Source organism: Hemiscyllium ocellatum, chromosome 5, assembly GCF_020745735.1.
Source record: "Hemiscyllium ocellatum isolate sHemOce1 chromosome 5, sHemOce1.pat.X.cur, whole genome shotgun sequence".
Classification (NCBI taxonomy): Eukaryota; Metazoa; Chordata; class Chondrichthyes; order Orectolobiformes; family Hemiscylliidae; genus Hemiscyllium; species Hemiscyllium ocellatum.
This window is the reverse complement of record NC_083405.1, coordinates 96,216,039-96,360,217: the sequence shown is the minus strand read 5'-3', so window position 1 is coordinate 96,360,217 and position 144,179 is coordinate 96,216,039. Positions and strand designations below refer to the sequence as shown.

Sequence of the window (144,179 nt, the reverse complement as noted above, 5' to 3'; positions counted from 1 at the left end):
CACATCACCTTCATGCTTTCTCTGCTACTGCAACACCTCCCACCAAGGTTCATGCTCTGCCACTCTCACAATTGTTGCTGAGAAGGTAATTTTGCCCCTTAAATACATACCTTGTGGAATCAGCGGCCTCTACCTGCATCAGCAGTGGGAGCAATGTGGGTGAAGACCAAGGAGCTGCTGGGAAGGTAAATTTTCCTCCTATAGACCTACCTCGTGAATAGGCGAAGCAAGACTCTCTAATGAAGGGCTTTTGCCCAAAACATCGATTTTTCCTGCTCCTCAGATGCTGCCTGACCTGCTGTGCTTTTCCAGCACCACTCTAATTTGACTCTGATCTCCAGCATCTGCAGTCCCCACATCTGCCGAAGCAAAGGCTCAACAGGAGTGGACGCGGACACGGGGATTGCTGGGCAAACGAATTGATATATTTGGGCTGTATCTAAACCCAAGAGGCTGAACGTGCAGAGTCTCTCTTCTGTCCTCCTCCTCCTTCTCCTCCAATCAAAAGAAAAGATGCTGTGTGAAGGGTTGATAAGGTAAGGCTTTTTTTCATTTATTCAATCTCTCTTGGCATTTTAGATCGGAGGGAATGGAGTCTAGGTCAGTTGTATGTTCCACTTGGAGGATATGCGAGGTAAGGGTCACCACTGATGTCCCTGCTGACATCACCCACGAGAAGTGCACCCAACTCTAGCTCCTCAAGAAACTGCGTTGGGGAACTGGAGCTGGATGAACTTTGGATCATTCAGAAGGCTGAGGGGGTAATAGAGAGGAGTTACAGGGAGGTAGTCACACCTTAGTTACAGGATAAAGGCAGCTGGGTGATCATCAGGAGAGGAAAAGGGAATAGGAAGTCAGTGCAAGGATCCTTTGTGGCCGTTCCCCTCAGAAATAAGTATACCGTTTTGGTGGAGGAAGGGGGGTCCCTACCAGGGGAAAGCCACAGCAGCCAGGTTTCTGGCACTGAGCCTGGCTTTGTGGCTCAGAAGAGGAAGGGGCAGAATAGAAGAGCGATAGTGGTAGGAGATTCAATCATGAGAGGAATAGACAGGAGATTCTGTGGTGAGACTTCCGGATGGTATGTTGCCTCCTGAGTGCCAGGGTCAGGGATGTCTCAGATCAAGTCTAGAAGATTCTTAAGGGGGAGAGAGAGCAGTCAGAAGTCATGGTATACATCGGTACCAAAGACATAGGTAGGGAAAGGGAGGATGGCCTGAAAAGAGAATATCGCAAGTTAGGTTGGCAGCTAGAAGGCAGGACAAGCAGAGTAGTGATCTCAGGATTGTGACCGGTGCCACGTGCTAGTGAGGCTAGGAATAGAGAGCGAGTGCAGATGAACACATGGTTGCAGGGCTGGTGTAGGAGGGAGGGCTTCAGATATGTGGATCATTGGGATACCTTCTCTGGAAGGTCGGACCTGTGCAAGAAGGACGAGTTGCACCTGAACTGGAGGAGTACCAATATCCTGGGCGGGAGATTTGCTGGAGCTCTTCAGGAGGGTTTAAACTAGATTGGCAGAGGAATGGGAACCTGAGCTATGGACCAGATGATGGAGTAGGTAATGAACAGCCAGATACAGGGCACAGAAAGTTTGTAAGGAGGAATAGGCACTTGATAGGGTAAAGGTGCAGTCAATGTGTTAGGTGTGTCTATTTTAATACAAGAAGCATTAGGAATAAGGGTGACAAACTCTTGGAACAATGATATTATGGCCATTATGGATGCTTGGATATCACAGGGACAGGAATGGTTGTTGGATTTCCAGGTTTAGATGTTTCAAAAGGAATAGAGGAGGAAGTAAAAGAGGTGGGGGAGTGGTATTTCTAATCAGGGATAGTGCCACAGCTGCAGATCAGGAGATTGTCAAGGAGGGTTTGTGTACAGAGTCAGTATGGTTGGAAGTCATAAACAGGAAAGAAGCAGTCACTTTGTTAAGAGTTTCCTACAGGCCCCCCAATAGCAACAGAGACATGGAGGAGCAGATTGGGAGACAGATTTTGGAAAGGTGCAGAAGTAATAGGGTTGTTGTCATGGGTGACTTCAACTTCCCTAATTATGATTGGAACCTACTTAGTTCAAATAGTTTGGATGGAGCAGTTTTTGTCAGATGTGTCCAGGAAGGGTTCCTGATGCAATTTGTAAATAGGTCTATTGGAGGGGAAACCTATGTGATCTGGTGCTTGGCAATGAACATGCCAGGTGTCAGATCTCTCGGTGGGAGAGCATTTCGGTGAAAGTAATCACAACTCCCTGACCTTTACTACACTCAGTAAGGGTTAGCAACAAACATTATGGGATAGTATTTAATTGGGAGAGGCAGAATTACAATGTTATTAGGCAGGAACTGCGGCACTTAAATTGGGAACAGATATTCTCAGGGAAATGCACGACAGAAATGTAGAGGTTGTTTAGAAAGCATTTGTTGTCCCCCTGTACAAGAATAGTAGTAGGGATATTCCGGGTAACTACAGACCAGTGAGCCTGACGTTGGTGGTGGGGAAGTTGCTGGAGAGGGTACTAAGGGATAGGATCTATTTGTATTTAGAAAAGAATAAGCTTATCAGTGATAGGCAACATGGTTTTGTGCAGGGGAGATCGTGCCTTACCAACTTAATAGAGTTCTTTGGGAAGTGATTAAGTTGATAGATGAAGGAAAGACTTTTGATGGACTTCAGTAAGGCATTTGATAAGGTTCCCCATGGTAAACTAATGGAGAAAGTGAAGTCACATGGTGTGCAGGATGTTCTAGCTAGGTGGATAAAGAACTGGTTGAGCAACAGGAGACAGAGAGTAGTAGTTGAAGGATGTATCTCGGATTGAGGTTTACAAAATCATGAAGGGTATAGACAGGGTGGATAGAGACCAGCTTTTTCCCAGGGTAAAGGACTCAAGAATGAGAAGTCATGCTTTCAAAGTGAGAGGTGGAAAGTTTAAGGGGGATACATGCAGCAAGTACTTCACACAGAGGGTTGTGGGTGTTTGGAACGCGTAGCCAGCAGAGCTGATAGAGGCAGGCACGGTAGATTCATTTAAGATGCGTCTGGATAGATGCACGAGTAGGTGGTGAGCAGAGGGATACAGATGCTTAGGAATTGGACAACAGGTTTAGACAGTAGATCTGGATCAGCTCAGGCTTGGAGGGCCGAAAGGCCTGTTCCTGGGCTATAAATTTTCTTTGGTCTTTGTTCTTTGTTCTCAGCACTCGCTGATAGTGTTGTTCAGGTCTGTCCCACTGAGGCAAGGAAGGGATGGTAGGTTGAAAGAAGCTTGGGTGCCAAGGGATGTGGACCATCTAGTCAAGAGGAAGAAGGAAGCTTACTTAAGGTTGAGGACGCAAGTATCAGACAGAGTTTTAGAGGGTTACAAGGTATAAAGGAAGGAACTGAAGAAGGACTTAGGCAATCTAGAAGGGGGCACGAAAAAGCTTTAGTGGGTAGGATTAAGGAAAATCCTAAGGCGTTCTCCACTTATGTGAGGAACAGGAGGATGGCCTGAGTAAGGTAGAGCTGATCAGGGATAATGGATGGAACTTGCGCCTGGAGTCAGAGGAAGTAGGTGAGGTCCATAATGAATATATTGCTTCAGTATTCATGACCTTGACGTTTCTGAGAACAGTGTGAAACAGACTGATATGCTAGAACAGGTTGATGTTAGGAAGGAGGATGTGCTGAAAAGTTTGAAAACATACGCAAAGAAAAATCCCCTGAGCAAGATGGGATATTCCCTAGGTTACTACAGGAAGCGAGGGAAGAGATTGCTGAACCTTTGACAATGATCTTTGCATACTCACTGTCCACTGGAGTAGTGCCAGATGATTCAAGGGTGGCAAATGTCATTCCCTTGTTCAAGTAAGAGAATAGGGATAACCCTGGGAATTATAGACCAGTCAGACTTAACAGTGGTGGGCAAAGTATTGGAGAGGATTCTGAGACAGGATTTATGAAAACTTGGAAAACCATAGTTTGATTAGAGATAGTCAGGATGGCTTTGTGAGGGGCAAGTCATGCCTCACAAACCTATTTGAATTCTTTGAGGATGTGACAAAACATGTTGATGGAGGTAGAGCAATGAATGCAGTGTAAATGGATTTTAGCAAGGCGTTTAATAAGGTTCCCCATAGTAGGCTCATTCAGAAAGTAAGAGGCATGGGATACAAGCAAATCTTGCTCTCTGGATACAGAATTGGTTGGCCCACAGAAGACTGATGGCAGATAGGAAGTATTCAGCCTGGAGCTCAGTGAGCAGTGGTATTCCAGAGGGATCGGTTCTGGGACCTGTGCAGCTTGTGATTTTTATAAATGACTGGGATGAGGAAGTAGAAGGATGGGTGAGTAAATTTGCCGATGACATGAAGGCTAGTAGAGTGGTGGATAATGTGGAGGGCTGTTGTTGGTTGCAACAGAACATTGACAGGATGCAAAGCTGGGCTAATAAGTGGCAGATGGAATTTAACCTGGAAAAGTGTGAAATCATTCACTTTGGAAGGTTGAATTTGAATGTAGAATACAGGGTTAAAAGCAGGATTTTTGACAGTGTAGAGGAACAGAGGGATCTTGGGGTCCATGCCCATAAATCCCTCAAAGTTGCCACCCAATTTGATAGGTTTGTTAAGAAGGCGCATGATGTGTTGGTTTTCATTAACAGGGGGATTGAGTTTAAGAGCGACAAAGTCATGCTGTAGCTCCATAGAGCCCTGGTTAGACTGCACTTCGAATATTGTATTCAGTACTGGTCGCCTCATTATAGGAAAGATGTGGAAGCTATAGAATGGGTGCAGAGGAGATTTACCAGAATGCTGCCTGGACTGGAGGGCATATCTTATGTAGAAAGATTAAGGGAGCTAGAGCTTAATAGAAGTGTACAATATGTTGAGAGGCACAGGTAGAGTGGATAGCTAGAGACTTTTTCTCATGGCGGAAATGCCTATCTCGAGGGGGCATAATTTTAAGGTAATTGGAGGAAGATTTAGGAGAGATGTCAGAGGTAAGATCTTTACATAGAGAGTGGTGTATGCATGGAATGCAATGCCAACAGTCATAGTAGAGTCAGATACATTAGTGACATTGAAGCAACTCTTGGATAGGTACATGGAAGATAACACAATGAAGAGTATGTCAGTTCATCTTATCTTAGAGTAGAATAAAAGGCCGGCACAACATCGAAGGCCAAAATGCTTGTACTGTGCTGTACTGTTCTGAGTTCTATGTTCTCTTGCCTGCAACACGTTCCCTCATTTGCTCTGATCCCCACCAATCCCCAAGCCATTAAATCTGTGTGCCTTCTGTGAAGTCCTCTCATTCATTGGAATGCCTCACCACCTTTTCACTGTCTGCACCAGGACTAATGGCCATGCTGCCCACTTTCTCTCTTTCTCTCATTACAGAAGAATATAGCCCGTATCAGAGCACCAGTGAGCCCACAAGTGGAAGGGTGCTCAACATCTGTCTCATCAACCACTACAAGGAAAGAATCCTAACCCTCGTAGAAGACTGACTGCTCATGTGAAGGTACTGAAACATGCATATGGTATCAGCTGAGCAATTATGACTCTTCATTGCACTGCAACTCTCACAGTAACCCTAGCTGTCAGTCTTATTCACCACTTCCAACCACTGCAGCCATGATGCCTTCTCTCTTGAGTATCTTGCAGGAACAGCCAGCACTTCCATCACCTCCACGATGAAATGACATTTAGAAGCCATCTCCTTGACCCCTAAACACAATAGTACCAAGGCCAGAGAGAAAGCATCAGAATAACTGTCTCTAGCACTCCTCACCAGCCCAGATACTGACACCTTCATGGACGAATGTTAAGTCTCGACATTGTGGGATCATCTGGTGAGCACCTCATTGCAATAGCTCCATAGCTGCCATGGAAGAAATAGCCCAGGTTGCTGGACCTCAGAAGACTGCTGGGGAGACCAAAGAGGCTTCTTTGGTGTCTGCGTTCAGGGATTTCAACCACATGCAAAAGGAGCAACAGGATCAGCAATGGGCCTCATTGCCCAGAAGCTGCAGCAGTACAGAAAATTCTGCAATTGTTTTGCCTCCATGGAGAGATTGACACGTGCTGTGGAGAGCCAGGAACAACACTCTCAGTGTCTGCTGGAGAGGGGCACGCATACGCTAATGTCCCGGCCATTAAACCATGACGATTGAAGAATGGTGACAGGGGTTGAGGAACCTGAAGTGCACTCCAGCCATCCTTTCCTCACGAAAACAGCATGGTTTCATGAGGCACTCACTTAGAGTCATAGAGATACAGTCATAGATATGTACAGCACAGAAATAGACTTTTCAGTCCAGCTCATCCATACTGAACAGATATCCTAAATTAAACCAGTCCCATTTACCAACTTTTGGCCCATATCCCTCTAAATCCTTTCTATTCATGTACCTGTCCAGATGCCTTTCAAATGTTCATTTCGAAGAGGAACCATCTGCTGTCCCCTCAGAAGTCTACACTTTGGCTCCCCACATCCCAGCTGTGGAACCAGGGACTACGCTCAGATATAGTAGGAAAGAGCGAAGGAGAAGGCATTTCGGTGACACTAGATTGTTATTGATTTTTCACAGATTTAACCTTACATCTTCTTTATATAGGCTCAAATGACTTGGTCACTGCATCATAGCGTGAATGGAGCTCCATGGATGGAAGACTGTGCTGAGCATCTGCTGCATAATCATGAAGCAAAAGGAACAATGCACATCCATCCCATTAGGGCATTCAGACTCATGTGCCCTCCTTGTACAGCATCACTATTCTTTTGCCCCATCTATGCCCAAAGGTCTATTTTCAATGGGTTGTTCAGCAAAACCAGGGCCAAAGGGTGCAAAACACAGAGGGGGCCAATGCAGTTAGATGATCACAGATATGAATCATGTAATCTACAGGGTCTACATGGAGTGATTTATGATTTTAACAGGGCTATCATTAATAGTTCTTGCAAACACTGCCCTCACAGGTTGTGTCACTTACCCCAACCACTCAAAATGCGGAATGCAGACATTTCGTCGTTATTTTGGACTTGCAAATTTTAACTCAGTGGAAAGTATGATGTAAAGACACCATGTGCCAGAAGCTTAAGTGGCAAAAACATTGCATGGAATTCAAGCAAATGGCCATGTCTCAAAATCAAAGAGGGGCAATGTTCAAGCAAGTCAGGGAACACACAATTGAGTCAGGAATGCCAGCACAGTAAGTCAGAGGCAGCCTCAGAGATCGGTTCAGGCACTTGGGCACAGTCAGCTTGCTGGGACAGTGCAGGTCAGGATTTTCACCTCCCAACGAGGTGAGGAGCCAAACTTTTGGCACCCCATCAACTATCAACTAACAATGGCGGATATTTCTGTGTATAATGCAGAAGATGCAGGATCAGTTCATTCCAAAAAGGAAGAAAGATCCTAGGAGGAGGCATGGGTGGCCATGGCTGATGAGGGAAGTTAAGAAACATATAAAGTTAAAAGAGAAAAAGTATAACATAGCAAAGATAAGTGGGAAACCGGAGGACTGGGAAGTTTTTAAAGAACAACAGAGGATTACTAAGAAGAAAATATGCAGAGAAAAATGAGGTACGAAGGTAAACTGGCCAAAAATATAAAGGAGGGTATTAAAAGATTATTTTAGGTATATGAAAGGCAAAAAAATGGTTAAGACTAAAATTGGGCCCTTGAAGACAGAAACAGGGGAATATATGCTGCCTCACAGCGCCTGTAGACCCGGGTTCAATTCCCGACTCAGGCGACTGACTGTGTGGAGTTTGCACGTTCTCCCCGTGTCTGCGTGGGTTTCCTCCGGGTGTTCCGGTTTCCTCCCACAGTCACAAAGATGTGCGGGTCAGGTGAATTGGCCATGCTAAATTGCCCGTAGTGTTAGGTAAGCGGTAAAATGTAGAGGTATGGGTGGGTTTCGCTTTGGCGGGTCGGTGTGGACTTGTTGGGCCGAAGGGCCTGTTTCCACACTGTAAGTCTAATCTAAGTCTAATCTAAAATATTACGGGGAACAAAGAAATGGCAGAAGAATTGAATGGGTACTTCAGATCTGTGTTCACTGAGGATGACACAAGCAATCTCCCTGAGGTAACAGTGGCTGAAGGACCTGAACTTAAGGGAATTTATATTTGCCAGGAATTGGTGTTGGAGAGGTTAGGTCTGAAGGTTGATAAGTGCCCGGGGCCTGATGGTCTACATCCCAGGGTACTGAAGGAGGTGGCTCAAGAAATCATGGATGCGTTGGTGATTATTTTCCAGAGTTCAATAGATTGGGGATCAGTTCCTGCGGAATGGAGGGTGCCTAATGTTGTACCACTTTTTAAGAAAGGTGGGAGAGAGAAAGCAGGAAATTATAGACCAGTTAATCTCATCTCAGTGGTGGGAAAGTCTATTATAAAGGATGAAATTATGACACATCTGGATAGTAGTAACAGGATAGTTCAGAGTCAGCATGGATTTATGAAGGGGAAATCATGCTTGACTAATCTTCTGGAATCTTTTGAGAATGTACCTCTGAAGATGGACGAGGGAGATCCAGGAGATGTAGTGTACCTGGACTTCCAGAAAGCTTTTGATAAAGTCCCACATAGGAGGTTAGTGAGCAAAATTAGGGCGCATGGTATTGGGGGCAAAGTACTAACTTGGATTGAAAGTTGGTTGGCTGACAGGAAATAAAGAGTAGTGATAAATGGCTCCATTTCGGAATGGCAGGCAGTGACCAGTGGGGTACCGCAGGGATCAGTGCTGGGACCGCAGCTTTTTACAATATATATTAATGATATAGAAGATGGTATTAGTAATAACAATAACAAATTTGCTGATGATACTAACCTGGGTGGCAGGGTGAAATGTGATGAGGATGTTAGGAGACTACAGAGTGACCTGGACAGGTTAGGTGAGTGGTCAGATGCATGGCAGATGCAGTTTAATGTGGATAAATGTATGGTTATCCATTTTGGTGGCAAGAACAGGAAGGCAGATGACTACCTAAATGGAATCAATCTAGGTAAAGGGGCAGTACAAAGAGATCTAGGTGTTCTTGTACACCAGTCAATGAAGGTAAGCATGCAGGTACAGCAGGTAGTGAAGAAGGCTAATAGCATGCTGGCCTTCATAACAAGAGGGATTGAGTATAGAAGCAAACATGTTCTTCTGCTGCTGTACAGGGCTCTGGTGAGACCACATCTGGAGTACTGTGTGCAGTTCTGGTCTCCAAATTTGAGGAAAGAAATTAGGGTTAGTGGGGATTTTTGGTAACCACACTGACCTGCTTGGTAGGGTCTGGTGTTGTGGCTTCCTCTGGGAGAAGAGGACAACCCTTCTCTTCACCACCCTGTCTTCCTGGATGTCCAGGTCCCTGTCCACAACGAGGACACATACCTCCATTTACAATAAATGGGGGGATTGAACAACATAAGGTATGATATCGAGTTAATGAGGCGCATTCAGGATGATACACAAGAAACATGACTTGCTTTGCAGAAAGAAACCTTCCAAGAGACTCAATGAAAACAACACTTTGCCAAAACATGTTAGGATTCAGTCGATTGTTCCAAGTCAGCATGGTGTGCAATTTCTTTTCATTCATTCACCTATTGAGGGCAGTACTGGCTCGGCCAGCATTTCCAATCAACCATATTGCTGTGGGTCTGGAGTTGCACTTAGGCCAGGTAAGGATGGCAGTTCCTTCCCTAAAGGATATTAGTGAACCAGATGTTTTTCTTCTCTGACAAAGGATTCGTGGTCACCATTAGACTCTTCATTGTAGATTTGTATTGAATTCAAATTCCACCATCTGCCACAATGGGATTTGAATCAAGGCACCCAGAGCATTACCAGGGTCTCTGGATTAATAGTCCAGCTATAATACCACTAGGCCATCACCTCCCTTCACTTTGGAAGCGATCACACAGGGATGGTGGTGTTTCCATGCATCTACTGACTTTGCCCTTCTAGGTGGTTGAGGTCACAGGATTAGAAAATGCTGTCAAAGGAGCATTGGGTGTTGCTGCAGTGCTTCTTGTGATAGGACACACTGCTGTCATTGTGCATCACTGGTGGGGGCGAGAATACTTAAGGTAGTAAATGGGGTGTCAATCAAACTGAATGCTTTGTTCTGGATGGCGTTGAGCTTTTTGAGTGTTGCTGGAGCTACACCTATCGAAGCAAGTGAAGGCATTCCATTGCTTTATGCCTTGTAGATGATGGACAGGTTTTGGGGAGTCAGTATATATGTGGCTAGTCCAGTTAACTTTCCAGTTAATGGTAACCCTCAGAGATTCAGAAGGTGGGGGATTCAGCAATAGCAATGTCATTAAATGTCAAGGGACAACAATTGGAATGCATCTTATTGGAGATGGTCGGTAGCATATCGTGCACTAATGTCACTCGTCGCTGTTCCTGCATGTTATCCAGGTCTCACTGCTTCACTATCAAAAACATAAGTGCTGGAAATGTTCAGCAGGTCTGGCAGCATCTGTGAAGACAGAGAGCTAGGTTGGAAGCTGAAGAGCAGGACGAGTAGAGTGGTGATCTCAGGTTTGCTACCAATGCCATGAGACAGTGAAGTGAGGAACAGGGAGTGAGTGCAGCATAACATGTGGCTGTGAAGCTGATGTAGGAGGGAGGACTTCAGATACTTAGCCCATTGGGATGCCTTCTGGGGAAGGTGGGACCTGTACATGAAGGACAGGTTGCACCTGAACTGGAGGGGCACAAATGTCTGGGTAGGAGATTTGCTCATGTGATTTGGGACAATTTAAACTAGTTTGGCAGGGGGGTGGGAACTAGAGCTACATATCTGAGAGGGGGGGATAGTTGTTGATGGGCAGTGACAGGATGTAGTGAATCTATCAAGGAGGCTTTTCATATGATGGAACAAAAGGATGGTTTAAAGTGGGTCTGCTTTAACGCAAGGCATGTCAGAAATAAGAGTGATGAAAGTAGAACAAGGATCTGTACTTGGGTCTATGATGTTGTGGCCATAATGGAGACATGGGTTTCACAGGGTCTGAAATGGTTGCTAGATGTTCCAGGGTTTAAAGCATTTAAGAAAAACAGGAGGGGGTATAAAGTTAAGTGGGTATAACCTTGCTAATCAGGGAGTATATCACAGCTACAGAAATGAAGGTTACCGAGAAAAGTTTGTCTGCTGAGTCAATATAGGTGGAAGTTAGGAACAGCAAGGGAGCAGCCACCTCACTGGAGGTTTTCTACAGACCCTCTAATAACAGTAGGGAGATTGAAGAACTCAAAGGCCGGCAGATCTTGGAAAAGTGCAAATGTAACAGAATTGTTGTTATGGATGACTTCACCTTTCCCAATACTGACTAGAAACTCCTTAGTGCAGATGGTTTGGATGGAGCTGTTTTTGTCAGGTGTGTTCGGGAGGGTTTCCTTACTCAGTATGTGGATAGGCTGATGAGGGGAGAGACCACTTTGGATTTGGTGCTCGGCAATGAGTCAGGTAAAGTGTCAGATCTCGCAATGGGAGAACACTTTGGTGACAGTGACCACAACTGCCTCACATTTACCATAGCCATGGAGAGGGAAAGGACCAGTTACCCAGGGAAGGTATTTAATTGGGGAAAAGGAAATTATGACACTATCAGACAGGAGTACAGGTTGGGAGCAATTGTTCCACAGAAAGGGCAAAACAGACATGTGAGAACTGTTTAAGGAGCAGTTGTGAGTGATGCTCAAATTTGTTCCTCTGAGACAGGCAAGAAGGGGTAAGATTAAGGAGCCTTGAATGACAAGAACAGAGGAGCTTCTCGTCAAAAGAAAGAAGGCAGCTTACATAAAATGGAGGCAGCAAGGATCTAGCACAGCTTTAGAAGATTACAGTTTTACTAGAACGGAGCTCAGAAATGGATTGAGGAGAGCCAGGAGAGGGCATGAAAAGGTTTGGCAGGGAGGATTAGGGAGAACCCAAAGGCATTTTACTCATACGTGAGGAATAAGAGAATGATCAGGGAGAAGGTAGGGCTGATCAGGGATAGCGTAGAGAACTTGTGCATGGAGTCTGTGCAGATACAGGAAGCTCTAAATGAGATTTTTTGTTTTGGTTTTCTCTAAGGAAAGGGACCTTATTGTGAATGAGAACTTTCAGAAGCTGGGAAACGGGCTTGAACAGATCGAGATTGAGGACGTTAATGTGCTGGAAATTTTGGCAAACATTAAGATTGATAAGTCCTCAGGGCCAGACCAGATTTATCCTAGGCTGCTCTGGGATGAGAGAAAGGAGGTTGTTACACCGCTGGCGAAGATCTTTGTTTCCTCATTCTCCACTGGAGTCGTACCGATGGATTAGAAGGATGTGAATGTTGTTCCTCTTTTCAACAAGGGTAATAGGGAATTCCCTGGCAATTACAAACCCGTCAGTCTTATGCCTGTGGTCAGCAAGGTTTTGGAAAGAATTCTGAGGTTTTAAGATTTATGACTATTTGGAAAAGCGTAGCATGATTAAAAGCAGTCAGCATAGTTTTGTGAGGGGCAGGTCATGCCTCACAAATCTTCTTGAGTTCTTTGAGGAGGTGACAAGACAGATTGGCGAAGGTCAGGCAGTGGATGTGGTGTATTTGGACTTCAGCAAGTCATTTGATAAGGTTCTCCATGGTAGTCTCATTCATAAAGTCAGGAGGTATGGGATACAGGGAGATTTGACTGTCTGGATTCAGAATTGGTTGGCTGACAGAAGGCAGACAAAGTATTCTGTCTGGAGGTCAGTGGTGAGTGGAGTTCTTGGGCTCCGTTCTGTTCTTGGGCCTCTTCTCTTTGTAGTATTTATAAATGACTTGGATGAGGAGGCTGAGTGGTGGGTTAGTATTTGCCGATGACACAAAGATTTGGAGGTGCTGTTGATCGTCTCGAGGGGTGTTGTCGGCTGCAGAGCGACATTCCCAGGATGCATAGCTGGGCTGAGAAATGGCAGATGGAGGTCAACCTGGATAAATGCAAGGTCAAACATGAATGCTGAATATCGGATTAAAGACAGGATTCTTGGCAATGTGGAGGAACAGCAGGATCTTGGTGTTCAAGTGCATAGATCCCTCCAAGTTGCCACCCAAGTGGATAGGATTGTTAAGAAAGTAAATGGTGTTTTGGCATTCATTAAGAGAGGGATCGAATTTAAGACCCGCAAGGTTTTGCTGCAATTTTACAAAACCTGGTGAACCACACTTGGAATACTGTGTCCAGATCTGGTCACCCTATTAGAGGAAAGATGCGGAGGCCTTGGAGAAGGTGCAAAGAAGTTTTACCAAGAAACGGCCTAGATTGGAGGGCTTGTCTTACAAAAAGAGGTTGACTAAGCTCGGACTTTTCTCTCTGGAGAAAAGGAGGAAGAGAGGAGACCTGATTGAAGTGTACAAAATAATGAGAGGCATGGATAGTCGATAGCCAGGGACTTTTTCCCAGGGCAGGATTGACTGCCCTAGGGGTCATAGTTTTGAGGTGTTAGGAGGAACGTATAGAGGACACATCAGAGGTAGGTTCTTTACGCAGAGAGTTGTGAATGCATGGAATGCACCAGCAGTGGTGGTGGAAGCAGAGTCATTAGGGACTTTTAAATGACTGCTGGACATGCACATGGACAGCAGTGAATTGAGGGGTGCGTAGGTTGGTCATTTTATTTTCGATTAGGATTTATCCTCGGCACAACATCGTGGGCCAAAGGGCTTGTTCTGTGTTGTACTTTTCTATGTTCTATGTTCTAAGACAAATCAGAGTTAATATTTCAAGTCCGGTGATCCTTCCACAGCACTGCTGCTTCAGTTTCTGAATAGCCTCAAATTGTGCTCAATATTATGTAATCATCAGCAAGCATCCAACTTCAGACCTTACAATAGAGGGAAGATCATTGATAAAGCAGCTGAAGATGGTTGGGACAAGGCCACTATCCCGCAGTGATGTCCTGCGATTTTGATGCTGGCCTCCATCCATAACCACTTTCCTGTGTGCTGTAATGACTCCTATCAGTGGAGAGCAATTCTCCTGATTTCCAATTACTTCAAGTTTGCATGAGTTCTGTGGTGCTACGTTCAGTCAAATGTTATTTTTGCTGTTAAAGGCAATCACTCTTACACAACCTCTGGAGTTCAGCTCTATTTTTTCCATGTTTGAATAAAGGCTGAAATGAAACTGAAAAGCCAATTGGCTTTGATAGAGCCTCAACCAGAATTGCTGAGCAGGTTGTTGCTATCTAAGTATCACCTGATAGCACTCTGGTTGACACATTTACACATTTACTGATTATTAAGAGTAGACTGGTGGAATGGTAGTCAGCCAGATTGGATTGATCCTGCTTTTTGTGGACATAACACATCTGGCCAATTTCCTACACTGTTGGATAGATTATTGTTCTGCTGGAACAGTTTAGCTGGTTAATCTGGAGTACAGTATATGCATTCAGTACCACAGCCTAGGGAGATACTGCTGCTTCTTCAAGCTTCACATTCAGACAAGCTAATTAACTTATTGTTTGGTCTTAACTGTCAATCCTTTGATTTGGTTTCTATAAGTGCAATTAACACCATCAACAGTCTAGACAGATGTTAATTCCACTATTTGCCTTTGCAAAAGGGTCTATTTTCTGTCTTTTCATTCAGCCATGAGTAAAGAATGCATTTTTCTGCCCAATATAGTGGTGATGACCTTTCAGCTGAAAATGTACAGAGATGTTCAGCAGCCATTTTGAGCCCACGATGTGCAGAAATAGGACTTAACTTAGTGAAATTCTCAACAATCCAGAAACATGTCCAATTATCTCCTAAATTTATTGTATCCTATGTGTTAACAACAGTATCTTCTGTTTCAGAGGAAACATTTAATCTAAATGCAGAGAGTTGTGAATGCATGGAATGCATTGCCAGCGGTGATGGTGGAAGCAGAGTCATTAGGGACTTTTAAATGACTGCTGGACATGCACATGGACACAGTGAATTGAGGGGTGCGGAGGTTGGTCATTTTATTTTCGATTAGGATTTATCTTCGGCACAACATCGTGGGCCAAAGGGCTTGTTCTGTGTTGTACTTTTCTATGTTCTATGTTCTAAGACAAATCAGAGTTAATATTTCAAGTCGCTAAGCATGAACATTGTTTGATGGGAAAAAAAAGCAAACACAGATTTCTTTGCAGAGATTGATTTTCTTTTAAAAAAAGAACATGGTTATTCTTGAAGGCAAAAGGTTAAAGAATAGAATTTTTCAGAGTCTGTTGCTCTGATGTTTTGTATCACATACAGTTGGCTCTGAAGCCTCGCGGATACAACTTGCTCAGAAAATATGTTTCTTCAATATTTCCCCATTTTTAACATTTAGCCTGCTGTTGAGTCTTCAATATGGTGAATAACTTTGTCAATTCATCTTAAAATCTTGAAAGTTTCTCTTCAAATTCTCCTCCTTCAAAAAGAAAACAAATCTGCCATATCTAGGTCATAGGTAAAAACAATGACTGCAGATGCTGGAAACCAGATTCTGGATCAGTGGTGCTGGAAGAGCACAGCAGTTCAGGCAGCATCCAACAAGCAGCGAAATCGATGTTTCGGGCAAAAGCCCTTCATCAGGAATTGGCTTTTGCCCGAAACGTCGATTTCACTGCTCGTTGGATGCTGCCTGAACTGCTGTGCTCTTCCAGCACCACTGATCCAATATCTAGGTAATAGCTTGCACTGTAAAATAATAAAAACACATAGAAGTAGTTATTGCACAATATTTAACCGTTAGCCTAAGGTTTGGAGTATTATAATGGAAGTTGTTCTGCCTTTTGTGCAATAGCCTTAAATAGCTCACTCCTTTCATCTCTTTCCCTTCTGCATACCAGCTAGATCTGATATTCCCTCAATAGTTCGCCTGATTTATATTACCCAGTTTACATTGCCTGCCCTATTAAATTGTACAACCTGAGCTACAAATCTTCTCAAAACTCGCTAAGCATGAACCTTGTTTGATGGAAGAAAAAGCAAACACAGATTTCTTTGCAGAGATTGATTTTCTTTTTAAAAAGAACATGGTTATTCTTGAAGGCAAAAGGTTAAAGAATAGAATTTTCCAGAGTCTGTTGCTCTGATGTTTTGTATCACATACAGTTGGCTCTGAAGCCTCGCAGATACAACTTGTTCAGAAAATATGTTTCTTCAAATTAAGTTCACCCTGACCTCAGCTCAAGGGATTTTTTTCAGAAATGTGAAATATCATCTGGTCAGCTTATTATTAGAAGGCTTTCCTCCAAATCAGCTTGTTTCCGGGCAGCCAGGCCTCCAGCTCAACCAGGTAAAGCAACAGCCTCTTCAAGACAGTCACAATTCATAACACACCCAGCAATCCTCTACACTAAATTTACAGGAAGCCCTGTCTAAAGAAAGAAATTTCCAGCATCCAAGTGAATACTTGATTTCCCATTTTAGAGAAACTGCTCAGGTCTTTCCTCAAAGCTTGAAATAAATCTAATCCCACATTCCTTCAAAGTATAAGCCCTCGAAACAATATTAAATTCATAGGATCTTGTCATAAAAGTCATAAAAATAAAAGTGCAAAGAACAATGAGTTGATATCAGCTGCAAAAATAGTAGCAAGTTAAAGGTCAGTTTCAACATCAAAAGCTCAGAGGAAAGAACCAAAATCAAGTTTAGTTCCTGCTTCGTTATTCCAATGGGCCTTTCTGACAATTGTCCCTTGTTGCTGTAGAGATGCTTGCGTGCTCTGTCGAACCTGAGGACAATGCCATCAGGAGTTCTCAGTTCCTGGCAGGGCCAGCCATGATCAGAGATACAGTCAGAGGGGAGGAACCAGGCAAAGCACAATCCAAAATAAGCCCTCAACAGTGATCCAGGTAGAAAATATTTGCAAGAGATCAATGGTCACGATAAAGGATGAAGGCTGCAGAAATAGAGAGATCCCCAGTCATCAAGAATTCCTTGCCACTGAAACTTGATCCACCTTCTGTCAAGGACCATGTGTCTGCTGATATATAACTGCATTCCCACGTTAAAAGGGGTCACATACAAGGCATCTACCCAGAGGAATTCAACCCACCTACACACAGACAACATAAGCTCTGGAGCAATCACTGAGAGGTGACAGGGATTGGACTGTGAGAACTGAAAGTCCCTAGCTTCAGACCAACCTCAGATGGTGGAGGTTTACTCAGTTGTTTTGCTTTTGGAATAGGAACAGAAGAGTATTTTGACAGCTTTCTACATGACTAAGCAGCTCTCTTCAAGATATACTTTGCTCACCCACATGGAGCTAGAAAAGTGCCCTACAAACAGTCTGTTCCATCATCAATTGGCAGGAGAACTGCAACCATTAGGCTCACCTATCTGCAATCTGAAAACCAAGTCAAGCTCAATCTCAGAACCTGGAATGTACAAAACCTCATGGATAACAAGCGAAACAATTGTCCAGAATGGAAAATTGCCCTGGTTGTTCATGCATTCCAAGCTCCAACTTCAACATTGATATTACTGCCCTGCAGGAGATTTGAAGAGAAGGCTAAGGGTAGCTGAGGGAAGATGGTCATGGTGACATCACTCCTAGAGAAAAATTAAATGTAAGGATCAACCCAGGATCCATGGAATTGATTTCACTAACAAGAACAAACTTAGCAACCAACTCTCTGAGGCTCCCGGTTGGCATCAACGATCATGGCATGATTATCTGTCTACAATTTGTCAAGAACCAGCAGGCAACAGCCATAAGTGTCTATGCTCAAACCTTATTGCCATAGGTACGTTCAAAGAAGACTGCTTCTCCACCTTGGACACCATACTCACCAATATTCCTAAAGAAGATAAAATTATCATCTTTGCGGACTTCAACACCAGAATGGACACCCAACTCTGGAAAGGAAACATTGGAAAGGGAGAAGTCAGAACTGCAACTCCAGTAGGATTCTCCTGCTCAAGAAATACACAGAATATCAGCTGGTCATCATCAACACAGTGTTCTATCAAAAAGACACGTTCAAGGCTTCCTGGAGGTATTCACAATCAAAGCACTGGCACATGATCGATTTCATCATCATTCAAACCAGAGACCAAAAGGGTGTCCTCCTTACAAAAGTGACAACCAGCCAGACAACTGATGGACAAACCACTGACTCATCTGCTCCTCAATGTCTATCAAATGCCACTAGAACAGATGAAGACAAAGAAACAGTTTAGAAAAAAGCCCAGCATTGAGTGATGTCAAGAACTATGCAGCTCTACTGAACTTCCGACAATATCTGCACAAAAATCTCCAAAGATGTCATTTTAATGGAGAAAAAGTGGGAAGTCCTGAAGACAGCCATCATCTTATGCTATCACCTAGATCATAGAACTTAGAACGGTATAGCACAGTACAGGTCCTTCAGCCTTTGATGTTGTGCTAACCTTTTATCCTACTCTAAGATTAAACTTACCTACACACCCTTCATTTACTATCATCCATGTGCCTTTCCAAGAGTCACTTAAATGTCCCTAATGTATCTGACTCTACCACTACCACTGGAATTGCGTTCCACACACCCACAATTCTCTGTATAAAGTACCAACCTCTGACATCTCCCCTAAACCTTCTTCCAATCACATTAACATTATGCCCCCTTGTGACAGCCATTTTTACCCTAGAAAACAGTCTCCGACTATCCACTCTACCTATGCCTCTCATCATCTTGTACACCTCTATCAAGTTCCCTCTCACTTTCTTAGCTCCAATGAGAAAAGCCTTAGCTCCCTCAATCTTTCTTCATAAGACATGCCCTCCAGTCCAGGCAGCATCCTGGTAAATCTCCTCTGCAACTTCTCTAAAGCTTTCACATCTTTTCTATAGTGAGGCAACCAGAACTGAACACAATATTCCAAGTGTGGTCTAACCAGGGCTCTATGGAGCTACAGAATAACCTTGTGGCTTTTAAACTCAATCCCCCTGTTTATAAAAGCCAACATACTATATGCCTTCTTAACAACCATATCAACTTGGGTGGCAACTTTGAGGGATCAATGGACACAGACCCCGAGATCCCTCTGTTCCTCCACACTGCCAAGAATCCTGCTTTTAACCCTGTAGTCTGCATTCAAATTCAACCTTCCAAAGTGAATGACTTCACACTTTTCCACATTGAACACTATCCGTCACTTATCAGCTCAGTTCTGCATCCTGTCTATGTACTGTTGCAACCTACAACAGCCTTCTGCATTATCCACCACTCCACCAACCTTCATGTCATCGGCAAACTTTCTAACCCGCCCTTCCCCTTCCTCATCCCAGTCATTTACAAAAGTCATAAACAACAGAGGTCCCAGAACCAATCCCAGTTCACTGCTCACTGAACTCCATGCTGAGTACTTTCCATCTACTACCAACCTCTGTCTTCTATGGCCAGCCAATTCTGTATCCAGACAGGCAAATTTCCCTGTAACCCATGACGACCTACTTTGTGAATAAGCCTATGATGGGGAACCGTATCAAACACCTTGACAAAATCCATGTACACCACATTCAGTGCCCTTCCTTCATCAATGTGTTTTGGTACATCCTCAAAGAATTCAATAAGGTTTGTGAGGCATCACCTACCCCTCACAAAACAACGCTGACTATCTCTAATCAAACTATGGTTTTCCAAGTAATCATAAATCCAGTCCCTCAGAATCCTCTCCAATAATTTGCCCACCACAGACCTAAAATAGACTGGTCTATAATTCCCAGGAATATCCCTATTCACTTTCTTGAACAAGGGAACAACATTTACTATTCTCTAATCATCTGGCACTACACCAATGGACAGTGAGAATGCAAAGATCATTGCCAAAGGAACAGCAATCTCTGCCCTTACTTCTCATAGTAACCTAGGGTATATCCCATCTGGGTCAGGGGACTTATTTATCCTTATGCTTTTCAAAATTTTCAGCATATCTTCCTTCCTAACTAGAACCTGTTTCAGCATATCAGCCTGTTTCACGCAGTCCTTATGAATGATGAGGTCCCTCTCAGTGGTGAATACTGAAGCAAAATATTCATTTGGGACCTGCCCTACCTCCTCCAATTCCAGGCACAAGTTCCCTCCAATATCCCTGATCGGCCCTACCCACACTCTGGCCATTCTGTTGCTCCTCACATAAGTGTAGAATGCCTTAAGATTTTCCTTAATCCCACCCATTAAAGCTTTTTCAAACCGCCCTTCTAGCTCTCTTAAGTCCATTTTTCAGTTTCTTCTTGGCTACCTTGTAACCCTCTGAAGCCCTGTCTGATCCTTGTTTCCTCAACTTTAAGTAAGTTTCCTTCTTCCTCTTGACTAAGTTTTCCATACCACCTGTCACCCAAGAAGGTTCCTTCACCCTACCATCCCTTCCTTTCCTCAGTGTGACAAATCTATCCAGCACTATCAATAAATGCTCCCCAAACAACCTCCACATTCTGTCATGCATTTTCCTAAGAACATCTGTTCCCAATTTAGGCACCTCAGTTCCTGGCTAATTGCATTGTAATTCCCCCTTCCCCAATTAAACAGTTTCCTATACCGTCTGCTCCTATCCCTCTCCATGACTATAGTAAAGGTAAGGGAGTTGTGATCACTATCACCGAAATGCTCTCCCACTGAGAGATTGGACACCTGGCATGGTTCGTTGCCAAGCACCAATCCAATATGGCCTCACCTCTTGTTGGCCTATCTACATATTGAGTCAGGAATCCCTCTTGTACAAACCTGACAAAAATTGCTCCATTCAAATTATTTGAACTAATTCCAATCAATATTAGGGAAGTTGAAATTACCCATGACAACAACCGTGCTACTTCTGCACCTTTCCAAAACCTGCCTCCCAATCTGCTCCTCCATGTCTTTGTTGCAACTGGGGAGTCTGTAGACTGCTCCTTTCTTGTTTCTGACTTCTACCCATACTGACTCTGTAGACTAACCCTCCTCAACGATCTCCCTTTCTGAAGCTGTGATACTATCCCTGAATAGCAATGCCACTCCCCCACCTCTTTTACCTCCCTCCCATTCCTTTTAAAACATCTGCACTCTAGAACGTTCAATAACCATTCCTGCCCCTGTGATATCCAAGTCTCCATAATGGCCACAACATCATAATTCCAACTACTGATCCATGCTCTAAGTTCATCACCCTTATTCCTGGTACTTCTTGTGTTAGGAGATCAAGAAACACCAAGAATGGGTTCGATGAGAAGGACCACATCATCAAAGATCTCATGAATAAGAAGAGGAGAGCTCTCCATGCTTGGCGAAACAACATCACCAGATAGAAAGTGGAGTTACAAAGAATAATAAGAGAAATTAAGAACAAATGGTGAACTGAAAAAGCTAAGAAGTTGCAACTCCTTGCTGACAAGCACAACACTTGGGGTTACTTCAGTGCTACCAAGGCAAAATACTCTCAGCCTTGGCCTCAAACCGGTGCAGAGTAAGGATGGAACTCTTTCAAAGACAGAGAAGACATCAGCCTCTAATGACAGAATACGTTCAAAGAAATCTTAGACTGTGATATAATTGTTGACAAGGACAAATTTGAAGAAACCCTCAAACTCCCCATCAAAGATGATTTTGGACTCTAACCTAGTGTGGTGAAGTTGAAGCTGCATTAGACAATTGAAGGATAGAAAAACCACAGGAGCAGATTGTTTTCCGGCAGAGATTTTCAAACTTGGAGCAGCAGAGCTTATCTATTCTCTCCTTCAGTTGTTCCTGAAACTCTGGCACAAAGAAGAAATGTCTGCAGACCTCAGGGATGCTGCCATATCTACTGACTTCAAGAAAGGAGACAATATAGACTGTAGGAACTACACAGAGATTTCCCTACTTCTCCCAGTCTCTGAGGAAGTTCTTCTGGAAAGTCAGTGAGGCTGTAGACATAATTTTTACTGCTTGACAACTCCAAGAGAAATAATAGAACAACACCAACCACTTTACAGGGCCTTCATCAATCTAACCAAGGCTTTTGACTCCGTCAATTGGAAAGTGCTAAGACCCTGTCAAAGACCAGTTGTCCAATAAAATTTATGAACATCCTCCATGTCCTCCATAACAAGATGTTGATAATGGTTCTCACTGGTAGTAGTATGACAAAATCCTTTGAGGTCAAGACAGGGATTAAAACAGCAATGCATCATTGTCCCCAATTATTTCTCTTCCTTCATCACCTCCATTTGTTATCCTGTCAAAAACAAGCTTCCCAGTGCTATGGACATTGTCTACAGGATGGATGGAATTTTTTTTCAAACTCAACAGATTGAAATTCAAGAAGAACATAATGCTGACCTCACTTCAGGAACTTAAGTATGTGGACGATAACGTCATCTTTCCTCTGTCAGAAGAGAATCTGAATACTTCATTTAAGGTCTTTGCAGAAGCATACTGAAGAATTGGTTTTCATCTCAACCTCAAGAAGATTCAAATCTTTGATCAACCCATCCCAGGCTGGTCCAACCCTCCATTAAGATAAACAGAGAAACCTGAAAAGCTAAGGCTTTTTATTTGAGGCAGACATCAAACTGAAGATTCAACATCGCATCCAACTGTAAGTGCCAACTTCAGGATGAGAGTCTTTGATGACCATGATATCTGTGCTGATACCAGGCTCCTTGTGCAAATGACAGTCATTATTCTGACCATTCTCTATGGCTCCAAAACTTGGATTAAAAACCCCTTGAGAAGCACCATTCACACTGTTTCAGATGCATTCTCTGCATCAGCTGGGTGGACAGGGATAGTAACATCAGGGTTCTTGAAGCAGCCAATACCACAAGCATCGAGGCCTAAAATCATTCAACACCAACTCTGCTAGACTGGCAATGTGCTTAAGATACCTGGGTTCCAGATGCCATAGCAAACCCTTTTTGCCCAGCTTAAGGAATGCACTTGAATGACAGACGGACAAAGCAAACATTTCAAGGATTCTCTGAAGGCCTCCTTCAAGAAATGCAACATAGATGTCAATGCAGACATCTTTGTTCAAAGGTGATCTTTGTACAAAAGAAACTGATATGGAGGAAGCTCCTGTGTAAAGGGACGCAATTCTTTGAGAACACCCATCTGCAAGAGAACTATAGAAAAGACACTGGAGAAAGGAATGTCAATGATCTCAAGACTAAGGACCAGTTCCATCTCCTGGAATTACCTGCCAAATGTGTGGTCAGAGATGAGGCTCATCAGCTAGGCAGGGAGACACAGACTCCATGACCAGTGAATTTCCGGGGCAGGCAATCATACTCATTAGCTGGTATTTGCCTGATTGCCTTCAATTCCAATGGGGTCTTAACTTTTTAATATTCAAGCTCTGTCTTTCTGAGATTATGGTTAATTTGCAATATAAGCCATTATATTCACCTTCGTCATATATTGTTTAATGTCTTAAGCCGATTAAAATGTATTCATCTCGGTTAAAATTGATAATTAATCAAGCATCAAATTCCATTTGCAGTGGAGAGTTGCAAAATTCTATCACTTTCTGCATAAAGAAATGTTTTGTAACTGTGCTCCTAAAAGGTGTCTCAATTTGTTTAGAAGTGCTCTGCATGCCGCAAAGAGTGGAAATTATGCATCTCTAACAAGCCAATCCACTGAAAATTCTAATCAAATCATAACTTGATTTGCTTAATTCTCAGAAATATAAACATAGTTTGTTTAATCTCTCCTCAAAACTTCGCCCTTGGAGTGCTATTCCACAGTAGATGCTATTCCAAACTCAATGTATCTTTTCTAAGATGATGTGTAAGTACTGTTCACACTACTCTAGATGTGATCGAATCAGATCTTTGTAAAGCTGAAGCTGAGTTCTGTTACTCTAAATATAGCACACCACTCTGTTAGCCTTTTTGATTATTTTCTATACTGTTCATGACATTTTAAGGTGGATAACCTTAAGGCTACCAAGCAAGATCTTTTGGGTTTGCCAGCAGCCTCCCAGGTAATGGGGGGAGGTGTCCCTTTCTATCTGACATTCTTTGGCTGATTGCAAGACTCCAAATCAGAAAGTCAATTTGACAATGTTGACAAAAATTTAGGTTGTTAGACTCTAAGGGTTACTTCCACAATCAAAGTAGAAGGCAGGTTTAGATTAGATTAGACTTACAGTGTGGAAACAGGCCCTTCGGCCCAACAAGTCCACACCGACCCGCCGAAGCGAAACCCACCCATACCCCTAACCTAACACTACGGGCAATTTAGCATGGCCAATTCACCTGACCCACACATCTTTGGACTGTGGGAGGAAACCAGAGCACCCGGAGGAAACCCACGTAGACACGGGGAGAACGTGCAAACTCCACACAGTCTGTTGCCTGAGTCGGGAATTGAACCCGGGTCTCAGGCGCTGTGAGGCAGCAGTGCTAACCACTGTGCCACCGTGCCGCCCCAATGTTTAGTTTTGTATGTAGTGAACTTAATGCATCTCAGAGACTAGTATCAGTAGGATCCATGTAGGGATCTGTGTAAACATGAGACAGTGTTAATGAAAATAATCTATGATGTGGAGGTGCCAGTGTTGGACCGGCTTGGACTAGGTGAAAAATCACACAACACCAGGTTATAGTCGAACCGGTTTATTTGAAAACCTAGTTTTTGGAGCGCTGCTCATTCATCAGGTGGTAGTGACAGTTGAAGACCTTAAAAACAGAAGTATAAGGAAAAGATCAAAGAGTCATACAACTCATGCAAATGAATTGAATACACATAAGGTGGCTCTGAAATCTTTAATCAGTTAGAATGGAGGTACAGGTTTCAATTGATTAATGTGAAAATCCCAAAATTTCTTTAAAGTCACTGCTCTGAGACAACAAAAACACATACACACTTTCTCAGATGCATAGACTCCCTCACACTTGCACACACTCTCTCTCAAACACACACACACACTCTCCCTCTTTTGCATATGTGCACACACATACACACGCACACACATAAAAATCTGTGGGGTGAATTTGCATATGCAGATACATTCTATTTTGTTCAAAAAGCACACAATTTGTAGATAGTCAACATGGCATTTTATGAACTCTTACTTTGTAAGGCTCCAAGCAAGTTCTCATGTCTAAAATACATTTATGTGGAGATGCTGCTATTGGAATGCAGTGGATAAAGTTAAAAATCACACAACACCAGGTTATGGTCCAACAGGTTTATTTGGAAGTATAAGTTTTAGGAGTGCTGCTCCTTCATCATTCTACCGAAGCCGAATTGTACTCCCGCACAATCTACAACCTCATGGCCCAGCATATCCCCCACATAACCATTACCATCAAGCCAGGGGATCAACGCTGGTTCAATAGGGAGTGCAGGAACTTATGCCACAAGCAACACCAGGAATATCTGGTTCCACAAATATCTTTATTCTCAATTATGGAAAATCCCAAGACATCAATGCAAAAGGTCAGGGTGAAGCATTTGCAATAACCTTCAGCCAGAAATGCCAAGTGGATTATTCATTGCAACCTCCTCCAGTGGTCCTCAGCATTCCGATACCAGGATTCAGCTAATTTGACTCACTCCATGCGATATCAAAAAGCAATAGGAAGTAACGATTATAGCAAAGGCTACTGACACTGGTGATGTGGAAAACGGCCCAAGTACATCCTGTTTACAAAAAACAGGACAAATTCAACACGGCCAATTACTGCCCCGTCAATCTACACTAAATCAGTAAAGTGATGGAAGAAGTTATCAATAGTGCGATCAAACAGCACCTGCTCAGTAATGTCCAGTTGCAGTTGCACCAGGGTCACTCAGCTTCTGACCTCATTACAGCCTTGGTTCAAACATGGACAAAAAAAGATGAACTCCAGAGGTGAGGTGTCAATGACAGCCTTTGGCATCAAGGTCACATTTGAACGAGTGTGACATCAAGGAGCTATAGCAGAACAGGAAACAATGTATATCAATGGCAAACTCTCGTCTGGTTGCAGTTATATCTAGCAAATGGAAAGATGATTGTGGTTGTGGTTATTAGAGGTCAGTCATTTCAGTGCCCGGATATCTTCTCGAGCATCTCCAAGTCAGGTTCTCAAAGTAGTGTCTGAGGCTCAACCACCAACGCTTTAGCAATGGCCTTCACTCCATTGTAAGATCAGAAGTGAGTATATTCACCAATGATTGTGCAAGGCTCAGAACTGTTCACAACTCCTCAGATACTGAAGCAGCCCATATTCAAATGCAAAAAGATCTGGATAATACTGGACAGGCTTGGGCTGACTAGTAACAATTGGTGTCATACAATTGCCAGACAATGACCATTTCCAATAACAGACAATCTAACCATCGCCCCTTCACATTCAATGGCGTTACCATCATTGAATCTCTCCCTATCAATAACCTTTGGGTTACCAATGACCAGAAACTCAACTGGACATGCCACTCAGTAGTCGCACTGTGGATGCTCTACAAGATGTATTGCAGAAGTGTATTGCAAAGATCCTTAGTCAACACCTTCCAAACCCACAACCACTTCCAACTAGAAGGACAACGAGAACATATACTTGGGAACATCACCACCTGCAAATTTCACTCTAAATAACTCAATATCCAATGTTGGAAATACATCACCGTTCCTTCACTGTCACTAGGTCAAATTTCTGAATTCCTTCCCCAAGAACATTGTGGGTCAACTACAGCATTGGACTGCATTGGAGCTCACCACCTCATTTTGAAGCGCAGCAGGTCAGAGGGAGGAAGAGAGCTTCTTCAAGGAAGGCATCCTTGCAGAGGGAGGAGGAGACCTTCTTCAAGGAAGGCATCCTTGCAAGAGGATTCGCAGTAGGTTAAAATCAACTAGGAGAAAGTGGAGGGAGTAGGAGAGCTTCTTCAAGAAAGACATCCTTGCAGAGGGAGGAGGAGAGCTTCTTCAAGGAAGGCATCCTTGCAGAGGGAGGAGGAGAGCTTCTTCAGGGAAGATATCCTTGCAGAAGGAGGAGGAGAGCTTCTTCAAGGAAGGCTGCGCTTTTCCAGCAACACATTTTTAAGCTCTGATCTCCAGCATCTGCAGTCACCCCTTTCTCCTACTTCATTTTGAAGGGCAACTAAGATGTACAATAAATGCTGGCATACCAGCGGTACTCTCATGCCACAAATAAGTAAACATAAAATTTAGGTGAGAGTGACTGCTCTTGACTGGACCACATTTGACTGTGTTTGGCTTCAAAAAACCATGGCAAAACCAGCATCAGTAGAAATCAGAAGGGAAACCTTCTGCCAGATTGAATCACTCCAAGCACAAAGGAAGCTTTTGTGGTTGTTAGAGATCAGTCATCTCAACTCAAGAACATTTCTGCAGTAGTTCCTAAAGGGAGTCTCTTAGGCCCAATCACCTTCTGCTGCTTCATTAATGACTTCCCCTCTGACATAAGATCAGAGGTGGGAATGTTCGCCAATGATTGCCTAATGTTCAGCACTACTTGCTACTCCTCAGATAGTGAAGCAGTCTATATCCAAATGCAGCAAGGCTTGGACTATATCTGGGTTCTGACTGACAAGCGGCAAATAACAGTTGTATCATCGAAGCGCGAAGACAAAGGCCATCTCCAAACTATCCCATCACCCCTGGATACTCAATGGCATTACCATCACTGAATTTCCTGCGATTGACATCCTTGTAGATACTATTGACCAGAAACAGAACTGGACTGACCATATAAATACTGTGCCTACAAAGCAGATCAGAGGCTAGGAATACTGCAGTTATTCACCTCCACATTCCTCAAAGCCTGTCCACCATCTACAGAGTACAAGTCAGGAGTGAGATTGAATCCTCTCCACTTGCCTGGATAAGTGCAGTTCCATCAACATTCAAGAAGCCTGATACCATCCAGGACAAAGCAGCCCATTCATTGGCACCATATCCAAAAATATTTGTACCCTCCACCAACAAAGCTCAGGAGTAGCAGTGTGTACCATCTTCATGATGCACTGCAGAAACTCACCAAGGCTCCTTCAAACCATCTTCCAAACCCACTACAAAGGGGAGCAGATAAGCAACAGATATCACAGTAATCTATAAACTCTGCTGCCACCTACTCATCATCCTGATTTGTAAATGTATTGCCATTACTGGGTCAAAATACTAAAATTTCCTCTCTGACATAACAAAGAGACTGCAGCAGTTTAAGGAACTAGTTCTCTATCACCATCTCGGAGTCAGCTAGGGGGATGGTTAATAAATTCTGGCCCAATCAGCAATGAACACATGCAAGACGAACGCAAAAGTAGTTGGTTGCCATTGTGATAGAGCAAACAGCAATCCCTAACTTCCTAAACTTCTTTCTACTGTGACTTTATTTTAAACTTGAAAATTACTATAAGCCCAGAATGAGTCTGTAGTAGAACAAACAAGGAACAAAGAAAATTACAGCACAGGAACAGGCCTTTTGGCCCTCCAAGCCTGCACTAATCCAGATCCTCTATCTAAACCTGTCGCCTATTTCCCAAGGGTCTGTATCCCTCTGCTCCCTGCCCATTCATGTATCTAGATCAGAGTGGTGCTGGAAAAGCACAGCAGGTCAGGCAGCATCCGAGGAGCAGGAAAATCGACATTTCGGGCAGAAGTCCTTCATCAGGTTATTCATGTATCTGTTTAGATACATTTTAAATGACACGACTGTGCCTGCCTGTACCACTTCCGCTAGCAATACATTCCAGGCACCCACCCCCTCTGCGCAAAGAATTTTCCACACATATCTCCCCTAAACTTTTCCCCTCTCACTTTGAACTCGTGACCCCTCGTAACTGAGTCCCCCATTCTAGGAAAAAGCTTCTTGCTATCCATCCTGTCTATACCTCTCATGATTTTGAAGACTCAATCAGGTACCCCCTCCATCTCCATCTTTCCAATGAAAATAATCTTAAGCTACTCAACTTCTCTTCATAGCTAGTGCACTCCATACCAAGCAACATCCTGGTGAACTTCCTCTGCACCCTCTCCAAACTATCCCTATCCTTTTGGTAATATGGCAACCAGGATTGTACATAGTACACGAAATGTGGCCAGACCAAAGTCTTATACAACTGTAACATGACCTGCCAACTTCTGTACTCAATGCCCCGTCCAATGCCTTCTTGATCACTCTATTGACCTGCGTTGCCCCCTTCGGGGAACAATGGGCCCAAACCCAGATCTCTCAGTTCATCAATTTTCCCCAGGACCTTTCCATTTACCGTATAGTTCGTTCTGGAATTGGATCTTGCAAAATGCATCATCTTGCATTTGCTCAGAATAAACTTCATCTGCCATTTCTCTGCCCAACTCTCCTATCTATCTATATTCTGCTGTGTTCTCTAACAGGCCCCTTCACTATCTACTAGTCCACCAATCTTAGTGTCATCTGCAAACTTGTTAATCAGATCACCTATACCTTCCTCCAAACCATTTATGTATATCACAAACAACAGTGGTCCCAGTACAGATCCCTGTGGAACACCACTGGTCACAGTTCTCCACTTTGAGAAACTCCCCTCCACTACAACTCTTTGTCTCCTGTTGCCCAGCGAGTTCTCTATCCATCAAGGTAGTACACCCTGGACCCCATGTGACTTCACTTTCTCCATCAGCCTACCATGGGGAACCATATCAAATGCCTTATTGAAATCCATGTATATGACATCTACAATCCTTACCTCATCAATCAACTTTATCACTTTCTTAAAAGAATTCTATTAAGTTGGTAAAATATGTCCTTCCCTATACAAAACCATGTTGCTTAGTACTGATAAGCCCATTTTCTTCCAAATGGGAATATATCCTAACCATCAGTATCTTCTCCAGCAGCTTCCCTACTATTCACCAGTCTATAATTATCTGGATTATCCCCGCTACCCTACTTAAACAAGGGGACAACATTAGCAATTCTCCAGTCCACCAGGACCTCATCCATGTTCAAGAATGCTGCAAAGATATCTGTTAAAGCCCCAGCTATTTCCTCTCTCACTTCCCTCAGTAACCTGAGATAGATCTCATCCTGATCTGGGGACTTGTCCACCTTAATGCCTTTTAGAATAACCAACACTTCCTCCCTCCTTATGCCAACTTTCCCTAGAGTAATCAAACATCTATCCTTAACCTCAAAATCTGTCAAGTCTCTCTCCTCGGTGAATACTGATGCAAAGTACTCATTCAGAATCTCACCCATTTCTCTGATTCCCCACATAACTTTCCTCCTTTGTCCTTGAGCGGGCCAACCCTTTCTCTAATACCCTCTTGCTTCTTATATATGAATAAAAGGCTTGTGATTTTTCTTAACCCTATTTGCTAATGATATCTCATGACTCTTTTTAGCCCTCTTAATTCCTTGTTTCTAATTGGTCCTACATTTCTGATGTTCATCCAAAGCTTCGTCTGTCTTCAATCGCCAAGATCTTATGTGCTCTTCCTTTTTCCTCTCAGCAAGTCTCACAATTTCACCTGTCATCCATGGTTCCCTAATTTTGCCATTTCTATCCTGATGAGGCTACAAAACAGAATTACTTGCCTGTCAAAATAAGAGAACTAGCAAGTGATAGACAGTCAAGTGAACGAGGGTTAATCATTTGAATTAATGGTAATGATAGAGTGGTGGATATGTTAGGCCATGAGTTTGCAGATTGTGTTGGATTATAATTCTGCTGTTATTGATGGCCCACAGCACCTTATGGATACCCGGTCTTGAGTTGCTAGATCTGGTTAAAGTCTATCCCATTTAGCATGATGAGAGTGCCGCAATGTATTGTCAATGTAAAATCCTTTGTTTCCACAAGGACTGTGCACTGGTCAATTACATGACACAGTCACAAATATACGCATCTCTGGCAGACAGATTTGTGAGGATGAAGTATGTTTTTCCCTCTTGTTAATTATCTCACCACCTAGTCAATCATCATATCCTTTAGGACTGAATGCATTCGGACAGTAGTAATGCTGCCAAGCCTCTCTTATTGATAGACATTGATGTCCCCCACCCAAGGTGCATTCTGCATCTTTGTCACTATCAATGCTTCCACCAAGTGGTTTTCAACATGGATGACTATAGATTCATCAGCTGAGAGGGAGCGATATTTGGTAATAATAAGGGGGTTTCCTTGTCAATATGTGATCTTTGCTATGAAACATCAGGGGACTGGAGTTAATGTTTAGGACTCTCATGGAAACATTCCCCATACTATGTACCACTGCGCTGGCATTTCTGCTGGATATGTCCTGTCCCATTGGCAGAGATCATGATTTATTTTGCCTTTAGGATATGATTTCATGACTATACCTGGCTGTTGCTTGGATTATCTTTCAGACAGCTCCCCAAATTTTGATACTGGCCCCAATATGTTGGTAAGGCAGTTTTTGTAGAGTTGACAGATGCCTTTGTAATTTTTGGTGCAACAGTTAATGCCAAATCAGTCCAGTTTCATTCCTTCCATGTTTTCTTGGGATTGATACAATAAAAAGTCTTGTTAAGCAGGCCACATTAAGGCCCATCAAAGTAAGGACAGCAGATTTCCTTCCCTAAAGGGCAGTAGTGGACAAGATGGACTTCAACAGTAGTTTCATGGTTCATAACACCCTAAGATATGGGAGCAGAATGTGGCTATTTGGTCTATCAAGTCTACTCTACCATTCAATCATGGCTGAGTATGTTTCTCATATCATTCTCTTGCCTTCTCCCCATTATCCTTGATCCCCATACTAATCAAGGATCTCATGGTCATGTTAGAACTTTTAATTCCCGTATTGTATCAAATATAAATTCAACCACATGGTGTGAGATTCAAAACTGGCCCCTGAACATTAACAGTGATAACACCACCACATTATATTTTAGAAGATATAGATGACACATTTGTTGCCTTTGAGATCCAGAGCTATTCTCCTGATTTCCTGCCCAAATCTGTCTGACATTATCAGATTAGAGTTAAACGCAGTTTCCAGCATTAACTATTTCAGAACTATTACTATATACATCAATGGGGACACCATTACCGCCACAATTCCCAAATTTTACATGATTCTCACTTGGAAGTATATTAGCATTATTACAGTCACTGGTTCAAAATCCTGAAATTCCCTCCCTAACACTTGGCCCCATGAACTGCAACAGTTCAAGAAGTTGATATATCAGCAGCTGCTCAAGGGCATGTGGGGATGGAAAATAGATGCTGGCCATGCCAGCAACGCCCTCATTCTACGAAAGGATTTGCCTTGTCTATTACTTGCTGAACTTGGATGACAGCTTTTTGGGATTTATACACAAAGACTCAGAAATCCCTTGGTGCAGTAGCTTTCTAAGGTCTTTCCCCATTTGAATAATGTTCACCTCTTTTATTCTTCCTGCCAAAGTGCATGATCTCACAATTTCTCATATCATATTTCATCTGCCAAATTTTTGCTCACCCACTTAAACTGTCTATATCCCTTTGCAGGCACTTGGTATCATTCACTACTTACCTTCACACCTATTTTTGTGACATCTGCAAACCTGGTAATAATAATTCACTTTTCTCATCTAAGTCATTAATATGTATTTGAAAAAACAATGACCATAAAACTGACTGTGTTGCACCTACTAGTTACAGAGTTCTTCATGAAAATGCTCCCATTATCCAAACTCTCTGTCTTCTATTATTTAGCCAATTCCCTCTCCATGCTAATGTACCATCCCCAACACCATGGGCTCCTATTAAGTCATCTAATGTGTGGTTACCTTATCAGAACAATTTTTTTTCAAATTCAAATCTAGAACATCCACTCCTATCCCTTTTATCTGTTCTAATTGCTGCTCCTCAAACAATTTTAATAAATTTGACAGGCATGATTTCCCCCTCATGAAGTCATGCTGACTCTATTTAGGTCTTTCTAAATGTTCTACTACTGCATCCTTTGTAATAGATTCTAACATTTTTTCATGACAGTTATTATGGATTACAGTAACCTGGCTTTTGTCCCCTTCATGAATAAGGGGCTTATATTCAGTTTTCTAATCCTCTGGAACTTTTCCAAAATCTAAGGATTACTCCAGTCTATTTACTGCCTGAGCTCAATTAGTTTCCCTGGTACATTTTTTCTAGTGATAGTTATTGTATTTGTCTCCACTCTTCCTTTTGCTCTTTCATTACTTAGCATTTTCGGAATGCTATTTTGCAGTGCATACAATTATCAGGACTAATGGAAAGCATCTATTCAACTCTGCTACCATTTCATGTTTGCCCCATTATTATTCCCCAGCATCATTCTGTAAAGGGCCTGTGTCCATTTTGGCCTCTTTCTTCCTTTTTATATATTTAAAGAAACTCTTGCTGTCCGACTTGATATCACTTGCAGTTTACCCTCAAAGTGTATTTTCTCCCTCATTTTTTTGGGTCATTTTTTGACAGTTTTCAACATTTTCCCAATCTTTTGGCTTACCAGTAGTATTTGCCACAGCCATTTCTTCCAATTTGATGCTCTCACTGACTCCTCTGGTCAACCATGGTTGATTATACAGAATCCTTTCTTCTCACAAGGAATCCATGTTCAGAAATCAGGGAGTTCTGTTGGCAGTTTGTTTAAGCATCTCAAAAGGGACCCTTTGTTAGCTGAAAGAAGCTAATGTTGAGTGAATGCAGATGTTTGCCAGGAAGAACCCAATTATAGCCATTCGAATGAATAAGGGGCTTTAAAACATTTGCTGCAAATGTGTTGCTGGTCAAAGCACAGCAGGTTAGGCAGCATCTCAGGAATAGAGAATTCGACGTTTCGAGCACAAGCCCTTTTTTACTCGAAGATTTTAAAACATTTGCGAACAGGGTGACCGCTCATGAGGTTTGAGCGACAATATGGTTGTTGTTGAGGATAGGAAGCATTGAATCTTCATTGGTAATAACATGCTTGAATTGTTTTTACTTAGCATAAAATTGTTTGTGTTTTATTTTTCTTGTGTCAGTAATAAATATTGATATTCTTTTGTCAAACCACATTGGCAGCCTCCTATGAACCTATTCCGTAACTGACCACCATAATAAACAAATTGCAAAAACAAAACTTACAGAATACCAAGACAGGTTTTCACTCTGGGATCTGCCTTGTAGAGTATTACCATCAGCTAGGATCATAACTGTTTGTTTTCAGAGAATTCTTAAATGCGATTTGCTGTATACCCTGCTTCCTAACAACACTACTGCTGCATGCGCGAGATCCCTTGACTTGACACCAGATTTAACCTGTTATTAGGTAAAGAGAAAATCATGCCTCAGAGTTTTAATTCTTTGTTGGTGGCTTTCTTTGAGGTCAGCCGTGAGAACATTGCTTCACAACAAACTGAAAATTCTGGGCCATACTTTCTAGAGCACCTGAAACACAAACCACAAAAGTATTCTAGGAGTTTTAGTACTCAAAATAGTTACATACAAGAAATGATTGAATCGTCAGCATTAGCACTTCCATACACCAAAACTTCAATACACTCAGTACACTCAGGCTCATCAAACTCTGACAGTTCAGACCTTTAGCTCAGAATACCTTGACAGCTTTTCACTGCTTACACACAGTTGTATTAAAAAAGACTGAAAATTCTCCCCACACTGTTCTTTTGACAAGTGTAAAATTAGATAGCAAAAGGTATTTTTTGCCAGTATTCTACATGGCAGATTTTCAATCAGTGCAGATCAAAATCAACAGAACAAATAATTAGAAAACCAAAGTTGCAGTCTTGGATGCAACATTTGCTCAACAACTCAACATTTATTTCTCTTACAGAAAAATCAATTGCTCAGTATATGACATGAATGACTTTAACAAAAATGCTTACAAGTCTAATAACAATTCTAGCAGGAATTAAACAAATAACCTTTGCTCCTGTTGAACATACTATATTTGTATGTAGCTGACTGTGTGTGAAATTTACTAGGATCAAACTCACTTCATTAACCAGTAATTACAGCATGGAGTTTTGTATCACTGACAGGAAAGGTTTTACTAAAGGATCCATTTATGATCAAGCTCTATTATAAGACTTACAGAATCTGTTGGAACTAAGTAGTATCTTTAGACTGACTCAAATCTCTAAGACTGTACTGTAAAGATTGCCTCAGCTTCTAACAGATATACATTTGGCCACATTAATACATTTATTTTCCGTTACTTATAAAGACAGCATTGGTGATAAGACTCTGAAATACTGAGTTGTTTCGTGTTAGCTGTAAAACAAAGAATGAAGATCAATAATGCCCTTTTAGCAGAACTTAAAGAATGAAATCATTGTGTTAGGCAAAACCTATGGGCAATCACCCTATGATAGAACTCAACAGCTGTATTACAAAGTCCCATGGCCTTTACATCATTGTATGTATCATTTCCCATAATAACAAAGACTCAGACTTAATTTCTGTCACAAAGTCAATAACTCCAAGCTGGTTTCTCTTTAACAATTAACCTACAAACAACATTCACAAGCAGTGCATCTTGGAAAATTGCAGGCATACTTGCTGTGATTTTGTACCCATTAATTACTGAGCAGCTCACAAGGGATAAAGAAGACAGTGAAAGGGACTTAGGAGGAATTAAAAATCATTGGACACTAGTAATTATCAACAACTAGAAATTCACTTAAACAAACTCAACAAATCATGTAGACAACTACTTTGCATTTGGGTTAGACCAATTTTGATATTGAATAAAATAATGGAAATGATCATCAGCAGTAAATTTGAGGATTATCTGTAGAACAACTTCTTAAAATTTTCCTTTTCTTCTGGGGCATCTACAACTACTTTGTGCAGTTTCCAAGTCTAAGTGTATTTCTAATATTTGTGCACTAGTAATATCTTACTTTTTATTCATTCACACGATGTGGGCATCACTAGCTAGGCCAGCAATTATTGCCCATTTTTAATTGACCAGCAGGCAGTTAAAAGCCAACCATAAAGCCATGGGTCTGCAGTCACATATAAGCCAGACCAGGTTTCCTTCCCTCAAGGGCATTTGTGAACCAATAGGCTTTTCGCTAACAATCAACAATGGTCTTTGTTAGACTCTTCATTCCAATTTTTTTTTAATTCAAATTCCACCAATTTCCATTGTGAGATTCAAACTCAAGTTCTTAGGCATTATCTGGATCTCTGGATTAATAGTCCAGCGATAATACCATCAATATACATTGTGGTGTATATGGATTTTAGCAAGGTGTTCAATAAGGTACCCCATGGTAGGCTAATGCATAAACTACGGAGGTATGGCATTGAGGGTGCATTAGAGGTTTGGATTAGGAATTGGCTGGCTGGAAGGAGACAGAGGGTAGTAGTTGATGGACTAGGTTCATCTTGGAGTGCAGTTACTAGCGGTGTACCACAGGGATCTGTTTTGGGACCGTTGCTGTTTGTAATCTTTATAAATGATCTAGAGGAGGGGCTTGAAAGCTGGGTGAGCAAGTTTGCGGATGACACAAAGGTCGGTGGGGTTGTGGACAGTGAAGAAGGATGTGGCAGGTTACAGCGGGATATAGATAGGTTGCAGAGCTGGGCAGAAAGGTGGCAGATGGAATTCAATGTAGCTAAGTGTAAAGTCATTCACTTTGGTAGGAGTAACAAGAAGATGGATTACTGGGCTAATGGTAGGCTACTTGGTAGTGTGGATGAGCAGAGGGATCTTGGTGTCCATGTACACAGATCTCTGAAAGTTGCCACCCAGGTAAATAGTGCTGTGAGGAAGGCATATGGTGTACTGGGCTTTATTGGTAGAGGAATTGAGTTCCGGAGTCCTGAGGTCATGTTGCAGTTGTATAAGACTCTGGTGCGGCCTCATCTGGAGTATTGTGTGCAGTTTTGGTCGCCATACTATAGGAAGGATGTGGAGGCATTGGAACGAGTGCAGAGGAGGTTTACCAGGATGTTGCCTGGCATGGTAGGAAGATCGTATGAGGAAAGGCTGAGGCACTTGGGCTGTTCTCATTGGAGAAAAGAAGGTTTAGGGGAGATTTGATAGAGGTATATAAGATGATTAGGGGTTTAGATAGGGTAGACACTGAGACCCTTTTACCGCTAATGGAGTCAGCTGTTACTAGGGGACACAGCTTTAAATTAAGGGGTGGTAGGTATAGGACAGATGTTAGGGGTAGATTCTTTACGCAGCGGGTTGTGAGTTCATGGAATGCCCTGCCAGTAGCAGTGGTGAACTCTCCCTCTTTATGGTCATTTAAGCAGGCATTGGATAGGCATATGGAAGTTATTGGGCTAGTGTAGGTTAGGTAGGATTTGGTCGGCGCAACATCGAGGGCCGAAGGGCCTGTACTGCGCTGTATTTTTCTATGTTCTATGTTCTATGAGCCATCATCTCCCCTGCTATTATCTGAGCTGGCAGCCTCAACTGTTCAAAGAAATAGATGATAGACTTGCATTTTTATTTTTTGACAAGTAATAGGTTAAATGACAGTGTTTCTTTCTCTTGTTCCCTAAGGCTGCAGGAGCTGAGTAGCCTTCAATTCTTGACTACCTATCAGCACAAATGAGGCTAAGTAAAAGGAAAATGAAAGTCAAAGGAAAGCAAACAATCCACAACCACTCACAGAACTTTCATTTCATAGCACTGTTCAGGATGAGTGTCAAGAGTGAGTGGAAAGAGTGTATAAGGCAGCAGTTAATCAAAGATAGAATGAAATTGGCAACAGTGTGTCATTGACTTTGTGACAGTTGCTGGTTCTTATAATCCTGTGGTCTAAGTGCTCAGGGTGCTGTGTGAATAGTCCTCTGTCCATCACTCACATTTCCTCCACAATTGTGGAGGTCAAGTTTTTATGGTAATTTCAAGTGGAATGCTGCTATCATTTCACTTACCTTGACTGAGATTAAAGGTCTATTTAGTTTAAAGATAAAAGTACAGTCATCATAGTCCCAATCTTTCATTGGAGACAGAGGACCAGTGGTGAGTTTAGCTTGGGGAGAATCACACCTCAGACAAGAAGGTGGAACCTTCATGTTGGCTCAGCCAGCATGAGAATTGAATGGGCTGCTGGTGTCACTTTGCATTATTAATCAGCTGCTCAACAAACTGAGATAACTAAATTTAGCTTGCAGTGGTAAAATAACAACAACTAGTGAGTCTTAACGAAAAGTGGTTCTTAACTTTAACATGATGTGGTTTATTGCATGATAATAATCAGGTAATAGGCACATTAGTTACTTCGAGTGCATGTGGTGCAGAACATCCTTTCTGCTGGGCCATGTCCAGGTTCAAATCCCACCTGCCCCAGGCATATGTCATAATGTGTCTGAAAAAGTTGATTAAAATATCTACATTAATTAGATACACATTGCTACTAAGACTCCACCTATGGGTCTGGAGGTGTACCTAATATGTTGGAACAAGTTCATTAAATAACTATGATGAGGCCTACACTGCCTGCACTCCACAAGGGGCTACAATTATATAACTTATCCCCACAATCAGATATTAAATCACATTGAGTTTCATGCTGTGTCCAACATTAACCTTTTCAGAACCATTTTTATATACACCAACTTTCCCCTGCAGGAAAGCGGGTGGAATATCATTGACCATGGATTAGGGTTGTCAACCGTCCACAAGTATCTTGGTGTCTCTAGAAATTGAGGACACAGCTGTGTGCTGGAGATATTAATATGAACATTAAAAAAAAGTAATTTCCTTTGAACAGTTCTGAAGTATAAAGAAATCGAAAATAGGAAAGAAAAGGCCGTTTAGCTGACATTAAAGTATCAGTTGTGTCACAAGGCTTGCTGCTTTCCAATTGACATGGGATAGTAGTACATTAAAAGGATGCATATTGATCAGAGTATTGAGTAAGGAGTTGGGAGGTCATGTTGCGGCTGTACAGGACAATGATTAGGCAACTTTTGGAATATTGCATGCAATTCTGGTCTCCTTCCTGTTGGAATCATGTTGTGAAACTTGAAAGGGTTCAGAAAAGATTTACATGGTGTCAGGGTTAGAGGATTTGAGCTATAAGGAGAGGTTGAATAGGCTAAGGCTGTTTTCCCTGGAGCATCGGAAACTGAGGGGTGACCTTATAGAAGTTTATAAAATCATGAGGGACATGGATAGAGTAAATACACAAGGTCTTTTCCCTGAGGTCTAGAACTAGAGGGTACAGGTTTAGAGTGAGAGAGGAAAGATACAAAACATCTGCAGTCAGTATATTGGTAAGGATGAGGTTGGTTCCCTCACCACTTGTTGCAGACCAATCTAGCAGCTAAGTACTTTCAGACCTGACCACCCTTATCAGTTGTGCTGCTGCCGAGCCACTCTTGGTAGTGAACATTGAAATTACCCAGCTACAGTACATTTTGAGGCCTTGCCATACTCAGTGCTTCCTCTGAGTGTGATTCAACAGGGAGGAGTACTGATTCATCAGCCAGGGGAGGATGGTACGTGTAAAAAATGAGGTCTGCAGATGCTGGAGATCACAGCTGCAAATGTGTTGCTGGTCAAAGCACAGCAGGTTAGGCAGCATCTCAGGAATAGAGAATTCGACGTTTCGATCCTTCCATATCCGCCACAAGTTCACCTGTACCTCCACACACATCATCTATTGCATCCGCTGCACCCGATGTGGCCTCCTCTATATTGGTGAGACAGGCCGCTTACTTGCGGAACGCTTCAGAGAACACCTCTGGGCCGCCCGAACCAACCAACCCAATCACCCCGTGGCTCAACACTTTAACTCCCCCTCCCACTCCACCGAGGACATGCAGGTCCTTGGACTCCTCCACCGGCAGAACACAACTACACGACGGCTGGAGGAGGAGCGCCTCATCTTCCGCCTGGGAACCCTCCAACCACAAGGTATGAATTCAGATTTCTCCAGCTTCCTCATTTCCCCTCCCCCCACCTTGTCTCAGTCGGTTCCCTCAACTCAGCACCACCCTCCTAACCTGCAATCCTCTTCCTGACCTCTCCGCCCCCACCCCACTCCGGCCTATCACCCTCACCTTGACCTCCTTCCACCTATCCCACCTCCATCGCCCCTCCCCCTAGTCCCTCCTCCCTACCTTTTATCTCAGCCGGCTTGGCTCTCTCTCTCTTATTCCTGATGAAGGGCTTATGCTCGAAACGTCGAATTCTCTATTCCTGAGAGGATGGTACGTGGTAATCAACAGGAGTTTCCCTGCCCATGTTTAACCTGAAGCTATGAGACTGCATGGGCTCCAGAGTCAATGTTTAGGACTCCCAGGATAACTGTCTCCCAACTGTATATCACAATGCCTCTGCTGGGTTTCTCCCGTCAGTGGTGCAGGACATATCCAGGGATGGTGATGGTGGTGTCTGGGACATTGTCTGTGAGGTATGATTTCATGAGAATGACTATGTAAGGCTGTTGCTTGACTAATCTATGAGATAGCTCTCCCAATTTTCACACTAGCCCCTCAATGTTCATTTGGAGGACTTTGTAGGGTTGACAGGGCTGTTTCTGCCATTGTTTTGTCCGGTACCTAGGTCAATGCCAGGTGATTCATCTGGTTTCATTTCTTAGAGACTTTGTAGCAATTAATATGGCTGACTGACTTGCTAGGCCATTTCAGAGAGCAACTGAGAGTCAACCACATTGCTTGGGGTCTGGAGTCACATAAAGGCCAGAACTGGAGAGGACATTAGTATGTGGCTGACTATTAACAGCCCTCTGAGCAATTAGGGATGGACAATAAATGCTAGTCCAGCCATTGACTGCCATACCCATACATTATTTTTTTCTTAAAAGTCAGTCTTTTGTTGCCCTTTTTTAAAACAGGTTACTGCCCACAGTCCAAGGGTCAGCTTTAGCTCATAGTTCACAGCTCCAAACCAAAAATGATACCAAAAAAACTTAAAATATTGAACATCTCAACAATATGTTAGCCAACTAAAAGCTGGAGCTTGAGGCAAATAATGTGATCAAACTTTCAGGAATTGATATGGTTGGCAACCTTACTGTGGGTAGTATTTAATGAGAAGGACGTCTCACCTGGAAAACTACTGAAAAGTTCATGTTGTCTTATTTCAGAAAGGTGGAAAGACTTAAGTGGCACTACACGCTGTTGTTGATATGGATTTCAGTTCAGCCTTTGACCAGGTGCCACATGGAAGACTGATAAAGATGATCAAAGCAAATGGGGTCCAGGCTAACTTGGCAAGTTGGATCCAAAATTAGCTTAGTGGCAACAGACAGAGGGTGGTGGTAGAAAGCTGTTCATGTGATTGGAAGCCAGTATCTATTAGCATACCACAGGGATTGGTGCTGGCTCCTTTATTGTTTGTGGTGTATATAAATGTTGTAGATTAGAATGTGGGAGGGGTGATATGTAAGTTTCCAGATGACATGAAGATTGGTCAGGTGGTTGGTAGTGAGGAAGAAGGTTTTTGGTTACTGGATATATAAACAGATTAGACAGATGAGCCAGTCACTGGCACATGGAATTTAACCTAATAGGCATGAAGTGATTGGCTTTGAAAGAAGTAACAAGACAAAGAAGTACTCAATGAATGGCAAAACACTAGAAAACTCAGCAGGAACAGAGGGGTCTTGGAGTGCTTGTCCACAAAAACTTGAAGGTAGTAGGACAGGTTTTCTTTATTCATGGAATGTGGGCATCACTGGCTCGGCTAGCATTTATTGGCCATTACCCAATTGTCCAGAGGTCAGTCAAGAGTCAACAACATTGCTATGGATCTGAGTCACATGTAGGCCAGACTGGGTAAGGATATCAGATTTTCTTTCCTAAAGGGCATTAGGAAACCAGATGGGACAATGGATTCATCATGGTCATCCTTAGATTCTCGATTCCAGATTTCTATTGCATTCAAATTCCACTATCTGTCATGACGGGATTCAAATCCATGTCTCCAGAACACAACTTGGGTCTCTGTATTAATAGTTCAGTGATAATACTAGTAGGCCACTGCCTCCCCTTGATAGGCATTTAACATTAATAAGTATTTAAGAAGGAATGCAGTTGAGGTATAGATTACAAGAACAGGGAAGTTATGTTGGACCTGTACAACACTTTGGTTAGGCCACAGCTGGAGTAATGTATGTAGTTCTGGTCTCTGCACTATAGAATGAATATATTACACTGGGGACACAGAAGAGATTCACCAGGATATTGCCTTGGATGGAGAACTTTAGCAATGAAGAGAGGGTAGACAAGCTTGAATTGTTTACCTTGAAGCAGGGAAGGTTGAGAGGGGACTTGATAGAGGTTTAATCATTAAAAGGTACTTGCATGAGCACTTGAAATGTTATAGCACTCAAGGCAACGGGGCTAGATTTGGAAAGTGGGGTGAATGTAGATTCAGGGTGAAATAACTCCATGAAGGCTGGTATCTGTGAAATTCCCTACCCAGTGAAGCAGTTGAGGCTACCTTGTTGAATGTTTTTAAGCGTAAGATAGACGTACTTTTTTAATAATAAAGGAATTAAGGTGAGCGGGTGGTTAGGTGGAGATAATGAGAAGATTAGCCATTATTAAATGGCAGATCAGGTTCAAGGAGCCAGAAGGCCTACTCTTGCTCTTGTTTCATATGTTCTATCCCATCACCATGTCACGTGCATAGTACCTGACACTGACCCAGCTGGCACACAGAGTAAGCAGAATCCCTGACATTCCTCTTTGTATCCCTGACCTCCCTGATTGGAGCAGTTTAACAACCTCAATCAGGGAACTGATATCCAATGAGACCCGCCTGGCTGACCTCATTCCAATCACTACATGCATTGCCCTCTACGTTCTAGGCCCATTCTTTTTCTTGTAGTTTCTTAAGAGGCGTATTCGGACAAGGTCTAGTTCTTCTGACTCAATATGGACGGTTGAAACGGGCTTTAAACTGTCTCTTGTGCCCTGAGCACTGGCTGAAATTAATTTTCTTCAGGTGACAATTGCATCAAGGCTGCTGTGTCCGTCACATCTTCAGAGATTTCTTCGCTAGGCAGCGGGGCAGAGACCATGGGTTCTGACAGCCTGGCCGGATGTTCTGAGGGGCTGGCTATGTTTACTCCTGCCTTGTTTGTGAGGTTGCAGCTTTCATGCAGTCCACATGCTTGTTCACGGCTGCCTCTCCTACCCGAACTTTGTACGTCATGGGACCTGACCTCACATCAATCATGCCTCTTACCCATGCAAGGCCACTTTCAAAGTTTTGACAGCAAACATCATCCACTGAAGTAAACTGCCACTCCTGATTAGAGAAGTCTTGTGTCCAACACTGTCATTCCTAATACCACTTCACCCTCTCCCCCAGGTCTGTGAACATCAGATACAACCTGGTGTAGTCTTATCCCCATTAGCAACTCTATTGGAGCTGTCCCCATAGTTCCCTGAGGAGTGGTCCTATAATCAAACAGGAAGTAGGTCAGTTTGATATCAAGTGAAACTATAGGCTGTATCTTTAAGCCTACATTCAAAGTTTGGGCTGCTCTTTCCACTAGACCATTGGACGATGGATGGAAGGGTGTGCAGAAAGTTTAAAACCAGAATAGATTCTGCCAGTAGTGGCACTACCTGTGGGAGGCAGCTCAAGGCATCTACATTTGCCACTTGACAGTGTTCCAACTTATAATTGTACGCATTCTGAATAACTAAATTCAACCTGAAGCGAGGGGCAGCACAACCCTGTCCTCTTTAAGTAGCTCGAGCAGGGATTTGTGGTCCATTTCTATAACAAATTTATGTCCATGGGCAGACCATGCAGAATTGTGAAGTTGATTCTTGGTCAAAACGTATGGTGGCCTTGAACCCTTTGATAGTCCCTGAAAAACTTCTGGATGTTTAATTAGGGCTTCACTCAGGCAGCCATTTTCTAATCAAAAAATGTTGAGCCAGTCATGTTGGATCTTTCTCAAACAATTTTGCTCCACCAAGCTTGGGCCTGAGCCCTATACTAGAATGAGTGTTAACTGAACCAGTTGTTTCTCTTAAGAGACCAGAACCAAAGTTGTACCCTTAATCTGTAGAGGTTCCCCGGTGTAGGTCCTCAGCCTGGCCAAGGTCTTACACAAACTTAAGGGTTGGGGTCCAGAAAAATTTTCGTAAAGACTAATTCTGCAGTCATTGCACTGATATCGACGTCTATTACAACTGGGTGATCATTTAAGCAGATGTTTATTTTGATTGGTTCTAATTTGGATGTTGCTAAACATTTTAATAACTGTTCCAAGCCAGATGTATGGGTGCATTCTCCTGGATCCCGGCGTATGAGCTCTCTTACTTAATTCAAGCCTAGCAAGACTCGCTTGCTGTTTCGAGCTCACAAACTAAAATGGCCTACTGGCCCAGATCCTTGAGAAACTTTTAACTGTTTGGCTAAGGCTTGGATTTGTTTTGAGGTTTTGCTGTGGGCTGACCTAGAGTCCCTCTGCTCAGGATATCTCCTGAGTGAGGCTGTGCAATTGCCTTCACTCATACGGTGTTCCCCAAGCACAGTCACCCTGGTGAGGATGTCCACTTCCATCAGCATAGCTATAACTCATAAGATCCACTTGCCACATTTTCTAATGACAAAGTTGGTTGCAGTGCCTGTTTGAAATCCAGTTGGGCCTCATTTAGTCGGTGTTTTGCCTGGTTAGATCATTAATCCCACACACTAAACAATGTCTCAGTCTCTCACTCAGGGTTAAACCAAAATCACATGCCTCTGCCATTCATTCTAACTCATCAAAAATCCCGATATGGATTCTCCTTGTTCTCGAACATGTTGAGTCAAATTGATAGCTTCTCAGAAACACAACTTGCGATTGTAATATTCCTTTGCTAAATCCAGCAATTCTTGAAATATTTTAGTATTTGGTGCCTCCAGGAAATTAGACTAAAAACCTAAAAGGTTGCAGGTCCGCACATTGTCAAAATTACTCGTTGACTTTCATATGCCTCAATGTCATTTGCCTGGAAGAAGTTATGCCTTCTTTCCACATACTGGCCCCAGTCTTTGACGGCAGGGTCAATGAGTCAAGCTTCCCAAATAGCAGCATGAAACCAGAAATGCTTATCTCAATTCCGAAGGGTCTGTTTCTATGCTGTACATCTCTATGATTCTATAATACAAAGACAACTGTTGCAAGAGAATCTTTTCAGGGATGTGTTTTTGTTTCATTGCAGAAATAACTTCACAAAGGCTACTATACAAAGGCTACTATCCAGTCACCAAGTCACTCTGTATTTAGGCATGTATAGTATATGTCACTGACCAAGCTAACACAGAGCCGTCTCCTAGACTGAGCAGATCCCTTGACTCTCCCGTTTAATTTTTGTTCATTGATTTTTCCTTTTCTTTTCCCCAGTTATATATTTTAGCCCCGTACTGCTGCCTAACTATGGTAGTGCTTATTTTTCCCAGCACCCATGTCATGTGTGTGCAAGTGTAGGACACAGTGAAAAAAAGATGTATAAATCTTTATTTGTATTCCACCACCAGGAAGAAAGGAAACATCTGAGTGGCCAGTGACAAACAAATCCCTTCTAATCAAAGGCCAATGCTGTGTGATCAAAAAGGTGAAGGGGAGAGCAGGGCTTAAATCAAAATAGAATTGGAGAGGGAGACTCTCCTGTTTCTTTTTGTCTTTTTTTTACCCCACACTACCGCCTAACAGCAGTAGTGCTTATTTTTTTCCCTCGCACCCCATGTTGTGTGTGTGCAGGTGTGAAACACAGTGAAAGACACAAGGAGCACGAATCTTTATTCAATTTCCACAACCAGTAAGAAAAGAAACACCCAAGTGGCCAGTGACAAGCAATGCCCCTCACAAAGGACAATGCTACATGATCAAAAGAGTGAAGGGGAGGCCATGGCTTATTTCAAAACAGAATTGGAGGAGGAGAGTCTCCTGTTTTTTTTCCTTTCTCCTTACCCCCACACTACCACCTAACTGCAGTAGTGCTTATTTATTTCCCCCAGCACGATGTTGTGTGTGTGCAGGTGTGAGACACACAAAGCGCACAAATTTTTATTCAATTTCCACTACCAAGAAGATAGGAAAACACCCAGGTGGGCAGTGATAAGCAGTACCCTTCACACCAAAGAGCAATGCTGTGTGATCAGTGAAGGGGAGGGCAGGGATGAAATCTAAATAAACTTGGAGTGGGAAAATAATGCACTCCACTCCCTGAACTCCTCCAGGGTGTTGGTGGACACCACGTGCTCCTTCTCAAGGACACCCGGGCTCGAACATAACCACGGAAGACGGGCAGGCAGTCAGCCCTAATGATCCCCTCCACAGCCCGCTGCCTGGACCTGTTTATGGCCAGTTTGGCCAGGCCCTGGAGCAGACCCATGAGGAGGTCTTCAGACCTGCCCTCCCTCCTCTATACCGGGTGCCCAAAGATCAGAAGCGTGGGACTGAAGTGCAACCAAAAGCAGAGGATGAGGTTTTTAAGAAAATCAAAAAGGGAATGCAAACGCCCACACCCAATATACACGTGGTCCATGGACTCCACAGCGCCACAGAACAAGCGGTTGCAGGGGACCGCTGCGTGCAGGACCCTCCATCCCAGATCCCTGAGAGAAAAAAGGGGGAGGACTTCCACGTAGAGAGCCCTCCACTGGGGATCCCCACTGCCCGGTGGCAAGTGGCACACGAAGGCATGTGTGGACGGTGGATGAGGGAGAAGAGGTGGACGGTGTGCAGCAGCAGTCGATACAGGGCCCGCCTTTTTACCCCCTGAAAGGGAATAAAATTAAAATTCCGGAGGCGGCTCAGGTTGTGGGGCACAGGCTCCCACGGGAAGTACGGGACCTTGGGGCCAATGTCAAATTCCGTCTGGGCTGCGGTGAGCGCAGACGAGATCCCACCGTACACCTGAGCATCCTCCAACTGGTGCACTACGTCGGGTCCGAGCACCACCGTTTTAAGGCGTCGGATGGCAGTGGCCATGTACCAGACGTCTACCGCTGCCCTGCTCGCTATGTCCTGAGGCAGCGTCCAGCCCAGGCCCCCAGCACCCAACATGTCCCCAACCCGGGTCACCCTCGCCGCCACAGCCCTCCCCTTCGACAGCCACTCGAACCCGTGAGCACAGAGGTGCGGATTCCTGAGCAACTGCTCCCTGACGACAGCCGCTACTCCTGCCGGAGGGTAGGCGTGGCACGATTCGACCATGTTCCAGACAGTGATCAGGTCCTGGCAAAAGACAGGCAGCACCTTGAGGGCGACCTCCAAACCATCACGGTCAATGAACAGGAGCTGCGTGTCGTAGTTGAGGTTACGCACCTGCCGGAAAAAAAAACGTTGCCAGGGCGCACCACCTAGGAGGAGGCTCGATGTAAAGGTATCGCTGCAAGGTCTGAAGGCGGAACGTCGCGATCTGGGTGCAGACGCAGACCAGGGACTGACTGCCCTCCTCAATAGGGAGACTCAGAACCTGCGCAGCGACCCAGTACATCTTTTCATCCCAGATGAAGTTGACCAACGTTCTCTAGATGTCAGCGACAAAGCCAGGAGGAGGGACCAGAGTGACCAGCCGGTACCACAGCATGGCAGCCACCAGCTGGTTTATGACCAGCACTCGGCTCCTGTAAGATAGCACTCGGAGCAGTCCTGTCCAGCGGCCTAGGCGAGCTGAGACTTTGGCCTCCAGCTCGTGCCAGTTGGCCGGCCAGGATTCATCAGCCGGCCTGAGGTAGACCCCCAGGTAGAGGAGATGGGAGGTACTCCAGCTGAACCCCCATAACTCCTCCGGCAGGAAGTCCACTCGCCACGGACCGACTAGTCCGGAACATTTGGCCCAGTTGATCCTGGCGGAAGGTGCTGCCGAGTACACGGCCTGGCACTTGTGCAGAACCAGCCCCGACAACCTCCTCCACAAGAGGTGCAGGAAAGGCTCCACGCACAGGGAATACAGCTGGCCGGACAGGGGGCAGCCTTGACGCACTCCTCTCCCGAAGCGAAGGGGCGCCGTCAGGGACCCGTTAACTTTAACCGATGTTAGGCCGGAACCTCGGGATTCCGGTCTTTGCGAGTTCTTTGGAAGGAGAGACCGCACCAGCTTCTTTAGTTTGAAGCAGAGCACCGTTTATTTTACAGAATCACGACTGGCAAACTTTACAACGAATTCTACAGCATGCAATTCGTTGGAGAAGGCGTTCTGTCTTCCCCTTCGGACCTGGCTCAATTATACTTCGCGCCGCCAGGAGTTCCCGGTCAGTTCTCCCTCGTTCGTCCCCCTCATTGGTCGGTACACCTGAGAGTGAGGGGGTCTGTGCCTCCATTGGCCATATTGAGGTGCCTGTCCAGCTCCCGCTGTGCCGGACAATGGTACAGCCATCCTGGGGTCGGAAGTTCCGACCCTGTAATCAATGGTCCATTGTTCAGAGTATCGATCTCATTACTATGTGTCTGACAGACTCAATGGTTTTCCGCAAGCGAATTAACAAACATTATCATTTATCATGGGTTTCGATGGGAATCTATTCTGGTAGGTACATTAACAGACGCTTTAGTAATCATGTACTCCGAGAGCGCAATTCACACCGTTCGACAGTTACCGGTTCCTTTATTAGTCATGAGTTCTCAATGGGGCGGTCGGATACTGGCTGACATGATCTAATCAGCGAGGAATGTTACTTCAGACAGGTAGCCCTGCAGTTGCCAGGTTCTCCCCCATGGCTGTGATTAACTGTTTGGGGACTGGAACTGGTAATGTCTGGTGTAGCAATAGTGCTACCCTCCCTAGCCCCACTCTTAGGCAATCTGGTGGTTATTCTCCCCAACACCAGACACTCTGCGTCGGCGTACAAAAGTCGGATTTGGGCAACTAACTGCGTCCCGAACCCAAATGCCCGCAGAATCCCGAGCAGGTACTCGTGATCTACCCGGTTGAACGCCTTCTCCTGGTCGAGAGATAGGAAGGCGCTCGGCAGACCAGCCCGTCAACAGAAATGAATCAGGTCCCGTACTAGGTGGACGTTGTCATGTATCCTCCGGCCCGAGACCGTGTCGGATAGATCCAGGTCAATCATGTGGGCCAGAACAGAAGCCAGGCGAGAAAACAACACCCTGGCGAAGAGTTTGTAGTCCATGCTGAGGGGGGAGACTGGACGCCAGTTCTTCAAAGAATGAAGGTCCCCCTTCTTTGACAGCAGGACGATGACCTCCCTGCATCAAGAAAGGGGCAGCTCTCCAACATTTAGACACTCCCCAGGACCTGTATGTAGTCGCTCCCTAGGACGTCGCAGAACGCCCTGAAGAACTCCAGTCAGCCTGTCCAGCCCGGGGATTTGCTGGATCTCCCCCTCGAGGAACTCCGGGAATTTGTCGAGGAAACTCGGAGTCGCCGGGATAGAGCCCAACCGGCGCTTGACCGCGAGTTGTCAAGAGAACAAAGCCGCGTAATAGGTTCGGACATGGGCCCTGATACTCTCCAGATCCGACACGAGGGGCCCGTCGTCGGCCAGCAGCACAAGGAGCTGCTGATGGGTGCCACGCCGTTTTTCCAGCAAGTAGAAGGGGGAGCCGCGGTCCAGGTCTTGGAGGAGCTGGATCTGTGACCTCACGAATACGCGCCGAGCCCCGATGAACTGCAGGTCCCGGGGCGCGGCCTTCTTCTCTTCGTACACCCCGCGCAGGGCTGGGACCGCGTCGGGCTGACCAAGGCAGGAGTCCAGGTCAAGCACCTCCCTCTCCAACTCCCCGATCCTGGGTTTCCGCCTTTTTGTCGACCCCATCGCATAATCCTGACAGAAGACGTGAACATGAGCCTGACCCAAGTCCCACCATAGCCTCAGGGAGGGGAAGCTTCCCCGCTTCCTTCTCCAGCCGGCCCAGAAACGACTAAACGAGTCCCAGAACTGCTCGTCCTCCAGCAGCAGGTTGTTGAAGTGCCAGTATGCTGAGCCGAGCGGAAGGAGTTCTGCCCACACCAGCTGCTGGTCCGTGCACGACACCTGCCGCGTGGAGGCCGTCAGAAAACAGGAGGCGTACGCCCGCGAAACGTACAGGCGGTCGATTCTGGACGCTCCGACCCCAGGCCTCACGAAGGTGAAGGCGATGGAGTCGGGATGGAGATTCCACCAGGTCGAAGGACTTGACCAAGTACCCCAACCTCCTCCCCGACGCCCAACCGGTGCGGGCACCGCCGTAGTCCCTGTCCTCGAGGATGCAGTTAAAATCTCCCCCGAGGACGATGTACTGGTTCTTGTCGATGGAAGCGAGATGAGCGGACGTTTCTCTGGTTCTTCACTTGCCTCGGCCCGGCCAGGGGAGTGTAGACGTTCACCAAGTGAAGCACCGTGTCCCCCAGCTGAACTGTCAGGTGATGCAAATGGCCTGGCACAGGTGCTCTGAACCCCAAGATCTCTGGCTGAAAATGCGGGGCCAACAAGATAGCCACCCCGCCAGATCTGCTGTTGAGGTGACTCATGTCAATCCCCCTCGCCATTCCAGGATCCAGGTGGCTTCGTCTCCCGGGGTGGTGTGGGTTTCTTGCAGGAGGCACACCGCATACCTCCTGTCCTGAAGGACCAAGGAGGTCTGGAATCTGCGCTCTGACTCCCTGCTGCCGTTGATGTTGAGGCCGGCTATAGTTGTCTCCATGTCGAAAGCATTGAGCAACCACCACCAGTACAGTTTAAAAACTATATACACACATTTACTAGGAGGATGAGAGGGGCACAGAAGTCCCTCGCCCTCACCAGGAGTGCCCACAGGAAGTTCCTGACGTGCTTTCGCCCGTTCATGCCGAGCCCGGGCGCCTGGCGCACCACATGGGCCGACCAGTAAGCTCTCTCAAAGGAGCTCCAGCGGTCAAGCATCAGTTGGGCTCTATCTCGGTGACTCCGAATTTCCTTGGCAAACACCCAGAGTTTCTCGAGGGGGATGAGGGGGAAAAAAAAAGAAAAAAAAATTTTTAAAAAATCAGTGGGGGGCGCCTGGGACTCGAAAATGTCACTGGAGATGGACTCCGCGTCGTCCCCAGTGTCTGCCACCGATCCCGAGCCCTCCTCCGGGAGGTCACCCTCGGTCACCAACCCCTCCCCTATCGAGAGAATGGGGGCTGGTCCGGCACCACCAACTGACCTCAAACCCTCAGCGACCCCACCCCCAGGGTCACTGGCAGTACCTTCCTCGGCACACCCCTTCCCGGAACGCCCCGAGTGCGGGTCGTCAGGCGGCAGAGGCACGGGGCCCCACTCCTCTCCCGACACCGGGACGCCCTGCTCCTCGGGGAAAAGGTCCTCCCCCAGGGTCAAGGCCCCTGGAAAAACAGTCTGGGAGGGAGGAGTGAGGATAGCACCTCCCCCCCTCCACGACCCAGCAGAGAATTCATCATTGTCACCCGCACCACAGCCCATGTGGTTATTAAAGCTCCCCCCCCAGGGGACAGAAGAGTTTTGGCAGCAGAAGATCACGCTGTAGCCCCTGGGGATTTGGGCAGGGCAGGCCGTGGTGCGGGACATGCAGGAGACACCTGTAGGCTCATCCCCTGGAGAGTGGCAACACCACTGGTGCACTGATGGAATTTCTTCCCCCTCCAAGGGCTGGCACCTCTTCCTAGAGAGGCAGGGGGGAATTTATAGGCCTTCCCCTCTCTGCCCGCCTTGGTGGTCATGTGGTCTGAGGATCCCCCCACCCCAGCCTTTCCCGGAATATGATTGAGTGGGGGAAGACGGGGGTGTGGCCAGGATGGGGAGGGTCAATCATGTCACTTCCTGCCCCACTCCTGGTTTATCAGGTGATGATGGGCAGGGCAGGGGCCCAGAGACACGGTCGCCGCAGGAGGTGATGTATTGATGGTACCCCTGGGCTCGGGCTCGGGGCTCCAGGGGCAGGCGTTGAAGCCACAGGGGTTTCTGTAACGGGGCGGGGGCGGGAGTGGGGGTTGGGGTTGGGGTTGGGGTTGGGGTTGGGGTTGGGGTTGGGGTTGGGTGTGGGGTCAGTGGGGCCATGATCAGGTACGGGTTTTGGGGGTTCGGAGGTCAGGGTTCCCATCCCAGGGTGAATCTGGCACGGTCGCAGGGGCATTGTCGTGCTGGGGTGGGGTAGGTTGTGGGCTAGATGTACGGGAAAGGGATAGGGTGGTCTCCCCGTGGGCAGGCCTGACGTGTTGCATCTTCCTGGACGCCTTCTGTCCGGTCGGACGCTCACCTCCCTCCCTGCCAGAGGCTGAGGCATTGGGAGCCTCCGGCTTAGCCCCTGTGCCGGGGCTTGTGGTGTTGACTTTGGGAGAGGGGGAGTGGGAGTGGGTGCAGCGACGCCACCCTCAGCCGTTGGTATGGGCTGGGCAGCCTTCTGGGTGGGGCAGTTTTTTCTAATGTGCCCCACCTCGCAGCACAGGTGGCACCGCACGCCATCCACCATCCAGAAGACGCGAAAGGCCACGCCCTCGGGGAGGAGGGTGAAAGAGCCCTCGGTGACCTCCTCCCGGGCCAGACAAATGAACACCTGGCATTGGAAGGAGTATACGTGCCGGAGGCCGTGACCTCCAAAGGGTCGACGGGCAAATGTGTCCTGCCCACAGTGAGCCCCCTCTCCACAGCCAGGTGGACCGCCTGCTCGGTCTTAAGAAAGAAAACAGCCTTCCCGTACATCCGGGCTGCAGCGACGATGGCCAGTGGGCCGACCACACTAGCCATGGCCTTGCTGCAGGCCTTGATGGTCATATTGGGAGGGGGATAGACTCTGACCCCCAGGCGTTTAGTCAAGTGCCTGAAGGGGGTTGCGGTTGCGGTCGGGGCCGGGGTTGGGACAGCCGAGCCTAAGGCAGTGGCTACCCCGGCGTAGGTCTGGCTGGGCCCTGAGACCTTCGGGCTCGTCATACTCCGTCGGCCCCCGGCAGCAGCGGCGGAGTTCTTGGGGAGGTGCCCGAGGCCAGTCACCCAAAGCGAGTCCCAGGCAGCGGTGGTGGAAGCAGGCCTCGGCGTTGTAGGCAGGCCTCAGGCAAGTCTTCGGGTAAAAAATGAGGTCTGCAGATGCTGGAGATCACAGCTGAAAGTGTGTTGCTGGTTAAAGCACAGCAGGTTAGGCAGCATCCAAGGAATAGGAAATTCGACGTTTCCGGCATAAGCCTGATGAAGGGCTTATGCCCGAAACGTCGAATTTCCTATTCCTTGGATGCTGCCTAACCTGCTGTGCTTTAACCAGCAACACATTTTCAGGCAAGTCTTCGGCAGGCCCTCGATTGCAGTAGTGAGGGCAGGTCCCCAAGACAAGTCCCAGGCAGCCCCCAAAATTGAGTCCTGGGCAGCAGCGGTGGAGGTGGGCCTCGGGTCGCAGCAGTGGTGGAGGTTGTGGGGAGTGGCCTCAGGCAAGTCCCAGGCTGCGGTGGTGGAGGCAGGCCTCAGGCGACAGCAGCAGTTGAGGCAGGCCTCTGTCGAGTCCCAGGCAGGCCCTCAGTCTCGGCGATGCAGACTTGTTGGGGAGGGACTCCCAGGCAAGTCCCAGGCAGCGGCGGTGGAGGTGGGCCTCAGGTCGCACCAGTGGTGGAGGTTGTGGGAAGGGGCCTCAGGCGAGTCCCACGCAGCTGTGGTGGAGGCAGGCCTCAGTCGACAGCAGCAGTTGGGGCAGGCCTCTAGCGAGTCCCAGGCAGGCCTTTGGTCCCAGCGGTGGAGGCGCACCTGTTGGGAAGGGACTCCCAGGCAAGTCCCAGGCAGCGGCGGTCGAGGTGGGCCGCAGGTCACAGCAGTGGTGGAGGTTATGGGAAGGGGCCCCAGGCGAGTCCCACGCAGCAGCAGTGAGGCAGGCCCGGGCAGGTTCCCAGAGACCAGCCGTGGGAGTGGGCCCCACGTCAGCAGCAACACTCCCTTGACATGAGCGAGGCCCAGGCTGCAGCTCCAAAAGTAGGCCCAGGACTCAGAGCTCTCAGCTCCTTCCGCCTCCTCCTTCTCCTTCTTCTTTCTTCCTTCAGCTCTCTCGATGCGGGACAGCTGGTTCAGGGATAATCCCCTTCCCCTCTGACACCTTCAAGGAGGAGAGTCCTTGCACACACTCGCACTGATCCAGCGCTCAAGACAGGAAAACTCTCAAGTGGTCCAGTGACAAGCAGTGCCCTTCACATCAAAGGGCAATGCTGTGTGATCAAACAGTGAAGGGAGGGCAGGGATTAAATCAAAATAGAATTGGAGGAGGAGACTCCTGCTTATGTCTGTCAGACAGGATTCCCTGATTAGACCAGGTTAACAATTCCAATAAGGGAAGTCATATTTAATGAGATCCACCGGGCTGACTTGTTCTAATCACTACACAGTGAGCTTTGGTGGCATAGACTTAATGGGCTGAAGGACTTCTTCTGTAATATATGATTCTATGATCCCAACTGATTGGAATCCTAGAAAAATTTCCAGAGTTGAAGGTCACGAGATAGACTGTTAAGTTTATTTTTCTTCAACCTGTTTACCATGATGGGCAATCGCTGAATATTTTCACACAAGGCACTTTTAACAAAAGAATATGTTTGTAACACAGAGGCAAAAATCAAAGCTATGCTTTTTTAAAATTCATTCATGGGATGTGGCAAAAACTGGGTGATCAGCATTTATTGCCTGTCCCTAGTTGCCCTTGAGAACATGTTGGTGAGTTGTCTTCTTGAACTGCTCCAGTCCACCTGCAGTGCACTGAGTCACAATACCATTAGGGAGGCAATTTCAGTGATATATTACCAAGACAGGATGGTAAGTGGCTTGGAGAGGAACTTGCAGTGAATGGTATTCCCATGTATCTGCTACCTTTGTCCTTCTAGATAGAAGTGATCGTGGATTTGGAAGGTGCTGTCTAAGGATCTTTGATGAATTTCTGCAGTGCTTCTTAAAGCACTCTGCTCCTACTGAGTATCAGTGAGAGAGGGGCTGGATGCTTGTGGATGTGGTGCCAATCAATTGGGCTGCTTTGTTCTCAATGGTGGCAAATTTCTTGAACGTTATTGGTGCTGCATTCATTCAGGCAAATGGAGAGTATTACATGGGGAGTCAGGACCTTTGTTACTTGCCAAAATATTCCGAGCCTCTGGCCTGCTTTTGTGGCTGCTGGATTTATGTGGCAGGTCCAGCTGAGTTTCTCATCAGTGGTAACCCCAAGGATGTTAATAATGATAGATTCAATGATGGTAACACTATTGAATGTGAAGGGGCAATGGTTAAATTGTCTCTTATTGGGAGATGGTCATTTCCTAGCATTTACGTGGCATGTAATTTGCCACTTGTCAGCCCCATCCTGGATATTGTCCAGATCTTGTTATATATAAGCATGGACTGCTTCAGTATGTGAGGAGTCACAAATGCTCAAATTTGCTCACAAATGCTGAACATTGGGCAATCATTGACAAATATACTCACTTCTGATCTTATGATGGAGGCAAGGACATTAATAAAGCAGCTAAGTGGGACCTAGGACAATACCTTGATGAACCACTGCAGAGATAGCCTGGAACTGAGATGACTCACCTCCGACAACCATGACCATCTTCCTATTTGCCGGTTTTGACTCTAACCAGTATAAAGTTTGAAAAAACGCAGCAGGTCAGGCAGCATCCAAAGAGCAGGAGAATTGACATTTCGGGCATGAGCCCTTCTTCAAGAAAGGCTCATTCCTGAAGGGCTCATGCCCGAAATGTCGATTCTCCTGCTCTTTGGATGCTGCCTGGCCTGCTGCGCTTTTCCAGCAACACATTTTTCAGCTCTGATCTCCAGCATATGCAGTCATCACTTTCTCCCAGTATTAAGTTTGCCCTTTTATACCCATTGATTGCAATTTTGATCTGGCTCATTGATGCCACACTTGATCAAAGGCAACCTTGATGCCAAGGGCTGTCAGTCTCACCTCACCTCTGGAATTTAGTTCTTTTGAACCAAGGATGTAATGAAGTCCCCGGCAGAAACCGAATTGGGCATTACTGAACAGGTTATTGCCTACATTTTAAGACTAAGTTCTGAAATAATAAGAAAAAATATAAAACTTTAATTGCACTTATCTCATTTCAGAAGTGTCCAAAAATCAGAATAAGTACGCTTCATGTTGATGTCTGATTATATTTTTCAACATTATTTTAGTTCCAAATTGGCAAATATCTATTCGAGTCATGGAGGATATTTGAAAAAACTTTCTTTTGAATTATGCTATTGACTCGAACCTACTTGATGTTGATATTGTTGGTAGAAACAGAAACTTGCAAAACAGAGATCACTCAATCCATCATACTTTGTAAAAATGCTCCTATTTAGAGCCTTTGTCAGAGTCATAAAGATGTATAGCATGGAAACAGACCCTTCAGTCCAACCTGTCCATGCCGACCAGATATCCCAACACAATCTAGTCCCACCTGCCAGCACCCAGCACATATCCCTCCAAACCCTTCCTATTCATATATCCATCCCAATGCCTCTTAAATGCTGCAATTGTCCCAGTCTCCACCACATCCTCTGGCAGCTCATTCCATACACGTACCACCCTCTGCATGAAAAAGTTGCCCCTTAGGTTTCTTTTATATCTTTCCCCTCTCATCCCCTAAATCTATGCTCTCTAGTTCTGGACTCTCCGACCCCAGGGAAAAGACTTTATCTATTTATCCCATCCATGCCCCTCATAATTTTGTAAACCTCCATAAAGTCACCCCTCAGCCTCCGATGCTCCAGGGAAAACAGTCCCAGCCGGTTCAGCCTCTCCCTTTAGCTCAAATCCTCCAAACCTGGCAACATCCTTGCAAATCTTTTCTGAACACGTTCAGGTTTCACAACATCTTTCCGATAGGAAAAGACCAGAATTGCACGCAATATTCCAACAGTGGCCTAACCAATGTCCTGTACAGCTGCAACATGACCTCCCAACTCCTGTACTCAATACTGTGACCAATAAAGGAAAGCAGACCAAACGCCTTCTTCGCTATCCTATTTACCTGTGACTCAACTTTCAAGGAGCTATGAACCTGCACTCCAAGGTCTCTTTGTTCAGCAACACTCCCTAGGACCTTACCATTAAGTGTGTAAGTCCTGCTAAGATTTGCTTTCCTAATATGCAGCACCTTGCATTTATCTGAATTAAACTCCATCTGCTACCTCTCAGCCCATTGGCCCATCTGGTCCAGATCCTGTTGTAATCTGACGTAACCCTCTTCCCTGTCCACTACACCTCCAATTTTGGTGTCATTTGCAAACTTACTAACTGTATCTCTTATGCTCGCATCCAAATCATTTATGTAAATGACAAAAATAGAGGGCCTAGCACCGATCCTTGTGGCACTCTACTGGTCACAGGCCTCCAGTCCGAAAAACAACCCTCCACCACCACCCTGTCTCCTATCTTTGAGACAGTTCTGTATCCAAATGGCTAGTTCTCCCTGTATTCCATGAGATCTAACCTTGCTAATCAGTCTCCCTTATTGAACGCTTACTGAAGTCCATATAGATCACATCTACTGCTTTGCCATCATCAATCGTCTTTGTTACTTTTTCAAAAATTCAATCAAGTTTGTGAGACATGATTTCCCACGCACAAAGCCATGTTGACTATCCCGAATCAGCCCTTGCCTTTTCAAATACATGTATATCCTGTCCCTCAGGATTCCCTCCAACAACTTGCCCACCACTGAGGTCAGACTCACCGGTCTATAGTTCCCTGGCCTGTTTTTACCGCCCTTCTTAAACAGTGGAACCACGTTTGCCAACCTCCAGTCTTCCGACACCTCACCTGTGACGATCGATGATACAAATATCGCAGCCAGGGGCCCAGCAATCACTTCTCTAGCTTCCCACAGAGTTCTTGGGTACACCTGATCAGGTCCTGGGGATTTATCCACCTTTAACCGTTTCAAGACATCCAGCACTTCCTTCTCTGTAATATGGACATTTTGCAAGATGTCACCATCTATTTCCCTACAGTCTATATCTTCCATATCCTTTTCCACAGTAAATACTGATGCAAAATATTCATTTAGTATCGCCCCCATTTTCTGTGGCTCCACACAAAGGCCACCTTGCTGATCTTTGAGGGGCCCTATTCTCTCTATATATTTTGTCCTCAATATATCTGTAAAACCCTTTGGATTCTCCTTAATTCTATTTGCCAATGTTTTGCCCTCCTGATTTCGCATTTAAGTATACTCCTACTTCATTTACACTCTGCTAAGGATTCACTCGATCTATCCTGTCTATACATGACATATGCTTCCTTCTTTTTCTTAACCCTCAATTTTTTTAGCCATCCACCATTCCCTATACCTACCAGCCTTCCCTTTAATCCTGACAGGAATATACTTTTTCTGGATTCTTGTTATCTCATTTCTGAAGGCTTCCCATTTTCCAGCCATCCCTTATTTTTTCATAATCTTAAATTTTGATATACTTCATTGCCACCTTTTAACCCTCATTTTTTATAGACAGAACAGAACTAATTTTGCCCCACCTTTCCTTATTAGAAGTCGCTCAACTCTAGTAAACGTCCTCCACACCCATTTCACCTTGAGTCATACATCACAGAAACAGATCCTTAGGTCCAACTCGTCCATGCTGACCCGATGTGACCTCATTCCATTTGCCAGCTTTTGGCTCATATCCCTCTAAACCCTTCCTATTCATATACCCATCCAGATGGATTTTAAATGCTGTAATTGTACGCACATCTACCACATCCTCTGTAAAATCGTTCCATACATGCACCATTATCTGTGAGAAAAATTACCCTTCACATCCTTTTTAAATCTTTCCCTTCTCACCTTAAACTTATGCGCTCTACTTTTGGACTCCTCCACCTAAGGAAAAAGACCTTGGCTATTCATCCCATCCATGGCCCTCATGATTTTATAAACCTCTCTAAGATCACCCCTCAGCCTCTAGGGGTGCTCTAGGGAAGGCAGAGAGGTGGGGAGGGGAAGGGTGGTGGGGTCCAGTTGGAATTGGCAAGTGTTTGAGGATGATCCGTTGGATGTTTTTAGATTACTTACAGTGTGGAAACAGGCCCCTCGGCCCAACAAGTCCACTCCGACCCGCAACCCACCCATACCCCTACATTTACCCCCTTACCTAACACAATGGGCAATTTAGCATGGCCAATTCACCTGACCCACACATCTTTGGATTGTGGGAGGAAACCGGAGCACCCGGAGGAAACCCACGCAGACACGGGGAGAATGCGCAAACTCCACACAGTCAGTCGCCTGAGTCGGGAATTGAACCCGGGTCTCAGGCGCTGTGAGACAGCAGTGCTAACCACTGTGCCACCGTGATGTGTAGACTGGTGGGTGAAAAGTGAGGATAATATGGAACCCTGACTTTATTATGCTTGGACAGGATGGAGTTTAAAGCAGTGGAGGAGGGGGCTGTCCGGATGACACTATCAAGAATATCTTCCCCTCCCCACCCCTCTGCCTTCCGTAAGGACCACTCCATTCGGCATTCCATGATTTGCACCACCCTCTCCTGACTAACACCCCTGAAAACCCAGATACATTCCCCTGCAACCATTAAAGATGCAAACCCGGAGGCAAACCTCCTCCCTCACCTCCGTTCTGGGGCCCAGACAGTCCTTCCAGGTGAGACCTGCCTCTCCTCCCATCTAGTTTCCTGTATCCAGTGCTTTTCCACATCGGTGAGTCCAAATGTAAACTGAGGGCATGTTCCACCAAACATCTCAGTCAGGTCCGTAAGGGCAAGTCTGACCTCCCAGTCACCACCCATTTCAATTCCCCTTCACACTCCCTCTCCAACCTGTCCATCCTTGGTCTCCTCCATTGCCACAGTGAATCAGACCGTAAATTGGAAGAACATCACCTCATCTTCCACTGGGCAGCCTACCGCCCTACAGTCAGTTCTGCTATAACATGGTAGTTCTGTTCTCGTGCAATCCTGCATTATAAGAAAATCATGTAATAGCAGCACCATATAAACTAACAGGGCTGGAATCATGTTACAACCATTGCATGCTTTAAAACCTTGCATTTTAGAAACACTGTCCCCAATTCATCGATGGTGTTATAGTGAATTCACATGAACTAGATGCTTATTTTAGCAGAAAGACCTGTAACCTTCCCATCCATCCCAGTCTCCCTTTCCAGGACCACTGACAGCCTTCCACCCCTCCAACCAACCCCTCCATCCAGTTACCAACCGGATTCACTCCTACTGACCTACTAGACCATCCCTAATATTCACCTATCACTACCTCACGACTCCACCCCTCTCTCATCCACAACTCTTCCCCTCCACTTCTCTATCTGCAACTCCACCTATCCTCACCTCCATTCCTCAAGAAGGATTATACCTGAAATGTTAACTTGTCCACATCCTGATGCTGCTTGGCTTGGTGTGCTCTTCCAGCCTCCTGCTTGTCTACTTTATACCTGACCTATATCTGCTTTCAATTTTATTCAGTTTCTACTTTATCCTGCAAAAGCTGATTGGGGGCAGATGTTTGAAGATAAAGGGACAACTGGAAAAATGGGAAGCCTTCAGAAATGAGATAACAAGAATCCAGAGAAAGCATATTCCTGTTAGGATGAAAGAAAAGGCTGGTAGGTATAGGGAATGCTAGATGACTAAAGAAATTGAGGGTTTGGTTAAGAAAAAGAAGGAAGCATATGTCAGGTTTAGACAGGATAGATCGTGTGAATCCTTAAATGAGTGTAAAGGAAATAGGAATATACTTAAGAGGGAAGTCGGGAGGGCAAAATGGGGACATGAGATAGCTTTGGCAAATAGAATTAAGGAGAATCCAAACAGTTTTTACAAATACATTAAGGGCAAAAGGCTAACTAGGGAGAGAATAGGGGTCCTCAAAGATAAGCAAGGCAGCCTTTGCGTGGAGCCACAGAAAATGGGGGAGATACTAAATGAATATTTTGCATCAGTATTTACTGTGGAAAAGGATATGGAAGATATAGACTGTAGGGAAATAGATGGTGACATCTTGCAAAATGTACGTATTACAGAGGAGGAAGTGCTGGATGTCTTGAAACAGGTAAAGGTGGATAAATCCCCAGGACCTGATCAGGTGGACCCGAGAACTCTGTGGGAAACTAGAGAAGTGATTGCTGGGCCCTTGGCTGAGATATTTGTATCATCGATCGTCACAGGTGAGGTGCCGGAAGATTGGAGGTTGATAAATGTGGTGCCACTGTTAAAGAAGGGCGGTTAAGACAAGCCAGCTGAGTCTGACCTCAGTGGTGGGCAAGTTGTTGGACGGAATCCTGAGGGACAGGATGTACATCTATTTGGAAAGGCAAGGACTGATTAGGGATAGTCAACATGGTTTTGTGTGTGGGAAATCATGTCTCACAAACTTGATTGAGTTTTTGAAAAAGTAACAAAGACGATTGATGAGGGCAAAGCAGTAGATGTGATCTATATGGACTTCAGTAAGCGTTCAATAAGGGAGACTGATTAGCAAGGTTAGATCTCATGGAATACAGGGAGAACTAGCCATGTGGATACAGAACTGTCACAAAGGTAGGAGACAGAGGGTGCTGGTGGAGGGTAGTTGTTCAGACTGGAGGCCTGTGACCAGTGGAGTGTCACAAGGATCAGTGCTGGGTCCTCTACATTTTGTCATTTACATAAATGACTTGGATGCGAGCATAAGAGATACAGTTAGTAAGTTTGCAGATGACACCAAAATTGGAGGTGTAGTGGACAGCAAAGAGAGTTACCTCATATTACAACAGGATCTTGACTAGATGGGCCAATGGGCTGAGAAGTGGTAGATGGAGTTTAATTCAGATAAATGCAAGGTGCTGCATTTTAGGAAAGCAAATCTTAGCAGGACTTATACACTTAATGATGAGGTCTAGGGAGTGTTGCTGAACAAAGAGACCTTGGAGTGCAGGTTCATAGCTCCTGAAAGTGGAGTCACAGGTAAATAGGATAGCAAAGAAGGCGCTTGGTGTGCTTTCCTTTATTGGTCACAGTATTGAGTACAGGAGTTGGGAGGTCATGTTGCAGCTGTACAGGACATTGGTTAGGCCACTGTTGGAATATTGCGTGCAATTCTGGTCTCCTTCCTATCGGAAAGATGTTGTGAAACTTGAAATGGTTTGGAAAAGACTTACGAGAATGTTGCCAGGTTTGGGGGATTTGAGCTAAAGGGAGAGGCTGAACAGGCTGGGGCTGTTTTCCCTGGAGCATCGGAGGCGGAAGGGTGACTTTATAGAGGTTTACAAAATTATGAGGGGCATGGATGGGATAAATAGACAAAGTTTTTTCCCTGGGGTCGGAGAGTCCAGAACTAGAGAGAATAGGTTTAGGATGAGAGGGGAAAGATATAAAAGAGACTTTTGGGGCAACTTTTATCACACAGTGTGTGGTACGGGTATGGAATGAGCTGCCAGAGGAAGTGGTGGAGGCTGGTACAGTTGCAACATTTAAGAGGCAGTTGGATGGGTATATGAATAGGAAGGGTTTGGAGGGATATGGGATGAGTGTTGGCAGGTGGGACTAGATTGGATTGCCTGAAGGTTCTGCTTCCATGCTATACATCTGACTCTAAATGCTTTTTCAAAACTATCCACATTAGGTTCCCTCTTTAGTCACAGAAATTAGTTCTTTGCCAGTTGATCATTTTATCTTTTCTATTTTATTTTTTTTAAACATATCTATTTGAACGTTGTGGTTTTGTGTCCACTGATAGCCACATGGTATCTAACTGGAAAACACTCCACTGAATTCCCAGAAACAGACACATTGTTTTCAACTTTGTTCAAGTATGTTTTTTTTAAATCATTTATTCGCAGGAAAATACAGTGTATGTAGAAGTTTAAAGTTCACAAACCAAATTTTAACTTGATAACACAAAATTGCTACAGCAAAATACAATGATCCTGTATTTTAAATGTGGAAATATATAAGTCGAAAAAAATTTTTCAACATTGGACCATGATGAGTCAGGAAATTGCAGGTCAATATCAAGGCATGCACAATCTTATGCAATACACATGAATTTCTGATAAATAAATCTTTCTATAATATCCATAATATCACTTGGATCAGCTGGACAGACTTGGTAATCCTGGGTATGAGCCTTTCCAATCCTTTCCAGTACAGCATTGTGAATGGAAGGTATAGAGTTTAAGGAGTTCAACATCTGCAGCTGATCAATGGGTCGCTGACTTATTTCTTTAGCCTTCAAAGCCTGCAGCACAGCAGCTGCTGACTTGCAAGGATGAGCTGTTGACACAACAACAACAGGACAGGTCCCATCATGTTGACGATCCGCTACCAATTTTGCCATAGCAGTGTCTGGGTCCAGAATGTAGCCTGTGGATCTGTAAACAGAGTAGATAGCATCCAGACACTCTCCCTCCGAACACCAGTCTGACATAAAGTCATGTTGAATTCTCTCAAGTAAAAGGTTTGGCACCTGAAAGTAATATTGTTCTTTCAGCTGGGAAAATAGTTTGGTCATCAGCAATCCATCACCTTGTGAAACAAGGTGTAAATATCTTTCAATGTTGGAGGCCTTGAGAACATCTAATGTCGGAGAAAAAGCAGTCACATTTCCATGCCTCAAATCATATTTGCCAGTCCTTATGAAATCAGTCAGTGTGGCATCTTGATTAGAAGCACAAATAAATTTACGAATTGGAATCCCCATATATTTTGCATATACTGCTGCCAATATATTATCAAAGTTACCTGTGGGAATACAAACATCAATTGGATCTCCAAAGGTAATTACACCTTGGTTGATAAGATCAAGATAAGATGAGGCATGATAGACTACCTTTGGCAGCAAACAAGCCCAGTTTGTTGAGTTTGCAGTATACAAAGCTGTACCATACTCAACAGTTAGAAAGCCTGTGTAGTCAGAATTTGTGAATATTTGTTTTACAATCATTTGACAGAAATCAAAGTTAGATTTGACACCAACAAACTTTACATTTTCTGCTTTGTAACTAATCATCTGTGCTTTCTGAACCTGACTCATTCTCTCTTCAGGAAAGAATGCGAGAATTGCAATTCTTTGTTTGTCAGCATCACTGAGACGAAGGAAGCCATCCAGAACTGCACACCCTGTATCCCCAGAAGTAACAACTAGAATTAGATAATTGCAAGTTCTAGGCATGCAATATGCAAATAGCTGTGGTAACATCTGCAATGCAAAGTCCATGAAGGAAGCTGTGGGTCCATAAAACAATTCAAGAAGAAATTGGCTGCCGCTCAAATGTCTGACAGGTGCTATCTTGTTACAAGAAAAATTCTGTCCATATGCTTTCATTACCATCTCTCGCAGGTTGATAGCTGGCACATCATTAGGATGGATGAACTTCTCAAGTAGGATTTGTGCCCGTTCAGTGTAAGAAGTTTCAACCAATCTTTGCCACTCTCCAGCAGTCAATTCTGGAAGTGGATCTGCAGGCACAAAGAGACCTCCATCTAAAGCCAGGTCTTCGATAACAACATCAGTGAAGAAGCTGGGGTTTTGCATGAACTCAGAGTCATTATTTACACTTCTGGTGGAAACAAATATTCCTGATTTAGAGTCTTGATACCTCTTTATACCATCAAGTACCTTCACAGCAATTGTTTCAGCTGTGTCACCAGCCTGACAGAGGACACGTACATGATACCACTGGTGGTAAAACTGCTGTCTGTACTGAAATATGTCTTGCATTGAAACACCAGGCCTCAGCCCTACAATATGGTCAATGTTCATCCCTTCAAGTCTTTCCAGTATATCTTCAAGAGATACGTCAAGGTAAACAATAATTCCATTCTTTTTAACATGGTTCATACTAGCGAGATGCATAGGATTGGACCCAGTAAGAGAAATAACACCTCTGACTGTTGAAAGCTTCTGAACGACTTCTCCCTCCTCTTGCAAAAATAGTTCCTCACCAACCTCCTGCAGCTTCTGAGCAACACTCATGTGCCATGTCTTTTCAAGTATCTCATTAATATCTATTACAGGAAGGCCAGTAATCTGACCAATAAGCACTGCTACTGTTGTCTTCCCTGCACCAGGAGCACCAAGAAGGACAATGTTCTTTTCGCCAACAAGTGACTCAGGTGTAGACAGCATCGTGGACAGCATCGATTTAGCATATTTTGAAAAGAGGAACGTCTTTCGAAATGTTAAAGCAACCTTTCTGTTGAGTGGAATTAAAGATTGATGGCATACCTGTCTGTGAAAGAGTCTGTGCATCAGGTGACGCACACTTGCATAAATCAGCCTGGGCATCCTGATCTTCAGTCAGACAAAGACATGTTCTAAGATAATAAGAAGACAAAATGTTGTTCTAAATTACAAAAACTACAATATTAAAGCATCATTAATTTTCTTCAAGTACAATTAAAGAAGCAACTAAAATCAATAGATATCTACAGAACTGAAAACTAGATTTGTAATAGCATTTTGTATTTTGTCAGTTTGCTAAGACTAGGGCCTCAGGTAATGTTGTAGAACAGAGGTTCAGGGATAGATCACAGGTAAACAGGGTGGTTAAAATGAAGGTTTGCCTTCATTGTTCAATCCTTTGAGTATAGGAGTTGGAAGTCATATTGAGGTTGTACAGGACATTGGTGAGACCTCTTCTACATCCAGTTCTGGTCGCTCAGTTAAAGGAAAGACATTATTAAGCTCGAAAGGGTTCAGTAGAGATTTACCAGGATGTTGCCAGGCATGGAAGATTTGAATTATAAAGAAAGGCTGCACAGGCAGGGAACTTTTTCCACTGAGTGTAGGAGGTTGACACACAACCTTATAGAGGTTTATAAAATCACAAGGTGTATAGATAGGGGTAATGGTGGGTGTCTTTTCCATAGAATGGGGGATTTCAAGACTAAGGGACATCTTTTTAAGGTGAGAGGAGAGAGATTTAAAAAAGACATGAAGGACAAATTCTTTATACAGAGGGTGGTTCGCATGTGGAATGAAATGGTGGATGTGAGCATAGTTACAACATTTAAAAGAAACTTAGATAAATACATGAATAGGAAAGCTTTGAAGGATATGGGTCAGCAGCACGCAGGTAGGATTAGTTTAGTTTGGGATGATGTATGGCATAGACTGATTGGACCGAAGGGTGTTCCCATGCTTTATGACTCTGTCTCAACATGTGAACTGTAAAATGCTCTATTATGCAAACCGAGTTTGCTGACATCGAATCACTTCTTTTTTTTATTCATTTCTGGGACACGGGCATCACTGGCTAGCCAGCATTTATTGCCATTCCCTAGTTGCCCTTGAGAAGGTGGTGTTGAGCTGCCTCTTGACCGCTGTAGTCCACTTGCTGTGGATTGACCCACAATGCCATTAGGGAGGGAATTCCAGGGCCTAGACCCAGCGATGGTGACAGGATGGCAATATATTTCCAATTCAGGATGGTATGTGGCTTGGAGAGGAACTTGAAGGTGTGGTGTTCCATGTATCTGCTGAATTTGTCATTCTAGATAGAAGTGTTTGTGCATTTGGAAGGTGCTGTCTGAGGATTGTTGGTGAATTTCTGTAGTGTATTTTGTACACTACACTATTCTGAAGTTTGTACTACTGCTGCTACTGACTGTCGGTGGTGGAGGAAGTGGATGTTTATGGCTATGATGCCAATCAAGTGGGCTGCTTTGTCCTGGATGGTGTCAAACTTCTTGAGTATTGTTGGAGCTGCATTTATCCAAGCAAGTGGGGAGTATTCCATCACACTCCTGAATTGTGTCTTGTAGATCGTACTAAGACTTTGGGGAGTCAAGAGGTGAGTTAGTCACCACAGTATCCCTAACCTCTGACATGCTTTTTGTAGCCATGGTGTTTATGTGGTGAATATAGTTGAGTTTCTGGTCAATGGTAAGCCTAAGGTCATTGACAGTAGGGAATTCAGTGCTGGTAACAGCATTGAATGTCAAGGAGCAGTGGTTACATAGCCTGCTATTTGTTTTACGTGAGTGTTATTTGCCACTTGTCAGTCCAAGCCTGAATACGGTGCAGAATTTGTTGTATTTGAATATGGACATGCTTCAGTACCTGAAGAGTGCTAAACATTGGACAATCATCGACTAGCATCCTCACATCTGACCTTTTGACGGAGAGAAGGTTATTGATGAAGAAGCTAAAGATGGTTGGTCCTAGGGCATACCTTGAGGAACTCCTGCAGAGATGCTCTAGAGCTGAGATGGCTCACGTCCAAAAACCACAATTATCTTCCTATGTGTCAGGTATGACTCCAACTACTGGGGAGCTTGTCCCCAATGCCCATTCATTCCAGTTTTGCTCGGGCTCCTTGATGGCACACAGAGTCAAATGAAGCTTTGATATCGGGGCTGTCACTCTCACCTCATCTCTGGAATTCAGCTCATTTGTCCATGTTTGAACCATGGCTGTAATGAGGTCACAAGTTAAATGGCCTTGGTGGAACCCAAACTGGAAGTCACTAAGCAGGGTTTTGCTGACCAAGTTCTGCTTGATAGCATTATTGATCACACCTTCCATCACTTCACTGATAATTGAGAGACTGGTGAGGCAGTAATTGGTTGAGTTGGTTTGCACCGTTTTTATGTACAAGACATACATGGGCAATTTTTCACATTGTAGGGTAAATGCCAGTGTTGTAACTGACTGGAACAGCTTGGCTACGGAAGCAGCAAGTTCTGGAGCACAAGCCTTCAGTACTATTGCTGTAATGTTGTCAGGGTCCACAGACTTTGCAATATCCAGTGTCTGCAACAACTTCTTAATATCATGTCGAGTGAATTGAATTGCTTGTAGATTGGTATCTGTAATTTTGGGGATCACTGGCCAAGATGGATCAGCCACACAACACTTCTGGCTGAAGATTGCTGCAAATGCTTCAGCCTTATCTTTTGCAATGATGTGCTGGATTCTTCCATCACTGCAGATGGGGATATTTCTGGAACCTCCCCCCAGTGAGTTGTTTAATGTCTACCAACATTCCTGAGACAGGACTGCAGAGCTTTGATCTATTGATTGTGGGATCGCTTAGTTCTATTTATCATTTGCTACTTATGCTGTTTAGCATGCAAGGAATCCGGGGTTTAGGGTGTAGGTTTGCTCGCTGAGCTGTAGGTTTGATAGCCAGATGTTTCATTACCTGGCTAGGTAACATTATCAGTGGCGACCTCCAAGTGAAGTGAAGCTGTTGTTTCCTGCTTTCTATTTATATGTTTGTCTTGGATGGGGTTCCTGGAGTTTGTGGTGATGTCATTTCCTGTTCGTTTTCTGAGGGGTTGATAGATGGTAGCTCGATCTGTGTGTTTGTTTATGGCGTTTTGGTTGGAGTGCCGGGCCTCTAGGAATTCTCTAGCATGTCTTTGCTTAGCCTGTCCCAGGATAGATGTGTTGTCCCAGTCGGATTAGTGGGGTTTTTTCATCCGTGTGTAGGGCTATGAGGGAGAGAGGGTTGTGTCTTTTTGTGGCTAGCTGGTGTTCATGTATCCTGGTGGCTAACTTTCTTCTTGTTTGTCCTACGTAGTGTTTGTGGCAGTCCTTGCATGGAATTTTGTAGATGATGTTGGTTTTGTCCATGGGTTGTACTGGGTCTTTTAAGTTTGTTAGTTTTTGTTTGAGTATGTTGGTGGGTTTGTGTGCTTCTAGGATTCTGAGGGGTCTTAGTAGTCTGGCTGTCATTTCTGAAACTACTTTGATGTATGGTAAGGTGGTTAGGGTTTCTGGTTGTGGTTGGTCTGCTTGTCGTGGTTTGTTCTTGAGGAATGTGCGGACTGTATTTTGAGTATCCGTTCTTCTTGAATACGTTGTATAGGTGGTTCTCCTCTGTTTTCCGAAGTTTGTCTGTGCTGCAGTGTGTGGTGGCTCGTTGGAATAGTGTTCTGATACAGCTTCGTTTGTGTGTGTTGGGATGGTTGCTGGTGTAGTTGAGTATTTGGTCAATGTTTGTCAATTTTCTGTATACGGAGGTTTGTAGTTCTCCATTATCCTTTCTTTCGACAAACACTGACCAAATACTTAACTACACCAGCAATCATCCCAACACACATAAACGAAGCTGTATCAGAACACTATTCCAACGAGCCAACACATACTGCAGCACAGACAAACTTCGGAAAACAGAGGAGAACCACCTATACAACGTATTCAAGAAGAACGGATATTCAAAATACAGTCCACACATTCCTCAAGAACAAACCACGACAAGCAGACCAACCACAACCAGAAACCCTAACCACCTTACCATACATCAAAGTAGTTTCAGAAATGACAGCCAGACTACTAAGACTCTTCGGAATCCTAGTAGCACACAAACTCAACATTCTCAAACAAAAACTAACAAATTTAAAATACCCAGTACAGCACATGGACAAAACCAACGTCATCTACAAAATTCCATGCAAGGACTGCCACAAACAATACACAGGACAAACAGGAAGAAAGTGAGCCACCAGGATACACAAACACCAGCAAGCCACAAAAAGACATGACCCTCTCTCCCTCGTAACCCTACACACGATGAAAAAAACTACCAATTCGACTGGGACAACACATCTATCCTGGGACAAGCTAAGCAAAGACATGCCAGAGAATTCCTAGAGGCCTGGCACTCCAGCACAACGCCACAAACAAATACATAGATGGTATCTAGATCTATCAACCCCTCAGAAAACGAACAGGAAATGACATCACCACAAGCCCCAGGACAAACATATAAATAGAAAGCAGGAGACAACAGCTTCACTTCACTTGGAGGTCGCCATTGATGTTACCTAGCCAGGTAATGAAACGTCTGGATATCAAACCTGTACCATAAACCTCAACCTGAGCTACAAACCTTGCAAAAATGCAAGGAATCCTGTTTTTTGGCTTCACCAGGTTGACACCACTTTCAGGGAAGCTTAGCGCTGTGCCTGACATGCCCTCCTGCACTCTCCATTGAACCAGGGTTGATCCCCTGGCTTGATAGTATTGGTTGAGTGGAGGATTTGAGCTGAAAATGTGTTGCTGGTTAAAGCACAGCAGGTTAGAGGATTTGCCAGGCTATGAGGTTACTGTTTTGAAGGTGGAGAAGTGTACTGTACCTTGAAGAAAGTTAAAAGCTAGCAGAACTACCTGACAGCACCAAGTATTCTGAACAAGATACAATTGGTCCAGCAGCATGTAGCTGGTTCGCTGGAAACAAAAACAAATTTGAATTAGGCCAATCAGTTTAAATTATACCACAAACAATACCAAACTCCAATCAAGTTTGAATTTATTATATTGACAATACTAAAATCCAATGACACAATCTGATGCTTTGGGGATATAACACCGGGAAAACATGAACAGTTGAGGAGAACCGCCAAGCCACTAGCATGTACAGACTGCCTGCAACACAGCTCTCTTAAAGGTACCTTTATCAGTCAATGACCTGTGAAACTGAAATCCCTAAGAAAAAGAAAACCTACAGAGGAAGATACAAAGAGAAGATTCAACAGCTGCCTGCTTTTGAAAGCTGAATTTTGGTAAATCTTAACACCCCCCCGATTATCAGACGAGTATTATAGAAGGGAAAGTAAATATTAGGTTAGGAGGAAGAAGTTGTAAATAGTTGTTAGTTAATTATCCTCTGTTATACTTTAAGAAATAAAATTGTTAAATTTTACTTTAAATAGTTCTAGCCCCCTCAAATTTCAACAGATTACAACACAGTTTAAATTATTTCTGTGTTGCAGGTTTAAATTGGGGGGAGGGTGGGTCTACTTTGTGTCATAAAATTTGGGGGCTCGTCCTCAGGATTTGAACTGGTTTAGACAGATTTGAATAGATTTGGGCTATGAGAATTCCCAGCATATTTAAACACTTGCAGGTTAGTGTCCTAGATCTCACTGTAAGTGAGATAATTTGTTTAATTTCAGTGACTTGTGGTTGATTAAATTAAAAGTGAGATAAATGGCTCATAAAATTGCTAAAGAGGTTCTGGGATTTGAAGGTGCTTGTCAAATTTGCCAAAAGATTGAGAAGGAAAGAAAATGCCATACTTTTAGAATTAGCGAAGTAGTTAGTTTTGGGTTTAACCAAGGACAAAAGTAAAGCTGAAATTGTCAGGGAATTACTCAAACACTGCGATGTGCCAGAGATACAGACAAGTGTAGTAGAGGTATAAAAACTTAAATTACAATCGAGGAAAATGGAGTTAGAAGATAAACAGAGAAAGTGGGGGGGGAAGAAAGAAGGTTTTTAGCCGAGCAAAGAGACAGAAGAAAGGGAGAGAGAGAGAGAGAGAGAGAGCAAGAAGCTAGAGAAAAAGAGAGAGAATTTGAACTTGAGAAGTTGCAACTTAGTCAGCAACGTCATGTTAACAGGATGGAGATTAAAAGAGAAGGTAATAAAATATATAAATATGTCAAAACTCTGCAACATTTTGATGAGAAAAATGTTGAAGTCTTCTGTATTTCATTTGAAAAATTGGCTAGACAGATGGAGTGGTCTGAGGATTCATGGGTAATGCTAGTTCAGACTAAACTGGTAGGCAGAGCTAGTGAGGTATTTGCCGCGCTGTCAGATGAGGGGGTCAAGAGAATATGAAGAGGTTAAACAGGCTATTTTAAATGCTTATGAACTGGTACTAGCAGCATCTAGACAGCAGTTCAGAAACATAAAGAAGGAACCAGGTCAGACTTGTGTTGAGTTCAAAAGAATTAAACATAGTCATTTTGCTTTAAAAATAGATAGTACCTTTGCGGCTCTAAGAGAGATTATTCTGCTGGAGGAGTTTAAAAACTCACTTCCAAAGATGGTAAGAATTTATATGGAGGAACAGAAAGTTCAGCACAATTGGCAGAAGAATACATGTTGGTGCATAAGATGAGCTTCCGGCCAGAATTTTGTCCTGTGAGGGATAGAAGTTGGGAGAAAGGGAGATTCTACACTACAAGACCAAGAGTACTGGTAAGAATTTACCAGATCCTAAAAAAGATGCCCAAGAAGGTGGAAAGGAGGTGAAAGGTCTCAGGTGTTTCCACTGTGGTAAAGTGGGACACGTAGTGCTGGTCATTAAAGAAAGGCACCGTGGGAAAAGATGTGGTAAAAGGAGCTAAATCAGTGGCTTTAGTGAAGGTAGTAAAAGAGACACCCTAGAATAGCCGAGGAGCTGCAAGAGAGTGCACAGCCTAGGCAGGAGTTAGGTATGGAGTTGGTACCAGATCTCTACAAAGAATTCGCCACTCTGGGCAAAATTTACTCAAAGTATGGGGGAGAAGGACAAGAAGTTTTAATTTTGAGAGATACAGGATCTAACCAGTCACTGATAATAAGAAATGAGAGAATACGCACTCTTTCTGATCTGTTACCCAAGAGTGTGGTAATCTGTGGGATAGATGGACAGAAATGTAGCTTTGTAAGATCAGATCCTCAAGATTGGGGAAGTTACAGTGATTGACAGTGTGTCAGTTTCAGGAATTCAGTTTGTACTTGGGAATGATTTGGTAGGATCCAATGTTGGCGTGACACCCCTTGTTGTGGAGAAGGCCAAGGAAGACCAAGAAACTGAGGAGTTAAAACAGAAATATCCTGGTATTTTCCCAGACTATGAAGTAATCAAATCCCACTATTATAAGTCACAGCATGAGGCAAAAAATAAAGAAAAAGATAAAGGAGTTGAGGTATTTTGCCATTAGAGATGCCCCAAATGAATGTCCTCAGTTCATTCTCTTCAAGTTAATACTCCGCCATGAAGTGAGAGGCTTTTTAAAATTAACTAAAGAAAAATTGACAGGACCAAAATCGGAGATCTCACACTTAGATTATGTGTTGGAGGTGAAGGAGAGACTAAATTGAGTAGGTAAGTTAGCTAAACATCATCTAAACAGGACACAGTATAGAATGAAATAGGTGGCAGATAAAAGCTTGGAGACTCAGATATTTTCCCGAGGGGATGATATGTCAGGACTCTTACCAGTGATAGGAGATCCCTTCAAAGTCAGGTTTAGTGGTCCCCATCAAATTGAGAAAAAATTGAGTCAGGTGAACTAGCTAGTAAAGATGCCACATAGAAAAAAAAGGTATCGGGTATGCCGTGAACATGTTGAAACCGTATTATACTAGAGAGAAAGAATTGGAGAAACAGGTGATAGTTACTGCCCTACAAAGTGAGGAATCAAATCCAGATAATGTGGATTTTGATGTGCCTCAAAATAGATTAAAAGATGAAAAAGTCTTTGGGGAGTTGGATAGGTTACTCAGCTATCTGTCTCAGGAGCATAGAATGCAGTTGAAAGATTTGTTACTGCAGTATAAGGACATATATAAGGATCAGATAGAGAAAACTAATGCTATTGCACATGACGTAGACGTAGGGAATACTGCTCCGATAAAACAACACCCCTATCAGCTTAAGCCTTTCAAAGCCAGACAGGTCCAGATAGCAGTGGAGGTCATGTTCGACGAGGATATCATTGAACTGAGCCAGAGCAAGTGGAATTTGCCGATCGTCTTAGATCTCAAACCTGACAAGACTTGATGATTCGGCATGGATTACTGGTTACCAAATTGGACTCATATTCAATTCCGAGATTGAAGGACTGTATCGACAAAGTCAGACAAGCTAGTTACATAACCAAGTTGGACTTAATGCATGGTTACTGGCAGGTACCTTGATCAGAGACGGTGAAAGAAATTTCTGTATTTGTAACCCCAAATGAGCTATATCAATTTAAAGTGATGCTCTTTGGAATGAAGAATGCACCCTCCACATTCCAAAGATTCATACAAACACAGTTGTGGCTCGGTTAACAAACTGTGCAGTCTATTTGGACAATGTAGTGATCTTTATTAAGCCCTGAAAAGATCACATGCTACAGTTGGCAGAGCTCTTCGAACAACTACGAGAAGCTAAATTGGTAATAAACTTAAATAAAACTGAATTCATCAAAGCAGAGATGACATTGTTGGGATGTAATGTCGGTCATGGAAGGTTGACCCCACAGGATGCCAAGACGGAGGTCATCGAGGAAATTCCACGACCAACCTCAAAGAAAGACATGCTTCGAGTCTTAGGACTCAATGGATTCTATCGGAAGTTTGTTCCAAACTTCAGCAGTGTAGTGGCACCATTTGCTAAAGAAGAACACACAGTTTCGGCAGACAGAACAATGCCAGAAGGCATTCAACCACTTGAAATTTTCAAAACCTTTTCAAGTTGCCACTGATGCTAGTGAAATACGAGTTGGAGCAGTACTCCTACAAGAAGATGAGGAGGGGATTGAACTGCCAGTTGGTTACTTTTTGAAGAAGACCAACACCCAGAGGAAATATTCCACGGTGGAAGAAGAACTATTAAGTTTGGTACTGGCCTTACAACATTTTAATGTGTATGTCATGAACAATATGTCAGAGAGGGTGGTGTACACAGATCACAATCCTCGTACATCTTAGAACGCTTTAAAGACAAGAATATGAGACTCGTTGGAGTCGTATGTTACAGACTTTAAATTTAAAAATCATACGGGTTGCAGGTCGTGAGAATGTAATCACAGATGCGCTATCATAGATTTAACTGACAAAAGTTTAGATGAGATTTTTATTTATTTAATACTATATATATACATATATGGGAAGACGTTAAGTTGAACAGAAATTAAAGTTATCTGCATGTTAGGCAATGTGTTTAAAGAATACGGAAAAAAAAATATCTTTTCATTATGATGGTTCCTTTTTTCTTAAGGAGGCAGGTATTATGAAGGTATAGAAGTGTGCTGTACGTTTAAGAAAGTTAGAAGCTAGCAGAACTACCTGACAGCACCAAGTATTCTGAACAAGATACAATGTAACTTTTTGGTCCAGTGGAGTTAGTTGCCTGGAGACAAAAACAAATTTGAATTAGGCCAATCAGTTTAAATTATACCACAAAAAACTCCAATCAAGTTTGAATTTAGTATATTGACAATAATACAAACCAATGACACAATCCAATGCTTTGGGGGTATAACACTGGGAAAACATGAACTGTTGGATGAGAATTGCCAAGCCATGAGCATGTACAGACTGCCCGACTCTCAACTCTCTTAAAAGTATCTTTATCAGTCAATGACCTGTGAAACAGAAATCTCTAAAAAGAAGAAGTAAACCTACAGAGGAATATACAAAGGGAAGATTCGATAGCTGCATGGTTTTGAAATCTGAATTTTGGTAAATCTTAATCGGGAGTTTTATCAGAGTAGTATTATAGAAAGGAACAAGCGATAGGTTCAAGGAAGGAGTTGTACATAGTTGTTAGTTTATTATTCTGTTAAATTTTAAGAAATAAAGTTGTTAATTTTTACTTTAAATAGTTTTTGGACTCTCAAAATTGAACAGATTACAGTACGGCTTAAATAATTTCAGTGTTGCAGGTTTAAATTGGAGGGGGGGGGATGGTGGTGGAGGGTTTACCCTGTATTGTAACAGCTACAAATTGTGCTGGAGTACAATTCTACTGCTGTTGATGACCCACAGCACCTCGAGCATGCTCCGTCTTGAGTTGATAGATTTGTTGAAGTCTGGCCCAATTACCACAGTGATAGAGCCACACAACAAGGTGAAGGTTATTTTCAATGTAAAGTCGGGACTTCGTTTCCACAAGGACTGTGTGGTGTTCACTCTTACCAATACTGTCATGGACAGATGCAACTACAGCTGGCAGATTGGTAACGATCAGGTCAGTATATTTTTCGCTCTTGTTGGTTCCCTCATCACCTGCCATGGACCTAATCTAGCAGCTATGTCCTTTAGGAGTCAACCAGCTCGATCATTAGCCTTGCTGTTGAATCATTTTGGTGGTGGACACTCACCCACAGCACATTTTCTGCCCATACCAACCTCAGTGCTTCCTCTAAGTGTTGTTCAACATGGAGCAGTACCGATTCATCAGCTGAGGGAGGACAGTATGTGGTAATTAGCAGGAGGTTTCCTTAGTCCATGTTTAACATGAAGCCACAATACTCCATGAGGTTCAGAGACAATGTTGACGATTCCCAGGGCAACTCCCTTCTGACTGTAAAGCCCTGTGCCACCACATGTGCTAGGTCTATCCTGCCAGTGGGACTGGACATATTCAGGGACGGTGTCCAGGACACTGTCTGTAAGGTAAGATTCTCTAAGTACAAATATGTCAAGCTGTTGCTTGCCTTGTCTGTTACGACAGCTCTCCCAATTTTGGCACTAGCCCCCAGATTTTAGTCAGGAGAACTTTTTCGGGCAACAGAGCTGTTTCTGCTGTTGTCTTTTCCAGTGCCTGGATTGGTGCCAGCTGATCCAACCAGTTTCATTTCTTTAAAACTTTGTAGCAGTCAGGACAACTGAATGGTTTGATATACCACTTCAGAGGACAAATGAATGTCAACACATTGCTGCAGGTTTGAAGTCACATGTAGGCCAGGTGAGAATGGCAGATTTCCTTCCCTGAAGGATATTAGTGAATCAGATGGTTTTTTTTCTGACAATCGACAATGATTTCAGTAGATTCTTAATTCCAGATTTTTTTCTCAGTGAATTCAATTCCACCATCTTGAGTGGCAGAATTCGAATCTGGGTCCCCAGAATATGAGGTGAGTTTCTGGATTATTAGTCTCATGATAATACCACTAGGCCATCACCTCTTCTTTTCTTATGGTCACGTCAAACTTCTGTTCTGTGCAGGTAATGTGATTCTCAATTTGTCAAGTGTGAAACCATTTAGCAAATGACAAATTTACATCATTTAGAGTCTCTATCTCAAGGCTACATTGGAAAACAAACTTGGGCGAGATTTTGGGTAGCAAAGCCAGTCGCTCAAGTTGAGAAATTTACCAATTTGCCAAACCCACTTTAGTATAACACCCCAAATGCATTATTTTTGATCTGGGGATGGGGTAGCGCATGAATAGAATCAGATCCATGGATTCTGGAAACAGCATAGACTGCCAAAAGGCTAGCAAGGTGGTTAGAAGACCCAACTTAGATCTCTGGGAATTTGTCCCTTTTCTTGTTGTTAGACCCTCTAGCCTCCACCCATGGTGGGTCCCTATACCCTCAAGTTACTTCCACAGCCATTCACACAGAATTTTACATTCGCTAGCCCCAGGAGACATTTAAGCATTGAAAAAATACTTCCGACACTCTTACATAATTGTAAGGCAGCCAAACTTTCACTGGCCTCTTCAAGTTTTCAAAAAAACCTGTGAATGCCAAGCTCTCCACTGAGATGACTGTAGCATCTGAAATACAGCTAAATATTCATAATACATAGAAACAGAAAATAAGAGCAGACGTAGGGCATTCAGCTCTTTAAATTTGCTCTGCCATTCAATGTGATCATGACTCATGATCTAACTCAGCACCCTGCACCTACTTTCTCTCCATACCTTTTGATCCCTTCAGCCCTAAGAACTAGGGTGGCAAAGCGGTTAGCACTGCTGCCTCACAGCGCCAGAGACTCGGGTTCAATTTTCGCCTCAGGCAACTGTCTGTGTGGAGTTTGTACATTCTCCCAGTGGCTGCGTGGGTTTCCTCTGGTAGCTCCGGTTTCCTCCCACGGTCCAAAAAATGTGCAGGTTTGGTGAATTGGCCATGCTAAATTGCCCCGTAGTGTTAGGTGAAGGGGTAAACGTAGGGGAATGGGTCTGTGTGGGTTGCGCTTTGGAGGGTCAGTGTAGACTTGTTTGGCCAAAGGGCCTGTTTCCACACTGTAAGTAATCTAAACTACATTGAATTACTTCTTGAAGACCACTTTTTGTGGCAGACAATTCCATAAACTTATATTCTCTGGGTGAAGAAATTTCTCCTCATCTCAGTCCTAAATGGCATACTATGTATTCTTAGACTGTGATCCCTGTTTCTGGACTCTCCAGTCTTTGGGAATGTTTTCTTCTTACATTTACCCAATCTAGTCCTGTTAGAATTTTGTATGTTTCTATGAGATTCCCTCTCATCCTTCTAAACTGCAATGAATATAGTCCTAATTATCCAGTATCTCTTCATATGGGAAAGTGATTACTGCAAATGCTGGAGATCTGAGTCACAGAGTGTGGTGCTGGAAAAGCACAGCCGGTCAGGCAGCATCTGAAGAACAGGAGGGGAGTGAGACTGGGGTGGGGGGGGGGGGAAGGTAGCTTAGAATGCAATTCTAAGATGAAGTTGGAGGTGAAGGTGAGATGTCAGAAAGGACCTTTCCCTCTGCTACATCGGTGACTGTATCGGCCCCACCTTGTGTTCCCACAAAGAGGTTGAATGGTTCATCAACCTCACTAATACTTTCCACCCCAACCTTAAGTACACCTGGACCATCTCAGACATCTCCCTCCCCTTCCTGGACCTCTCCATCTACATTAATAGTAACCAACTCAACACGGCCATCTACTACAAACTCAACGACTCCCACAGCTATCCGGATTACACCTTTTCCCACTCTGCCTCCTGTAAAAATGCTATCCCTTATTCCCAAATCCTGCTTCTCTGCCACATCTCCTCCCAGGAGTACCAATTCCACTATAGCACAAACCAGATGTCCTCCTCCTTCAAAGATTGCAATTTCTCCTCCCATGTGGTCGATGATGCCCTCGAGCACATCTCATCCACTTCCCACACCTCCAACCTTAAACCCCACCACTCCAACTGCAACACTGACAGAACACCCTTGTCTTTACCTTCCACCCCACTAACTTCTGCATACACCGCATTATCTTCCGCCATTTCCATCACCCATAAACACACCCAACCACCAGGGATATATTTCTCTCCCCACCTCTATTGGCATTCCATAAAGATCATTCCCTCCATGACTCCCTTGTTAGGTCCATGTCCCCCACAAACCCACCCTCCCATCCCAGCACCTTCCCCTGCTACTGCAGGAAGTGCAAAACCTGTGCCTACATCATCCCCCTTGCCTCCATCCAAGTCCCAAAGGAGCCTTCCACATCCGTCAGAGATGTACCTGCACTTCCACATGTCATCTTCTGCATTCCGATGTGGCTTCCTCTACATTGGGGAGACAGGATGCCTACTTGCAGAACAGCTCTGGGACACGCGCATGAAACAACCCCATCGTCCTGTGGCCAAACACTTTAACCCCCCACACTCTGTCAAGGACATGCAGGTCCTGGGCCACCTCCACCGCCAAACCCCTACCACCGAACGCCTGGAGGAAGGACATCCTCCTTGGGTCTCTCCGACCACTGCGTCAATGTGGACTTCACCAGTTTTCTCATTTCTCCTCCCTTCACCTTATCCCAGATCCAAACATCCAACTCAGCATCACCCTCTTGACCTGTCCTACCCGTCCATCCTCCTTCCCACCATTCTACCCTCCTCTCTGACCTATCACCTGCACACCCAGCTTCATCTATCTATTGTATTCTTAGCTACCTTTTTCCCAGCCCCACTCCCCTCCCATTTATCTCTCAGACCCCTTGCCCCACTGCTCATTCCTGATGAAGAGGTTATGCTCGTAACATCGATTCCCCTGCTCCTTGGATGCTCCCTGACTGGTTGTGTTTTTCCAGCACCACACTCTTCAACTCTATCTCTTCATGTCAGTCCTAATATCCCACAAATCTGGTAAACCTCTGTTGCACTCCCTCCATTGCTAGAACATCCTTCCCCAGATAAGGAGACTGAACTGCAATCAATATCCGAATCATGCTCTCACCAAGGCCCTGTGAAATTCCTGAAAGATATCCCAGCTCCTGCACATAACACCACTTACTACGAAAGCCAAAATACCAGTTGTGTTTTTCACTTGCATTTTTATTTTCAACAACTGATGTACAAGGAATCCTTGGACCCCTTTCTCAATCTGACACCATTCAGATAATAATTTGCTTTTGTATTTTTGCTACCAAAGTGGACAACCTCACATTTATCCACAGTATGCTTTATTTGCCATGTATCTGCCTTACACACCCAACTTGTCCAAATCACACTTGGAGATCTCTACACCTCCTGAAAGTTCGCTTTCCCACCCAACATTCTGTCATATACAACTTTAGAGATTTTACATTTATTTCCCTCATCTAAATCATTCATAGATATTGTGAATAGCTGAAATCAAAGCACTGATCACTGCAGCACCCCACTAGTCACTGGCTGGCATTTGGGAAATGACCCATCTATTCCTCCTTTTTGTTTCATGTCTACCAACCAGGTCTCTACCCATGTCAGTACACTAAGGAGGGATACGTCTGCTCTGGAGAAGGAGATTTATCAGGATGTTACCTGTGCCGGAGAGGTTTGATTATGAAGAGAAACTGGTCAGACTGGGGTTAGTTTCCTTGCAGCAGAAAAGACAGATTGGGGACATGATTGAGATGTATAAAATCATGACCGGCATTGACACATAGACAAGAAGGAGCTTTTTCCTTTGGTGAAGTGACCAGATGACATAGATTTAAAGTAAGGGGCAGGAGATTTAGAGGTAATGTAGGAAAAAAAAGATTTCACCCAGAAGGTGGTGGGAATCTGGAACTCACTACCTGTAAGGGTGAAAAAGCAGAAACCTTCTTAACATTTAAGAAGTACTTGGATGTAGACTTGTAATACCAACACATACAAACAGATGAGACAAGTGCTGGAAAATGGGATTAGAATAGTTAGGTGGTTATTAGATTAAATCCCCTACAGTTGGCCCAAGTCCACACTGACCCTCCAAACAGTAGTCCGCCCAGATCCATCTTCTTCTGACTAATGCACCTGACACTATAGGCAATTTAGCATGGCCAATTCACCTAACCTGCACAACTTTGGATTGTGGGAAGAAAGCAGAGCACCCAAAGGAAACCCACACAGACATGGCGAGAATGTGCAAACTCCACAGACAGTCATCTGAGGTGGGAATCAAACCGGGGCCCTGGCACTGTGAGGCAGCAGTGCTAACCACTGAGCCACCATGTTGTGTTTTTGAATGACACAGTGCTGATGGCCCAAAGGGTCTTTTTCTGTGCTACAGACATTAATGACCTTGCCCACTCCCATGCACTTTAATTTGACATGCTGATTTCTTACATGGGACCTTAGTGAAAGCCTTCTGAAAGTCCAGGTAAACCACATCCACTTGCTTGTCCTTCTCAATTCCAGTAGTTAACTCCTAAAAAAAAAACCAAAAGATTTGTCAAGCATGATTTGCCTTTTGAAAATCTATGCCGACTCTGTTCAATCCTGTCAGTGTTTTCCATGTGTTTTGCTATTAAATCTTTTATAATGGACTCTAGCATTTTATCTGCAAACAATATCAGGCCAACTGACATAATTTTGTGTTTTCCCTCTACCTCCTTTTATAAATAGTGAAGTTACATTAGTTACACTCATACTTTTTGTTTTACCTATGTCGATATCGATGTGCGTGACAACCGCTGGCTGTTCACCCTCCCATTTCAGAATGTCTCATAGCTGTTCCGAGACATCCTTAATCCTAGCACCCAAGGGTTAACCTACCATTCTAGAGTCTCTTTTGCAGCCACAGAAATGTTTGTCTATTCCACTTCCAATTTAATTCTCTATTATTATAGCCTTCCCACACTTATTCTTCCTCTCACCTACAGCAGAGCCAACTATGGCACAACAATTTTGGCTGCTGCTACCTTCCTGAGAGAGCAAGTTCCCCCAACAATACCCAAAATGGTATCTATGTTTTGCAGAGAAATGATCATACGGGACACCCACACTGCCTGCTAGTCATCCATTCCCTCTGTCTGTGGTATCTTACTCTGTGGAGTGACTAGATCAGTATGTGTGCCATCCACGACATTCACCTTCACAAATGCTCAACAGTATCCCCAGATGCCACTTCAGCTCTGAAACTCAGGCTTCTGGGAGCTGTAGCTGGAGACACATTCTGCACACAGTTTGGTCCCACACACTGGAACTGTGCTTCATTTCCCACGTAGAGGTGGAGGTGCACACCACAGCCTTCAGTTCTTTTCTATGGCTTAGCTCTCTAAATTGAATCACTAGATTGCCCTCAAAACCAAATATAATTAATTACTCTCAAGCTCTTCTTCTATGGTCTTCTGCATTATTGCCCTTACAAACTTTACTAAAAATCAAAGCTTTAGAAACTATAAGCAATAAAAATGGTATAATGCTCAGCCCTCTTAACTCACCAAATCAGCTGCTTTCTTTGACCTTGCATCACCTTTTGACACTCTTCCCAGACTGCTTCACCATGATGCTGACTGCAAGACTTTCTTTCCAACATGATAACAGCCCTTAGAGAAATACCACCTAAAAGGTTTACTGAAATTACATTACCAAATGTTACTTTTTTCCAGCCTATGCCCGTTAATTTTGGTTTATTTATCAATGCGCACTAATGACTGCTGAATGTTTTTACATTTAAAAAGTGCACATTTTTTTAAAAAATCACCTTCTAACAACTTTATAGCGATCTAATCTAATCCTTTTCAAAAGCATTTATATCTATTTATATTTATATAATTTTCTTTATCTTGCTTAAACTTCCTTTGCAATTAAAATCCCAATTAATCTCTTAATTAATACCAGTACTTTTACAACTATAGACTGTATCAAATAACAAATCGAATGTCAATGTAAGTGAGTTGGACAGTGTCCTTATGTGAAGCATAGCAGGTTTTTTTCATGATCTCATCCCAAACCAGCCTTATTACTTCATGCACCATGGCCCTTGATAATCTGCTTGTCACATTCACCTGGCAGAAGTACTCACCACTGCCAGGATATCCCATTATCCCTGATACTGTCAACATCATACTTGAAAGGTGGTCTTGCATCTAGTCAGTAGTCCGGAGTTACTCTACACAGTTTGTGTTATCTGCCCTATACATGACTTCTTGTTTTGCTTGCCAGGAGCTGGAAGCCCTGGACAAATATGGATGGTCATCCTCTTCCTTCAGACTGGCAGAGGAGGTCACCACACCAGACCCTGCCGGCCTGGTCCATGATTCCTACTGGGGTCAGTGCCATTTCTATAATCTAGAGGAATATTCAGTAGTACTGCAGGAAGGTCAATGAGTTTCTCACTCACTAAGAATAAGTGCCACTATCTTCTCTGTGACATGTAATACTCATTTTATTTTTTCTTATGCACATATCACCCTCCAAGGCTCATGGTCTACATACTATTACATGCAACATCTTCCTTCATTGGTTCTCACCCATGCAAAACTCCTTGACTAACCCTGCATGCCCCCTCCACTGCCTACTCACTCACTTGGGACACCTCACCACTTTTCACCACGTGCATCAGCAGGTGCCAGGTACTTTCCCTTCATGCCTCTTTAATACTTCTCTGTGTCTCATTCCAGGATGGAGGAAGCCAGAATAGGTAGTCAGGTACCCCATATTCAGCTCCTCATCCATGACACTTGTCAACCAGGACAGAGACTGGTTCTATGGTGATGTTGTAACATGCATGTACCAGCAACCAAGTAAGCAGCACAGTCCACTGCTGTACTACTCTCCCACTACCACTACTGTAAATGTGCTCTTAACACATCCAAACTTCCACATCTTATTTTCAAAGTTTGGGAGAAGATTTGTAGCTCGGGTGCTCGTTGTTGTGGTTCCGTTTGCCGAGCTGGGAATTTGTGTTGCAAACATTTCGTCCCCTGTCTAGTTGACATCCTCAGTGCTTGGGAGCCTCCTGTGAAGCGCTTCTGTGATATTTCCTCCGGCATTTATAGTGGTTTGTCTCTGCCACTTCCGGTTGTCAGTTCCAGCTGTCCGCTGCAGTGGCCGGTATATTCGACTGGGACAACACTACTATTATAGGGCAAGCCAAACAGAGAACAGCCAGGGAATTCCTAGAGGCATGGCACTCATCCACAGATTCTATCAACAAACACATCGATCTGGACCCAATATACCGGCCACTGCAGCGGACAGCTGGAACTGACAACCGGAAGCGGCAGAGACAAGCCACTATAAATGCCGGAGGAAACATCACAGAAGCGCTTCACAGGAGGCTCCCAAGCACTGAGGATGTCACCTAGACAGGGGACGAAACGTTTGCAACACAAATTCCCAGTTCGGCAAACAGAACCACAACAACATTTTATTTGTCACACTTTTTCTCGAGTTTCCTGCAGACACCATAAAACTCTGGAAATAAAAGTCTAATTATCAGAAAAACCCACCTGGTTCACTAATGTCCTTTTGGGGAGGAAACTGCCAGCTTTATCTGGTCTGGCCAACATGTGACTCCAGATCCACAGAAATGCGGTTGACTCTTAGCCGCCCTCTGGGCAATTAAGGATGGATAATAAATGCTGGTCTAGTCAGTGATACCCTCATCCGTGATAGAAAAGAAAACTGTAAACAGCATGGTCTCAGTATCTAAGAGGACTACACCACAAAACATTTCGCCTTCCACTTCGAAGGAGCAGCGCTCTGAAAGCTAGTGCTTGCAAATAAACCTGTTGGACTATAACCTGGTGTTATGTGACTTATAACTCTGAGAAACAAGCCACTCATTCCACAATGGATGCACTGGCAAGACTGCCTCTGTACCATCCACCATCTCAGATACTGATACCTTGGAGGAGACCTGGACATTTTACGGTCCGCGGGCTATATCCGGTCCTTTGGTTGTTCCTGTCTAGCCCGCATGAGGTGAATCTTAAATTAGAACATAAATGAAAAAGTATTTACGCCATGCATGCAATACAACTGTGTTGCTTTTGTTTTGAAAAGGATGCTTTATTTATTTACGTATGGACATACATGCACGTGTATGTGCATGCATGCATGAACACCTAAAAGTGATGCTTGCTGGTTAGCCCTCAAAATGTCAGCTCACGCCAAGACAAGTTATGTCATATCCCACAAAATCGCCAAAAACAGTAAACCGTTTTCTGATGGAGAGTTTATAAAGGAGTGCTTGTTGGACTCTGCAGAACTAATATGCCCAGAGAAAAAGGAGGCATTTGAGAATGTGCCCCTCTCCCGACGCACTGTAACAAGAAGCACTGGGAATATCGCGAGAAATCTGGAGCTTCAGCTGCAGCACAGAGCAGTCAACTTTGACTTTTTTCCTTGGCTTTGGATGAGAGCTGTGACGTACGTGACACAGCCCAGCTACTCATCTTCGTGCGTGGGATAACTACAGTCTTTAAAATCACGGAGGAGCTGACAGCCATGCAGTCAATGAAAGGAACAACAACTGGTAGTGATTTGTTCACAGATGTAAATGCATGTTTGGACAAGTTGGGACTAAAATGGGACAAGCTGGCGGATGTGACAACGGATGGTTGTCCAAATCTAACGGGAAAAAATGTTGGACTCAAAGAGAATGCAGGATAAAGTGACAGAAATTGACCCTGAACAGAAATTGATATTTTTGCATTGTATTATACATCAGGAAGTGTTGTGTAAGTCAGTGTTAAAAATTAACCATGTGGTTGATGTTGTAATTAAAATAGTTAACTTCATCAGCTTTGAATCACAGGCAGTTTGTTGCACTTTTAGAGGAAAATGAGACTGAACATCGTGACATAGGCTACCACACAGCTGTCAGGTGGCTCAGCCTGGGCAAAATGCTGAAAAGTGTGTGGGACCTGAGAGAAGAGATTCAAGATTTCTGTGTGAAGAAAGGGAATGGCATTCCACAGCTTTCAGATGCAGACTGGATTGCAAACCTTGGTTTTGCTGTTGATGTCACTGCACTTATGAATGAACTAAATGTGAAACTGCAGTGCAAGAGCCTTTTTGTACATGAAATGTACAACTTGGTGAAGGCTTTTATGAAAAAGTTGCAGCTTCTCTCAAGCCAAATGGAGGACAACATTCTCACCCACCTACCAACACTGAAGGAAGCCGCACCTTCAGCTGATCACTTCCACAGGTACTCATCTATGTTAGAAGCACTGCATGGTGAATTTTCAAGGTGATTTCAAGACTTCAAAACGGTTGAGAATGAAATGCACATGATCTTTTCCCCATTTACATGCAATGTGGAGAATGCATCTAGTGATGTTCAGCGTGAACTCATTGATCTACAGTCTGACACACTCCTGGTAGAGTACTTTAGGTCAGCCTCACTGCTTGATTTTTACTCTTCCCTCCAAGGGGAGAACTTTCCACACATGAGGAGGCATGCTCAGAAGATTCTAGTCCTCTTTGGATCTACCTATATACGCAGACATTCTCAGTGATGAAGTTCAACAAATCCAAATACAGATCCTCTATCACTGATGATCACCTCTCAGCTGTTATTCGCCTATCCACCTCAGACGTTCAACCAGATTTCAGTGCACTTGTTCAAGCCCAAAACAGACTGGATTTTTCTCACTAAACAAGTAAAATGAACTGAAAAACATCAAAAGCACTTATTGTCTTTTTGTATAGAGTTGTTTGTTGTTTGTAATTCTGAACAATAACGAAAATATTTTTCATTAATGGTTTGTGAGATTAACATGTTAACAATAAAATGAAATACTGAAATTATTGTTTTTACTGTTTATTTCTTCTATATTTGACCTACTCCACAATTTCATATCTTTATTGTAACAGAATATCCGTATTCTTTTGATTATAAATTTCAGTGCAAAACTATATAATTTAGTACTTTTTACAATGGGAGAAAATTAATACTGAGCAGAATTATGTTCAACTTATTGTTGGTTCGGTGCTCCAACAAAACTCAGGTTTGTCATGTGGCCCTTTGGAAGAATGAATTGCCCACTCCTGCCTTGGAGGATACTTCAGCTAAATTAGAATTGGGAGCACATACTAATGAGCACATCACTGCCATGACTCTGCAGTTGTACAAGAAAGAAACACCCAGGACACACCAGCATACACAGGACAGCTGGAAACCAAACCAGCAGAGTTTATCGAGGTGAAGATTTGCATCAACTAGTGTCCACTACCAGGAGGACCTCAGCAAGACATCCACTGAGGACAAGCAGTCACCTGCACTGAATGGCAGGTTGTTGTGAGCCTGGTGTTAAGGAGTGCTTAAGGCCCAAACACTATATCATTGTCATTTATTTCAAGAAAGTTAGAATGTAAAAGCAGTGATGTGCTACTGAGACTTTATAAAATTCTGGTTAGAATACTGTGTCCAACTTTGGACCCCACACCCAAGGAAGGACATAGTGGCACTTCAGCATGTCCAGCGGATATTCACACGGATGATCCCTGGAATGGTAGGCCTAACATACGATGAACGGCTAAGGATCCTGGGATTGTATTCGTTAGACTTTAGAAGGCTGAGTGGAGATCTAACAGAAACTTACAGGATAATGCATGGCTTAGAAAGGGTGGACGCTGGGAAATTGTTCTGTCAGGTGGGGAACATAGGGTACATGGGTACAGCCTTAGAATTAGACGGGGTCAATTTAGAATGGAAACCAGGAGACATTTCTTCAGCCAGAGAGTGGTGGCCCTGTGGAATTCACTGCCATGGAGTGCAATGGAGACCGGGATGATAAATGTCTTCAAGGCAGAGATTGATAAATTCTTAACCTCGCAAGGAATTAAGGGATACGGGGAGAGTGTGGGTAAGTGGCATTGAAATGCTGATCAGCTACGACTGAATGGCAGAGTGGAATCGATGGCCAAATAGCCTTACTCCCACTCCTATTTCTTATGGACTATGGGTAGTGTTTGGACCTTATGCACTCCTTGATGACAGGCTCACTACGTCACTATAGTGTTTCTTTCCTTTCCTCCTCTAACCAAAAACAAAATGGAGAGCTAGAAAGATATGATGTTGCAAAATTTGTTGATGGCAGAGTAAGTAGTGAGGCTTTGGCTCAAGGGGCTTTGGCAAGCAGTGGCTTAGCAACAAGGTACAGGTAAGCTCCTTTTAACTTTCCGTTTTCGTTTTACAGCAGTTAAGATGGCAGTTAGGCTGGTTGCACGTTCCTCCTGCAGGGTGTGGGAACTCAGGGGCACTTTCACTGTCCTTGATGACAACACCTGGATGAAGTGCACCCAGCTGCAGCTCCTAGGAGACCATGTTAGGAAACTGGAGCTGGATGCACTCAGAATCATCTGAGATGCTGAGCGTTTCGTAAGTAAGAGTTTTCGTGAGTTAATCACATCAAAAATGCAGGCAAAGAGTAGCTGGGTGACTACCAGGAAAGGCAAGGGGAGTAGGCAGAGAGTCCAGGAATCTATTGTGGCCATTCCCCTCGAAAACAAGTATACCATTTTGGATACTGTTGGGGATGTTGAGAGACGGGGAATGACCGTTCAGGGGAAAGCTGCACTGGCAGGTTGATGGCACTATGACTGGCTCTGGGGCACAGCAGGAAAAGGGTAAAGGTAAACAGGACCTCAGTGATAGAAGATTCATTAGTTACAGGTCAGATAGGAGATTCTATGGCTGCAAACGGAAATCCCGGATGGTGTGTTGCCTCCCAGATGCCAGGATCAAGGAAGTGTCAGAGCAGGTGCAGAACGTTCTCAAGGGGGAGGGGGAGCAGCCAGAAGTCATTGCACACGTTGGCAAAAATGACATAGGTAGAAATGGGGATGAGGTCCTACAGGCTGATTATAGACGGCTAGGAAAATCATTAAAAACCTGGACCTCATTAGTGATAATGTCCGGATTATTTCCAGTGCCATGTGCTAGTGACACTAAGAACGGAGGATATGGTAGATGAATGCTTGGCTAAAAAATAGATGCAGTGGGCAGGGATTCAGACTTTTAGATCATTGGGATTTTTCTAGGGCAGAGGTTCCCTGCTCAAGAGGGACAGATTGCATCTGAACTGGAGGGGGACCAAGAACACTAGCCACCACTAGTGCTAGATTGGCAGGGGGGTAGGATCCTCAACAGCAGGGAGGCAAGTGCGAGGTTCACTGGGGATATGGTAATCAGAGACAATCAGTCGAAAGCTGGAACATAACAGGGAGCAAGGAATGCCTGTTGAACTCAGGACGTAGATAGGTATGTAGGACTGGGATATTATAGCCATTACAGAAACAAGGCTAAGGGACGGACAGGACTGGTTGCTTAATATACTAGGGTACAGGTGCTTTAGGTAGGACAGAGGTGGTAGAAGAAGGGACCTGGGAGTTGCATTTTTGATTCTTACAGCAGTAATCAGGGATGAAATAACTGAAGTATCATCCAGTGAGATTTTGTGTTTGGAGCTAAGAAATAATAACGGGATGGATAAGTTATTGGGGTTGTACTATAGGCCTCCAAATAGTCAACGGGAATTAGAGGAACTAATATGCAGGAGATTGGGGAAAGTTGCTGGAGCAATATGGATGTCATAGCAGGGGATTTTAATTTTCCTAACATAGACTGGGAGTGCCAGAGTGTTAAGGGTTGATATAGGGTGGAATTTGTTAAGGAAAGTTTCCTCAAGCAGTATATAAGACCATAAGACATATTAGTGGAAGTAAGGCCATTCGGCCCTTCGAGTCCACTCTGCCATTCAATCATGGCTGATGGGCATTTCAACACCACTTACCCGCACTCACCCAGTAACCCTTAATTCCTTGCGAGATTAAAAATTTATCAATCTCTGCCTTGAAGACATTTACTGTCCTGGCCTCCACTGTGCTCTGTGGCAATGAATTCCACAGGTCCATCACTCTCTGGCTGAAGAAATGTCGAGACAGCCCTACTCGGAAAGGGGCAAAACCCGACCTACTCTTGGGAAATAGAGCGGGACAGGTGGCGTAAGTGACAGTGGGGAGCACTTTGGGGCCAGTGATCATAGTTCTATTAATTTTAAAAGTTATGAAGAGGTCTAAAACTGATCCACAGCTTCAATTTCTCAATTGGGTCAAGGCGTACTTTGATGAAGGAGCTTGCAGGGGTTGATTGGAGTAGTTTGTTTGCAGGCAAAGGGATCTCTAGCAAATGGGAGGCCTTTAAAAGTGAGATAGCTAGAGTTCAAAGTCTATATGTTCCTGTAAGGGTGAAGGGCAAGGTTGGCAAGTATAGGGGACCCTGGATAACAGATATTGAGGCATTGACCAGAAAAAAGATGTGGCTCAGGCACAAGTAGCTGGGATCAAGGGAATCCCTTAAAGTATACAGGGAATGCAGGAGTTTACTGAAGAAGGAAATCAGGAGGCAAAAAGGGGGCATGAGATACCTTGGCTGAGAAGATTAGGGTGAATCCAAAGGGGTACTTTAAGTATATTAAAGGAAAAAGAATAACTAGAGAGACAATAGGGCCCTTGACGACCAAAGTGGACATGTACATGTAGAACCGCAGTTGATGGGCGAGGTTCTCAATATATATTTCTCCCTTGCATTTATCACAGAGAAAGAAATGAAGACTTGGGGAAATTAGTGGTGATACTTTGGGGATAGTCCACATCACAATAGAGGAGGAGTTGGATGTATAAGAACATATGAAGGTGGATAAATCTCCTGGTTCTGACCAGGTATGTCCAAGAACATTGCAATAGGCTACAGAAGAAATTGAAGCGGCTCTGGCTGATATTTTTGCATCATTGTCAGCCACAGGTGAGGTCCTGGAAGACTGGAGGGCAGCGAATATTGGAGTAAAAAATGAGGTCTGCAGATGCTGGAGATCACAGCTGCAAATGTGTTGCTGGTCAAAGCACAGCAGGCCAGGCAGCATCTCAGGAATAGAGAATTCGACGTTTCGAGCATAAGCCCTTCATCAGGAAACGTTTCGAGCATAAGCCCTTCATCAGGAATATTGTGCCATTATTCAAGGAGGGCTGCAAAGAAAGATTTGTGAACTATAGACCTGCAAACTCATCTGCAGTGGGTAAGTTACTTGAGAAGATTCTGAGGGATAAGATATTCATTTGGAAAGACAGGGTTTGATTAAGGTAGTCAGCATGGCTTTGAGAGTGGGAAATCATGCCTCACAAATTTGTTAGAGTGCTTTGATGAAATGACCAAGAAGGTTGACAGGGAGGGTGGTAGATAGAGTCTATATGGATTTCAGGAAGGCCTTTGATAAGGATCCATATGGTAGGCTGTTCTGGAAGAGTAGATCGTATAAAATCCAGGGTGAGCTGGCAAATTGGATACAAAATTAGCTTTTTGTTAGGAAGCAGACGGTAATAATGGAAGGATGTTTGTCGGACTGGAGGCCTGTAAATAGTGGAGTACTTCAGGGGTTGGTGCTGGGCCCATTACTGTTTATCTGTATCAATTATTTGGATGAGAATGTACAAGGCATGGTTAGTAAGTATGCTGATGACACTAAAATAGGCAGTATCGTGGACAGTGAGGAAGGTTCTCAGAAATTGCAGCAGGACATTGATCAGTTAGGAAAGTGGGCCGAGAAATGGCAAATGGAGTTAAATATAGGTAAGTGTGAGAGTCTTGCATTTTGGAAAGTCAAATCAAGGTAGGAGTTTCATGATAAATGGTCGGGACTTAACGAGTGTAGTGGAACAGATGGATCTTGGAGTTAAGGTTCACAGTTCTCTGAAAGTGGAGACACGGGTAGACAGGATAGTGAAGGCAGCTTCTGGCACACTGCCCTTCGTCAGTCAGGGCATTGAGTAGAGAAGTTGGGAAGTTATGTTGCAGTTGCACAGGATGTTGGTGAGGCAGCACTTGGAGTATTGTGCTCAGCTTTGGTCACCCTGTTAAAGGAAGCATGTTATTAAACTGAAAAGAATGCAGAAGAAATTTACAATGATGTTGCCTCGATTCAACGGTCTGAGTTATAGGGGGAGGTTGGACAAGCTCGGACATTTTTTCTTTAAAGCGTAGGAGATTGGGGGTGGGGGGGAGCCTTAAAGAGGTGTATAAAATTATGAAAGGCATGGATAGAATGAACGCACTCAGTCTTTTCCCCAGGTTTGGGGATTCGAGGACTAGAGGGCTTCAGTTTAAGGTCAGAGGGGAAAGAATAAAAAGAAACCTGAGGGGCAACTTTTCTTACACAGAGGGTGGTACGCATATGGAATTAGCTGCCAGCAGAGGTAGTTGAGGCAGGTACATTAACAACACTTAAAAGTCACTTTCACAAATACACGGATAAGAAAGGATTAGAAGGATATCAGCCAAGAGCAGGGAAATGGAGTTAGTGTGGACTGACATTTTGGTCGGCATGGACCAGTTTGGGCCAAAGGGCCTGTGTCTGTGCCATAGGACTCTGACTTGCTCAGCTCCAGGCTGAAAACATCCCATCCGATCAGCGGGTAAGAAGTTCACCAAAATGAACAAGCAGACACAGGAGCAGCAACAGGTTCATTGGAGGGATTGGATAACTGAACTGCACCAAACCCGATGGCACCATATTGCTTCAGGCATGCAAACCTCTAGCTGCCTCCACAGACAAGCTGGCAGCTGCAATGGAGTCGATCCAGCACATTCAGTGTTTGCTGGATTCACACACACATCTGCACTCCACAGAGCGTTAAGCACCTTTGACCTCACACAAAGTGTCCTTCCTCATAAGGAAATAAAGCAGTTCCAATAGGACCCAGATGAAGGAGGAACAACATGCAGATTCCCTGGAAATCTACACAAGGAAACTCCAGAGGTGGCTGGCCTTCCACCTCCAATCTGCCTGCCTTCTTCAGTCCTGTGGGAGTTCAAGCCAACATGGGCACACCCACCTCTAGGGATGACCCATTCAGCATATCTAACACCACGAGCCCTGTGCACCCCAAGGGTTCCCAAACTTCCAAGGTCAATAGACTCCACTGTGTGGCATGTTCCCTCCATCACAGTTGCAGACCTCCAGACTGCATCAAGATATAGTCAGAGGGAATGAATAACAACCTTCTGATAGCACACTGGTGACATGGGTGACACTTCATTGTCAATACCATTATTATATTTTGAAATATATGTTCACTTATCACTAGCAGCTGCATGAACAAATTCTGTCTAGCTGCAATTATAAGACAAAAAAATGCAGAGCACAGCCATCCCTAGCACTACCTAAGCTTTTATGGTTCAAGGTGTGAATTGAGCAGCTCCTGCAGCATGTGCAAGTTATGGGAACTTAGAAGGTTAGTGCTACTTTCGGAACAAGAGTGAATCTTTCCAGGCCACAATACATTGCTTGTGCATCACAGCCATTAGTGAGACTGATACTGAAGATTTAAAATTTGAATTTAGGCTGTTGTCAGGAGCAACAAGTATATGTAGGCTTTTATTAACCACAAAATGGCTTTTCAATTTAAAATAACACAACAAAATGGCTTCAAGTTATGATTTGACACTGTGAACCTACATTTCTGCTTTGTTGAGTGAGCTGAATTCGAAGATAAAGCAGACAATGGAATCTTCATAAACTGAATCATAAAACATTAACTGACCACTCGTACTAACCTTGAATTGCAAGTATGAGATGATGATGTGCGTAAAACAAAACCATTTCCCAGGAAATATCATTGGATTAACCTGCTGTCAATCATGTCACCTTATTACATTTGATTGGTCTTTCCTTGTAATTCCTTATATTGTCTCTTAAAAAACATAAAAATTGCTTATTGTTCAATGGTAATTAGAGTCAAAGAGATGTACAGCATGGAAACAGACCTTTTGGTCCAACGTGTCCATGCCGACCAGATATCCCAACCCAATCTAGTCCCACCTGCCAGCACCTGGCCCATATCCCTCCAAACCTTCCCTATTCACATATCCACCCAAATGCCTTTTAAATTTTGCAATTGTACCATCCTCCATCACATCCTCTGGCAGCTCATTCCATATACGTACCACCCTCTGCGTGAAAAAGTTGCCCTGTAGGTCTCTTTTATATCTTTCCCCTCTCGCCCTAAAACTATGCCCTCTCGTTCTGGACTCCCTGACCCCAGGGAAAAGATTTTGTCTATTTAGCCTAATCACGCCCCTCATAATTTTGTAAACCTCTATAAGGTCACCCCTCAGCCTCTGACACTCCAGGGAAAACAGCCCCAGTCTGTTCAGCCTCTCCCTATAGCTTAAATCCTCCAACCCTGGCAACATCCTTGTAAATTGTTTTCGAACCCTTTCAAGTTGCACAACACCTTTCCAAAAGGAAGGAGACCAGAATTGCATGCAATATTCCAACAGTGGTCTAACCAGTGTCTTATAGAGCCGCAACATGACCTCCCAACTCCTATATTCAATACTCTGACCAATAAAAGAAAGCATACCATACGCCTTCTTCACTATCCTATCTACCTGTGACTCCACTTTCAAGGAGCTATGAACCTGCACTCCAAGGTCTCTTTGTTCAGCAACACTCCCTAGGACTTTACCATTAAGTATTTAAGTCCTGCTAAGACTTGCTTTCCCAAAATGCAGCACCTCGCATTTATCTGAATTAAACTCCATCTGCCAGTTCTCAGTCCATTGGCCTATCTGATCAAGATCCTGTTGTAGTGTGAGGTAACCTTCTTCGCTGTCCACTACACCTCCAATTTTGGTGTCATCTGCAAACTTACTAACTATACCTCTTATGCTCATATCCAAATGTGCAATTTCCCCACGGAACACAGAAGCTTTAACCTCTGTGTTACTGAACAAATCTGTGCCAGACTGCCTTATTTCATTAAACTGGTAACCTTGCTTTAAACAGACTGTACTCCTAGTGATTCTTTTGACCGATCATGAAACCCAGGCCCCTCTTTTGGGCAGGGGAGGGTCCAAATCTTCAATACCTGATATTGCAGCATGTGTTTTAAGGTGTCTGCAGACAGGATTTGTTGCTCACAAAATAGGATAATGTCCAAGGATCGTGCATGCGGGTGTCCTTCAGCTATATGGTATGTCTGTCTTTGTAATGCTATTGCTCTTTGAAGGGCCTCAAATCACTCAAAAGTGATAACTACTCCCTCTTAGACTGAAGCATTTACATCAGCCATTTCAAGTGTGGTTGCAGCCATTTTCAGCTCCATTATGCACGTTATTTCCAGGCCAATGGATGGAAACAGCAGTCTCAGGCTCATCAGAATCGATGTTATCGACAAAAGCCCTTCATCAGGAATGAGGCAGACAGCTGAGGGCGTGGTGAGATAAATGGGAGGGCGGTGGGGCTGGGGAGAAGGTAGCTGAGGGTGTGATAGGCAGATGTGGAGGTGGAGGTAATGGTGATAGGGGGTTGGAGGGGAGCATGGAGCGGATAGGTGGGAAGGAAGATAGACAGGTAGAACGGATCAGGAGGGTGGTGCCAAGTTAGAAGGTTGGAACTCTGATAAGGTGGGGAGGAGGGGAAATGAGGAAACTGGTGAAACCCACATTGATGCCATGGGGTTGGAGGGTCCTGAGACGGAAGATGAGGCGTTCTTTCTCCAGACATATTGAATCAACATGTCAATTATAGTTCACTGTACCCCATCAAAGCCAGGGTGGTCTTCACCATTGATGACACCCTTCCCTGTTACCCCTTTCAATTCCACATTCTATCCTATTTCCTCAAATATTGAGTTACCTCCTCACACAAGACTCTTCTCCTCTGCATCCCAGTATGTTGCTCTCAGTCATCACAATTGAAATCCCAATTTATTTCCCATAGTTGTATACCCTGATAAATATCCCTCGAATTTAGTTGATGGACCCCCAGGACAATGGAGGCCCGCTCTTTGATCCAGTTGGAAGAACAGTCTCAAATGATGGCTGGCCAGACCCAACTCAAGACTGTGCAGCTCTCCTAATAACAATTACCAGACTGGTTGTACTGGACCCATAAGGATTACCCAGGCTCACTCCCCAGACTGCAAAGGTATGCACCCCAACCCTGACCACCCCAAATGGCACAATGACCATGCCCAACTCCCAGGCTGATACTGGAGATTAGATTAGATTCCCTACAGTGTGGAAACAGGATCTTCGGTCCAACCAATCCACACCGACCCTCCGAAGAGTAACCCACCCAGACCAATTTCTCTGACTAATGCACCTAACACTATGGATAACTTAGCAAGGCCAATTCACCTGACCTGCACATCTTCGGACTGTGGGAGGAAACCCACACAGACATGGGGAGAACATGCAAACTCCACACAGTCGCCAGAGGCTGGAACAGAACCTGGGACCCTGGTGCTTTGACTTTTTTTTATTATTCATTCACAGGATGAGGACATCACTGGCCAGGCTAGTATTTATTGCCCATTCTTATTTGCCCAGAGGGCATTTAAAAATCAACCACATTGCTGTGGGTCTGGAGTCATACGTAGGCCAGACCAGGTTAGGATGACAGTTTCCTTCTCTGAAGGACATTAGTTAACCAGATGGGCATTTCTGACAGTCATCAATGGATTCATCGTCATCATTAGACTTTTAATTCCAGCTTTTTTTTTAACTGACTTCAAATTCCACTATGTGCCATGGCAGGATTCAAAACCAGGTCGCTGGAACATTATCTGGGCCTCTGGATGAACAGTCCAGCGATAATACCACTAGCCATTGACTCCCCTTTCTGTGACACTTTTTGTGTCAGAAGTCCCTGACTCAAGAGTGTCTCCCTTGACTCAACTTATACAAAGCTATTTGATTGATGTGCATGCAATATACTTACCACATTCACAACTGACACATGATGCAGATGTGAGATTGACATTATACAATTATACATGTACAGCAACATGTCTACCCCCTTCACTGAAGATTGTTGTCAGGCATGACAAGCTGCCTGGCTTTAAATCTGCACCAAATAGCAATGCAAGATAGAAGAGCTATAATAAATAAATAAAACAAATCAAAAACTCCAGGTGCTGGAGATCTTAAACAAACTAAAACAGAAATTGCTAGAGAAACTCAGTATGTCTGGCAGTACCTGAAGAGAGAAAATAGAATTACTGTTTTGGGTCCTTTGATTTCTCCTCCAGAAGACCTGTGAGCATGTAAGGTCCAGATAAGGGGGTAAATTGAGAAAAGGAATGATAAGGAAAGGCAAGGCAAGGATATTGTGGGAATCCAAGTATGCATGAAGTGAGTGAGCACTAGGAGTAAGTGAGGATTCGAGTGCGCACCCTGGTTGAGTTAGATGTCTGTGCCTTGCACAAAGTGTCTTGGCAGCATCATTCCATGAGAAGTGCCTTTGGACTCCAGGGTGTGGTACTAAATCGCAGAACAGAGTAGCAAGAGGATTGGAGAGATGCCAATAGAGATGGAGAGATCATATCTGTCTGTTATTGAGGTCTACGGACAGGAGATGCATGTGGTCACTTCCATGGCGTGTACCCTGAGATGTTAGTGCCTGGCTCTGACTTTCAAGTCAGGAAGTGCTGCCATCAAGTTTCTAACTGGCATATGGGTGAATGGGAAACTGCCACATTAAGACAGTCATACAGATGTACAGCATGGAACAGACCCTTCAGTCCAACCCAATCTAGTCCCACCTGTCAGCACCCAGCCCATATCCCTCCAAACCCTTCCTATTCATATACCCATCCAAATGCCTCTTAAATATTGCAATTGTACCAGTCTCCACCACATCCTCTGGCAGCACATTCCATACACATACCACCCTCTGGGTGAAAACATTGCTCCCTAAGTCTCTTTTATATCTTTCCCCTCTCACCCAAAATCTATGCCCTCTCATTCTGGACTCCCCCACTCCAGGGAAGAGAGACTTTGTCTATTTATCCTATTCATGCTCCTCGTGATTTTATGAGGTCACCCCTAACTATGTCCCTCAATTTTGTAAACCTCTACAAGGTCAGCCCTCAGCCTCCGATGCTCCAGGGAAAACAGCCCCAGCCTGTTCAGCCTCTCCGTATAGCTCAAATCCTCCAACCCTGGCAACATCCTTGTAAATCTTTTCTGAACCCTTTCAACATCTTTCCGAGAGGAAGGAGACCAGATTTGCACGCAATATTCCAACAATGGCCCAACCAATGTCCTGTACAGCCGCAACATGACCTTCCAACTCCTGTACTCAATAGTCTGACCAATAAAGGCAAGCTTACCAAATGCCGTCTTCACTATCCTATCTATCTGCGACTCCAATTTCAAGGAGCTATGAACCTGCACTCCAAGGTCTCTTTGTTCAGCAACACTTCCTAGGACCTTACCATTAAGTGTATAAGTCCTGCAATGATTTGCTTTCCTAAAATGCAGCACCTCGCATTCATCTGAATTAAACTCCATCTGCCACTTCTCAGTCCATTGGCCCATCTGGTCCAGATCCGATTGCAATCTGAGGCAACCCTCTTCGCTGTCCACTACACCTCCAATTTTGGTGTCATCAGCAAACTTACTAACTGTACCTCTTATGCTCGCAGCCAAATCATTTATGTAAATGACAAAAGTAGAGGACCCAGCACTGATCCTTGTGGCATTCCACTGGTCACGGGCCTCCAGTCTGAAAAACAACCCTTCACCACCACCCTCTGTCTTCTATCTTTCAGCCAGTACTGTATCCAAATGGATAGTTCTCCCTGTATTCCATGAGATCTAACCTTGCGAATCAGTTTCCCATGGGGAACCTTGTCGAATGCCTTACTGAAGTCCATACAGATCACATCTACAGCTTTGCCCTCATCAATCGTCTTTGTTACTTCTTCAAAAAACTCAATCAAATTTGTGAGACATGATTTCCCACGCACAAAGCCATGTTGACTATCCCGAATCAGTCTTTGCCTTTCCAAATACATGTTGAAGATTAGATTACTTACAGTGTGGAAACAGACCCTTCGGCCCAACAAGTCCACACCGACCCGCCGAAGCGCAACCCACCCATACCCCTACATATACCCCTTACCTAACACTACAGGCAATTTAGCATGGCCAATTCACCTGACCCGCACATCTTTGGACTGTGGAAGGAAACCGGAGCACCCGGAGGAAACCCACGCAGACACGGGGAGAACATGCAAACTCCACACAGTCAGTCGCCTGAGGCGGGAATTGAACCCAGGTCCCTGGTGCTGTGAGGCAGCAGTGCTAACCACTGTGCCACCGTGCCGCCCCATATCGTGTTCCTCAGGATTCCCTCCAACAACTTGCCCACCATTGAGATCAGGCTCACCGGTCTGTAGTTCCCTGGCTTGTCTTAACTGCCCTTCTTAAACAGTGGCACCACGTTTGCCAACCTCCAGTCTTCCGGCACCTCACCTGTGACTATCGATGATACAAATATCTCAGCAAGAGGCCCAGCAATCACTTCTCTGGTTTCCCACAGAGTTCTCGGGTACACCTGATCAGGTCCTGGGGATTTATCTGCCTTTACCCGTTTCAAGACATCCAGCACTTCCTCCTCTGTAATATGGACATCTATTTCACCATCTATTTCCCTACAGTCTATATCTTCCATATCCTTTTCCACAGTAAATACTGATGCAAAATATTCATTTAATATCTTCTGTGCCGCCTTGCTGATCTTTGAGGGGCCCTATTCTCTCCCTAGTTACTCTTTTGTCCTTAATATATGTGTAAAAACCCTTTGGATTCTCCTTAATTCTATTTGCCAAAGCTATCTCATGTCCCCTTTTTGCCCTCCTGATTTCCCTCGTAAGTATACTCCTACTTTCTTTATACTCTTCTAAGGATTCACTCGATCTATCCTGTCTATACCTGACATATGCTTCCTTCTTTTGCTTAACCAAACCCTTAATTTCTTTAGTTATCCAGCATTCCCTATACTTACCAGCCTTCCCTTTCACCCTGACAGGAATATACTTTCTCTGGATTCTTGTTATCTCATTTCTGAAGGCTTCCCATTTTCCAGCCGTCCCTTTACCTGCAAACATCTGCCTCCAATCAGCTTTCGAAAGTTCTTGCCTAATCCAGTCAAAATTGGCCTTTCTCCAATTTAAAACTTCAACATTTAGATCTGGTCTATCCTTTTCCATCACTATTTTAAAACAAATAGAATTATGGTCGCTGGCCCCAAAGTGCTCCCCCACCGACACCTCAGTCACCTGCCCTGCCTTATTTCCCAAGAGTAAGTCAAGTTTTCTCTGATCGGTACATCCACATACTGAATCAGAAAATTGTCTTGTACGCACTTAAGAAATTCTTCTCCATCTAAACCTAATACTATGGCAGTCCCAGTCGATGTTTAGAAAGTTAAAATCCCCGACCATAACCACCCTGTTATTCTTACAGATAGCTGAGATCTCTTTACAAGTTTGTTTCTCAATTTCCCTCTGACTATTAGGGTGTCTATAATACAATCCCAATAAGGTGATCATCCCTTTCTTATTCCTGTTCCACCCAAATAACTTCCCTGGATGTATTTCCAGGAATATCCTCCCTCAGCACAGCTGGAATGCTATCCCTTATCAAAAATGCCACTCCCCTGCCTCTCTTGCCTCCCTTTCTATCCTTCCTACAGCATTTGTATCCTGGAACATCCAGTCCTGCCCATCCCTGAGCCATGTTTCTGTAATTGCTATGATATCCCAGTCCCATGTTCCTAACCATGCCGAGTTCATCTGCTTTCCCAGTTAGGCCCTTTGCATTGAAATAAATGCAGTTTAATTTATTAGTCCTGCCTTGTCCCTGCATGCCCTGACTCAGTTCTGTTCTCAACTGTACCAGTCTAAGACTGATCTCTTTCCTCACGATCTCTCTGGGTCCCACCCCTCCACCTTACTAGTTTAAATCCTCCAAGTTCGAAAAAATTTCCCTGCCGGTATATTAGTCCACTTCCAATTTAGGTGCAATCCGTTCCTTCTTGTACAGGTCACTTCTACCCCAAAAGATATTCCAATGATCCAAAAATGTGAATCTTTCTCCCAAACACCAGCTCCTCAGCCATGCATTCATCTGCTCTATCCTCCTATTCCTGACCTCACAAGTTCGTAGCACTGGGAGTAATCCAGATATTAGGTAAAAACAATGACTGCAGATGCTGGAAACCAGATTCAGGATTAGTTATACTGGAAGAGCACAGCAGTTCAGGCAGCATCCAAGGAGCCGCAAAATCGACGTTTCAGGCAAAAGCCCTTCATCAGGAATAAAGGCAGAAAGCCTGAAGCATGGAGAGATAAACTGGAGGAGGGTGGTTGTGGGGAGAAAGTAGCATAGAGTACAATAGGTGAGTGGGGGAGGGGATGAAGGTGATAGGTGAGGGAGGAGAGGGTGGAGTGGATAGGTGGAAAAGGAGATAGACGGGTAGGACAACTCCGGACAAGTCACGGGGACAGTGCTGAGCTGGACGTTTGGAACTAGGGTGAGGTGGGGGACAGGGAAATGAGGAAACTGTTGAAGTCCACATTGATGCCCTGGGGTTGAAGTGTTCTGAGGCAGAAGATGAGTCGTTCTTCCTCCAGGCGTCTGGTGGTGAGGGAGCAGTGGCGAAGGAGGCCCAGGACCTCCATGTCCTCGGCAGAGTGGGAGGGGGTGTTGAAATGTTGGGCCATGGGGCGGTGTGGTTGATTGGTGCGGGTGTCCCGGAGATGTTCCCTAAAGTGCTCTGCTAGGAGACGCCTAGTCTCCCCAATGTAGAGGAGACCGCATCGGGAGGGAGCAACGGATACAATACATGATATTAGTGAATGTGCAGGTAAAACTTTGATGAATGTGGAAGGCTCCTTTAGGGCCTTGCATAGAGGTGAGGGAAGAGGTGTAGGTGAAGATTTTACAGTTCCTGCGGTGGCAGGTGAAGGTGCCAGGATGGGAGAGTGGGTTGGGGGGGGAATGGACCTGACCAGGTAGTTACGGAGGGAACTATCTTTGCGGAAGGCATAATATTATGAAGAGCAACAGTGATTGTCCCAAGCAAAGGCCACTGCCAGACACAGGCTGAACTCCACCCGGGTTATCCGGTGGTGTCTAAATGAGGATGTTTGTGAGGAGTTATGCCTGGTGGCCAGGATTGAATGTAGACATAGGTGTGTTGGTGACATAGGTCCAGAGTGCCAACAAGGACCAAAATTACTGCCAACGGCTCCTCACATTCATGGGAATGTTTGGGTAAACACTGGACTTATTGCAATGCTGGACTATGCTGGACCTTTCATCGGCTCAACTTTCTTTGTCATTGTGGATGTCCACTCAAAGGGGTTCGGTGTGCAGAGAGTTAATTAATCAAACATGGGGACAATGTTAGAAAAGTTGCAACCATCTTTTGCAATACATGGACTCCCGGAAGTGTTGGTCACAGACAACAGGCCATCGTTTACCAGCAGGGAATTCATGTGTTTCCTAAAGTTGAATGGCATTCGACATATAAGGACAGCTCCATACCATCCATCATCCAATGGTCTGGCAGACAAAGCAGTCCAAACTTTGAAGAAAAGCTTTAGGAAACAGGCTACAGCTTGACTAAATACCAGTATGTTCCAGTTCCTATTTGATTAGAGATCCGCCCCATATGCAACTACGGGGATAACTCCAGCAGAATTGCTAACGGGGAGAAGACTTTGCACGAAGTTAAATCCAATCTTCTGAGACCTGGGAAGTGAGGATGAAATGACATCAGGAATGCCAGTGCCAGCCACATACTTCCTCGAAGTGAGCGAGAAAATTTACTTCAGGGGATGAGGTTTGGTGTCAAAATGGTGGAAATGGACCAGCATATGTAAGTTGCATGTTAGACACAAAATCAGATGCCATGACTTACAAAGTTCAGGTTGCTGAAGTGGTCCTGAACAAACACATGGACCACATGAAAGCTGCAAACTCACAAACCAGGCAGAAGCAAAACATACCCAGCCCCTCAGAACAGCCTGAAAGGCTGATGGAACTCCCGGGCTCTCCCCCTCCCTCTGGTGTCGAAGAAACCTCAGAGGCTGAGATGGATACGGCGGCTGCCGCAGTCTTTTACTGCCTGACGAAAAGAATGAATTTATTCTCGGTGCAAGAGTTGAGCTATGGCCTGGTTCATACCTTCCATATCCGAAGGTGAGTCAGAAGAACTGGACCCACTGTGAACATGCCCCCAGGAGAGGCTACAATAAAAAGAACAGGCCTACATCTCTGGACTTAGAGGGGAAGGGATGTGGTGATTGTAAGGTCAGCCAAGTGGACCTCAGAACATGAGTTCCCTGATTGGAGCTGTTAACCTGGTCTAATCAGGAAGCCCTGGCTGACAGATAGAAACAGGAATGACAGAGGTTCTGTTCACTCAGAGTTGGCACTGATGGAACTGGACCACTGTCAAGGATTCTCCATATGTAAATAAAGGGTGACTTGGTGACGGGATACTGGCCTCTCTGGAATCATTTCAGATGGTTTCTCCATTCTCTCCTCTTCTAAATTTCCAGCAGGGAATTCATGTGTTTCCTAAAGTTGAATGGCATTCGACATATAAGGACAGCTCCATACCATCCATCATCCAATGGTCTGGCAGACAAAGCAGTCCAAACTTTGAAGAAAAGCTTTAGGAAACAGGCTACAGCTTGACTAAATACCAGTATGTTCCAGTTCCTATTTGATTAGAGATCCGCCCCATATGCAACTACGGGGATAACTCAAGCAGAATAGCTAACGGGGAGAAGACTCTGCACGAAGTTAAATCCAATCTTCTGAGACCTGGGAAGTGAGGATGAAATGACATCAGGAATGATTTCACCCTGTTATTGGGTGAAATTGTGCACGGTACAGCAAACAATGGCTATCCTGGAAATAACTGACCAGTGAGTGCTGAAGTGCTTTATCGATGCATCCAAGACTAAAAGTGGATGGATATACAGCACTGTTGCGCTGTTCGCCACCTGTCTGGGGCTCATTACCAATATTAACCATAGGTGCACTTGCTGTCCACAAGCCAGCCTTAGAGAAAACAGAGTTGGGGAGAGTTCATTTGATGAACGTGTCTGTTGAGCGAAGTGTTCATGTCATAACAATTCCATGCATTGCGGGTGTACGCCTTCATGAATTATTGCCTGTACTCAAGCCTAAAAGCGGAAGATCTTCCTGCAGAAAGTGGCAGGTATAGACGACAGTGTCCCTAGACTTGCCGTGGCATCTCCTGCACTGTCATTCATTCATCTTTAGGTGGTTGCAATGTCTTTTGCATAGCCTTTCTCTGTAGGCAGGTTGCTTCACATCACTGAGATCCCTCTCTTCACATGCTGCTTATTCACCCATAACTAGAATATGCAATACTAGATGGGCTGTTGGATTCAGTACAGACTACAGATTCAAAAACAGCAGAAACGGTTCTCCTTCAAGATCCTCCTCTCCACGCTTGCAGCAATGCGCCGGCACCTAACCTCTCTACAGTCAGCCCTGCCTCAGCTGAGGGCCACACTCTCTCAGAATTGCAAAGGACCCCTACTGCACTACATCTTCAGGAGAATTCATACTCTCAACAAACAGTATTTCTCAACATCAAAAACTGTAAGTAAGTACAACAAACTTTTATCTACACACCTCCATAACCAGCGCTCCTCAAACATTCCAGAAGATTCCCCCGGCCTCTGGAACTGTTCGGACACCATTAGCCATGCGGCTGGTGCAGCTGCCACCCCCACGCTGATTGATGATGTCACTTCCGCCCCATCATGGCCACTCCCGCCCCTCACGATTCCTCATGCATCATTTCTGCCCCTCACATCATCGCTAATGTCACATACTCAGTGAGTTCCACCATCCCTACTGCCGTGTCTGCCACCACTTCTGCCCCCAACACCACTCACCTGCATTCTGCTGACACGCGCCCCCCCCCCCCACAGATCCCACTGTCACCATTACCGCTCCCAGAACCCTGAGGGGAACACCACCCCTCTCATGACTCCACACTCATTCCCCCCACATCACACCCACTCCAGATACACGCTCCGCCCCCCACTCCCAGCTCCAAACCCACACCAACTCCCAGCCCTGCCAAGTTTTCACCATCCCTCCAGACCTCCCCCTCACTGAGGACGAACGATCAGTCCTCAGCAAAGGACTCATCTTCATCCCCCTCTGCCCACGCAATGAATTTAATACACGCCGTGACGTCGAACACTTCTTCCGCCGCCTCCGCCTCCGAGCTTACTTTCACAATCAGGCCTCCCACCCACCTTCCAAGGACATCTTTGCCCACCTCTGACACACTGGACACCCCGCGCTGTCCTATTACCTGCCCTCGACCTCTTCATTCCCAACTGCCACCGGGACATTAACCGCCTCAACCTGTCTACCTCCCTCCCCCACTCTAACCACTCACCCTCACAACGCACTGCCCTCCAATCCCGACCTCACCATCAAGCCAGCAGATAAAGGGGGCAAAGTGGTAGTCTGGCGCACTGACCTCTACACTGCTGAAGCCAAACGCCAACTCGAGGACACCTCTTCCTACCGCCCCTCTACCATGACCCCACCCATCACTAAACCATCATCTCCCAGACCATACAGAACCTCATCACCTCAGGAGATCTCCCACCCACAGCTTCCAACCTCATAGTCTGGGAACCCCGCACTGCCCGGTTCTACCTCCTTCCTATGATCCACAAGCCTGACCACCCTGGCCGACCCATTGCCTCAGCATGCTCCTGCCCCACTGAACTCATCTCTACCTACCTCAACACTGTCCTATCGCCCCAGTCCAGGAACTCCCCACATACGTTCGAGACACCACCCACGTCCTCCACCTCCTCCAAGACTTCCGTTTCCCCAGCCCTCAACGTCTCATCTTCACCATGGATATCCAATCCCTCTACACCTCCATCCGCCATGACCAGGGCCTCCAAGCCCTCCGTTTTTTCCTCTCCTGGCTGCCCTAACAGTACCCTTCCACCGACACGCTCATTCGTTTGGCCGAACTGGTCCTCGCCCTTAATTTCTCCGTCGAATCCTCCCACTTCCTCCAGAGCAAAGGGCTATCCATGGGCACACGTATGGGTCCCAGCTATGCCTGCCTCTTTGTTGGCTGCGTAGAACAGTCGATCTTCCATAATTACACTGGCACCACTCCCCACCTCTTCCTCCGCTATATTGATGACTGCATTGGCACCACCTCGTGCTCCCACGAGGAAGTTGAGCAATTCATCAACTTCACCAACACATTCCACCCTGACCTTAAATTTACCTGGGCCATCTCTGGCACCTCCCTCCCTTTCCTGGACCTCTCCATCTCCATTAATGACGACTGACTTGACACTGACATTTTTTACAAATCCACCGACTCGCACAGCTACCTGGATTACACCTCTTCCCACCCTACCTCTTGCAAAAATGCCATCCGAATTCCCAATTCCTCCGCCTCCGCTGTACCTGCTCCCAGGAGGACCAGTTCCACCATAGAACACATCAGATGGCCTCCTTCTTTAGAGACTGCAATTTCCCTTCCCACGTGGTTAAAGATGCCCTCCAACGCATCTCGTCCACATCGCGCACCTCCGCCCTCAGACCTCACCCCTCCAACCGTAACAAGGGCAGAACACCCCTGGTGCTCACCTTCCACCCTACAAATCTTCGCATAAACCAAATCATCTGCTGACATTTCCACCACTTAAAAAAGACCCCACCACCAGGGATATATTTCCCTCCCCACTCCTTTCCACCTTCCACAAAGACCTTTCCCTCCGTGACTACCTGGTCAGGTCCACGCCCCCCCCTACAACCCACCCTCCCATCCTGGCACCTTCCCCTGCCACCGCAGGAACTGTAAAATCTGCGCTCACAGCTCTTCCCTCACCTCTATCCAAGGCCCTAAAGGAGCCTTCCACATTCATCAAAGTTTTACCTGCACATCCACTAATATAATTTATTGTATCCACTGCTCCCGATGCGGTCTCCTCTACATTGGGGAGACTGGGCGCCTCCTAGCAGAGCGCTTTAGGGAACATCTCCGGGACAACCGCACCAATCAACCACACCGCCCCATGGCCCAACATTTCAACTCCCCCTCCCACTCTGCCGAGGACATGGAGGTCCTTCACCGCCGCTCCCTCACCACCAGACACCTGGAGGAAGAACGCCTCATCTTTCACCTCTGAATACTTCAACTCCAGGACATCAATGAGGACTTCAACAGTTTCCTCATTTCCCCTTCCCCCTCCTCACCCTAGTTCCAAACTTCCAGCTCAGCAATGTCCCCGTGACTTGTCCGGACTTGTCCTACCTGTCTATCTCCTTCTCTACCTATCCACTCCACGCCCTCCCCCACTCACCTATTGTACTCTATGCTACCTTTTCCCCACACCCACCCTCCTCCAGCTTATCTCTCCACGCTTCAGGTTCTCTGCCTTTATTCCTGATGAAGGGCTTTTGCCTGAAACGTCGATTTTGCTGCTCCTTGGATGCTGTCTGAACTGCTGTGCTCTTCCAACACCACTAATCCGCAATGCAGATATTACTAGCCTTGAGGATCTCCTTTTTAAATTTCAGCCTAATTCTCTGTAATCTCCCTTCAGAATCTCAACCTTTTCCCTTCCTGTATCATTGGTTCTAAAGTGGACAATGACCTCTTGCTGGCCCCTCTCCCCCATGAGAACATTTTGCACCCTCTCTGAGTCATCCTTGATCCTGGCACCAAGGAAACAACTCACCATTCTGCTTTCTCTCTGCTGGCCACAGAAACATCTGTCTGTACCTCAGACTACAGAATCCCCTAACACAACTGATCTCTTGGAAGCCAACGTACCTCTTGTTGCATTACAGCCAGTCTCAATACTAAAAAGTTGGTTGTTCATGCTACGTTCCCCTGAGAATCCATCACCACCTACATTTTCCAAAACAGCATACCTGTTTGAAATGGGCATATCCACAAAAGACTCCTGCCCTAGGTGCCTACTTCTCTTACCCTTCCTGGAGTTAACCCAACTATGTGACTGTATCTGAGATTTTCCTCCCTTCCTATAACTGCAATCCATTACATACTGTTGCTGTTGCAAATTCCTCATCGCTTCTATCTGTCTCGCCAACCAATCCACTCGATCTGATAAGATTAGCATCCAACAGCATTTATGGCAGATATAATCCGCAGTAACCCTTAAACTCTCTTTAAACTCCCACATCTGACAAGAAGTAACACTGCAAAAGCCATTTTTGCTCCTTCACAACCTACAGACTCAGAAAATAACACTGTCTTATTCCTCTACAAAATGCTACACCAGGTTAAATTAATAGCTAAGGCTTATATTTTAAGTTTAATCAAGAGACTTATCTCCAAAAACATATAACCAAGAAAGATTAAGCAATAATAGATGTTAACGCATGCTAATACATGCAAAATACATTAAAATAGGGTTCTTGCAATTTATGAGTGAGAATCTTATCTCGCCGTTCAACACTTGGTTGAAAAGTTGGACACTTTGCTCTCAGCATTGAGAAGCTCCTTGTTGGCCACCTCAAGCGATTGTCCCAACTTTCTCACTATTGCCCACATTATTCAGGAACTTTGAATATTCCACCCAAGATTCTGCAAGTTATAGGTAAGGGTTTCCAGAGAATTAAACTGGGATGAAGAGGGGAAATTAACAGTATCCGTGACACAAGAGAATTGACCTAAACAGCGTGTTTTCTTCTGGAAGTTTCAAGATTTAATAACAGCAGGAGAACTCTAAAGTTTGATATTTATGAAGCTTCACAAAACGTTCTTATGACATGATTTGGAGGTGCCACTGTTGGACTGGTGTGTACAAAGTTAAAAATCACATAACGCCAGGTTTATGTGGAAGCACTCCAAAGAAGTGGAAGGAGCAGCACTCCGAAAGCTAGTGTTCCCAAATAAACCTGTTGGACTATAACCTGGCGTTGTGTGATTTTTAACTTTACTCTTATAATACTATAGCTTACACGAAGTGAAAGTGCTGGGAGATAGCTGTTATTGCACTATAAACAATGGAGCTTTCCAATAAGAATTAGTATAACTTCAGTTATCAATATTATGTTCATTGTTATTGATTGTATTAGTCATTTTGAATTACATTGATCTGATCATTTTATTGCAATTGTAGGTTTTCCTAAATAGTAGAATAATGATTTAACTTTAAGTAGAAATTCTGCCAAAAATACAGTTGTATCGTATTATAGTTGACTGAAAATATGCTCAAATATTACACAAAATTTATAATTTAGATATAGAAAGTCTTCTGTTAAAATCATGCAATGACAAAGTTAGTCACTCTATGTTTATTTTGTTGAAAAAGCTAATTATCATTTAATGTGCAGCCTCTGTTCACTGATCAGTCTTGTTACAATAGGTCAACTTGAATTGTTGTTTTCATCCAATTAGAAGACAATCAAATGCATGAAACTTGACTCTCGAATACAATGTCACCCACAAAGGTAGTAACCCTAGCAACAAGTTTTGGATGTAATTATTTCCTTGTGGAAATATTATCCCTTGAACAACCAACCTGTAGAGCATTTAAAAACTTAATGCAAGGTAAAAGCAGTGTGTCACGAGCAGTAATTCAATCGTTCAACAGTATCGCTACAAAAATAATGAAATTAAGGATCAGCAGATTGGATTCCTGTTAAGAAAAAACAATGATAGTCTTCGCAATGTATCTGAGCAGGATTTTTAAAACTTCCATAAAGCTACTACTTCACATTGCGCAATCACATTCATATGTCTAGTTACACAGTTGTCGTTATTTTTAGAAACAGTCCTCTCAAAGCTAACAATATTTTTCTCTAAACATTTTGATGACAATAATAGTCAATGCCAAAATAACTCACGGTGCACTTCCAGATGTTATACCACAATAGGCTATTGTATAAACATGAATTGTTGCCTGTAATTACATAGTTAAATAAAATCATGTCATATCTAGAGCCTAGTAAGGATCATTCAGCTAAATGGTGCACGTCAGAATTTATGCCCCACAGAAGCCTCTGTTCCCATTCTTCGTCTAAACCAAACAGCATATTTTTCTTTTCCTTTAACTCGTACATACTTACCTAACTCCTTAAAAATTGATGGAATGCCAAGCAAATGTACTTCTTTGTCTGAGATGTCAAATATTCAAGAAATCAACATCAGTCTGGGCAAACCAGTGGGTTCGAGCAATACCGCATCCACTTCCTTAAACATTACTTTCATCCACCACTGATGCACAGTGGTAGCAATGGGTACCATCTGTAAGATGCACTCCAGCAACTCACCAATGTTCCTCGAACAGCACCTTCCAAACCTCTAACACCTAGAAGGTCAAGGGTGGCAGATGAATGGTAATTTCTATCTAAGTCATCCGCAGTTCTGATGTAGAATTATATTGCCTTTCCTTCATTAACACTAGGTAAAACACTTCCTTCTTTGGCAGAACTTCAGGGTCAAGGATGATGTGCTATCCCTCTGATTAGTGGGGTGGGGTTGGGAGAGGGCAGTTATGTGATGGCTGAGTTGTCCAATTTTGGAGCTGCAAACTCTGTCATAGGTGGGGCTGGCAGTATTTGATGAGTCAGATAGGTGAGATTCTCTGGATTCTGCCTGATCCTTCCACTTGACTTCCAGGTTGTCTAGGGGTTTGCTGCAGATTTTACTGGTCAATGTCAGTGATTGTGACAGGAGCAGATTGTTGGAGACATCTACCATGTCACTATCCCCAGAATCAATGCACTGGTCATGCATGACCAGCCGCGATGAGTCAGCAACATTGTCCAACACAAGCTTCCTTAGACAAGAACTGTACTCCAAGCTCTTTAATGATAAGCAAACACTAGGAAGGCAAATGAAATGCAGTAAGGACACCCTGAAAGACTCTTTGAATAAATGCAACATTGCCAGTGACATGTGGTAATCACTGTTACACTGGGAGCAGAGGAAATATGTAAACAATCAGCACACCATGTCCAGATGGCAGCACCAGCACAACAGGTAGAGTTTGGGCTCCTGAACCCATCTGCTCCCTTCCCCCTTTCTCCTTTTTCTTCATCTTCTGACCTTACGGGGAAGCAGGAGCAGTGTCGGCAGGAAGTCAACTGCAGCGGTGGTGGTGGTGCCAGGAGCAAGGACTACTGGCTGCAGTGGGGCAGAAACAGAGTCTTGGTGGATCATTGGCTGCAGCAGTGCTTAGTACCCAGAGGAGGAATGTGGTAGCGTCAAGACAATGTGTGGAGTTTGCACGTTCTCCCCGTGTCAGCGTGGGTTTCCTCCGGGTGCTCCGGTTTCCTCCCACAGTCCAAAGATGTGCGGGTCAGGTGAATTGACCATGCTAAATTGCCCATAGTGTTAGGTAGGGGTAAATGTAGGGGTATGGGTGGGTTTCGCTTCGGCGGGTCGGTGTGGACTTGTTGGGCCGAAGGGCCTGTTTCCACACTGTAAATCTAATCTAATCTAAAAAAAAATTAAGCTAATTGGTCTGTTGTTCCACATCCTTTCATAAATATAGGAATCACAATACCTGCTAGCCAGTCCTTTCGCAATATTCTTTAGTCTAATTAGTTATATGCATATTGAATAGTACCTCTGCCAACTTGTCTTCAATTTCTTTTATCATGTGCAGAGATAATATACAAATACTAATGATTTATCTTAAATTTGAGTAGTTTATCAATTATCACTCTCATTTCTACCTTATATATATTTTATATCTCTTCTAATCTAATGTCCATAAGAATTGTTTAAATGCTACTGCTAATTTTAAAAATGGACTTCTTGGATTAAAACATGCCTACTATTGATCCCATGATGCAAGTGGACTATAATTCTGCAAAGTTCTATCCAGGATAGAGCTCAGACCATCCTCGTGGCATCTTAGATTAACAATGCAGTGGAATCAAAGGATAATAGTTGCTTCCCTACTAAACCTCCACCCCCAGCTAAATAGCAGAAACTAAGAAAGAAAGGGAGCTACTGAAATGCATTATTCCTGAAACAGCACTAGTGGCCCAACATCTATCTCAAACAATAAGCAATGGATTATGATCAGGGCATAGAAGCTTGATCTTTTATATTAGGTGCTAGTGGCCCCATTTAGCACCAAAGGTGGTAATACTGGGCTCGTGGCTAGAGGGATAAGAGCCAATTGTTACATAAAAATGGATTGTGAGACTTAGCTAAATGCATCCACCTGAATACCAGACCCACTCTCTGACAGGGATGAGGGGATTTGTTTTGTCAATAAAGTAGCCCAATAAGTCACCACAAAAAGGGAGTGCTAGATCATAGCAGATCTCTGGAGGACTTGAAGAAATAGGCAGACATACAGCAGATGAAATGTGATTTTTTTTAGAAAATGAGATGTTGCAATATGCAAAAGTCCCCAATTTACAAACATCCCGACTTATGAACGCTCATAATTACAAACATAATCCCATCAAGGGTGTAATTCTAAAAACCCAACATGCAAAATTTCCCATACTTACAAACAGCGCTTTTATATTGACTTGCATTCTTGTTCAACTTGCGTACAAATCAACTTGCAAACGGAGTCCAGAAAGGAACCTGTTCACAACCTGGGGACTGCCTGTAAAATGAGGATACAAATTTAAAGAGAGCACATATATATAAACTTTGATATACAGACATTTTTGAAGGTAATGGTACAGGTTGATAGTGTTGTTAAAATAACATTCAGAATCCTTGCAATAATGAGCAGAAGCAAGTAAAGCAAGGAAGCTATGCAAACCATTTATAAGATTAGCAGCTAGGTTCCAGCTAGAATATCATGGCCAATCTTAGGCAATGCACTTCAGGATAATAAGGCCTGAAGAGGATGCAGAAGAGACTTATTCGTAAAATACCTAGAATGACAAACTTCAGTTATGTAGAGAAACCAGAGAAGCTGGGATTGCTTTAAAATTTTGTGGTGCAAGAGGAGATTCATGGAGATGTTAAAACTTAGTTGGTGTTTTGATGCAGCAGATAGGAAGAATCAGTTTTCACAAACGAGTGAGTTTGTTAGTAGAGATCACATGTAGGACAACTCCCAAAAGAACAAGGAGGAACATACGGTGAAGGGTTTATTTAATGCAGTGAATTATGAGATCTGGAATGCAGTGCCTGAAAGAGTGGTGGGAGGAGATTCAAAGTGAAATTAAAATGTTCTTGAAAAGTAAAATTTTAGATAGATATTGAAAATTACACAACAGGAAGACTGCTTAGATAACACTTTCAAAGAACAAACACAGGTACAGTCCTTCTGATCCTTTATTCCTGATGAAGGGCTTATGCTCGAAACGTCGAATTCTCTATTCCTGAGATGCTGCCTGGCCTGCTGTGCTTTGACCAGCAACACATTTGCAACCTTCTGATCCTTCTTCGAAATACAGACATTTAATGTCCATGCGCAGCAGGACCTTCCAAAATCAGAGGTCAATGCATTGGCATGCTATCTTATGAGCACAGAACAGTTGAACAGACAATACAATCAGCTGAACAGCATTTTTCTATGCTGTATGCTCCAAAGGTGTAAAATTTGGATTTATCGCCAAGTACCAGTCAGAAACCAAAGCTAGGTTGCCAATGCATAGAGACAATATGAAGGGTGAGCCGATTAACATAAGGGAGACACATAAACAATGCACAAAATAAAATACCAAGTCTCTGCATCACAATTATTGTTCAGAAACACAATTGTCAATCCAGAGGCTATTGTGCTGTGGCCTTTGCCTACTTATGCCATTACGTTGTAACTCATAATGAAAATAAACTGTGTTCATTTGAACATTGGTGGAGAAGTGCTTGGATTGTCCAGCAACAGCTCCACACACATGACATAAAGACACTATTTGACTTTTGAAACCGGACTCAGTATGTTGAAATTTCATAACAAGAGTATTTCTCAGACCTTTCTCTTTTATTTCAAGGAATTTCACAATACAACCTTCCACTTTAATTACCTTACCTTCAACAATCCTGTCATTTGTCACCCAATACATTTTAGGGGGAATGATAGCATTATGGTAATGTCATTGGACTAGCAATCAGAGACCCGGATTAATACTGTTCAACATTATAAACAAGTGTTTAAAGAAAATTTAGATTAAAAAAGAAATTAGCATTCCTATGATCATTTCCAAGCTGGTTTCCAACAGTGTGTTGGAATTCCTGTGGATTCATGGGCAATACAAGAGGGGTAAAATTTCTACATTCAATGGGAGAGACTGGGAAATCTCAATCTTTATAATGTGCTGGAAGCAGGGAGGAATTCTGGTCAGGTTTGTCCTTCACAACATTGTGCACATGTAACTCCACAGGATGCAAGGAATAAGTGGAGGTACAGAGACAGAGAGGTGAAGAAAGGAAATTCCAGAACATAAGGCCTAAGCAACTGAAGCCACAGCCACCTAAGATGGAGCGATTAAAATCCAAGGCTGTAGGCTTTATTGATATATTAAAAACACCAACCTATACCCTGGGAGCAGGTGACCTTCCCACCTTCGTAAAACCAAGATTTTGAGTGGTTAGCTGTTACGTATGTAGTTTTCGAGTCATTGATACGTACAGCACGGAAACAGACCCTTCGGTCCAATTTGTCCATTCCGAGCAGATATCCCAACCTAATCTAGTCACACCTGCCAGCTCCTGGCACATATCCCTCCAAACCCTTCCTATTCATATACCCATCCAAATTTATTTTAAATGATACAGTTCTATGAGCCTCCACCACTTCTTCTGGCAGCTCACTCCATACACGTACTACCCTCTGCTAGAAAAAGTTGCCTCTTAGGTCTCTTTTATATCTTTCCCCTCTCACCCTAAACCTATGCCCTCTAGTTCAAAGAGGATTGATGAGGAGAGAGCGGTAGATGTGATCAATATAGACTTCAGTAAGGCATTTGTCAAGGTTTCTCATGGTTGACTGGTTAGCAAGGCTAGATCACATGGAATGCAGGGAAAACTAGCCATTTTGATACAGAACTGGCTCAAAAGGTAGAAGACAGAGTGGTGGTAGTGGAGGGTTGCCGTTCAGACTGGAGGCCTGTCACCAGTGATGTGCCACCAAGATTAAACCACAGATATACATAGAACAAGTGGTACTACTGGTAAAAGTGCAGCTAAGGGACCACTGTGCTGAACTGCCTCTGTATGTAGTGAAAGGCGACTAACCTGCATTATTCAAACACTCTTAGTTACAGAACTTAAAGTTAAACTGAGGTATGGTTAATAGCTGGCAAAATCAAAAGCAAGTTTGTAAGAAATTTTGGATAGGTCTTCAGGGAACCTTGGGGGAGGTGGGAAGAGTGGAAATTAAACATCGGTTGAAGCTGAGGCTCATCCAAGGAGTCTGAAGGCGCATCTAGCCTAAAGTGGAGGCACACTGGAACAGCTGGTAAAGCTGCAAGTATTGGAACCAGTGACCATCAGTGAATGGGCAAATCCAATCACTCTGATTTTAAAAAAATAAATGGTGCCATGAGGATTTGCGGTGACTTTAAGGTCACAGTGAACCCAGCCGTGTGTGTGGATGAATACCCACTACCATGCATTGAGGACCTTTTTAGTGGATTGTTTAGGGGTAAAGAAAAATCTCAAAAATGGATCTGTTGCAGGCCTACTTATAAATGTGTGTCACAAAGAATGACCAGCTGCCGCTAATGATAGTGCCACACAGGGAACTGTTCCAAGTGACTGCTTTTGGCATCACATCAGCGCCAGCTCCATTCCAGATAGCCTGGACTAAATTTTGAGTGCAGGGGTCTACTGTTATCTGGACAATTCTTTGGTTATTGTATCCTCCAAAGAGGATAATTTGAAAAGCCTACAAAAAAGTCTAAAAAGGTTGCAAGAACACAAGCTACAAATAAAAAAAGGGAAATGCAATTTTTTTAAAGACTCCATGGATACCTGAGCCATGTAATCAATGGCAAGGGACTACACAAAGCACTCAAGAAGATGAAGGTTATCATGAAGGCCCCTAAACCAGAAAATGGGTCTCAGCTGAGATCATTCTTGGTACTTGGAAATTTCTTCGACAAGTTTGTGTCTGGTTGGGCAACAATGGTAAAACCATGCAACGGTTTCTCGGAAAAGGATAACTGTGGAAATGGACTCAAGAATGTGAGATGGCTTACCAGGAGATGAAGCAAGCCCTGACTCATTTTGACCAAAATTGCCACTGCAATTGTCATGCAACATCTCACCTTATAGGGTTGAGACTGTACTGTCACACATCTTGCCAAATGGAGAGGACAGACCCATTGCATCACATCAATTCCACAAACAAAGACTTTACTCACCCCATTTGACAATTTTGATCACCTGCAGGGACTTATTATTCAGCCTACTGACACTCCCCTCACACTATTTGTATAATATTTTGATCTCTCTGCCAATAAATTCTGTGCCTGTGTGCTTTTCTTCACTTCACCTAATGAAGGAACAGCACCCTGAACACTTGTGTTTTCAAATAAACCTGTTGGACTATAATCTGGTGACATGTGACTTCTGACCTTGTCCACCTAAATCCAACACCAGCACCTCATCATGATTAAGGAAGATGGATGAAAAGTATATACAAGTGGAAAAAGGATTGGCCTTTGTTTTATTGTTAAGAAGTTCATCCATTTCCTTTGCAACAGGCATTTTGTGCTGGTGACAGCCTGCTAACCTCCATTTTCAGCCTATATACAGGAATATCATCAATGGCAGCTGCTGAACTGTAGAGATGGGCACTGGCTCTGACAGCCGACTTGTATGAAATTGAATACCAATAGTTGGAGAAGCACAGCGATGCAGGTGATTACCACTACTGAAAAATAAAGATGCTCCTTACTGGAACCTGAAAATTATGTATTTTTTCCCAGGAAGACAAGGCAGCCATGTCAGCAAGGTAGACACAGAACACTACCTGGAATGATCCAATCTTCAGCCTACTCGTAGACTTAGTCCTAAGAGGAAATACTTGTCATAGAAGCAGCCCTTACCTGCCAGGAAGTGTGATTGTCTGTATCACTGTTTAATGTGGAGAATGAGTGTTTATATTCCTATCCCACTGAGAGGAAAGGTACTGAAACCAAGTGCAACCCAGTGTGGTGTGAATAATAGAAATAGCCAGGTGCTACATTTGGTGGCTGAATATGGACTCCCAGACTGAGGAGAAAGCGGAATCATGCAAATCCTCCATAGTAAGCAAAGTGCCGCCGTTATCACTTCACACTCATGGGAGTGGCCTTTTTAAATAAGTCCAAGTGGGGAAAAAAAGTAAATGAATACTTAGAAATAAGCATCCAATGTGAATTATACAAGACCTGGCTGGATTATCAAGCACTGTTTCAGGTTTCTTATGGTCCAGTGGAAACGTCCCCAGATGAGAGCTAGGAACTCTGAATTCCAGCCCCACCTGCTCGAGAGATCTTTAAGAATACCACTAAACAGCTTAGTTAGAAAATATCTGTCAGACCAGTCTATTTCACTTGACAGTTTTACTGTTAATTTCTTTCTCAGGATGCAAGTGAGACAGAAATAAATCTTTTTCCTACGTCTGATAGTGTAAATCTGATAAGAATATAAATCTCACCCGTTGTAGCTACAATACGGTAGTTTCAAAACAACTAAACTGAGTGAGCGACAGAATGCTCGGCCTTTCCTGACCAAGCACAAAGATTGTTCTGGAAGCCTCAGGGATGCACTCTGGGACATGGCCGCCAGCGCATGTCAGTTACTGGTTGGCGGTTATTGACGCTTTTGTTTCGGCTCGGTGACGCGGACACGGAATGGCCGACTCGGATCGGGACAGAACCCAACCCCTGCTCCTGCTGGGTGACAGCAGCTTTTACAGACTCACCGAGGGACGGCTCGGTTAATGCACAAGTGTGGCCGAAGGAACTGCACTCATCATCGGCGTCCTGTAGAGAGGGAGGGATTAATGTGAGAGAGTTAGTGTGTACTGTATACTGTAAATGTATTTTTAATTCATGCGCACTTCTCAATCTAACCACATACAAGGCCCTAATTATCCCTTGGTCTTGAAAAGCTGAATCACTGATTTATAATGTGTCTTAATAGACGTAGTGAGGAATCATTTAAATCCCTGTGTCTCACTCTTTTCTACTTCCTGTAAAATGTCTGTGCTGTTGTAATTCCAGCTCCTTGAGGGTCCCTGATTTTAATTGCACCGTAGGTCTGTCTGCGCCTGTTTTTGACCGACCCGAAATTCCCTTTATTATAAAATGCTCACAATCCAACTTGCTCTCCCAATCCTACTGTTAAGCAAACGTTTGGTCATTCCTGGAATATCTCTAATTGCCAAATTGTCTAATAACACTCTGTGCATTACTTTAAAATTGTTCTATAAATACAAGTTGCAGTTCTTGTAATTGTCTTTCATCATGATGACTGCACATTAACCTGTGCTTGTGGTCACAGTTGGTATAATCTGGATGATTTTTATCCATGTTCAGTGGAAACCTCAGCAGTCTGGAAGCAAATCTAGTGAACTAAAATGTACCCTACAATGTCATAACAGAAGGCCAGACACTTCAAATGCAAAATAAAATAAATTAGAAAATGCTAAAGCAGTAAGCAAAATAAACTAAAGAAATATTTGTGAAATGTTTTATATAAAACACATCACAGGACTTTTTTTGAGACCAATGAAATAATTTGCAGTATAATTGTTGTTAATACCAGAAATGACATTTGTGCACAAGCTCCCACAAACAGTGGTAGCCTTGAGGAGGAGCTCGTGAGTGTGTCCATGACAGCATTTAATGGAACTAATGAGGGAGCAAGCTCTCCTAGATCTGGTCCTATGTAATGAGACAGGAATAATTAATGACCTTATAATTAGGGATCTTCTTGGAAGGAGCGATCACAGAATGGTTGAATTTAGAATACGGATGGAGAGTGTGAAGATAAAATCCAATACCAGGGTCCTGTGCTTAAACAGGGGAGACTACAATAGGGTAGGGGAGGACTTGGCTAAAGTAGACTAGAAACAAAGACTTTATGATTGCAACAGTTAAAAGCAGTGGAGAACTTTCAAAGCGCTCAGAAAAAGTATATTCCAGTGCAAAGCAAGGACTGTCAGAAAAGGGGTAATCTACCATGGGTGTCTAAGGAAACAAGGGAGGCTATCAATTGAAAGATCAATGGGAAACTAGAAGATTGGGAAAGCTTGAAAGGTCAACAGAAAACTACAAAAAGAGCTATAAAGAAACGTAAGGTAGAACGTGAGAAAAAAACTTGCACAGAACATAAAGACAGACAGCAAATGTTTCTATAAATATATAAAATGAAAAGAAGAGTGGCTAAAGAAAACATTGGTCCTTGAGAAGATAAGGAAGGGCCTTTAGTCATGGGATATGATGAAATGGCCAAAGCATTGAACAGGTATTTCATGTCAGTCTTCACAGTGGAGGACGTGAATAACATGCCAGTAATTGATAAAAAGACGAAGGTAGGTGAGGACCTGGAAGCAGTCATTATTATGGAAGAGGTAGTATTGGGCAAACTAATGGAGCTAAGAATAGACAAGTACCTTGGCCCTGATGGAATGCATCCTAGAGCGTGAAAAGCGATGGCAGGAGAAATAGCAAGTGTACTTGTAATTGTCCAAAATTTGCTGGACTCTGTTCCAGCAGTTTGGAAAACAGCAAGTGTAACACCATTGTTTAAAAAGGGCTGTAGATAAAAGATGGGGAATTATAGATCAGTTAACTTCTGCAATAAGGAAGATGCTTGAGTCTATTATCAAGAAAGAAATAGCAAGGCACCTGGATAGAAATTGTCCCATCAGACAAACGCATCATGGGTTCATGAAGGGCAGGTCATGCTTAACTAATCTTTTGGAATTCTATGAAGACATCACAAGCATGGTGAACAACGGGGACCCAGTAGATTTGGTGTACTAGATTTCCAAAAGGCCTTTGACAAGGTGGTGCACAAGAGGCTGCTGCATAAAATAAAATATGCAGAGCGTTACAGTTGAAGTATTAGCATGGATAGAGGATTAGTTGACCAATAGGGTGCAAAGAGTGGGGATATATGAGTGCTATTCTGATTGGCAATCAGTAACTAGTGATGTGCCTCAGGGATCGGGCTTATGCTCAAAACGTCGAATTCTCAATTCCTGAGATGCTGCCTGGCCTGCTGTGCTTTGACCAGCAACACATTTGCAGCTGTGATCTCCAGCATCTGCAGACCTCATTTTTTACTCACTGATCAGTATTGGACCTCAATTATTCACAATTTACATAGATGATTTAGAATTGGGGACCACATGTAGTGTGTCAAAGTTTACTGATGACACTAAGATGAGTGGCAGGGCAAAGTGTGCAGAGGACTATGAAACTTTGCAGAGGAACAAAAATACTTTAAGTGAGTGGGGAAAGATCTGGCAGATAGAATACAATATTAGTAAATGTGAAATCATCCATTTTGGTAGGAGTAACAGTAAAAGGTTGCAGCATGCTTCTATGCAGACGGACCTGGGTGTCCTTGTGCAATAATTATAAAGGGTTGGTCTGCAGGTACAACAGGTAATTAGGAAGACAAATAGAATTTTAGAGTCGTAGAGATGTACAGCATGGAAACAGACCCTTTGGTCCAACTTGTCCTTGCCGACCAGATATCCCAACTCAATCTAACACCTGCCAGCATCTGGCCCATATCCCTTCCTGTTCATATACCCATCCAGATGCCTTTTAAATGTTGCAATTGTACCAGCCTCCACCATTTCCTCTGGCAGCTCATTCCATACATGTACCACCCTCTGAGTGAAAAAGTTGCCCCATAGGTCTCATTTATATCTTTTCCCTCTCACCCTAAACCTATGCCCCCTAGTTCTGGACTCCCCCACCTCAGGGAAAAGACTTTGTCTGTTATCCTATCCATGCCCCTCATGATTTTATAAACTTCTATAAGGTCACCCCTTAGTCTGCAAAGCTCCAGGGAAAACAGCCCTAGCCTATTCAACCTCTCCCTTATAGCTCAAATCCTCCAATCCTGGCAACATCCTTGTAAATCTTTTCTGAACCCTTTCAAAGTTTCACAACATCTTTCCGATAGGAAGGCGACCAGAATTGTGTGCAATATTCCAATAGTGGCCTAACCAATGTCCTGTACAGCCGCAACATGACCTCCCAACTCCTCTGCTCAATACTCTGACCAATAAAGGAAAGCATACCAAACACCTTCTTCACTATTCTATATATCTGCGACTCCACTTTCAAGGAACTATGAACCTGCACCCAAAGTGTCTTTGTTCAGCAACACTCCTTATGACCTTACCATTAAGTGTATAAGTCCTGCTAAGATTTGCTTTCCCAAAATGTAGCATTTCGCAATTATCTGAATTAAACTCCATCTGCCACTTCTCAGCCCATTGGCCCATCTGATCAAGATCCCTTTTAATCTCAGGTAACCTTCTTCACTGTCCACTACACCTCCAATTTTGGCCTCATCTGCAAACTTACCAACTATACCTCTTATGCTTGTATCCAAATCATTTATATAAATGACGAAAAGTAGTGGATCCTTGTGGCACTCCACTGGTCACCAGCCTTCAGTCTGAAAAACAACCCACCACCACCACCCTCTGTCTTCTACCTTTGAACCAGTTCTGTGTCCAAATGGCTAGTTCTCCCTGTATTCCATGAGATCTAATCTTGCTCACCAGTCTCCCATGGGGAACTTTGTCAAATGCCTTACTGAAGTCCATATAGATCCCATCAACCACTCTGCCCTCATCAATCTTCTTTTTTACTTCTTCAAAAAACTCAATCAAGTTTGTGAGACATGATTTCCCACGCACAAAGCCATGTTGACTGTCCCTAATCAGTCCCTGCCTTTACCAATACACGTACATCCTATCCCTCAGGATTCCCTCCAATAACTTGCCCACCATCAATGTCAGGCTCACTGGTCGATAGTTCCCTGCCTTGACCTTACCACCTTTCTTAAACAGTGGCACCACGTTAGCCAACCTCCAGTCTTCTGGTACCTCACCTGTGACTAACGATGATACAAATATCTCAGCCAGGGGCCCAGCAATAACTTCTCTAGCTTCCCACAGAGTTCTAGGGTAGACCTGATCAGATCCTGGGGACTTATCCACTTTATCCATTTCAAGACATCCAGCACTTGCTCCTTTGTAAAACGGATATTTTTCAAGATGTCACAATCTATTTCCCTATATTCCATTTCTTCCCTGTCCTTTTCCACAGTAAATACAAATGCAAAATACTCGTTTAATATCTGCCCCATCTCCTGCGGCTCCACACAAAGGTTGCCTTGCTGATCTTTGAGGGGCCCTATTCTCTCCCTAGTTATCCTTTTGTCCTTAATGTATTTGTAAAAACCCTTTGGATTTGCATTAACTCTATTTGCCAAAGCTATCTCCTGTCCCCGTTTTGCCCTCCTGATTTCTCTCTTAAGAATACTGGTACTGCCTTTATATTGTTCTAAGGATTCACTCGATCTATCCTGTCTATACCTGACATGTGCTTCCTTCTTTTTCTTAACCAAACCCTCAATTTCTTTAGTCATCCAGCATTCCCTATACCTACCAGCCTTGCCTTTCACCCTAACAAGAATATACTTTCCCTGGACTCTCGTTATCTCATTTCTGAAGGCTTCCCATTTTCTAGCCGTCCCTTTCCCTGTGAACATCTGTGCCCAATTAACTTTTGAAAGTTCTTGCCTAATACAATCAAAATTGGCCTTCCTCCAATTTCAACTTTTAGATCTGGTCTATCCTTTTCCATCACTATTTTAAATATGGTCGCTGGCCCCAAAGTGCTCCCCTACTGCCACCTTAGTCACCTGTCCTGCCTTATTTCCCAAGAGTAGGTCAAATTTTGCACCTTCTCTAGTAGGTACATCCACAAACTGAATCACAAAACTTTCTTGTACACAATTAACAAATTCCTCTCCATCTAAACTCTCAACACTATTGCAGTCCCAATCTGTGTTTGGAAGGTTAAAACATAACCACCCTATTATTCTTATAGATAACTGAGATCTCCTTTCAAATTTATTTCTCAATTTCCCTCTGACTATTAGAGGGTCTGTAATACAATCCCAATAAGGTGATCATCCCTTTCTTATTTCTCAGTTCAACCCAAATAACTTCCCTGGATGTATTTTCGGGAATATCCTCCCTAAGTACAGCTGTAATGCTATCTCTTATCAAAAACACCACACCACCTCCTCTCTTGCCTTCCTTTCTGTCCTTCCTGTAGCATTTAGTATCCTGGAACATTAAGCTGCCAGTCCTGTCCATCCCTGAGCCACATTTTCTGTAAATGCTCAGATATCCCAGTCCCATGTTCCTAACCATGCGCTGATTTCATCTGCCTACCCTGTTAGGCCTCTTGCATTGACATTCCTCCATTGCTAAAGGGATTGAGTTTAAAAGCAGGGAGGTTATGTTGCAGCTGCATAGGGTGCTGTTGAGGCCACACCTGGAGTACTGTGTGCAGTTTTGGTCTCCTTACTTGAGAAAGGATGCTCTGGCACTAGAAGGTGTGCAGAGATGGTGCACCAGGTTGATTCTGGAATTGAGGGGGTTGGCTTAGGAGGAGAGACTGAGTAGACTGGGATTATATTCATTGGACTTTAGAAGAATGAGGGAAATCTTATAAAAACATACAAAATTATGAAGGGAATATACAAGATAGATGTAAAGAGGATGTTTTCACTGGGGCATGGATAGAGTAAATAGGCAAAATCTTTTCCCTGGGGTTGGGGAGTCCAGAACTAAAGGGCATAGGTTCAGGGTGAGGGGGAAAGATATAAAAGAGACCTACGTGGCAACTTTTTCACACAGAGGGTGGTACATGTATGAAATGAGCTGCCAGAGGAAGTGGTGGAGGCTGGTACAATTGCACCATTTAAGAAACATTTGGATGGATATATGAATAGGAAGGGTTTGGAGAGATATGGGCCGGGTGCTGCCAGGTGGGACTAGATTGGGTTGGGATATTTGGTTGGCATGGACGGGTTGGACCAACGGGTCTGTTTCCATGTTGTACATCTCTATGACTCTATAACTCGACAACTGAAACTGGGACAAGAGGGCATAGCCTCAAAATTAGGGGGAGCAGATTTAGGACTAAATTGAGAAGGTGCTTCTTCACCCAGAGTGTTGTGAATCAATGGAATTCCCTTCCCCCTTGAAGTAGTTGACATACTTCAATAAATGTTTTCAAAGCGAAGATACTTTTTTTTGAACAATAAAAGAATTGAGGGTTACAGTGAGAGGGTGGGGAAGTGGAGCTGAGGCCATGAAAGGATCAACCATGATCTTATTGAATAGCAGAGCAGGCTTGAAGAGCCAGATGGCCTACTCCTGCTCCTGGTTCTCATGTTCTTATGTTATAATGACCGGATATCTGTTTTTATGTTTTGGTTGAGTACTCCTGCTCCTGGTTCTTATGTTATAATGACCAGATACCTGTTTTTATGTTTTGGTTGAGTAGTAAATATGGATAGGCTACTGAGATAGTTCTGTAGTAGTTCTTTGGCATAGTGCCATGAGTAAAAAATGAGGTCTGCAGATGCTGGAGATCACAGCTGCAAATGTGTTGCTGGTCAAAGCACAGCAGGTTAGGCAGCATCTCAGGAATAGAGAATTCGACGTTTCGAGCATAAGCCCTTCATCAGGAATAAGAGAGAGAGAGCCAAGCCGGCTGAGATAAAAGGTAGGGAGGAGGGACTAGGGGGAGGGGCGATCCCACCTCCATCGCCCCTCCCCCTAGTCCCTCCTCCCTACCTTTTATCTCAGCCGGCTTGGCTCTCTCTCTCTTATTCCTGATGAAGGGCTTATGCTCGAAACGTCGAATTCTCTATTCCTGAGATGCTGCCTAACCTGCTGTGCTTTGACCAGCAACACATTTGCAGCATAGTGCCATGATGAACAATAGGGACAGGAGACTGTGTGATTACAGATGAGGCAGGTCTGAGGACCCAGGAAGATAAAATTAAGAAACCCTCGCCTCTGCAATTGTCCAATGGTTATGAGGTTCTCACAAGTTGTGTGGACAAGTGTGGAGACTGTGGGGAAAATGAACAAACTGATCATGGCAGCTTAGCACAATAAGTCATTCAAATTGGAGGAGGAAATAAGAGTTTGCCTGCAATATAGATATAGGGGTATAGATAAGGTGAATGGCAGGTCTCGTCAAGACCATGAGGTATATTTTTAAGGTGAGAGGAGAAAGACTTTTAAAAGGCACAAGGGCTAATTCTTTTACAGGAGTTGTTCGTGTGTGGAAAAAACTTCCAGAGGAAATGATGGCTGCGGGTAGAGTTTAGCATTTAAAAGACATTTAGGTAAGAACGTGGTTAAGAAATGTTGTTGTGGTTCTGTTCGCCGAGCTGTGAGTTTTTGTTGCAAACGTTTCGTCCCCTTTCTAGGTGACATCCTCAGTGCTTGGGAGCCTCCTGTGAAGCGCTTCTGTCATGTTCCCTTCGGCATTTATAGTGGCTTGTCTCTGCTGCTTCCGGTCGTCAGTTGCTGTCCGCTGCAGTGGCTGGTATATTGGGTCCAGGTCGATGTGTTTGTTGATAGAATCTGTGGATGAGTGCCATGCCTCTAGGAATTTCCTGGCTGTTCTCTGTTTGGCTTGCGCTATAATAGTAGTGTTGTCCCATGAGCAAAACCAATGTAGTGTACAAGATCCCATGCAAGGACTGCACAAAACACTACATAGGCCAAGCAGGAAGACAGCTAACAACCCGCATTCACAAACACCAACTAGCCACGAAACGACACGACCAGCTATCCTTAGTAGCCACACACATAGATGACAAACAACATGAATTCGACTGGGACAACACTACTATTATAGCGCAAGCCAAACAGAGAACAACCAGGGAATTCCTAGAGGCATGGCACTCATCCACAGATTCTATCAACAAACACATCGACCTGGACCCAATATACCGGCCACTGCAGCGGACAGCAACTGACAACCGGAAGCGGCAGAGACAAGCCACTATAAATGCCGAAGGGAACATGACAGAAGCGCTTCACAGGAGGCTCCCAAGCACTGAGGATGTCACCTAGAAAGGGGACGAAACGTTTGCAACAAAAACTCACAGTTCGGCGAACAGAACCACAACAATGAGCACCCGAGCTACAAATCTTCTCCCAAACTTTGAAGTGGTTAAGAAACGTTTGGAGCAATATTGGCCAAGCACAGGCAGGTAGGACTAGTTTAGAATTGGAGTCCCGAAGGCTGAGTTGTCTGCCTGGTACAAGGGTCAAGGACATATTTTTGGGGCTGGAGCGGAACTTGGAATGAGAGGGCAGGATAGTTGTTGTCCACGTTAGTACAAAGCACATTAGTAAGACTAGATCGGAAGATTTGCTAAATTTTGAACAGTTCGGAGCTAAATTGAAAAAGCCCAAACTCCGACAAAATAGTTTCTAGATTACTATCTGAGCCGTAGCCTAACTGCATGGAGTAAATAAAGTCAAGAAGTTAAATCCATGGCTCAAAGATTGATATAGGATTGCTGACCATTTGTAGCACAGATATTGATGGACACACATCAGAGGTTATCTTCTTTTTAAGTATTCACACGTAACTTATTCTATATTATTACTTTACATTGAGCAAATATTTCCCCTGTAGTATTTTAATAAAACAAAGTCATGAAGTAGAAGTTTTAATTTTAGCCCTCCTCATCATGTGACCAAAGTGCAAACAAAGACCTTGAACAAGTATCTGGTCTGTATTCAAGGAATCTGTCATTGTTTTAGGTATCTGTCTGGGGATCTATAGTGTGGTTCCCCAACAGTTTTGCACTAGGATTACTGATACACAAACTGTGCACAGAATGTTTCACTGTAAATTGTGTTTGCACCCATTATACATTCTGAAAATGTCGTATTGTTATTAATTTTTATCCCAACGTACATAGACAGTGAATAGACACACCCAATAATTTTAACAACGCATAGAACTATTCATTACTGGGGACACAGTTGAAACAAGTTGGGGCTATCATTATTTTGATATATTTTCGTAGAAATTAAAAGTATTAATTGAAAAATCTGGCTGCTCCTTTTCACAATGTTGTAAAATTTCAACTTGTAATGCCATATTCTGGCAGTGGATGTCACCAAGGAAGTTGTTTAAATCTATCTTCCTCAATTTTGTTAAGATTTTAGGGAATAGAGATGCAATGACAGGCCTTTAAGGGGATAATTCAGAATATACAAATTAGAAACATACTAAGGAGAAAGAAAATTTTCAAAGGGATGACTCACCTTCCATGGTTAATTAAAAACCTAAAGGAAAAGCAGAAATTGCACAAAGTCAGATGGAAGGTTAGAAGATTGAATAGAATATTAAAAGAAATCAGAAAGACTACATTTTGTAATATTTTGTCCTTTCTTTAAAGATTATTAAAAGGATAACAGAGTGAAGGAAGTAGCTAGCTTGAAATGTAAAACAGGAGTAAAAAATTTCAAAGGTTTTTAAAAAGAATTAATAAAATGAATGTTTGTCCTATGGAAAGTGAGTCTGAGGAATTAATAATGGAAAATACGGAGATGAAAGATGAATTGAATCAATTTTGCATCAATTTTCACTTTGATTGATATAAGTAACATCCCAGAAGTTTAAATAAAGAAATGAAAAGGAGGGAGATATTCAAGAAAAATACAATCATCAGGGAATTTATACCTGTACTGAGCAAACTGTTGAAGCTGTGTGCTATGTATATTCCAAAGTGTATACAGGGTAGCAAATAGCTTGAAGCTATTTTCTTTTGAAAGGAATATCCTGCAGAAAATGTGAAATGCATTGTAATAAATCAACGAAATATCACTAAAAAGAGAAAAAATACAATTTAATGAATAGAATTGACTGTCTAGATTGGATAGACAGGAGATGTGTTCATGATGATCACGTAAATGAGACACAACTATCCTAATCCACCTTAGTAGTAGAATTAATACATTTTGAGATAAAAGCAAATTACTGCAGATGCTGGAACCAAAAGAGAAAATGCTAGAAAATCTCAGCAATCTCCATAAAACAATCCCACCATCCTGGGAACAAATTTGATGAACCTCCATTGCACTCCCTCTATGGCAATCATATCTTTCCTGCAATAAGGAGACCAAAAGCATACAATATCCAGGTATAGTCTAAGCAAACTCGTATGGAATTGAAGCAAGTCTTCAATATTCCTGTACTCAAATCCTCTTGCAAAAAAGGCTAATATTCCAATTTTTTTCTTAATAGCTTGCTGCAAGCTATTAGCTTTTAATGAATTTTTGATGGGGACACCCTTTGCACATATACACTTTCTAACCTCTTTTTAAAATCCAAATATACTACAGCCTTTGACTCACGTTTATCAATTTATTTAATAGCACCCTCAAAAACTCCTCAATAAGTTTGTCAAACCTAAGTTTCCATTTGCAAGTCCATTCTGATTATGCACAATTAGATCTTTATCACGACCTTTCTATTAGATTCTAGCAATTTCCCTGTTACTGATGGAAAGGTGATGGGTCTGTAATTCCCTGTTTATTTCCCTGGCTCTTTTAAATAGCATGGTGACATTTGCAAGGTTCCAATCAAGCAGGAATCAGTCCAGAATCTGGAAGTTTGGAACTTGTTTATCAATGTGTCAACTATCTCTGTAACCACCTCCTTCAACATTGGGATATAGACTATCAGGTCCCAAGGATTTATCAACTTTAAGCCAAATTAATTTCTCCAGTATAACCTTCTTACTAATGCTAATTTTTTTCAACTCATTCTGTCTGGTCATTTGAATCTTTAGTGTTGGATTTCTTCTGTTTTCCTCAGTAAAAACGGACACAAAATAATTATTTAGCTTATCTGCTATTTCTGTAGTCAGAAATATAAATTCTCTTGACTTTGCCTTTCATGGAACCACATTCATTTTATCCAAATTATTCTTATTTGTATATGTATAGAAGCTCTTATAATCTATTTTTATGTTTTTACTGGATTGTATTATTATTCTGTCCCTCCTTTCTTTTTCAATTTCTTGGTCTTCTTTTGCTATATTCTAAAAGCTTCCTAATCCTTAGATTTATTACTAATTTTGGCCATTTCATAAGCCTTTTCTTTTTGTTTTATGCAATCCTGAACTTCTTTCATCAGACACAATTGACTGATTTTTTTGAGTTTTGAACCTTGATGAAATGTATAGTTGCTGTGAGTCATGTAATCGTTCTTTACAGAATGATCATTGCCAACGTGGTCCTCTCATAGACAATCAGGTCAGGTAAATTGGCCACACTAAATTGCTCATAGTGTTAGGTGCATTCGTTAGGGGTAAATGCAGGGGGTGCGTTACTCTTTGGAGAGTTGGTGTGGACTTGTTGGGCCAAATGGCCTGTTTCCACACTGTAGGGAATTAATCTAATCCAATACAGTCAATCCTTTTAATCTAGTTTCCCAACATGGCCTAGCCAACCTGTGCTTCATGTTTTCATAACTTCCCTTATTCAAAGATAACACTCTTCCTTCAGATTGAATTATTTCACATTCAAATATAATGTATTTAAATATCAACAAGTTGCAGTCATTCATTCCTAAAGCTTCACTTACAAGAAGATTATTAATTAGCCCTTTCTTATTACATTCCACTAGGCGGCTCTTCAGTTGCTGTTCTGAAAAAAAATGTTCCTAAAATATCCCAAGAACTTATCCTCAACAGCTTTAGTGCCCAATTGATTTACCCAGTCTACATCCATACTGAAGTCACCAATGATTTCTGTGTTGCAGATGCAATAAGCTTCTCTCCTCTGATTTATATTGCTCCTCACAATACCATTACTGACCTATATTTAACTCTAATCAATATTTGCTCCTGCTTGCTGTTTCTTAGTTCCACCCAGATTCCACACATTGTTCTTCCAATCTGAGATTTCCTTTACGGAAGTCTTGATTCCATCTCATATCATCAGTGCAACTCCAGCTCTTTCATTCTTAAATGTTGAATATCCTTCAACATTCAGTTCCTAGTCCTGGCCACGTGCAGCTATATTTCTAAATTGCAATTATCTCATGACTATTTAACATTATTTGTGTCTTTATATAATTCATCTTGTTGCAAATACTGTGTGAATTCAGATAGAGTGCCTTTAACTTTATCTTTTTGACATCATTCGCTTTCGAGGCAAACATGATGTTCAGCTTTGTTTCTCCTGGCTTCTGGTCTCCCTTGCAGCTTTCCTATTTCCTGTTATCAGTTCAACTTCCTTCCAATTTGGGTTATCTACTAACAAGCTAGTTTAAACAAATGCCAATAACACCAGCAAATCTGTCTGCGCGCTTGTCTTCCCAGTCCTACTACAATATAACTTGTCCAGCTTGTACTGATCCCACCTAGCCCAGAATTGCTCCCTTTGCCTGTGGAATCTAATGCCCTCCATCCTACGCTAGTTTTGTAGCCATGCGTTCAATCGGTTCATCCTCCTGCTCTTATACTTACATGACCTTGGCAGTAACCCTGAGATTATTGCTCTGATGATCCTGCTTTTCAATTTCATTCCCAACTCCCTGTATTCTTCATCCCTCGTCCCAACTATATTGTTGCACCCTGGCTGATTCCCCCAAGCCCTAGAATGAAGTCCTGTGACAGTTCATCACATTCTTGATCCTAGCGTTAGGGAAGTAACACACCATCGTGGAATCACATTTCATACAGTCCCCTATAATTATTATCTTCCTTTCTTTCAGCCCTTAGTACACCTGAGATACCCTTCATGCCATGGTCTTGTCTGTGGTTCACTCCCCTCAGAAGCCCTTACCCTCACACAATGATTTCCTTAGACTGCCTGGCAGTCATCCATTCTGCCTGTATGCCTCCAAGCTATGATGTGATCAACTCCCTATAGATGCTATCCAGATAGTATATGCCTTATAGATGCACAACAGTAACAGCTCAAGTTGCAAAACCAGAACGTTCAAGCTTGTGCAGCTGGCAATGCTTCCTGCAAATGTGTTTATCTGGAAATGTGTCCATGATTTTATACAAACTACAGGATGTAGACCGCATTTGTCCTGCTGACCTGGATCACTTAATGGTGAAAATATTTGTTTCCTTCAGAATCAACTTGGTATAAACCTTACTATTAACCTAATTTATTGACGTTAACATTGTTTTCCTTCAGTTTTTATTTTGACTTATTTTAATTTTACCTCTCTTCTGCAAGTGTTACTTCCTTAAATCTAAGTAGCTGCTCTTCTTTATGAATGATACTTATTTTTTAGTTTTAAGCTATTTAGACTCACTTCCTACAGGCGCTTCTTACCAGCCAATAATCTTACAGATTTCTTGTGACCTCACTCTTGGACTTTCTTCACATTCAGCCTTTCTTGGTCCTGTGTTCGGAAAGAAAGAAACACCCTCTATAAGTCATCACAACTCCAATGCTCAGTGAAGAGCCACAACTTGTCATTGTCCAGTAGAGGAACATGACACAGCAATCTTGCGTTCATGAGGTGCATTCATGAGCTTTTATTTACTGCTCGCAAAAGCAACACAAGCTAAATGAATAGGGACTGCATTTTATTCCCACAATGCAAACCAAATGCTGGCATCAAGGCCAATAACTATTTTATGTTCCATGATGGTCTGCTGCCCCAGTTTTCATCTCCTCAAACTGGTGTCAATGAGACTCTATCTGGCTTGTAACAGTAAATGCAACTGTGCACTGTCATGCACAAGGAGAGTTTTCTCCTCCCCAGTATTCTCATCTTCCTCAGAAGAAGGCTGCTCCCATCCCCCCAGTTCCTCAGAATCCAGAACATTGCCTCAATGTCTGCTCCAATTGTGCAGAGCACAGTATGCTGGAACCTAGCAGTCCTATCATCTGCTCCATCATGGCTCCGATTACAGCATATACACCAACCTGGTGATGGTGCAGCACAGGCCAAGAAACCAACACAGTACATCAAAAAGAGAGTGCCTGTTTCACTCTGACCCCGTTTCCAGAATTGCATCTACCATTTAACCATTGCATTCAATAGAGTCTATCATCATATTTGCATGACAAATGATGAAGTGATATTCCCCACTTCCACAGTATGCTGGAAGTTTCACAAGTGATGGGATTCCTTTGGCTAGTGTTTGCCTCTTTTTAAGTCATTGCCACTAACCTCTGCTTCACTGAGATGCCAATGTTACATTTACAAGTGTCATTGGCATGACATAGTTCACCTTTGACCAGCACTTGAACCCTAAGCACATTCACTTTGTGTGCATTGCACATGTTAAAAGAAATTATTGCAAAGCTGGAGTTTGCAAACAAATGCTTCATGCATTTTTCCCTTCAATGTCTTAGAATCCAGCAGACATGGATTCCATGCTTTCGCCTAGCAAATTGACATTATCTCCATTCACCCTGGGCATTGTCTCAAACACTTGCCAGTTAAATTTTGCATCCAGTGAACAGTAATTGATGGCAGGGAACATAGATCACAGTGGGCACCATCAACTCTGGGCTCCACCTGATCCTCAGGTCACCTCTGTAGGCCATGCTGGTGGTCATTGCTAATAACCTACCCCATCTCAGCCTAATTTGTCCTCTGATGCTGTTGTCTACTCTAATATACTTTAAGTCCCCAAGTCACCACCTTTGTCCCTATCTTCGCAAATGCCTCTGCCTTTCTCACATCCCAGCCTTGAGTCCCCCACCGCTTTTGGCAGTAATCCCCCCTCACTGCCATTGCTCACTCCTTTGACTGTAATCAGACATATCACCTGACTATCTGAGTAGACAACTGAATGACAGGCCGACCCAGTACTATTTAAATACTGTGCCCATGACTGACGGGACAAACAATGGCTCCCAGTAACTAGACTGAGGACTAGCCCTCATCCACTTTTCAGCATGGCTATTTTGTTGAATACACATATTTGCCACGCAGGCAGCTGTCTCATGCTTTAGGTTTTAGATTAACATCTCACAGTGCCTTACAGCAAGATGTTCCCTCCCCCTGCCATTATATTTGCTGCTACCTTGGGCAAACCAAGTGCAGACTGTCCTATTACTACTTCCTTTTGCCTAGCATGCATCATCATCCCTTTTCCCAATGATTCCCTCCTGCCGATTTTAAACTTCATTTTTGTGATCACTTTCGCTGATTTGCTTAAAATCTATCACATCTCTTTTTAATTTGATTTTGATTTTTGATTTAGATTTATTGTTACATCAATATAAAAATACAGTGAAAAGTGGTTATTTGCAGCAGAAGGCAAAGTGTCACCATGCTCTGGCACCTTCTTGAAAGACTGAATATGATGAACGATTTTACTACAATAGAGTTCATCTTTCCTTCTTCTTCTTGGTTAGCCTCCTCTACTCCTCCATTGCTACTTGACTTTGAACAGAGTCTCTATAATAAGGTATGGATTCTTGATCAATAGGGAAATCCAGGATTAGAGGGAAAATGCAGGAAAATGGGTCTGAGAAATGCCAGATCAGCCATGATCCTATTGAATAGCGGAACAGACTTGAGGGGTTGAACGGTCTATTCCTCCTTCTATTTCTTATGGGCTTATGGTGTGTCATCCATCAATTTATCTCCCAGAACTCTTACTTGGGTCACATTAGTAACAGACTCGTTACCACAGCCACATCTCCTTCCTCAGCACCTGCCTACCCGCCCTCCTAACCTGCAATCCTCTTCCTGACCTCTCCGCCCCCACCCCACTCCGGCCTATCACCCTCACCTTGACCTCCTTCCACCTATCCCACTTCCATCGCCCCTCCCCCAAGTCCCTCCTCCCTACTTTTTATCTTAGCCTGCTTGGCTACTCTCTCTCATTCCTGATGAAGGGCTTATGTTCGAAACGTCGAATTCTCTATTCCTGAGATGCTGCCTGGCCTGCTGTGCTTTGACCAGCAACACATTTGCAGCTCACATTAGTAATAGCTAAGTATTTGTCTTACCAATCATGTTACCAACAAAAAACTCCAAAAGCAGAAGCATTAATCGCAGATGTTTTTGTTTATTCATTTTTATTAGAAATGTATTATCTGTTCAATTTGTTTTGCTTCTTTTGGGAATTTGTTTTCTTTCTTGTATCAGTTACATAACATAATTTACACACATGGATTGTGTAAGGAATCTCTTATTACATGTGCCAGCAGTCATATGATTCAACTACATTTGACTGGGTTTTTCATAGCTATACTGTCCCATAGCTATATTTATATCAACATATTGTAAAAACACCATCTCAAAATTTATATGATACACCTTTCACAATTTCTGTGGCAAATGAAACTGAATGGAAAACAAAAGAGAATATAAAATAGCTTTACAACGGGAGTAGGCATTAACTGTAATGTTATTGGAATAGTGTTATGTAATCTTAAAAGTACTTTCAAGTAGTTTCTAAGTACACAATCATTTTCAATGTTGTATCTTTCACAAGGTTACAAATAGTTGTTTGGTTATACAGTACAAAAGTTGAATATTGCTGAAAAAAGACACATTTTGTCGGAGTTATTTTCTTGTACTTATTAGGATATTGAAATTGTGCCCAGCATACCCAAGTCTAGATCATCATATAGATCAGGAAAGTAATGATCCCAGTACCAACCCCTGGGGAATTACTGGATGCTTTTATACAGTCCTACAAAGAACTGTTTATTAATAATCTGCTGCTTGTCACTCATCCCATTTTATAGCAACGTAATCTGCATACTATGGCAGAAAATACTGTGTTGCAAATGATCTGTTAAAGATAAACTGTTTTGTGGTGTATTGATAGCTAATATTGCTACTTCGGCTGCTCCAAGGCAAGAACCAATGGCACAAGATTACTTTGGTAGCAAGCTCTGGATGATTCTGGTAGATCTCAACAGAATGCAACTCTCACTGATTTTGCATTCTTACAGTAAATGTAGGAGACAACAGATAATAATTGTCCACTTGTTTGTTATTCCTAGTAATTTTGTAAAAACACACAAATAGAATACATTTATGATTTCTCCAGCAATAGAAATTTGAGGAAATTTGCCCATTAGGTTTGTGATGTTGATTACAAAATTAGATGGAGAATAGCTTCCTCCCCAGAAACAAAATCTTATAAAACAGAAAGACAACTGTTTATTCTAAGTGATTTTCCTGTTAGTACAAAGTGTTAAATGAGAAACAGCTCATACCTAATTTTCACAGTTAAGAGTTTGTTTAGACAAGAATGCAACATTGAGATGTCACAGTACTTTAGGAAATCAAACATAAGTAGATACTCACATTTAGTTCTGCATGCTTTCAAATGGTAAAATAAAAGTATTTAGAAACATGTGAAAGTGGAACAGAGCCACAAATTATCAGGAGATAACTGGTATTTACGGCTTTGCAAAAGAAAGGATTTGAGGGGACTTGATCTTGAGCTGGCGCATGACGTTAGCGTTTTGCAATTGGTGATGTTTACAAACCTCAAAGTTGCAAACATGGAATGGTTTTTTGATTTGTTTAATTCACTCATGAGATGTGAGCATCTTTGGCTGGCTTTAACCCGACTGCGAATCCTCTTGCAAGGATGCTGGCCTTTAATGACTCTCCTGTGATTCCATTGTAAAGCTGCTGGTGAACCGCTATAGTCCATGTGCTACAAATCAGAGATTTCGCTCAGTGGTTTTTGACAAGTGCTCGGAAATTCTATGATTCATGTTGATTATAGCCCTTTCTGCACTGAAGAAGTCAATCTACTCCCATACCTCATATGATCATCCATGTACAATAGAATTCAAAGCTACAAAACCATCAACCTACACCATAGTTCAACATATTGCAAAATTTAATTGTTAAGATAAAAATTCAAAACTATACATTTTTTAAAAAAATAAATAGAAAACAATTTAAAAGCAATCAGCCTGTCAGAAAGGCAATATTTATTTGAGTAATCCAAGCACACTCAACCTCGGAGAAGTTGTCAGCACAATGTCTTAATCACTTTTAAACACATCCCACCTTGTATATGACAAACAAAATTACATATTATGTGCACCATTCACCTCACTTCCCAGAAATAATTATGGCATTCTACTTTATCTTGAACATAACGGAGTTATGTAGAAGACATATTTGGGAAAACTGAAGAAAGCCTCTAGTCCAGCAGGCGCTCACCATAGGACTCTTTCACAGACTTGCATCTTTGTACAGAAATTCCTGCCAAAAAAAACTTATGATAGAGGTTATCATACTTCTCCATCCCACCCCTGCTACATTCCTCTAACTGCAAGGCAATGATAAACATTTTCTTTCCCCCATTCTGAGCCAATGGAACAATTCCACTGTCCTGATCCCTGAAGCCAGCTGCACATATGTAACCAGTTTATTAGCAACTCCTCCCTTCCTGTCCACAACATACCACATATTTCAAAGCAATCAAAAGCATAAAAGAGCATTAATAAAATGCAGTACCACAGTAAATAAGAATATTCTAAATGAAGTGAAATAAACTGTATGTATATTAATAATAACAGTGAAAGGGACTTAACAGAACTCAGCCTCAGAAGTATGATTCTCAGTGGTTAATCAATGCAATGATCAATTAAACTGGTTTGGTCAGTAGCATTTTGATAACTAAGCAACTGCCTTATTCTAGTATCAAATTAGAAAATCTGTAAAACATGGGAGCACAATTAATTTTTATTTCAATGAATGTATTATTTTTAACATCTGCAAGTTAGTACCATTACAAGCTGTAACACAAGTCCAGTGAGAAAAATACATGACTGACACTTACCTGAATGACTACTGTTGTCTGCCTGCTTTTTCTCTTTACCCACAATGACAAAAGAAAATATTGCCTTTATGTTACTTTCCCAGTGAAGTTGCTACTGGCCATTTCAATGTACAACTGTCCCTGCAACATGTTTGTACAAAACAGATTTGCCTGGATCTGTGCTCAACTGCACTTAGCTACACTTCTTTATTCCCTGAGGTCAAGTGAACAAGAGAAAATTGGGCATGTCTGCCTCATTTTCTTCAAATTGCAGTAGAATTTATGGATGGGGGAGCAATCTTGATGAAAGGTATAGGCTTTAACAATGACATTAAGGAGCCTCCATACATAATTTAACCATAGTTTCTCCCACAAATCTTTATTGATTCAGAGTTACTTAGACCACAGCCCTCAGTGTGACAGGAACCTGGCTAAGAGATGGATTAATGCAATATGATATCTGCAACTAATTCCAAGAATTTCTGTGTTTTTGCTGACCTACAACTGTTCTTGGAATGTCTTTCTTAGTCGCACTAATCTCCTTAATACTTCGCTGCATTCACAATTACCAATACCTTTACAATCCAATGCATTACTCCATGGTTCCCTGTTGGCTCACCGGTGCTGCTGGTGTGCACTGACGGCCACTAGATCAGTCTTCTTGAAGAGTTCACTTGTCCTTGGCTCTTTGCTGTTCCTTTTCTCTTTACATTCCCCGTGACAGTGGCAGTGAAATCTAGGATTCCATTTGTTGCAGCTCAGATGTGCATCAGCATATATCTTAATAGATCTACTGGAGAATTCCAGGTCAGGAAAATATGAAAATAATGGCTGTGCTATTTAACATTAACAAAAAAAATTTATAGCTTGGAATGGTAGCAGAAATGTTGGCAGACTATTGGTGATAGAAGCCAATTTTAAATCATCACTCAGTAAGCAGTGATAACATCTGCATATGACAACTATTTTCCCAACTCAAGCCCACCACCATCATTTACATTGAAGTTGATTTTGGTGACAAAAGTACCTGGCACACACAGGCATATCCCTTAACATTCAATTCAAATCAGGTGACTCAAACTCAAATGCAATTTTAATCTTTAGGCCAAATGCCCCATTTGGCGTAAAACCCACCAATAATGCCTAACAGGATTGGCTTCAGTGACATGAACTGAACAATTGAAGGTGCATTGTCTTGGTTCTGGACTGAGAGTGAAACAGTTTCCCAGTTATCCTGTAAGTTAGCTCCATACTAGTTGGAAGCTTCCTTATAGGGATAGAATGTTGCAGCAAGGAGGAGTGTTGATGTGATGAGACAGCCTTGTTTGACACTATTTTGCATACATATTGAGTCTGTGATGGATCTGTCAGTGAGGATCATAATTTGCTGCATGTCATATAACAAACAGAGGATAGTGAATCATTTTTGTGGGCAACCAAATTTGGAAAGGAGGCTCTGTAGTCATTCTCAGTCAATAGTTGAAGGCTTTTGTGAGATCAAGGAAGGCAACTATGACACTTCGATCAAATTGTGGAGCCGCAGTGAAGAAAATCTAAAAAAAAAATCATTCCAATAATCATGAACAAAGTGACTTTTCAAATAAAACAAATCATTGTTTGCAAATGCAATCTGCAAAAGCTGCTACATAATGTGACTTCACTTGGAGCACTTCAGTGTCTATGAGAAGGTCATTGAGGAGAATGTTTGCAATGACGTCCCTGTGATGGACAGCAGAGAACCTCTCGTGTAGTTACCATGATCTGTCTTATCTCCTTCCTTGAAGATGGTCACAACTACAGCATCTCAAAGATACACTGGCATGCTTCCTTCTTTCCAGATGAGGGAGTTGAGTTCTTGTATTCATGCCAGGAGTGCTTCTCCACCATATTTCTGGCATTGAAAAATAGAGTTTCCTCATAGCTGCTGTTTATGATAAATTTAAGGGCAGACGAGGCACTGTGGATGTTCTATGGTTCCTGTTGATTGAACATTGCCAGGTTGCTATTGAGACACTGAGTAAATCAAAACATTGAGTCCCATTGACATTGAATTTCCTGTGGCAGCATTTCTGCTGCTGATTTTTGGCCAGGCTAATTGATAAACTAGATTCAGTTAGGCAATGGTCAGTCCAGCAGTGGTCAGCTCTGCAGGCATCTTGCAGTTCCTCATCTAAACAATGATGGAGTGAAGCAGCTGCCAATGTCCAGAGCAAGTGTGATGCCATGAAGCTTTGTCTTCACCTCTCTGGTTAAATAGGGTGCGTGTTATCACCATAAGGCCATTACATGTAGCAGCAGTATTAGGCCAATTGACCCATCGAATCTGCTCCATCATTCGATCTTGGCTGATATTTTCTCAACTTCATTCTCCTGACCATTCAACATTAGCCTTGATCCATTTACTAAGCAAGAACCTATCCATCTCTGTCTTAAATAAACTCGTTGACATGGCCTCCACTGCCTTCTGCGGCAATAAGTTCCACAGATTCACCGTGCTCTCGCTGAAGAAATCCTTCTTCATCTCAGTTCTAAAGGGATATCCCTTCATTCTGAGGCTATGCCCTCACATCCAAGTCTGTCCTATTATTAGAAACACCTTTATATCCACTCTATCCAGGGCTGTCAGTATTCTATAGTTTCAATGAGAAACCACCTCATCCTTTTAAACTCCATCATGTACAGATCCCAGAGTCCTCAACTGCTCCTCATATGACAAGCCCTTCATCTCCGGGATCATTTTTGTAAACCTCTTCTGGATCCATTTCAAGGTTGGCACATCCTTCCTCAGATACTGGTCCCAAAACTGCTCACAATATTCTAAATGTAGTCTGACCAGACCCTTATGTAGTCTCTGTAGGACATCTTGGCTCTTGTATCCTGGCCTTCTTGAAATCAATGCCAACATTACATTTGCCTTCCTAAATGCCAACTGAATCTGGATGTAAACCTTAAGAGAATCCTGAACTAAGACTACCAAATTCTTTCATGCCTCAGATTTTCAAAGCCTTTCCCTGTTTAAAAAATAATCTGTGTCTCTATTCTTCCTATTAAAAGGCATAAATTCACACTTTGCAACATTGTATTCCATCTGCCATTTCTTTGTCCATTCTCCTGGCCTGTTCAAGTCCTTCTGCAGCCTCCCTGCCTCCTCAACATTCCCTGTCCCTCCACCTATCTTGTCTCATCTACAAACTTTGCAACAATGACCTCAGTTCCTACATCCAGATCATTAATGTATAATGTATAACATGAATAATTGTGGTCCCAACGCTGACCTCTGTGGAACTCCACTAGTCACTGGCTGCCATCCTGAAACCGTTCCCTCTATCCCCATTCTCTGCCTTCTGCCAATCAGCTGGTCATCTAATCCTCTATCCATGCCAGTACCTTGCCCCTTACACCAGCGACTGAGGTTAGGTTAACTGGCCTCCCTCTCTTCTTAAATTGGAGTATTGCATTAGCTATTTTCCAAACCTCTGGATTTCCAGCATCAACAGTATTTTGTTTTTATTTAAGCTTTATCATTGTAGTTGTCCCATTTTGCATGACCTGCCAACCTGAATTGGAATCGAAGAAGGCACAGCAACAATTAGAAGTAACAAAGCGTAACCCCGACTGAGGATGAAGACTCAGGACACAGGCAGGATTCAAGCAAGTGGAATACTTTTATTCAAGCAGAAACTGGTTATTGCAGGGGGAGGGCTAAAGGATCTTCCTAAATCTGGCCTTGATGTATGCACTCAATATTTTGCTTAATCTTTAGCTCAGATCAGAAGAGAGATCAATGGCACACTGTGATTTTACAGTAAAAAGCAATATTTGTATACATTTTGTGTTACAATGATCACATACAACATGGTCACTATGTCCTTGTCTCTTACTCCGTATACCCAGTCCTATGAGACACCTAATCAATGATGGGCATTCCTATCGACAGCCCCATGTTCCCGTGATCTTATGGTGTTTAACAGACACTATAATTTCTATACCTTGGGATCTTCCTATACATCCAATTCATTCACATTCCAAAGTTACTAGCTATACTCCTTTGAGTCTGTCTCAGGAGTGCTTATCTCTAAGGAAGGTTTGAATTCTGTTATTCTTTGTATTCTATGTACTGCCTGTATCAAATCTCATATTTTCCACTGTCCTAATTATATATGTAAAACTACGAAAGACAATTAGTTTTAACTACTTGTTATAAGATTTGTAGTATTGATTTCTGTTATAAAGGGTAAAATTATACAGCTACTTCTACTCTTAGCACTTTGTGATTAATGGGCTGTGAACAACCCATTTTTTTCAGAGCTTAAGCAAAGTCATTTCCTAAAGCTAATTAATACATATTAATTACATATAGATTTTAAATGCCTTTTCTTGAATGTTTTGGTTGTATATATCCATCTTTATGTTGAAAACTACCCCTATGATTCTCTGAAGAATCTTTCATTAGAACCTCCTCCTTAATATTCTGAATCATTTCAAAAACGAATTACTACAAAATAACTTTGTGTGTTGTTCTTGCAGCTGTTTAGGGAGTTGTTTATGGGCTGTATCTCACACCTGGTATTATTAATTTACTGGAACAATCATCCTTTCATTAACAAAGCTGGGATCAGTCTTTTGTTTTTTTTTCAGACATCTGCTTATCAAAACTGTCTAGGATAATTGCTGCACAAGGCTCCTTCACTTGCCTTGGAGTACCTCCGTCCAAAGGTACCACTGTGTTTCACTGCAAGGCTAGAACAGGCTATTTGTCATGTTTATCTCTTGTCAGCCATTTCCTGTCTTAATGTTGGGACAGGCTGCCTCATTTATTTGCCCCTTGTTGGCCATTTTGTATCAGCGGGCATTGGTCATTTTGGTATAAGCAGCTATTGCCATCTCTACAGAAGCAACATCAGCTAAATAGTGAATGTAAGGGGGAGATCATAAGAGATTCATAACACACATTGCATCCAGGTAGGGCAAAACATAGTTGAGACCATGAAGCTTTCAATATCGTGTTCAGTCATCTTTAAAACCATTAAGCCAACCTCAATGTTAATGATTTCTTAAAGTGCAGACTAAAGAGATGTAAAGAAAGAGATTGATATAAAAATTCCAGATGTCATAAGATTTAATTTTATTTTGAACTAAAATGCAAAACTGTAGGTAAAATGATCAACTCATGGCACATGTTAGACTGCGCTTTACCTGCTGTTGGATAATGTGACCTAGTTGTTATCCTGTTCATTATTAGTAGTGATGTGAGTGAGTGGTGGAGGAACTCCAATTGTTATTCAAGAAGATGGCACTGGAGTGTGGTGACTCTTTGCGAGCTCTCCCCAGCAGATTAACTCCTCACATTTCTTATAAGCGTTCTACTCTCTTTAGTCTCAATTTTAATTCTTTCTCTACACTTTCTCTGCAGCTGTTACACTATATTCTGCGTTCTCTTCTATTGCACTGTTGTATTTATGTAAGGTATAATTTGTCTGGATAGCATGCAAAATAATGCTTTTCACCGTATCTCAGAACATATGACAATAATAAATCAAATCAAACCAAAATCAAAAAAGGCCAGCTGTAGTATCATTGGGGGTCAGCACATTTCCAAGATAGATTGCAGACTTCTGATGTACTTGGAACTAACACCAAAGAAACGGAGGTAGTCGTAACATTAAGACAATTAAATGTCTAGCATGACATCCAACACCTAATGTAAATACTTACCTGGAACCATAACATTAGCTTTGATATATGAGTCCTTTAAATTCCTATTCCAAGCCTACTTAGCTGAGATGGCAAAGGACATTGGTAAGTTGTTTCCGATCCTGTTCCTGCTTTGAGTACACACTGCTGCTCACCAGTCCTGGGTGATTCATCACTCGGGGACTTCTCTACCTCACTTTCTAACTCAGCTGGAAAACCAATTGTGTTGTTTGGCTTTGGAAGTGGTCTTTGCTGCTTTTGATGGAACGTGATTGTGTTCCTTTGAAGCACTAACCATTTCTAAGGTGTTTTCTTTCATTGTGATGTTGAGAAGCACCTCGGGAAACAGAAAAATAAGTAAGAGACCATAGATTAATAGATGTAACAGAAGCTCTGCAGTTATTTTTTTTTACTTTATGAATGTGACAGTTAGATACCCTCATTGGAAATGTTTGTGGCCTTATAATGAGTTTTTTTAAAAACGTTATTCATGTGACGAATGTATCATTGGCTGGGATTATGTTTATGGTCCATCCCCAGTTGCCCTTGAGATGGGCTGTCATCTTGAACCACTGCAATTCATTTGATGTAGGTTGATGAGAAGGAAGTTTCAGCAATTTGACCCAGTGACACCTAAGGAAAGCTTACATATTTCCAAGTTGGAATGGTAAATGCCTTGGAGAGGATCTAGCAGGTGGTAGTGTTCTGATGTATATGCGGTCCTTGACCTTTGAGATGGTAGCGGTCATAGGTTTGGAAGGTGCTGTCTAAGAGCATGAATTTCTGAAATGCTTCTTGTAGATGGTGCTCATTGATATTACTGACCATTGGTGGTGGAGGAAGTGAATGTTTCTGGATGTGGTGCCAATTAAATGATCTGTTTTCTCCTGGTTGGAGTAACATTTCTTGAGTGTTGTTGAAGCTGCTCTCATCCAGGCAAGTGGGGAGTATTGCATCAGACTCTTGACTTATATCTTCTAGATGTTGCACAGGCTTTGGGGAATCAGAAAGTGAGTTATTTCACATGGGATTCCTGGCCTCTGACATGCTCTTGTAGCCATTTTATTTGTATGGGTAGTCCAGATCAGATTCTGGTAATGGTAACCCCCAGATGTTGATAGGGAATTTAAATTTGCCAAGGTTGTGGGACAGCATATTAGTTTCACTTGCATGGAATTGAAACTATGGCCCAAATCAACAGTTAAGAAGAGGTCACATATGTGTTAAAAGTGCAGGGGAAATAAAGAGATATTAGACCATAGCTAGTGCATGGCTTGAGAACCACTGGTTATGTGGAAAATAAATATCTAAGTGAACTGATTGCATTTAGTTTTGCCACGTAACATATATGTAATTCTATGTATATAGTTTAAAAATAATGCTCAGATGTGAGGAAATAATGTACCAAACTAATTATGCTCCAGGAAATACAAATGAAGAAGGAAGAGTGTGCAAAGCTATATATGAATCTATTTTCATGAACATTTAATGCCAATGCTGACGTAGGCTATTGACATATGAGTTTACACTTCTGCAGTTTTTGACTGTCACCTGCACCCACGTCTACGTCAGTGTGGATTAGTTCAGAATAAAATTATGTGAACTTTTTAGAAATGCCTTTAAGTGATGAACATTGAGAGATAGAAAGTAGGCATTTTAACCACTGTGATATTTTGTAAGTGTGAATTTGAGAATGCTTTGTATTTAAATAAATCAGTGTAAAATAAAATGCAACAAAATCTGGCAGATTTATACATAATTAATTACTCTGTATTCATGGCAAAGCTGAACAAGCAATAACTCAAGCCACTTTGTTGTAAATAGAGTCACAGAGATATACAGCACGAAAACAGACCCTTTGGTCCAACTAGTCCATGCCGAACAGATATCCCAACCCAGTCTAATCCCATTGGCCAGCACTTGGCCCATATCCCTCTAAACCCTTCCTACTCGTATACCCATCCAGATGCATTTTAAATCTTGCAATTGTACCAGCCTCCACCACTTCCTCTGGCAGCTCATTCCATACACACACCACCCTCTGCGTGAAAAAGATGCACCTCAGGTCCCTTTTATATCTTTTCCCTCTCACCCTAAACCTCTGCCCTCTAGTTCTGGGGTCCCCCACCCAAGGGAAAAGACTTTGCTACTTATTCTGGACTCCCCCACCCAGGGAAAAGACTTTGTTTATTTAGAAAAGACTGTCTAAATTTTTAATTCTAATATGATGGATCTATCAAAGACAGAAAACCTTCAAAGGATTTTTGTTTTTATTCAGTAGCATAGAAAGCATTTTATACTATTCCTAGACTGTCAAAAACAGGAATTCTGATATCACAGAGCATTTGAAATACAAACCTAAAGCAAACTTTCTTTTTGTAGACCACCAGCTTCTTTTATTGCTGTTAACCACAACACTGTTTTAAAAATCCAATTGAGTTAATTTTGCTTCAAATTTTAGACTCTATTCAATAAAAAATATCATTGACTATTGTTCCT

The 144,179-nt window shown here is 43.4% G+C and overlaps 1 protein-coding gene across 4 annotated transcripts; it reads right to left on the bottom strand.

Annotated features, from left to right (window-relative positions):
• Positions 1-62,572: 62,572 nt before the first annotated feature.
• On the bottom strand, positions 62,573-127,017 carry LOC132816121 (threonine synthase-like 1). 4 transcript variants are annotated; one of them, XM_060825580.1, is made up of 5 exons: positions 126,938-127,017; positions 117,085-117,145; positions 111,722-111,822; positions 80,713-80,794; positions 62,573-65,027 (listed from the first exon to the last, which is right to left on the bottom strand). In XM_060825580.1, the coding sequence occupies exon 5, from the start codon at positions 64,996-64,998 to the stop codon at positions 62,740-62,742; it is 2,259 nt and encodes a 752-aa protein (XP_060681563.1). In that variant the 5' UTR covers positions 64,999-65,027; positions 80,713-80,794; positions 111,722-111,822; positions 117,085-117,145; positions 126,938-127,017; the 3' UTR covers positions 62,573-62,739. The 4 variants fall into 4 exon arrangements, with proteins under 4 accessions (XP_060681563.1, XP_060681562.1, XP_060681564.1 ...); XM_060825579.1 differs by lacking the exons at positions 117,085-117,145; positions 126,938-127,017 and adding an exon at positions 116,818-116,917; XM_060825581.1 differs by lacking the exons at positions 111,722-111,822; positions 117,085-117,145; positions 126,938-127,017 and adding an exon at positions 81,810-81,859.
• Between the last annotated feature and the right edge of the window lie 17,162 nt (positions 127,018-144,179).

Bases quoted from the DNA above. Each gene is read 5' to 3' on its own strand.
- LOC132816121 (XM_060825580.1), bottom strand. From the start codon at position 64,998: ATGCCCAGGCTGATTTATGCAAGTGTGCGTCACCTGATGCACAGACTC.